At 41.7% G+C, this 144,179-nt stretch overlaps 1 protein-coding gene across 3 annotated transcripts; it reads left to right on the plus strand.

Moving 5' to 3' along the window:
- Positions 1 to 11,184: 11,184 nt before the first annotated feature.
- Positions 11,185 to 98,684, plus strand: LOC125885151 (E3 ubiquitin-protein ligase Midline-1-like). Of its 3 annotated transcripts, none has more exons than XM_049570642.1 (10): positions 11,185 to 11,330; positions 63,933 to 64,726; positions 76,342 to 76,437; positions 83,991 to 84,098; positions 86,225 to 86,373; positions 86,968 to 87,095; positions 89,880 to 90,023; positions 94,717 to 94,878; positions 95,133 to 95,340; positions 95,433 to 98,684. In XM_049570642.1, exons 2-10 carry the CDS (start codon positions 64,001 to 64,003, stop codon positions 95,779 to 95,781), a joined length of 2,070 nt encoding a protein of 689 aa, XP_049426599.1. In that variant the 5' UTR covers positions 11,185 to 11,330; positions 63,933 to 64,000; the 3' UTR covers positions 95,782 to 98,684. The 3 variants fall into 3 exon arrangements, with proteins under 3 accessions (XP_049426599.1, XP_049426600.1, XP_049426598.1); XM_049570643.1 differs by lacking the exon at positions 11,185 to 11,330 and adding an exon at positions 42,134 to 42,261; XM_049570641.1 differs by lacking the exon at positions 11,185 to 11,330 and adding an exon at positions 42,182 to 42,463.
- Positions 98,685 to 144,179: the final 45,495 nt, after the last annotated feature.

Here is a 144,179-nt window from a genome sequence, read left to right on the forward strand (position 1 = left end):
AGGAAAGGGGAACAAAGAGCAACAAAGAGCAGAGGAGTCACCCATTTTATTAATTGTGTTGGTTCTTGCAGTTGCCCTTTGGAAAAGTCAGTGGACTTAATTAAATTACCACGCACGCTCGGAGGAGGAAGCGATAGGATATAGCCCTGTAAAACAGAGCCTTGCAAGCAATCAATCCCTTATCTAATGAGAATGAGAGCTATGGGGATGCTCAAAGGTCTTTAAGTGTCCTCTGAGTCCTTCACTTACTATTATAATATCTGGATTTTGTATAAAGGAAATGCTTCGGCAAAAAGCAAAACTGCACCACAGCTACTGTCTTATGTCAACGCTAGCATCAGTTTTCCTGCACATGAGTTTCAAAACAGCAGTACAGGGTAAACAAACACAACCAGGTCTGATGTGAGCGATATTGCCAATGCTTTCAGCCCTGCCAGCCGCTCTCCTATATAGTGCCCTTTAAACCCTCTGGGCCCGTCAGAGTAAAGGCATTCTTTTTCCAGGTCAGCTCGCTTGTTTGCTCCTCACAGCTGAGACTCGCTGCCTACTGTTAGCACAGCACATATAGGATAATTAAAAGCGGTCCTTGGGTCAAGGGAGTCAGGCACGAGAAGCTGGCACAGAGGAGTAAGCGGTCGTGACATGTTTGCCCTTCCCCCTACGCATGTTCCAAAGCCCCGCGGCATCGCCCCAAGTCGTGGAAGGCTTCAGGAAGCGGCAGATGCATGCAGAGTAATATGGCAAGTGGAAAAGCCACAGAAGACTGGGCATGGAGAGGCAGAGTGTAAATGCCAGTTTCTGTTGTGGTGTTGCATTACAGTGCTGGGGAAGAAAAAAATGCACTGGAACATGAGGGGCGAGCAAGAATGCCAAGACATCCAGGACACGGAGAGGTCAGGACACAACACAGCCTCTCTCTGCACACAACTTGCTCTATGGTGGCAGCAATGAAGCCTGTTATAATCTATATTAAATTAAACCATAAACAGATCTGCCAGTAGCCCACTCACTACAAACTCATGCTGTGCAACCACACATTGTTCAAACCCACAGACATGTACTTTAAATTCCAGTGGAGATCCCAAAGTTCCCATAGGTACCAAATATGTTGGGCTGAATTTCAAGCTTTAAGGTTCGAGATTCAATTGAATCATTGCACCCAAGACAGGAAAAACAAACACTACACATCCCAATCAACCAAGGCTGATCTCAAATGTGATGTGATAGCATTGACTTGAGAGCTGAAGCTGGCAACATTGAGGAGAGGGGAAGAGTGGCGCACATTGTGTTCGATTACTAGAACATTTTTGGGTGACAAGACGAGAGATGCCGAGCACGGTCTTACTCCAAAGTCATTGAAATTTGTCGCTTGGGCAGTGACCTGCGGTGCCAGAAACGAACTAAAAAAAAGGCGTCCTTTAACGTCGGAATGGCCCGTGGCTGTTTGCCAATATAGTTTAAGGGCGCTGGACGGTGTCAGGGGGAAACGCGGCAGGAAAGGACGAAAGTTAAGGCTATGAAAGTCCGACCTTCATCCAAGAGAGCGGTGTTCACGTCCCGTAAGATCCTAAAGCCAAACCCTGTTCTTTTTTCCTAAACCTAACCACTTCCTCGAGTTGCTCCTAAACACAACCAAGTGTGATTGTTGTTGAAGGAAGAAAAATGTCAATTTGTTTAATTTCCTGTGAAAACGGAAGTGTATCTTGAAAGTAGAGAACTTGACATGGTGTCCCAGAACGTCAGCAACCAACCCACCCCTTGGATACCTTGCACGTTGTAAGAAGACGTCGAAAGTCCATGAACAAAACGTCAATATGTGATGAGGTTGGCGTGGGAATGTGTTGTTATGTTCCACACGGGAGTGGCTGCTGACTCAAGTGCGACACCTAGTGGTGACATTTGGTATTAAGGTCCAATGTTTTGCTTAAACCTGCCCAACCCTAGCTCAGAACCTGCATTATTGCCTGCTTGCATATATTCAGCTCCACTGGACTTTTTTTACCCTTTTGTTTTGGTAGACGAGCGAAATGGGTATTTATAGGTCAAAATATATGGCTTTGAAGTAAATAACCTTCTGTGAAAACCTCCAGGGTTTCACATCACAAAATATTGTGTCATTGGCTTCATAGGGTTTTCAGCATAATACGATAAACTTGGACATATTGCACCACTAAGAGCAAATAGGTCACCCATGCATGATTACAACGGCTACAGGCAACAGAGACAGTTAAATATCTTTGTCTCATTTGTCCTTTTCTGATGATTAGTCCCTGAAGACATTGTGCCTTCTGTGCTTTGCGTCATCAAGCCCTTTGACTCGTGCCGATTCCTTTGAGTTATTTAAAGACACCCCTTGTGGGAAAGAGTGAAACATTGGAGTTTGTTTATCTCTGTTGTTGATCATTGTCCATCTGCCTTGTTTGAACATAATATGTAAAACATCTCCGTCTTTGTTCCCACAGTTCTTCAGAAATATGTATTAACAAACATTTAATTTCCCTTTTGACTTCCTTTATTGCACCGAGTGCCCCACAGCTATGACGCTCTGATGGCTCTGCAGTCTGGCTCATCAAAAGGAAAGGAATATATTCTTGTTAATGGCTCAGATGTTTCAGTATGTGAAATATTTATGAAATGACTCAGTGGCAGTGCATAATATAACCCTTCCATATTTTACTGTAAATGTATATGACAATAACAAATTAGTATCTTCATACCCCAAGGGCAGAAAAGCGCCATATGTCAGTGTTGCAATAATTGCCTCTATTTTTGCTGTAAGAAAGTAAACAATAAACATTGTTATCATAAAATTTCCCCATTAAAACCCAGACTCATAAAACCTGTGGAAAATTGAAACAAATTACTCCCAGTGAAAAACTTAAGTTATATAACGTCGCCACCTGTCACCATCATTTTCTCTCTTTACTGTCTCTTTACTGTCTGGCAATAATATCTGGCAAGATTATCTTACTTTAAAAAGTCTGGGAAACTGATTGCCATGAAAAAGTAAATATAACGATTAGTCTAAGGTTGTGTTTACTTAATTTTGTAAACTCATAGATAAGTTGCTCTTTCTAAGTTTTAGCAACTTAAATACAGCCAGTATGAACCACCAGAATACAGATATATAGCTAGATATATAGTAAGTAAGTTTGCTGAGGCTTGATCAAATATTGGTGTTTGTGATAAAACTGAGTGATGGAGCCCTGTTAAAAATCTTCAGGTAAGTCAGGGAGAAAAAAATTAATCCGATTATGTTTAGATTAAAAAAGTTTTAAAGTGGATCTTTTTTGAATGTATACTGTAAAACTTCAAATAATAACCCAGGCTATTATTTGCTTATCATTGAAATCAATGGGCCTATATTAGGGACAGGCGCTTATTTGGGACAGGCCTTTCATTCCTTTGACACAAAACAGTTGCTTGGTAAAGATGGGAAATACAATCAAGTTTTGCTTGTATAAAAATCGGGCCTCAGATAATATATCAATTATGAATCATTCTTTTAATCTAGCTCCAACAGCTCCAACAACACTTGAGGATTATGGCACCTGGCATACCGACACAACACCATTTTATCCTGTTGAAACATATACAACACAATACTCACATCTTGGATTATTTTTTTTATGAAAAACATGTTTTATTCTTTTGATGTGAGGACCTTTATGGACTACAGGGATGTGAATAACTTACAGGGTATTCAAGGAATGGACACATAATTTGAGGTAGCCATCTATATCTGAAGAATTTCTGGTAACACTTTACTTGACGGTATCTACATAAGGGTGACATGACATTGTCATAACTATGACATGACACGGTCATGAACCTGTCAGAAACATTATGTACATGTCATAAACGTTTATGACTGCTGTCATTAAGTGTCATTCGGTTTTTGTAATGACAAGTTGACATTGTTTGGGTTGTCTTGATTATGACAACTTGACATTAATCAAAGTGACATTACCAGAAGATGTCTCTGTCATGACAAGTTGACATTAACAAGACATGCACCTCTTTTTGTGTTTATGACAAGTTGACATAATGATTACTATAATTAGATGTCCAAGGTTACAGATCAACTCTAACACTCGGTCAGATAGATGTCTGGCAGGACACGAAACAAAACTGGCTGTTATGACACCATTATGACAGTGTTATGAATAAATTCTTTGACCTCAAGTGGTACCATTTCATGACAAGTAATGTCATCCTGGTTAATGTCAAGTTGTCATAATAAGGACATCCCAAACAAATTTAATGTCAACTTGTCATGACAAAGACATCTTCTGGTAATGTCATCCTGGTTAATGTCAAGTTGTCATAATCAAGACAACCCAAACAAATTTAATGTCAACTTGTCACTACAAAAACGGAATGACCCTTAATGACAGCAGTCATAAACATTTATGACATGTACATAATGTTCATGACAGGTTCATGACAGTGTCATGTCACTCTTATGTAGATAACTTCAAGTAAAGTGTTACCGAATTTCTTTGAAAAAAAAAAAAGAGCTGTTTGGCAACCAGACCAGGCTTCTAATTGAGACAGGGCTTTATTTGTAACAATTTGTAGCTGCCCCGAGCTAGTAAATGGATTTCAATTAAAGTTATACAGTAGTTTGTTTCCACAATCACTAGCCTTGTTTTAAGATCCTCAGAATGGGATTTAGTTCAAATTAAATAAGAAATAATACTCTTGTGAACTAAAGATTCTTTATTGTGCTCATTTATTTATCTAAGGCAATCACTTTCCGAAATTCCAAACAAATATTCACGTAAGTCAGACTAACTCTGTCTTAAGTCGTGAACACTTGGAAAGAACAGCTTCATTTGACTTGTCATTTTCAAGTATAAATAACTGTAACAAATAGCCTTAAAGTAAATTTAACAATGAGATATTAAGTCATCATTAACAGTTATAGTTGCTTACCTTTTTGCAAGGCAATCAGCTCACTGTACTTTTTAGTGGTAAGAACAACTTGGAAGCTTTTACAGTGTAACTAGGACATTATGGTAACAACAGTGACCTGTATGGCATGTTTATATTGCCCCCAAATACCAGTAAGTGCTTTTTTAAACTATTTTTCCGACTGTACAGATGGGCTAAATAGGTCAACAGACGGTGGATGTGTGTCAGTGATTCCCTTCTGGTACCGTGCTGACCTCCTGCCTGTGGAGATTCAGCAGAGGAAAACTGCTGATGCTCACGTAAAAGCAGCCTTGACCTGTTTGTTTCACTTTCAGACTGTATACAGTACACAGCTGGAATGTCTGCGCAGAGTGTGCCGGTACTGAAATAAACTCGGAACATATTGATCCCATTAATTTTTCTCTTTGATGTGAGGTACTTTGGAGGTTATAAACCGAACTCCTGCTGTATGAGGGCAGGTTTGCACCTCGAGGCAGCAAGGTAACTGTAACACTTGGGTGCACAGAAGTCACTTAAGAAGTAATTAATCTGCAGCTTCCTTGTTTTTTGCTTTCAAGTTTCTTCTTCATGTCTAGTGGCAGTTAATGTGGCTTCTGTTTCAACTTTTATTTGGACAAGAAATGTGTTTTGCCCTTCAGACCATGTTCACACTAAGTTGGCAAAATGTGAGAACACGAGGCTTTTGAAAGGCTGAGTGGACGAGGCCCGTTACACCATCTGTAACAACACGAATGCCTGATTACAGGAGATGTGGTTGGCTGTGTGGCAGGAACTTTTACTTGGTGGCCGCGGAGTTTGAAAGTCAATACAGCGATGACGCAAAAAGGAAATGTTTATTTTATCAGATTGTAGAAGAATAAGAATTTGATCCATGATTTGGCGCAGCACAACAGGAGTTCCTCTCTGCCTTGGTAACAAGTAACACAGGGCCAGAATTTTAGGGATACCAAGTCAGTGTAGCTTTTAATTGTAGAAAGCAAACCTTAAAGAACCCTCACCCCTGAAATACAGAGGACTAACCTCAGTGTCCTCAACTGAAGCTACAGCCCTGAGGTTGCATTAATGAGCCACAGTCAGGGAAGCTGTGGAGGAATAGTGCAGCCAACACTTGTTATCTAGGTGTAGAAATGTAGACATGTAATTAAACCAGGGACGCTGCAATTAGATGGATTGTGTCTTAACTGCTAGTTTACCTAGATGCCTCGCAGACATTACCTTGCTGCCATGGCACTGTAGGTTTCTGCAAATCACGTGTATGTAACATTTGTATGTCACTATGTAGCAGATGTGTTTTATGTTTTATGTTTTGCGTCTGGTTAGATTTAGGCACGAAAACCACCTGGTTATGGTTAGGAAAAAAATCATGTTTTGGCCTTAAACACCTGGTTAGGGTGCCGATGAGCCTGGGAGCCAGACAAATCTGGTTAGGGTTAGAGTTAGAGTTAATTCTGTTACTGTATTGCCTATTTCTTGTCTTACATGTTTTCAGAAACTCATTTTAGTGTACTGCTGTAATTTGAGAAAGTTTGTGACCAGGCCACCATGTTACGCTGCTCTGATTGGTTGTAGGTCATGTTTTGTTGCTCTTATTGGTTGTAAGTCTATCCAATTGCGTCCAGAGGCATTTTGGTCCGTGCCATTGATAGAGCCCCTTGGCAGCTGTCTTGCCTTGGCTTCACTGTCCACCATACCCTCCACCCCCCACTTATGTCCAAAACACACCAGCGGCGTCACATCACGGCGGCGTCATTGACGCAAGCCAAGTGCCGCCCCCAACACACACTGAAAGCATTGCGCTGCAGGGGCATCAACCAGAATTCTATTGCACACTCCACTCGGCTAGGTGGCGGTAATGTGACTAGCTGGTTGCCAACCGCCAATTAGAACAAAAGACGAGGCGACACAGGAAGAGAAAGAAAACACACAACACAGGACGACCACAACAACCAGACAATGACGGTACCAATGTCAGTTGCTTACGATAGATTGCGCCAAAGTTCTTAATCTCTGCTCTTCAACATGAAACTCCATCATGTCGGGTTTCAAGTAATGCGTTCACGTCCAAACCACCAGTAGAGCAGACCAATCGGCATCCTGTGACGAGACGCTGGAAGCTACAGGCATAGTTTAGGTGTGTGTGAGGACACAGAGAGGTGACTGTTCGAGCAAAACAACAATGGCGACTCATAAAGAGGCTAACGTCGATGCTGCATTAGCATGTGTGGTATCAGAACCGGGCTTTTCTTGGGTTACATTTACCCTCTGGCTCTGCTCCATCTGATAGGTTGAAACTAGCCCGTGATGGACAAATGGTGAAAGACAGATGGGTCATCCAATCACCTGCCAAGTATTAAGTGCATTCCCTTTCCCACACAGTTCCAATGACAGTTTCTCAGATGGTTTTGAGTAACAAAATATCTGGCGTGGCACATATATTCTTACAAAAACATCTTGTTTAGTTTGAAAAGTACATTTGCCGGAGGTTTTTCCAACTGAACCCAGAACTGGACAAAAGTTTTAAGTACATCAACCTGACAGCTGGTACACTGAAATGCCCCACTCACCTCTAGGTTGAAGTAATGTAAGACACAACAGGTCTTTTGTAATATGTTCCGTTGCGACAAAGAAAGGATGAAGGCATTAAGAAGTGCCAGAGGTTGGCATGGAACATATTAGGACTGATCTCTGAGCTCAGGGGAGACATTGGGACAGCTGCAACCCACACAAACACAAAAGCAATACAGCTTTGAAATGTCTTTGAGTGTCTCATGGGAGCTCCACTGTACAGCGTCTATTCCGCCTTCAATGATCACTCATGCTCTTTTAACGTTGTTTATAGTGCACGAGAACAGCCCTTATCAAAGCAATGTGCAACAAGAGGGCCGTTTTGGTAACTTACCCTTTCAGCAGAAACACAAAAATGGATGCACATGCACAATCTAACCAAGATAACACACATGGAAAACCAAAGGCTTTCTTCTGGGTGGCTTGTAAGATTATCCTACCACTTCCCTCGCAAACCGGCACATCTCAAGATTATCTCCGAACATGTCCATAGGCATGACGGAGAGATGACACAGACATGAAATTCAGCTCTACATCCTCTGTAGTCTTTATATTATGAAAAAAAGTCTCATAAAAGCATTCAATATTCACTTTAATCTGTTTTTCTCCCACTAGCGCTGAAGCAGATGATTAGGCATGTCTGCCTTCATCAGCAGGTCTTATGGTCCCTGGTGGAGCTCGACTTAGCTGCTGATCATGTTGTTAGGGGCTGCTAGAGCAGCTTAGGTCATTCAAATCCTAACCACTGTCAGCAGGGGGGGGGTCCAAATTGCTTTCCTCAAGCACAATATGGGTAAATGGGTTAATCTGTGTGATTTAACCATATGCATTCCTCTCCAGACACATTGTGCTGGCTGTGTAATGACTGCTAAATGATGCAAAGCAGAAAGAAAAGCGCCCTCGTCATTGCATTTGTGTTTTATTTCATGTGATTAGCCTGGTTTGTGTGGATAAATCTGCAAACTGACCTGCAGCTTGATTTTCAGCTTCAGGCCTCTTGTCGTCGGAGACATCAGAGCGAGGGCAGTGTGAGCCAAAAAAAAAAGCAAAAAAAAAAAAAAGCTTTCTGCCACAGACTGCAGGGAGATGTTTTGAAGTTTTGACATTTTTGAGGTTTAAATGTTTTGAAGCTTGGATTTGGGTTTATCTGTTCTCGCCATCTTTGCTGGAGCTACCAAAATAATCCCAATGCTGGGTGAGGCTGAGATGGGGTAAATTCCACAGTAGAGTGCGATAGTCTGAGACACCTGTCAGTCAAGCAAATCTGCCCACACACTAGTGAGTTGCCAGAAGACAAAGCTGGCATTGTGCATTTCTGCAGACCATGCAAAGTGACATAGTTCATGGGCTGGCATTCGGCCCTTTCACACTGCCTGTTCAAGGTGGGAATATCCGCCCTCATGATGCCTCTCTGATCTGCATATAAGGTACGATTGAGACCCAGAACAGGTGTGACATTTTGATGGCATGTTATGTGTGCAACCCACCGTGGGAGATTTGAAAAGCAGCTATTGGCAGTGAGAAGCAACTTTAGAGAGGAATAGCAGATGAAAATGCCCCCAAATTGATTAAAAATTTGATTGGGGAGCTCCTTAGGCCTTGTTTACACGGATACCGCTACAAATAAAAACAGATTTTATTTATCCTGTATAAAAAAAAATCCGGGTTTACACAATCAGTTGTGAAAACGATATCCCTGTTTACTTTTGCTGCAATTAGCATGCCAGGCCAGTAGGTGGCGATACGCCATATGTCAATCACCACAGAAGAACGCTCTATGCATGCACAGTGATTTGTTTTCCTCTTGGTGCTAGTGAAAGACAATGACAACACTGTGTACTGGATATCTGGCATGCTAGAAAACTGGAGAATTTTGACAAAGGGCAGCAGCCAATGAGAGGCAGGATACATCCCACGTCAGCACGCAGGAGGACGGAGGAAATGTGAGGAGGACAAGCCGGCAGGGTTGCCAGGTCCTCGTAGCTACAACTTTGGGCTTGTTTTTTTTGTAAAGTCAGTTACAGATATTGGTAGTCGTGGGATGCATTTATTTGGGCTTGCTTTCTAAATGTCACCTTTCTCTCTATATATATCTGTCGCTTCTTTTGGGCTGGTTTCCATAGCCCTGGTTGGTTGTTTCTCTCCCAAGATCTGGCAACACTGACAAGCCGGCAAGCAACAACAATAGCGGCGTCCACAGGATCACGGGGAGCACGTTGTGTTTGAATCCAGGCCCTGGAGGCAGACCTGACTCAACACTGGGAAGAATAGCCATGTCTTTACGATGTGTCGTCTCCAAGTTTGGTGATGTCACTGCATTATCTGGGGCTCTGTTGGCGACTGTGGTGTGCACACACAGGTCGTAACGCAGTTGGCGAGACTCCCAATGACAGAAACACACATCGGCAGGTATGAATACTCAAGAGATTACGATAATCTCCGCGACACATTTTGTGGGGTGAACTAGCCTTCAGTAAGACGCCTACAAAGCTGCAGACTGCCACAGACCAATGTTTGAGACAAAAACAACAAAACCAGCTGTTTTTAGGAAGTCATTGCTGCGTTTCCAGTGACTTTTTAGGCACCAAACTTCACTCATCTTTAGCTAACTGTCACTGTTTTTCCAGCAGGGATAGTGCCATGAAAGGTAGCTGTGTTTTACTGAGACGTCACTGCATTTCCTGAAGGGATAGTGCCATGAAAACCAGGATTTTTTCTTTTATTTTTACTGGGACGTCACTGTGTTACAGTACTAGCATGTTAGCATCTTCACTGTGATCATGTTAGCATGCTGAAAAAGTAATCAAGGATTTATAATTGTTTGATATTCTTGCAAGAGAATGCTCACTCCAGCTCTTGACAAATCAAATATTTCATATTAGACTGTAAAATCTCAGTTTCAGCCCGAAGCGCTTTGAGTTAAACTGTGTAGTTTGAATATGAAAACATCTGCTGATCCCGCCGCTCTGTGCTTCTGTTCCCTTGGGTGACAACCACTGAAAGTTAAAAGCAAGTCAAAGCTGTGAAAAACTGCAAACATTATGAAAAAATGGAGGCAGTTTGCATCAGCTCTTTAACTGAAAGAAAAAAATACATCTGTGGAGTGTAATATTTTGTGTAATCAGCAAATGGATGTACAGCAAGAGTCTTTCATTTAATTGAAATGAGGCAGTGTGTCTGCATTTTGGGACTTTCATAATGCTTGTTGGGAGTGACTATGCCGAGATGTAAAGTTGCAGCCAACTGTTTTTGGAAACTGGACACATGCCTCGGATTTATCTACATTTTCCACCGGAGACAAGACTTTTTTCTTTTTTGTTTTCAGGAAGAGGTCCCAGGAAGGTGTGACAGACGAGCCAAGATGCTGGATTCCGTCTCCTGACTCACCATCCATCTGCTCTGGATCAAACCCTCAGAAGGGTCCAAGAAAGCTCAATGTTCCACGTAATATAGTTGTTTCCCAACCGCTGGACAAAGCACTTGCAGCGCTGGTTTCCTCAGTCCGCTTCACGCTTGCCTGAGCCTGAACACATGACAAGTAAAACCCAAAGGCACGGGTTGAGGGGGGGGGCTGAACAGGAGGAGGAGGAGGAGGGGAGATGCAAGAAAAGATCCTAAGTGTTTTGATTTGCGAGTACGCCGGGTGTGTGGATGCATCAATCTGCGTCCTCTCTCACCTTTCTTTTCCATCTCTCTAACTCTCTCTCTTTCCCCCTCCACTTCCTCTCCCTCTCTCTGTTCAAGGTTACTCACTGTTGTTTTCTCAGCCTGGAATCACTGCACGCTTCTCTTCTTTTCTGTCGGAGGACCATGTGAGGCTCTTGAATGTAAGTGCCTCCTTTGTTGCTTAATTCACTTTCATTGGGACCATTCCTTTAGACGCAATAGGTTTCGGGTCTTTTTTTTTTTTTTTCCCCTTCCTCGTAGCACATGCACAATGGGATGTCGTACGTCGGAGGGGGTGGAGTGGGTCGGGATGAGGTGGGGTGGGGGTTGTTTAGGGGGCTTGATTGCTCCATGTGGTCCAGGCGTGGGAGCTGAATGCACGTGTCTGCTGCTGTCATTGTCTGGGCGCAGCTTTGTCTTGAGTTTTAAACTTGATTCGCTGCATGTGTTGTTCACTTTTGGTTGGCTTTGTATTCAGTAACAATGGACTCACAATGCTTTATTATATAGGTCTGCATTATCTTTGTAGTAGATGACGAGATGAATGCAAAAGAACTTCTGTGTTGTGTATGTATAATACAATAACAGTACATTAAGGACCTAAATGCCTTATTACTAATACCAATCAGTGGTTATACATAATTCAAAGTTATATTTGCCAACATAAAGCCACTGCACATTAACTTAATCTGGTTGCAGTACATTTGTAGCTGTATAGTATTCACTGGGGTTGAATTACCTAGACCATAGCCAATATGTGTTCAAGTATTTTACAACTGCCTTATACAACCAGCTGAAATTGAGGATTCTGTTCTCAGTAGTGCCCCCAGGGGTGATGAGGGGTGGCCAATTAAAACTGCTGGCCCTCCCCCGGCACCCTCTCTGAGGAAAATAACTCAAGGTCGACATTACTGTCTTTAAGAAGCTGTTGCCGCTCATCTTTGGGTGCTCATTAGCAACCTGGCATCCATTGGGACCAGCCATAACTGCATAGCTTTTTGGGAAGGGAGCTAAATAACACTCCAAAGTTGTGTTGGCACGGCCATTTCCAAAAGGAGTCCCTTGGATTCTTACCTCAAGTTATCTAATGAAAGTAGGTTCTATGGGTACCCACGAGTCTCCCCAACCCCTACCTACCCGAACATGTATTTCCTGTTATGCCGGATGACCAAATTACCATTTGATCTACAAATTTTTAATATTTTGCACTATTTCCGAACTCAAAGTCCGAATTAGATTTGCAAACATTTGACAAATAACTTTTTTTCATGGTTTAAGGCGTTCTAATACTTTAATTAAAAGTCACCTTCAATCTCAGACAACCTGCCTGCTCGTTTCTCTGCAGCATTTAATTACAATAAAACACACCTTAGTTACTCTTAGGTTCCCAATGCTGAACCAAAACAGGATCAGATTCCTTACCGAGGCTTCAGGATAAGAAGTAAATCCGGAATCTGAGCCAAGTCCTCAACGAAGGCGCGTCTCAAGCCCGTTGTACACGGCTTCATTCAGTTGCTCTTTTCTTCATTTATCTGTCTAGTTACAAAAACAATATTTTATATTATTAAAAAATCTATTGAATTATGAACCTATATATAAATACAACTCATGTCAGTGCATTTTTACTCCCCAAATTATGGTGTTGTATTGAAAGTACTGCCTCACATTTACCTGCACTGGTATTCGTCTGTGCACATCAGATAATTCGTAATATTTACTATCTATATGTGGTTCCTTAACTCTCCACATTGACATAGCTTTCAACCAGCCTACTGTATATACTTAACAGCATAACCGAATTCCTGCAATTAAGCCGTGGCTTTTGGTTCTGGTGTGCCACCCCGAGACTTTCAGTGGCCTCATCTGGCCACCCGTATCAAAAATTCCTGGGGGTACCACTGTCTGCTCTGTGCCGCATGTTAAACTTACAGAGTGCCATGTTTATGTTTTACCACTCGCTTGTTAGCTGTACCCTGCAAGTACCCAGAGGGCATTTGTTTATTTATACTGACATACTATCCAATTTATTCTGTGTTCTCCTTGTACGTGAGCCAATGGACAAATTGCTTGTTTGGACTCATGTCCGTATTATTGAAGCCAATGTTCCACATTTGAACTGGATGTGTCATGAAGCTAAATCTTCCGCTTGTCAGTATAATAGGCCTCGTTTGTTAGCTTTGTTTGTCTTTGTGGTGACCTCAGAGTACTTTTAAATTATAAAGATGGAGTTTTTACTCCAAAATAAAATACAAGAGTCTAGAAGACATCAGGACAGACACTTTAAAGTCCACTAGCTTTGTTCCACGAGCTGTCAAAAGTTGCCGACGCTAAATAATGCAAGCAATTATTTAAATGCAGAAGCACGCTCCAAACTTCTACAAAAGCAACTTTGATTGGCACAGGGGTAGGTTTCTCATTATATTGTAATATACTGATGTTTATTGTGAAATTATTCAGCTCTGTCTGTATTCTCAGACGCCTCCGAACTGAAGATTCATTAAAGTTCCTCCTCTGCTTTGTACCGCTGACTTTTAATGCATGCAAATATGTACTAGCTCTCTGCAAAGATTAAAAAGTACACTTCAACTTCATATGATAAGCAGTTTAAACTCCTTCAGGTCTGCATGAATTTCTGAGGTTCCAACATTAAACACTCTCCCATGCCTCACTGCAAAGCAATGTGTCTGAAGTGAATTGCAACTGACATGGCCGATGAATAATACACACAGTGTATATACTCACTTATCAATTATAGACAACTTAACTAAGCTGCATGCTGAGCACAGAGGTTTATAGTGACCATGCGTGCGTACCTACGCCACCATTTAGCAGGTTATGTTTGTAATCGCCTGCTTTAAACGTCACGTGTTTTCAGACTGCAGCGCTGTTTTCCTGCAAAGTGATTGGTTCGTTAAAGGCCGGCACACAGCTCTAAATATTGAATCATGATGTAAAATGCATTTAGCAGCTGTCAGTGGGATTTTGCTATGGCTGATTGAGCAGTGTGAATCTACAACTTACTTGAGCGCAAAAAAAAAAACATACCTTTGATAATTTTGTTTCGTAGAAATGTCATTTTCCGGCCCAGAAACTCGGAAAAAACAACCTTGTCTGTCAGATTGATGGAGATTTATGTTTCATCTTATTTTGAAATGGGTATGTGAGGCAGATAAAAGAATGTGAGGATGTTTTTAAGGAATAACCCACAGTAGATTTGACTTACTTATGAGGTTTTTACATGACAGACGCAATATGAGTTTTCTTGAGGAATTGTTTTGCTTTATTCATAAGGCCCGAGGCACTTTAAATGATGCTTATCTTTTGTAGATTAGGTTTTCAGGAGTCCCGGTAGTGCATTGACCTTTTGCTTCAAGATGGATGAAATGCTCCATTATTCACTTCCAGCCGAGCCGACAGAAACCGTTTGAGGTAGCCATTACGGCTGTGGTCATGGACGTATTCGCAGTTCATAACATCCCCGGTCCCTCCCTTTCCCCCATTATGGATTCCGCACACTCCATTCCCTTATCAGTGCTGACATGTTGAGAGAGGGAGGTGCTGCTGAATGCAGCAGGATGTGACAGTTGCGTACCTGGAGCTACTGGCACTGAGCTAAAATGAAGTGAAACGGTGTGTGGAGGGAGGTTGGGAGACATGACACTAACCCGGAGCATAGATGCGAGTTCCTGGCTTGTCACAGTGAGGTGTAAAGGTGTTGGAGAAAGCCAAAGATGGCTAGATAGTGAACTAAAAGCTGCAGTATTTGTGGAACTGAAGGCAACCATTTAGATTCTTGTACTCTGGTTGCCAGAGACCACAATCAAACTGTACGCCAAGTGACCACACATTCAATCTCGTCTATGTTATGAAAAAGGACGCGGTTGATTTGAATATTTTAATGACTTTACACAATACAAAAATCCCTTCTGAAGCCTTAACTACGTGCAGTATGCTCAAATTATTTTCAGTTTTAACACCCTCTTTGCCATATTTGGAGCCCAGCAGGGTCTCGAGCTAGGAGGCCTTGGCATCAGAGACTGCCAATGTGTCCAATCTTTTTCATGCCTAGCCAAACCCCCTCACATTCCAGCTATAAAATCCCATCTCTCTGCTGAGGACCCGAGAGCTTGGCATTCGTGTTTCAGCTCCCCAGCAGCCCAACTCTGGCTCCTCGCCACCTCCTTGTCTTACACCAAAGCTCAAGAAAATGCTTTTGAATAGACAGAAAGGACAGAGGGGGGTAGATTTTGGAGAGAAGTAGGGGGAGTTCTAAATGCAAGTCGAGGAATTTTATTTGCAATGACCCCTTTCATCCACCCTCGGGGTACTGGACTGTATGAATGGGCTGGTTTGTTCTTGGGGTGACCAAACATGGCACTTGAATGTTTATCTGCACAATGACAAAGCCTGAGAGCCAAAGACACTTGGTGATGAGATGGACCGTGAACTAGTCAAGTGCCCTGCTCTGTTCCGCTTCTGCTAAACACACAGTTTTGGCTCTGCTGCAGCTTTGACTGTGTTGGCAATCCAACTTCTCTCAATACATTGTGTGCTTGTGCCAGCCACTACAGGACAATAGTGGGGTCTTATTATTGTTAAAGTGCTGGGAACCTTGTATAGATAGCACTGCAGCTACAAGAACTCCCACGCAGAATGACAATCACACTGAATAGAAGAGGATACAATATAGTATCTCAGGAGTTATCTCTTGATCAGCCCTAAGCGTTGCACTAAGAAGAAGCTTTTCAAACTCCTTTTTGCAGCACAGTTCATGCTATAGCAAATCAAATTCCAAATGTTTCTGATAAGCTGTGGCATGAACAATTACAAAGGGTTATCATTCAGGTTAAAACATACCCTCTTAGGCTCAGTGTTTCCCTGGCACCCACATGTGGTCATTTGAGAGGGTTGGCAGGTGTTTGACGAATTGTAATCTTAGACGGTTAGTAAGTAAGAATGTCAATACATTTTTTAAAGTTCCAGTGTGTATGATTCATGGGAATATAGAGGCATATTGCAGTGAGGACTGCGGATTGCAACCAGCTGAAACTTCTCCCAGTTAGAACTCCTTTAGTGTTCAAAGTTCAGGAGGTTTTTACCAGGAGCTGAATTATCCGCAGAGGTCTCCTTCTTCTCCACAACAAATGGACCCGGTCATTTAAACCAGTAACAAAACACTGAATAAAACAGGTTCGTGCTGCAGATGAGTTTTTCGCCGAAGCCGTTTGGCATGCCAGAGACAGGCACCTACAGTAGGCCACCACGTGCTAATGTGCGCTCACCTTTTTTCTCTGATAACTTTAAATTCAGACACTCAGGAGGTTTGTAACGGTTGCCAAACTACCAGCAGAGGTCTCTTCCTCTAAAAACAAATGGATCCAGTGATTTACACCGTTAAAAACATTCAGTGTTTTTCTGACGCTGTTCATCACAGACGCGTTTCTAACTACAGTGACCAATGCTAAAACACAAATGGCCCTAACTAGAGCCAGTGTTTGGTTTGTCTCTGGGCTACTGTAGAAAAATGGCAGTACAACATGGTACTCCAGAAATGAGGACCTTCTCCTTATGTAGATATAAACGGCTCATTCTAAGGCAAGGAAAACAACAATTCTTATTTTCAGTAGAGTTGTACCGATACCGATAACAGTATCGGAAATGCCTCCGATACTGCCTAAAATGCGGTATCGGGTATTGGCGAGTACAGCCCATGACCAATCCGATACCACGTAATGCCTCACGTCAGTACGTATACGCACGCTACAGGCAAACGAAACGGAAATGGAGCGGAGTTGTCTTTTTTACCAAATTGTGTGGCTGCACTTTAACCTGTCTCTTGATCTGTGTCAACACTGGATAACAATAATCATAAATAAAAGTTTTATGGCATTCATTCTACTATTATATATTTATTTCTTAATATTTTACACAGAGTTTTAGGAGTTGAGACATACAACAATCCAAGTCCCATCCATTTTTTTTTTTTTTTTTTTTTTTTTACACGCTGGTATTGGATCGGTACTTGGTATCAGCAGATACCTAAGGTTCAGGGATTGGAATCGGTATCGGGAAGGAAAAAGTGGTGTCGGTATATCTCTAATTTTCAGGTGAATATATACTAAAGAAAACACACTTGTTATATTATATTCGATTCCTGCGAATATATCCCCTTAAATCCTACACACTGGACCTTTAAAACACCTCTATTCATATTTAGATCGACATTTTGTAATTGTATAATATTGTATAATAGAGTTTAAAAGTGTGATTCAGTCCATAAAAATATAAACAGGATATTATTCAAAAGTTCTTACATTTTCCTTTCAGTCATGGAGACTTTGAAAAAAATGAAAGGATCTCGTCTTGCACAAGATATATGCAGACAGCAAGAAAATGGAGGCGCTGGTGAAATTACTTTCTCATCACGGTGCGTCGCCTGGACAGTAAAGCATCGGCATAAGTAAATACACCATCGATCAGTGCCTATATGGATTTATTTACCAATACCAAATTTGTAAGCTTGATTGTTGAAATGAAAACTGTGTACTATGACCACGGAAGCTTGTCTGCACAAGATAGATATATAGACAGTAAGAAAATGGTGCCTGGTGGATTTGTTTGAGAGATATCTTTTGTTTACTTCTATGATTTGGACACAGATTTGTTGTCCACAATACAGCAGTATCAGGTAACAAAAAAGGGTTGTCCCTGGACACATTGATAGTGCGTCCTTGTACTTAGCTTAACTTACTGACGTCTTCGCAAACTAGACCTCTTTGCTAAAACATTGTATGAACTTTGTATCTCATAAGGCAACCAAGTTGAGGATATAGTTTTACTATGAAAGCATTCAGACAAAAACCAGTCCTGTGTTGAAGCAATGAAAGGAGCTGTGTTGGGGCCATGTTGTTTCTGGTACCACTGAGACATTAAATACAATCCAGGACGGCTGAACTGAACGGTAGGACAAAAGGTTTGAATCAGAAGCCAAAACACCACACAACGAAAGTAATACAGTAAGACAGTATTTCACAACTCTGGAAAGTCACCGCAGTCACCAGGTAGAGCAGAAATACAGTGTTCATGTTACAAAGTAATCTACCAAGAATGTGCACTTGAACGTGCTGCCCTGACTCTACATTGAATTACAGTGGAATCCGCTTACAGTGATCACGTCTGTGTGGGTATATTTGATCACGATAAGAGGATAATTCTTATAACTTTTCCATTGTTTCTCATGTAGATTACCTTCTATTTGACATGTGTGTATTTATTACAGGGATATAAAGTCATGACACATAGCAACAGCCTCAGGTATCCAGCTGGAAGCAGATGGGTTAAGTATCATGGGAGTCAAATAAAAATCTGAGCCGAGTTTAACTTCTTTTTTGCATGTCTTTGTTGGAACCTCTCGCATTGGCACCCCTGTTGAGCCAACTCAACAGTCCCAGTTCAATGATTGAGTGGTTGTGTTTTTTTTTTTTTGTTGTTGTTTTTTTAACACAGTGCTGTTGTCTGTCTAAACATGGCTTGACGGTATATTCACACCAGATGCAAGACTTCAGCGGCACCAAAGTGCTACTGAAGCATCCATCTGTTCCAATCCACGTGACCTAAAATGTACTGGACAAAAATAGTTTTCAAGAAGGCTTCGTGAGGAGTGTGCAGAAGGAAAACTGCATGTATTGATTCATTTTCCCCATAACTCAAAATGCCAACACTAGAAACTGGTATGCTTAAAGTGAAACTGGGGTCTTGATCAATCATTATTTACATGTGTCTCAACTGCTTTACCCTTATTGTGTGTAATGCAATAGGATGCTGCCCCAGTAGGACCCTGACTAAGGTGAAGACCCGGGTTTGACATAACTAATAGCCCAGGGCCAGGAAACGTTTATGCTGGGCAAGTTAATTGGCAAGACAGGCCAGTGACAGCAAATCAGTCTCAGGGCTGTCAGCCTTTCAAAAAACCTTGGAGTGAGATTCAGCGGGGCCGACCACAATTTTGTCACTTAAGCCGACACATTAATACCTATTAATCATTACCCATTAATCGTAAGTGCTAATTTCCTAGGCAACTGGACTTGCTTGCGTTTCGAAGAACGCAAGCAAGTCCAGTTGCCTACAATATTAGCACTTACGATTACCATGACCTACAAATTACCGACAAATTACTTACAATTATGTTTTAATACTTCATTTTTCTTTTCTTTACCAAATACAACAGGTAACCACAAAACCTTCATTTAACAAAATGTGGCCTATTACATGAACATAAAGTTATATTTGAAAGAAGCTGCTCAAAATCTCTCTAGATTTGATTCTGGATTTCCAAGCTAGCAATGGAGTGTGCCAAGGCTGACGTCAAAACCCGGAAGTTTAGCATCGCGCTGGTTCCCAGAAGAGAAAGTGAATGTGATTTTTGCCATGTGTTTTGGATTATGTCAGAAAATAAGCTCTGTGGCTAACACAAGTTTATGATACTTACAGGTTTTGTTCAGCGAGATAATCTTCACATATGAACACCTTTCATACCGCATTTGAAGCTTAAATGCGATCGCCAGAAGTAAAAAGCTAACGTTAGGCTTTAACGGACTACATGACTACTCCACGGTCGCATGACTCTTTACGTCACCGCCACTAAGCTTTCAACTGATTTCGGCCGCTTTATTTTAAAAACATTGTATAATGGGGAAATCGGACTGTTTAAGCTAGATAAGAAGCTGTAATGGCGGACTGCCAGTACTCTCGCCTGTTCGGGGGTGATGACGTTTAATGTCCCTGACAGGGTTTGTAGTCATATTGAGCAACTTGTTAGCAACTGCCTTTTTTACGACACGTAAAAGCTTCAAAATTCACAAGTAGGGTATTTACTGACGTGTTTTATGTCGTAGAACAAAACCTGAAACTCACTTAAGCTTTTGTTAACCACAGACCTTATTTGAGGCATTTTACCAAAATCCCATTCAAAAAACGTATTGACTTTTAGACAAGAGAACCGGAAGTGCTAAAAGCGCTAACGGAGTTCTGGGTTTACTGGCACACTCTATAGGCTACTATTTTAATTTAGCTGCTAACATAAAGTACTCTGCTATAGCATTTTCGACATTATCAAAGCTCTCCAAATGCCTTTACATGCTCTCACAACACATATAAGAACCTAAATGTAAAGGTTTTTTTTTTTTTTAAAGATTTTTTTGGGGGGCTTTTTCGCCTTCATTGGATAGGACAGAGTGAGATGGGGAGAGAGAGAGTGGCGGAATGACATGCAGAAAATGGTTGCAAGTTGGAGTCCAACCCGTGACAGCTGAGGCTGTCATGGGGCGCAGGCACTATCCACTACGCTACCAATGCCCTTAACTATAAAATTGACAAGCTAAGTACTAACTACTAAATACAAGACTTGAAACATTTATTTTTCCTCTTCTAACCAGCAGGAGGGACTCATTCGTCATTGTAGGTAGTAGTAGCCTAGTTATGGAAGGTGGCGCCACCTACCGTACAGGAGTGGAACGACTACCAACACTTTTTTTTTTTTCGTGTGAGAAATTGGAGGTGTGGTGTGAGACCGTGTGAAATCAACCAATTGCGTGACTCTCTCAGTGAATGCGTATGAGCTGGCAGCTATGCAGTCTGCAACCTCAGTGATGTCATCTTTTGTAAGACACCTAACTGATGAAATGCATTGTGATCTGCTGAAATACATGTCGTGTTAGTGAAGTGCGCTATAGGATGTGCTCTTAACCACCGGTTACAGAGATGGAGCACCATTGGTCTTTTGTTATACTTGACAAAAATCAGCTAACGAGGCCCGTCTGCCTACCTGAGCAGCACATGTGCATTGTGGAACATCTTGTTTTGCCCATAACAGCCATATAGCCCAGAGTGTTGCCTATTTTTTCCATGTGACAAACTTAGACCCCGAGCACCTCTACCTAACCATCTTCACTGCAAAATTACAACATCCACTACAATTTTAATGTCAATATATGAACTATATGTCAAAGACTGGAAAATATATGAATATTTATTTTTAATTCAGCGCTTCCTTTTTGTGTTTCAGACTAAAATCCCTCGTGTAAGAGGCACAAGACTTTTAATATTTAATTGAGCACATTTACAACAACGACTTCAAAAGGTTTGTACAGTTTTGTATTTCTGTAACTAATGGGAAGTCACTGTCATTGTTGTGCCAGTGAAAATATGCAAAGGGCCAGTAGATCAGTTTCAGTTTGCAGTTTCGTGGCTGTTCGAGTCAACAAAAGCTGATCTGTGATGATCAATAGAGGAGAACACAATAATAAAGGCCTCCTGAATACCAACCAAAGGTAATTTAGATGAGATCATTCCCAACGACATAATAGCTGACACTATTTGTCTCATCTAGTTCACAAAGTCAGTGCCGGTGCAGATTAGTATGCCATTGATTAACGCTGCAGTTCCGTGTGCATACTGTTGCCTGCATTAATTGGCTCTTTGATTAGCTGAAGCTGGGAGTCGATGTCTGGCCTACAAGCACAAGTGGATCGATGTGTCCTCGTGGAGAATTCATAAACTGGGGGAGCGGTGTCAGCCACAGCTCAAAGAGTCAAGTTCAACAAATCAAACTGTGGCTACAAACAAGCACTTTTATCACTGTATCGTGATGTTACATCACCGCCCCCCCTCTTGTGATTCCAGGAAGAGAAGCTGACTAATTATGGGGAGCAGGTATTCCAGGTGCAGCATTGTGATCTGTAAACAGAACCTCAAAGCACACTCATTCATTACAGCTCTATATTTTGGTGTGACGACAAAATTTCAAGCTGTGCTTCAACTTGTTTGGCTCAACTGTAAGAAAATAATAACCTGATCTGACTAAAACATCAACAGAGAAACAACAGTCTGCCACCAATAAATCCAAACATTCAGTTGGCGTTTCTAGTCAGAGAATCTTGGTCAGCATGTACTCATGCATTGTTACCAAGACAACCAATACAGTAATGACAGCAAAAGATTATATTTTCCCAACACAAGTCCAATGCAAACGCTTGTAAAGTGGACAAACCAGCCTTTATGACCGGCTATAAAAAAAACAATTGGATTTGCGTGCCGTCTGAGCAAAGCAAAGCGCTCTGATAGATGTTTACTGGAGATTTGATCACTTTTGTTCCACATTAGGCTTGAGGGAAAACCACAGAAGGAATGTGTCCAGTCACCCGGATCACAGTCACTTAGAAACCACACTGTTTGGGAAAATTGTACCCAAATGCAGCGCTAAAGGGGAAGTTCAGCTATTGAGGTTCTATCTGAACTGTAAAAGCATCATGAAATATGTTTCATCAGCCATATCGGGGTACAACGTGCTGCAGACCATCAATATGAATTTTCTTAAGGATGTAGAAAATGATTCTGATTTCCTAAGTTACTGAGTAGATTGAGGCATGGGTTTATTATCTGTAAATCTCCACTGGTATATTGCCATGATGTGTGTACAATTATATCAGGAAATAGCTACATATTTAGCCAGTTTCCCAATACTACTTTGAGTATTTATTGCTTATTTTGTCCATTACGACTAGTTTACACACAATATAAAAATGCAGTTAACCTCTTCATCTGCCAGGCCCCCTACCATAGACCCATTTTCATTTTTAGGGGGGACAGGGGAGCTTTAGGGGGAGATAACAGGGCTGCAGTATATTCCACAGAGAAACAGTACACATCATCTCAAAGTTTTCCTACTCATAAATACGTAATAAACATTGTGTTTTGGTTTGGCACCTATTCAAACTTTGAAGGTTTAGAGTGTTCAGGGGCCTTGAACATTATGATGGGTGTATACAATGGTCATCCACATGCTTGATTATGTCTCATAAGTTGTTGCAGCTATTTTGGGGTTGGTAAACCATTTGTTACGCAAGTTTGGTGCTAAATTTTTGAACACTCGAGAATTGATGAAATTGGTCAAAAAGTCCTGCAAAACACCAGATTAAGACACTAAGGGCTGTTTCATAGCAGACGCACACGACCCGAGCAACACACTTCCTTTCATAGTCAACACATCGAACTCAAGCAACGTGGGCGACACTTGAAATGCAATACATCGCTCGTGCAATAGGGGGTAGCAGAGTTACCGGTACAGTTTGGCTAGCTAGTACTGCTGTAGCTAGCTAGTACTAGAACTGTCATATAAATGGGGGTGTGCCTGTACGAGTTTTTCCTCACCGCCCGCCATATTTCATACCTGCTTCTTCTGTGAATAACAAAAAGTGGTTAATTTCAAGTATGTCTCTTGCATTATCACCCCCGCTGGCAATGCATGGTATTACACGCGTCGCTGCGTTGCGTATCAGAAAAATGGACAGCACATTTTGAGACGCAAGCACGCATCATGGCGGCCAGTGCGTCTCGATGCGTCCCAATGCATTCGTGTCTGCGTGCCTTTGCGTCGACGTTGATACGGTCCTAAGAGTGAGAAAATGAAAAATCCATACTGTGATTTGGTATCAAAATTTGACATTTGGAGATTTCTGTAAGACTTGCATTTTTCAACAATTGGTGGTGATCACTTCTGCTCTGGAAATTGCTGAGAAAAACATTCCAATGAATGCCATCCAATATCTGAACGCTCACGGTCAAAGCTGGAAGGTTCATGTGGCTGTGATTATCCTGGATGCAACTAAAGGTTCCTCTGTTTACCTACAGCAGCTGACGAGGGTGTGTCGTGAGCCTGAGCCGGTGTTCGCGCTGTAGTGGTAGGTATATATAGGGCTAGTACATCATCTTCCTCACTAATAATAGCCTACTGGTTCTCTGCTGGAAACAGCCGATGAAGTTTTCGTTAGCTGTTGCTATCCTGCGCACCTGCGCGGCGTGGTGATGAACTGTCTGACTGATTTCTGTTGGCGTGCTGTCTTGCGGGCCTGCACAGCGGCGTGATACTGGCCAGAAAATAGTCCCAATTGATAGCAAGGTCTGACGTAATGCAGGGATGTTTTAAAATTATTGAAATAGTCTAACAAAACACATGCATACTTTTTTGTAGCTTAAAACCTTTTGGTTACGTGTCCCCCGTACATCTTCAGAACTACTTTTTCTCCGGTAAGCTACGGGCGATTTCTCAGAGCAGGAGGCTCATTGAGAGTAGTAACACTGTCACATCAGAGCTACAGATGGTCAGCATTTCACACAACTTCATGTCCAAAAACCTGAACTATCACTTTAAGTCTTCTACTTTGATATGATACCAGTATCTGGCAGTCATTACTCTAGAAAACTCCTCTATGATATTCTTTTGTGTAGTCCTCATTCAGAGTCGACCTCTTCATGATCTTCTTCATCTCCAGCTTGATGTGTGATAAATAGGAGCCGATGTTCTTTTCCAAGGAAGGGTCAACACTTGAACAAAACACTGAGATTCTCTCTTTGTAGCCTCGGTGTTAACGGATTGCTTTGTGCAAACAGATAATGCATGCTGAGATGTATGAAGCTGTGCATTCCAAGGGAGAGTAATGCAATATCACTAATGGTCTTATAGATTGCCTTGTTTGTTTTGGAGAGCGGTAACTAAACACACACACAGACACACACACCGACAGCTCCACGGTGTCTCTTTTGCTTTGGAAAAGTGCTGTGGGTGGTTTATTGATTGAACCTCTGAGGTCAATGTGTGTGTGAGTTTGTGTGTGTGAGAGAGAGAGACTGGCCCTGTGTGTCTGCGGCTGGCAGTATTTATCTGTGCTGATGTTAGAAGAATAGAGACGAGGTGTTGGCCCCGCCTGAGGGGACAGCTCGAACTCGATAGAGAAACAAGACATGTAGGGAGGGCAGGCAACCATGTTGGAAGCAAATGTCATTCGCTTTAAGAAGCTTTGTCCCCTGGGATGCACCTCTGAGGGCCAGCAAATCTACCTGACTGTCTGCCTGTCTAAATACTGCATTAGAAGTGACATAGATATTTGTATCTGCCTCTGGAACCTCTCTATTTATTTATTCTATTTGTGAGCAATGGCACACAGGAGTTGGGATGCAAACCCTGCTCTCTGGTGTCATCATCCCACGCTTTGGAAGGGACTGACACTGAACAAAAATATAAACACTAAACTTTTGTTTTTGCTCCCATATTTCATTATACCTACCACACACTAGAAAACTTTGTAAAGACTTTTAAAAGACAAGAGTGTGACACCCTCTCATATCTAAAGACAATAGGAGTGTTTCGTGACACACTAAGACTTTCAAAGAGAGGGGATCTTGAAGGGCCACTATTTGCAAGACTACAACTAGATTTCTTTTGAGATTTGCCATCCTGCTCCTGGTGGAAAGTATTATGCAAAAAGCTTATCTCTCTAAAAATACAAATTTGTTAAAATCTTTTTGAGTTAGCACTTGTACCTTTGCCACATTAATCCAGCCACCTGACACGTATGGCACATCAAGACGCTGATTAAACAGCATTACTACTATACAGGTGTGCCTTGAGATAGTGAAATAAAAGGCCACTTTTAGATCTAAACAATCAGCACAGTTTCAAGTTGGGCACCCAAGATAGCTGTCAATAATTCAGCATCTGAGCAAAGGTCTCCCCAGACATATTGCTGAGTAATGGCCAGAAAAGTGTTTTTTTTTTTTGTTTTTTTTTTGCAGAACATTATGATGTCACAGTGAAGTTAACCTCTGACCTTTGGATAAAACATATCACTTCATCATAACAATGTTGTCATAATTAGCATATGTACTCTTGAGTTATGGCCTAAAACATGTTTTGCAGGGTCACAGTGACCTTGACCTTTGACCACCAAATTATAATCAGTTTATTCTTAAGCCCATTAGAAGTTGGAACTAAATTTGAGGACACTCACTCATGGCCTTCTTGAGACATTGCATTCAAGAGAATAAGACGGACAGGGTCACAGTGACCTTGACCTTTGACCACCAAAATCTAAGTAGTTCATCCTTGAGTTTGTGCCAAATTTAAAGAAATTCCCTTGAGGTTTTCTTGAGATATCTTGTTTATGAGAATGGGACAGATGGACAAATGTTTGGATGGATGGACAACACAAAAACATCATGGCCCTGGCTATGGGCATCATTTTGACATTTATTAGGAATTGGTCACAGATATCTCAAATAATCAGTCAGTATCTGTTGTGACCGTTCACATAGAGTTGATAAAGTTGTTGATTGTGGCATGTGGATTGTTGGTCCACTCCTCAATGGCTGCGCGAAGTTGCTGGACATCGGCAGGAGCTGGACCATGTTGTGGTACATGCCGATCTAGAGCATCCCAAACATGCTCAATGGGTGACATGTCTAGTGACTATACAGGCAATGCAAGCACTGGGATGTTTCCAGCTTTCAGGGATTTTGAACAGATCTTTGCTATATAGGGTCTAGCGTCATCATGCTGCAACAAGGCGTCATGGTGGCGGATGTATGACGATAGGTCTCAGAATCACGTCACCATATCCATATGCATTCCTGCCATCAATAACGGCCCCATTACAATGGCACCATTACAACACTGGCATTAGCAAACAGCTCGCCCACATGATGCTATATATGCCGTCTGCCATCTGCTTAGCACAGTGAAACCTGGGATTCATCTGTGAAGAGAACACTCCCACAAAGTGCCAGACGCCATCGAAGGTGCGAATTTGCACCCTCAAGTTGGTACGGTAACTGCTGTCAGGTCAAGACCCTGGTGAGGACAACAAGCACGCAGATAACCTTCCCTTTGAGATGTGAAAGAAGCCATCTACCTCCAACTGGAACACCCATGGTTAAACAGAGGAGGCGGCCTACGACAGCACTTATTACCCACCACAATGAAGGCTTGGGATCCCTCCCCAGACGACTTCACACCCATTCACACCTGGTCCCTTCTAACCCTAACAACACACATGATGGCCAGGTGGGTCAACGACCTGTAGGGTTCACACCCACACAGAGTTTAAAGCCTGTGATTCTGCACCAGACAGAACTGAAGAAGCGTCTTGGATGGGAGGCAAACTGTTGCATCAGCTGAAGCTGGACAGGAAGTCCTGGGCTGGTGACTGTTACAAGGGTGCAAGTGCTCACTAAAACAGATTTGAACAAATTTGTGAGTAAATTTGAGAGAGATTACCCTTTTGTGTGCAAAAAAACCCCCAAAAAACAATTACAAATATGCAAATGCGGTTTCCAGGAGACAGGGTTGCATCTGCGAATATTCATATGGCCATGAAGACTCATTGCCTTGCTCTTGCATCAATCATCATTCATCAGAAGGTGCAATGATGTGCCCTACTTCTGTCCTTCAAACACTCACATGAAAGGGTATGAGTAAAAAAAAAAAAAATCATTACGCTCCTCTTTAAAGAGTGTTTGACTGTAAATGCATGAGAGAATCTTGATGTTCACAAACACGCACTAATGAGGAGTAGCCTTTTGAATTTGAGAGTGATCGCCAGCTCTCGTCTTGGGTTTGGGTTTTTAAAAGTGAAACAAACACCTTCAGTTACTTTTAGATCACAGATGCCTTTAAGAGGCAGTCAACCTACTAAAACAGATGATTATTAGACTCACACCTGGACCCTAGAAGGTTAATAATTCACAATATTAATGATCCAAGTGGGACCATCATTTATTCCATTCATAATTCATGGCTGTCCTATACTGTAGTCACACTGCTACCACACTGTACAAAGCTCCCTCCCCACCTTCATACAAAATGCATGTCCTTTGATTAATGCTCCGGATTTCCATTCCTCTCTGACTTTGTTCTCTATTTCATAGTAATCTGCATCCCCAGGTAACATCTCTGATTCTGTAATGGCCATAGGATACACAGCTTTCATATACACTGTAACCAAAGTGAGATGTTCCCTACTTTTGTGTGTGTGAGTGTGTGCACTCCTGTCACAGGTGATGGCAGGCCCATAAATCTGAATATTTTCTCACAGCCAGCTGGACTGTACTACATTAACCATTGCATTACATTAAGCACACACACATACAGTGCACACACAGGGCTGCAGTACACTGCGGGGACGAGAGCGCGGGAGGTCGGAGAGCCTGACTTTCACTTATAACTTATTCATGCTTCACGCCGTCATTCAGCACACCTGGGAAAAAGTCAATTTTTTTTCACGGCGGGGAGGCTCATCTAAAGCAGCGGTATGTGACTTTAAAATAACAACTTGCTCCTCAAACATCCTCACATAGTATTTCCTATCACCTCCTCCAGGGCTCCAAATGATAGAGTTGCACTTCCCAAACTGTGGTATTATCAATGCATTTGTGTGCCCGCAGTAGGAACGTGTGTCCCAGCTGGAGCAGTTTCAGGCTCGGCTGATTGAATCATTGGCACTGGATCGCAGAGATTCATCCAGAAAGGTCATAAGTGTCTGATGTAACTTCCAGTCGGCCTATTAGGTTATTTCATGGCCTTGTAATTTATGACTTGAATTCCACTTGAGCTTTTATTCCAGTTCAGGGTAAAGCACTTTAGATTTTTAATAATAGGACTGTGATTATACTGAAAGGCAAAGCTTGCTCGCCAGCCAGTGATGTTTGCTGTCCTTTATCAACGGAGCTTTTGCTGACCTCCATTTAATGTTGAATGAGGAGTAACACAACTGCCAGGGACAAATGCCGATGTGATTGGGTGCTAACACAAGCAGAGCATTGTGGAGAGGTATGCTCACGCACTAATTAGAGAGTTTCACATTCGACATAATTAGGACTTCAGTTTGAAAGCTGGTGTGTTGTATGACAGTACTTCCCAGGAGAATAAGAGAACAACATAATGATCATCCTTTCACCCGTGAACTCCACATATATTTTTAAATTAGATTTGCTTCCACCCTCAGCTTAAAGGAGGGAGAAGTGAAGACAGTTTTTTTACGCCTCATCACACCCTGATGTTACTCAATATAACAAGGCAGCCCATAATGCACTTTGTGTGAGAATTTTAATAGATAATGTGGTGACGCCTAAAATAGCACATTAGCTTGAACACAAACTCTGGCGGTGTGTGACAGTGACCGCCTGAGAACCAGCTGCTATCACCCATGATGCATGGTATCCGGTGACTTCTTATCAAGTGCAACCTCCAAGGCTAAAGAATTAAGCGAACGAGGAAACACCAAAAACTGCAGTTCCTTGAATGGCCACTTGAGGCTGGCTCCAAAAGCGAGTCAATTTCCATGGACCCTCCTGCAAAAATGGCAACTGTACTGCAGAAATAATGTTTCCAGCAGTTGTATGCGTCTCCCTACCAGTCAAGTTGCAGTTCGGTTTCCATCCATGTCTGTCTAGACTCATATGTTGCCATGAAAGTTGACAATGCTTCAAATATGGATGTTGCTGCGAAAAAGCAACACATTCTAAATAGTGGATGGCTCACTGTCCGACGAAATATAAAATACGGCCTTGGCATTCAGTAATGGCCAGACATTGTGATGTCACAGTGAAGTTGACCATCTGGATATAAAATGTCATCATTTTATACTATCAGACAATTTTGTAATAATTAGCATATGAATTCTGGAGTTAAGGCCAAGAACGTTCTGTAAGGTCACAGTACCTTTGACCACAAAATTCCAATTAGTTCAACACTAAATCTAAGCGGAAGTTGGATATCTAAAGAAATTCCGTAGAGGTATTCCTGACATATCACGTTTATAAGAATGAGACGAATGCTAGGTCACTGTTACCTTGACCTTTGACCACCAAAATCTGATCAAATCATCATTGATTCCAAGTTGACATTTGTGCCAATTCGAGGAAACTGCCTCAAGGCATTCTTGAGATGTTGGGTTCACAAGAATGGAACAGCCATACGTACATACAGACAACCCAAAAAAACAATGCCTCCAGTTTGGGCTGTCATTGGCACAGAGGCCAAAAGATCGTTTTGGCCTCTATAGCTAATTTTCCTGTTCATGACAACTGTAAGGCAGTTGAATTTCATATAACTAATCCGTTTGAATGTAATTAAGGCTAGGGCTGTGCGATATGACGATATATATCATGTGACGAGAGAGAAATGTCTATTGTTTCATATTTTGCTCTATCGTTTATATCTTTGTGACGCAAATTTTATTGGCAGTATTTTTCGTCATTTGGAGTCTGTCCATCTTTTGCATGGGTCACGTTTGTTGTCGTCAGCTCCATCGCTATCTGTCTCTGCTGAGAAAATAACATTTTAATGATCTGACTTTTTATTCATTGGATTAAAATGTGCTATATCGGGATAGGTATCGTTATTGGGATATGAAATGACCTATATTGGGATATCAGATTTTGATCATATCGCCCAGCCCTCATTAAGGCTTAAAGTTCTGCATAATTGAGGGAATGGCCGCCGTGGTTGCAGTCTGTTGACAAGTCACCACCATGGCAACAATGTTGGAGTATAGGTGTAGCCGTAGCTGTTGCTATTTCAATGTGTTTTCCGTTCATGAAACTTTTTTTGGTCGCGTACCAAAGTCTTGTTCAGCATTTGATTGTACCAAAACACCCTTTGAGGAGCTGAATATTCAATGTTTCTGGAAAGTACATTTTGTTTTAATGGTTTTCAGCCTGTTTTTCTCCAGCAAGTATTAGTATTAGCATTATCACAGTCAACCGCAGTTGTAAATGCATTGAGCTAACAAAGCTAGCAGCTAGTGTTACGTTTACTTCCACCCTCTTGTTCAAATATGGTAATTTCTGGTTACAAATATAAGATGGCAAGGGTCAAAAGGCCAAACTCAAAGCCTCAAAATGTTAACACACCAATGGGTGACATCATGCAGGCTACATGTCCGTTATTTTATACAGTCTGTGCATAATTATGTATGGTCGAGGCCCAGTTGCCTCAAGTTGCCTCAAGATGTTAATCCTACCATTAACTGATTGGGATTAGTAATGGCACAGCAGGTCAAGTAATGTCACTTTTGCACATTTTTTAAGTGAGCTAAAATTAGAAACTGTCATTCAATGAGTCACTAACATCCTGAATGATTCATTAAGATGGTTCCATTTGTTGCTTCAGTGCACATCACAATCTGGTCACAAGTTTTCCAGCTCTGTTGACCCTCATGTGGGGCTTTAGTGTTGGTTGGAGCGTTTATGAACGGTAGACTGGTCAGGAGAAGACACTGATTGGTAAAGCTGGGTATTGGTTGAGAGATTCACCACTAATATGGTACTGTAGTATCGGCCCATTTGCCTTTTGTTGCAACCTTAACATCTCAGCCAGTTAAATTTGGGAAATGATAGAGATAATGATAACCTTGAGATGCAGTTGAAATCTCAGAGAGGGTAGCAGGCTTTTGCCAACTCTTAAAACCTGAAATTAAATTACCCTGCCTTCTTTTTCCCTTCTCAATTCAAGAAAATATTAATTTTACCACTCGCTCTCTTGACACTTGCACTTGTTTTTTGTTGTTTGTTTAGGTGACTTTTATGCTAATGCAGGCGTGCATTTCCTGGTTGATTTCTATGATTTTGAGTCTTTGGGATTATGTAGTGTTGTCATGGTGTGCCAGCTGGTGTTGGTATGGGTTGAGGGCGAGCGGCGAGGACGTGACTCCTCTCGTGACAGTTTGAGGACACATTGGGCCCTGTGACAGCTAATGATGATGCTGCCTGACACCCATACATATGCGTGTGTTTATTTGTGTGTGTGTGTGTGTGTGTGTGTGTGTGTGTGTTAGTCCATCTGTGTCTATCTGTTTATGTTTACCAGTATCTACGTGTGTGTTGTTGCGTGCGCTGATTTGTGTGTGTGCTTATGGGCATTTATGTGGCTGTGTGCACGACTGTGTTTGGGCCTATTTGCATTCGCCCTGATGATGTTGCAGTGAATTTCTTCAGCGTGACAGAGAATGACCTTGAGCTGTTGCTGCTGGTGAATGTGTCAGATTCAGGCAATGGATCTAGCTGTGTGTGTGTGTGTGTGTGCATGCTTAATGTACAAAAGTCTCCACAGGATGCTCTCAATTTTATCTGAAATCTTTCTTTATCGTCCTGGATGATGTTTGTATCGCATCCACTTTGATGTCATGCTTAAAGGCAGACAGCAGCGTAAAGATGTTCACAACTACTGGTGATTCACAGTGTGTTATGACTCACTCTGACCTCAGATGCCTCCTGTTCCTTTTTACATATTCACGAACAGCAGTGAATCAAAATATTTCTGTTGATCGCCTGACCTGTCTGATGCTCTGACTCACAATGACATTTAAAGTTTTATGCACATTTCATGTCCTTTTCTGTAGACAATCTGATGGCTTATACTGTCTTGAATTACCTGAGGGGATGTTTGTCAGATTGCACTGACAGTTCACATGCACACACACACACCTCAGATTCCTTGTTCTGAGGCCGTTGATTCACAAAGTAAACATGACTGTCAGTGACAATGAGTATTTATCAGTGCATGTTTAAAGGGTCAGTTCACCCAACCTACAAGAAAACAAGACTAGGTCAAAATTTAGCATATGGCTGAACCGTGTATCGTCAATGTGCTACATCGTGGCCAGATTGTTACAGGGGTCTACAGTGGTAGTGTCTATAATGTGAAATCCTGGATATTAAAAGCTCATCTGGAATTTTCTTTAGAGGTCAGAGTTCGGAGGTCCATTCTCAAGCTCCTAGGTCCAGATTTACCAACCGTTACAGTTTCAGGAAATTCTGACATTCACCAGAAACTATGCACACTTAAGAGTGCTGTTAAACACATTTTGGGCTGACATAGTTGTGAAAAATAGCATTTTCTTCAGTTCTGCAATTGTATATTTTTAAAAGATTTATGTTACAATAACATTGATTTGATGGGGATTTGTTTCGCTATGCTAATTTGGGATAAACATCCCACTGTCCTCGTAAGTTGACGAGGACAATCATCATCATGAGAACACAGGTGTGAACAACTCTGAGGTTTAAGAGCATCTCGTTAATCTGACCAAAACTAAATTTAAGAAAAACAAACTTCGGAAGATATGCTACTTAAGGCTAGTTCACATTACACGATTTTCACTGCGATTTTGACGTCGCAGAGGATCTTGAGAGCCACCTTGGGTCGGAGGTGAGTCGGCAGATAGTCTGCCATGACGAGTCCTCATGTGTGAACAAGCATACGAGCAAGTCGTCCCCTCGTCTGTGACTGGGACTGGATATCTGGCGTGCTAGAAAACTGGAGAAGTCTGACACGACTGACAAAGAGCATCAGCCAATGAGAGGCGGGATACGTCCCACGTCAGCACACAGGAGGACGGAAGAAATGTGAGGAGGACAAGCTGCAGGGTTGCCAGGTCTGCTTATTAGCCGCAACTTTGGGCTTGTTTCTAAAATGGAGTTGTTTATTTGGGCTTGCTCTCTAAACATCGCCTTTCTCTATATATATCCGTCGCTTCTTTTGGGCTTGTTTCCATAGCCCTGGTTGCTTGTTTCTCTCTCAAGTTCTGGCAACACTGACAAGCCGGCAAGCAACAACAACAAAGGCGGCGTCCACAGGATCACGGGGAGCGTGTTGTGTTTGGACCCAGGCCCTGGAGGCAGATCTGATTCAGCACTGGGAAGAATATCCATGCCTTTACGATGTGTCGTCTCCAAGTTAAAAAACGTAGTTCGGTGACGTCACCGCGTTATCTGGGGCTCTGTCGGCGAGGGCTCGGTGGAGAAATCTCGTGGTGTGCACACACAGGTCATAACACAGTTGGCGGGACTCCCCATGACAGAAACACACGTCGCTAGGTATGAACACTCAAAAGATTGTCATAATCTCCGGGATGCAAAATCAGGGGGAAAATCGTGTAATGTGAACTAGCCTTAAGTAGCATAATGCATGACATGGTTAAGCTACGTATGAATCAAATAACCGAATTTTAAAAATCCAGCAATATAATCATGCTATTGTGCGATCATATGTGTTGTTCTGGATTTGTGCTGTCTTCAGTCACATGCCAATGTACAGTGGACAGGCAATGATTTGTGCTACTTAGTTAAACATACCAGACCAGAGAAAGGTTGCGTCTCATGAGAGTTATGAAAATGCCAGCAGTTGCACTTCAAGACATGTGGGTCTTGGAAAGCTGCAGAAACCTACACTGTGAATTTACTACCACTTAACAACTTTACTCCGAAAACATACCAAGCAGTGGTGAAGTGCAGCTCACCACAATAATTACATTGCTTTGTGGCCTGGAGGCATGTCGATGGGAAAGAAACCATCTGTAACATAGGTTAACATGTCACAGGACTCTGCACTTTACTGCGGAATCAAACGGCCGCAACTCGTAGCAGCCACTGAAACTTTCCACAGCTATTGCATGGCAGCTCGCCACAGGCCGCACTTTGCCACTGCTGGGTGGTTTCAGCGTAACTGCTAATTCCCTTTCTGCTCCGATCGCCAACACCTGTCAGCCCTGAGCGCGTCAACCGTCTCTCGCGCTCTCCTGAGCTTGACCACATGCTTGCTACACCCACACATGCTACTCTGGAAACATATCCATCAAATGTAGGTGTGAATCACGATGTTTGAAGTACAGACTCTCAGCACAGTTTTCTTTTCATTGCATGACTATTTTGGTACCAACATTTACACATCAGTGTGGAAGATAGCCTTCTGAGATGTACTCACCAAATGGAAAATCTACTACATTTGGCATTTTGCGAGCGATAATTCGCACCCTGACTGTGCCTATTCATTTTATAAGAGCAATGGCCGATGGGGACACAACTGTCGAGTGGTGTAACTTTATCACTCAGTCAGTCAGTGACAGCCTTTCACATTTATAGGGCTGGCCCCTGCTTTGCTGCCGGCCAGCCAAAAAAGTTGTATCTATAGTCATCCAGATTGTGTCATCATTCTTCTCCCTTTTCCCCTCTCAATTTTCGACTACCCTGCATACCAAAAATATCCATTTCAGAGGAAATAGTGCCGCTTCATTGAATGTTTATCACCCAGACTTCTTTATCTGCCGCTCTCCCCATCCCTCTCCCTCCATATCTCTCTTAATCTGTCTGTCTTGCTCCCCCTCCCCCTTGCCTCCTCTCTTAAAATCTGTTTTTGGGGCTTTCTTTCTCGTTTCTCTCTGATTAGATCAGTTTATTCGCTGATGTCACTTGACAGAGACAGATAGCTCGCAGACTCTACACCAGAATCTCCTCGACGAAACACGAAATGCTCTGAATACAACGCAGCTTTTGCTACTTCCCTCCCCTACTAATCCCAAATTGTGTCTCTGCTCGGCTGGTACCAGCTGTACGTCGTCCCCTCGCTGATTGAAGTCGGTGCTTTACTGCCTGCATGTGAACTCATTTAGAAGGCCAGGGGTCAGTTTGAGGGGAAATGTGTTTGGCATTTTCCAAAAGGGCCCTTAGCAGTGACTACCAAGATGCTTTAAAAAAGGTCACAAATGAAATTTCTGTGGGGCTGCGGTGAGACACGACTGTACTTGGAAGCAAATGTATGTAAGGACAGCTTTGCAGAATATCTCCCATGAGTCATGCAATATGAATGCATATCTAATGTACTGTCCAAGATAGCGATCAGTGGCTGGGGAGGTTTTAAGACACTATATTTTCAAGTCATAAAGATGCCTCTGGAAGATAATAAATATGTGGGCGTTCACATCAAAGGGTACTGACTTTGCATTGTTGGATAACATACAGTATGTGTCCAGTTGCATTTATTTACCCTGGGTTGACAAAGACCCATTTAAAAGATCACAGTGTTGTGGTCACGTGTCCATCCGCACATATGTGTGATGTAAATCCTGCAAATCCCAGACTCCCCACGGCGTCGGTGCCCTCTGCAAAGGTCTCGGTCGTAACCCTGTCATGCTTTATCCCCGTAATGGTCTCACCCTGAGAGAGGAGACGGACTCTACTGCATTCCGCTCATTCCTGGTTGTTAAAAATAAGACCTCTCTAAACCCAGTGGCGACCAGCTTTCCTAAATTCAGAGAGTTGTCATGGGAAGGCTGGAAATGAAAGACAAGGAGCTTTTTTTTTCCGACTACATTTCACTACAAACGTAGCGGCTAACATGAGGCAAATAATAAAAACCAAGTTTGAAGATGTTTTACTTTCCATAGCTGAGCTTTAATGGCACAGCCTCTTTCATCTTTTCTTTGCTTGAGTTTTTTGGTGCCATTAAAAGTGACAAAAAAAACCTCAGTAGAACCATGATGACGAATGCCAAATGGATGCTTTAAATACACAGGATAGTTTCTTAAGAGCAAAGCAAAACCACAACCTTGAAGAGCAAGAATTGACACAAAACCCTCATCTCACATCTTTACAATTTCCTAGCGTAACAGTGTTTCATAACAGCAGTCCGAGAAAGTTTTCTGAAATGTTTCACATGTACCAACAGTAATGTACATTCAGCCTGTATGCTCTTTCTTTTATTTTGTCTAGCCTCCTTTCACTGAATGCGAGTCATCATCTCTTCTGGCTATATTTTTGCACAAAAATGTCCATTAGGCCTGGAACATTAGGATTCTGAACTCAACACCCTCAGTCTCTGCTTGCACAATGTCATTTGGAGCACAATCGAAATATCACCAGGGGCAAGTTGGGAACATATAGTTCAAGGTGACAAACTCGACTTTGCAGTATCAAGGTAGAGGACGCTTGACAGAGCTTCAGCTGCTGCGTCTGCTCGGAGATTTGAATGAGTGAAGAGGCCTTGTATCTGTGTGCTTTCATTCTGAGGAGTGCTGTTGGATGACTTCCAAGAGGAAAAATATCAAAAGACCTGCTAATGCAAGGACTGTGCAGTATGTCTCAATTGAGGCATCAATGGAATAACCGATTTTGAGCATCTATCTTCCACAAGTGTCTCCTCGCTGGTAAAACTTTGATTAAAAAACTAAATTACTTTTTAAAGATGGGACATAGAGCTGAGCACACTGCAACTTTGATTGAATGTTGTCCATTGAATATGTTTTCTATTAGATACAGTGCTACCAGGTCCAACACACTTTTTACATGGAAACTCTATTTTTTTTTTAAAGGAATAGTTCACCCCACCAGTTAATCGTTCGGTTGTCAGTTACTCCCCCTGTATTATGCTGAATTCATGAAGAAAACTTTTTTGTTTCGCATGGCTTCACAGTGAATCACAAAACCAAAACCAGAAAAAACGTTTGATTAATTGAAGTCATTGGGGTCCAAGTTAAACAACAGTAAATCTATCACAAAACATCCATTTAAAAGCTCGCACAAAATCAGGGAGCGCAGCAAAATGCCGCCTACTTTTGTTTATACAGAATGCACCTTTTTCAGGGCAATGGGGGGCATGAGCAAGTAACAAAACGTGTAGCTCAACGTGACAACTCGCAAATCCGCCTCTGTGTGTATAAACGCTCTCAGCTTGCCGGCAAAACGGCCCAACATTTGCGGAAAATCTAGCAGTGTAAAAGGGGCTACAGCTTCAGTTTGTTTGTGTTATTGTGTGACTTTGGTGAATCCAACCTAAATCTTAATACAACAAAGTCACAAAACAACACAAACTAAGGGCGCATTCACACCACAACGGAAATCCATCCCCCTCCGAAACATTGGAGCGACACCAAATTTATGCAGTCTTGGGGTTTCTGTTTTTACTTTGGTGTTCAAACCTAATTGTTAATTAATTGTTAATTCGTGCTGTTGACTTTGTTTTTTTCTACCCAAAATGCACTACGCTCTACGTCACTCGCTCTCTTTGGTTTGCTTGATAGTCCGTTTGCATTTCCCACTGTAAGGGAACCGCACCCGGGTTCACTTGCAAGTGAACCGAGACCCCCAGTTTCCAAGCGGACCAGGGTTCGCTTGTTTGGTCTGCACCTGAGTTCAAATGAGCGTTCACGCCACTCCAAACGAACCGAACTATCCATGGAAGCGGACTAGGGTTCGTTTAAAGCAGACCAAATGGCGCCAGTGTGAATGCGTCCTAACTGTTCAAGGCAGTGGTAGACCAGCAGCTCCTTGCTGTTTTTGTCACTGGAGTCTGGAGCGTAAATTGGTTTTACGTTCAGTTCAGTCCCCCTTTGGAAAGGGCTGAGCCTATGACTGGATGAATGAGACTTGGATTAAACTGCACAGTTATGTTAGAGATTGTAAATGGATATTTTGAGCTCAATTTGCTGTTGTTAAATTCAAAATGAATTTGTTTACTGTGAAGGCATGTGAGAATGAATTCAACGTGACAGGGTGAGTTGTCAAACTAAAAATTGGAGGGGTGTATTACTTCCTTAAGGCACCAACAGTAAAGCTTGTTCGGCTGTGGAACAGTTTCTCCTCTGTCCTCCTCCCACATCTTTCTGACATCAGATTTAAACATTTTCTGTAACTCTCCAAGGATCCAACATCTACGCCCACCTTCTGCAAGGACTGGCCAGTTGTGTGTAGGTGAGAAAGTGCCAATGATGGACAGCTTTTCACTCAAGTGTGGCCATTAACAGCAGGTATTATCTGTTTCCTATGTGGCTGGGTGACATGCCATATGAATACATGCGATACTTTTTCCACTCTGAAACTCTATATGAAATAGTGTCAATCTGTCTAGAAATGGCAAGTGCCACTTTGCTTGGACGACCTTTGGACATACTTTTCAATCGCACAGCTCAACTCATATTCACTGTAAGTGCTGTGGTATGAATTTAAAAAGAGCAAAAATATATATTTCTACATAGAGGTCAATGCACTAACTATGTATGTGCTGCCTACATTTTCCTTCTCGCTGTGGTGAGGGAACACTTCATGTCTTGGGGGACTAGTAGAGTGTTCGGAAAGTTAGTGGTCTTGCTCTTGCTGAGAACTGACCCGCAATGGAAACTCTTTCCTTGTCCTTTTCCAGAAGAACATTCTTTAGCAGCCGCCTCACCTCGACTGATCCCACTCCAGCCGCCAGAAACACACGGCCACAATCCCCACCGCAGCACACACATCCAAATACTGTACATGGACATACTGTCGGCACACACAATACCACACACACAGGGTATGAACCAGAGGTGTAGCGTTAATGAAACGTCACATCCTGCGACTGGCCATCTTTAAGGTACAGTATGTGCCTCTATGATCATTGGAATTGGTGAATTTCTTAAACTTAAGGGAAGATTTTGGAGTTGAAACTCTTTACTGAATTCACTAAACAATTTCCATTTGAGCTCTTGGAGCCAAAGTACACAGCGAAAACACATTTACAGGAATTCTAGAACACTTTATCTAATTGAAATGTCTGTTGGTGCTTGGCATTTCAGTGGTGCATTCAGCTTTGGACATGCTCTCTGGAACTTATCAGACCCAAACAGTTACATGTGATGCATAAAACTTAATTTTGGGCCAAAATGCCATTTCGGGCTCTTGAATCCTGCAGTCCAGGGTACAGGATGGAATGAAACCCATTGCCCTGTGTGAATACAGAACCATGTCCTACACTTTCAACAACAGGACCCCCCCCCCCCTCCCCGAGGGCAAAACTTTAGGGATTATTCGGGACCTAGCAACCAATGAGCAGCCACCTTTGAAAGCTTTCACATCACATGGACTGTAAAGTTCTGTACAATGGTTAGAGCTGGTGATTCTTTTTTGTTTTTTGGCTCCATGCTGCTTTTTTGTTCTGCACAATTGGCAGGACTGAGAGTGCCGTCCACAGTGAATCAGACATGTCTGGAGGTTTAGTTTTCCAATGAGACATCTAATGAATGCTGGCGATTTCTGATCAAAGATTCGAGTTGTGGCGGGGCAGCGTGCCTTGTGTGGGAGGGTAAATGACTGACTTGCGTTTTAGAGATTAATTTAAGCTGCTTTTCTTTTGGGCCGCATAAAAAGGGGGGGGTGGGGTGGGGGTGTTTTTATGAGTAGTGGCCAAAACAGCTGAAGTTTCAAGGTAGGGGGAGAGACAGCAGAGAGACATTAAAAATTACAGGAGATTGAATGGCTGCTGTGGACAAGTCATGGATGCAAAGTGGAGACAGATGAAGGTTATTATACAGTTAATTGGAAAATAGTGGCCTTTATGTAGCTCAACTGCAGAGAGGCGTTCATTTGAAAGAAGTGTATAAAAGATATTTGTCATTGCAATATTTCTCTATTATAGACGTGGGCAACATACCGATTATCCTCAATGTATCATGGCTTGTTCCACGTGGGATGTGTAAAATGACTACATTGCGAACATCAAGCCTAAATTGTCCTGACATTTGTTTGAGCCACTGGCATGAGACTTGCTTTGGCGTTTCAGTGCCTCGCTCTCTCCTTCTTACAGATACAGACACAAAAACAAAGACTTGCATACATGATACATCACATGTACTCCTCTGCTCATTCAGATCCTTTCCCCTAAGTGAGAATGTGTGTTTTTGAAGGCTTTTGTTATCATGCAGGGCTCCACACCACTACTATTTAGTCAGGTTTTGCAACCATAGAGCACCAGTGTGACTTGCAAAGATTATTAATTTATGAAGTGAAGAGCTGTTAGTTTTTCCCAGAGTACAGTTAGTAAATCATGTTTAAAGGTGCTGCTGTAGTGTGAGCAGATGAGGCATGTTTTTGTATCAGCAGGGCTCCATACCATGAGTATTTCGTCCCATTTTGCGACCATGGAGCACCAGAACGGATGGTGTGTTTCCAGCTCAAAACGAATAAATCTGCATGTTTAAAAGGTACCACAGTTACAGTTTAACTTTCTGTTAACTGCTAACATTTATCTGTTGGCATCAACACTTGGGTCCTGAGACGAGCCGGGTGATTCAAAATATACCAGTAGTTCCACTGTACTTAATTCAATACTACTCAATACTACTAGCACTCTATGCTTTTTTTTAGCTGTACTATGACAGTAGCTATTTAACTTTATTGTAGCTGCAGTTCAGTTAGTAAATTTGTATTTTAGTTCAGAGATTTCAAAATATCAAGATACATATTGGGTATTGCGATGCAGCCTAAAAATATTGCAATACTATTTTCTAACGTATAGCCCAGCCCTAGTGAGCCCTCTAGTGTCTGAACGGCCCACAATCCCCTAATTTCTTCGCAGGTTTTTAGCATGAAACATTTCCAAAAGAGATTTTTTTTTTCAATTGATTTGCCATTTCACTGAAGTTGCTTCTGTGGTATCTGTTCAGATTTGAGATGAGAAAGGATTCCAAGCATGCAATAGTCTGTGAGTTTACTGGTGGCTAAACCAGTGCTACAAATGCTGTCAATAATTTATCAGTTACGGGTCTGGGTCTGGACTAGATAGTGTCTGGGTCTGGACGTGGGTGATGGAAGGAGATGGCACGTTAACAAGAGGGATGCAATTTGGACATTTTGCCATTAAGCATTACAGTGCATGTCATCTCAAACCCATTAATACTTTTAAATCAAGTCTTTTGTTCACATGCTTTCCATTCAACTAAAATGCCCCACGCTCAGCCTTGAAAGTGGATGTCATGGTCACAGTGTGAGTAATAAATACTGAGCAGAGCAATTACAAGCTGCAAACAGTGTGCAAGAGCAACGGCATGCATCTGCAGGAAATGTTTAATAAAAGGAGATCGCACCCAAATGGGAAATGCATGCTTAAATGTGTCACATGGGCTTCCACTGAAGTGAATGGGAAACACTAAGCAATCTGACTGCAGTTTAAAGGCCTGGTAGGACTTTGTTTGTGCTGGACACAACACACAAATGAGCTCCCAGTTGAGATCACAGTATGGTGTACTTACTCAAACAAAATGTAGCTTGGCTTTGGTCTGCCTGCCTGTGTAAGTGTCCACATTTATGTTGGCATGTATGCAAAAATATAACCAAGGACAAGCAGACGTGAACGCACACTTATTCAGGGAATGACACATATGACTGCAAACTCACACTTAAGCACTTGCACACTTGCACACAGCCGGCCCAGACTCCACCCCCCAGTGGTTCAGTGATTGGCCTACTTAAAGGCAGGGCAGCCCACTGGCAGATTTGAATACAGGGAAACAGAGAGGGAGGGATGGACGGAGAGGAGGAGGAGGAGGAGGAGGAGGGGAGATAGAGGGGGGCGGTGCACTAGTTTGCCCCTGCTCTCTCTCTCTTTCTCTCTCTCTCCCTCCCTCTCTGCCGGGTCAGGATGGAAAGGCTTACACAGGCAGGGGAGGAAACATGTCATGAGAGGTGATGACACAGCCACGGAGACATATCCACATCCCCGCTGACTCCCAAGTTCGCTGCACGCCGCCGCTTCTGCTGCTGCTGTTCTTGCGTCCCACAGAGGAGAGAGAGAGCCAAAGATAGCCTCCGAGATCTCCCCCTACCTCTCTCTCTTCCTCTCTTTTTCACTTTGTTTGTGGATGATGGGATTTTAATCATGTGGAAGGTAAGAGGAGGAGGTGAAGTGGGGAGCCGGTTTTTGTTTTCTCGTGCTGACTGTGCAAGGGGCCTTTCTCAGTGGGAGTCTGTGTTTCTTTTAGTTTACTTAAGTCTGAGAGTCCCTGGGGGATTCCCGCATGCTTTCACCCTCCATCTCGGCTCAGATTGTACTCCCAGTGGAAATGAGGAGTGGAAGCGTTGAGTGCCAGCGTTACTGGAATGATAATGATAGAGCAGTGGCTTCGCAACTCAGCCAATGAGTGCTGTGGAGCCATCTGTGTCATGGTCCAGGGGAAACTTCTGCAGAAACAGTTGTTGAATTTAGATTTACAACAAGGTGTCTGCTTTTACCATGTGGTGTGTATTAGCAGTGAGTTCTTTATTCCTGGTTGCTTTCGTCTTTTGAGTTCTTCAGCTTCACAAAAACTTATATTTTGAGTTTTATTTGTCATGTTTAGCCCCAAAATGTGCTTTCAACTTTGTCAAATTCAGAGTTGCACCCAGAGCAGAGCCTGACGTGATGCTTTTTGTGCAGTGGTTGTGTCGTCGTGACATTTGGATCTGATTCTTAAAAGAGCTTTCACAGGTATTGACCGTGACACTTTTGAATATTGACCCAGAAAACACATTAAATTGTACGTGTTGTGTGTGTGTGTGTGGGGACGTGTGTGTGGGTGGGGTTAGGTCGCATGTGAGTCTGTTTTGTGTGACCTAATTTCAAAGAGCCGCTGTGTTTTGGTGGTTGCTTGAAGCCCACGATACATAAAGACAGGAGACAGTGCCTTGAGGGATGCTTAAAATGTGTGTGTACTTGAGTGCTGTGTGTGTGTGTGCATGTGAATATGAGTGGCTTTAAAAAAGGTCCCGAATGGTCTTTTTTGCACTTAAGAGGCAGGAAGTCTGGCAGTGTTAATTTAACAGCTTGAGGGGAGAGGACACATTTAGCTGCATGGCACTTTTATCCCAAATGTTTAAGTGTGTTTGTGAACGTAACACACCTTTAGGGTTAAGCATCCACATGAGTGCATGTTATACACTCTGCATGGCACTCCTGTTTGCACAACTCTGTCGTTGTGTGTTTAACTGAGCCTCCCAGAGGTCAGATTATTCAATTTCACAGCATCTCCTGTGTGCTGAGGCGTGCTTGGTACGTACAGGATCTGTGCATGCGTGTGTGAGGGCGCATGCGTCTCGTGTGTGTGCGACAGCTGGCTGCCACGGGCTCAGCGCTGCTACTGATCCTTCTCACCTGCTATGGGTCACAGGGATCAAGGAAATCCAGGTTCAGCGTTTGATCTGCGAGACAATGGGGAACTCAAGGAAGGGAGGCTTCTGTAGTGGAGCTGCAGTTTATAGTGCTAGTTAAAGGACTGATGCGTGAAACTTTGACTGAAGTGAAGAATATGCATTAAAATTAGAAGCACATGGGACTTTAGGGGCAGTGTCCTTTGATTTTAGTGCTAAAAAACAACATTTAGGTACGAAAAGTTTATGGAAATAGTTAACTATTTGATTTGTTGTTGGAAAAAAAGTTTCATTTATCCATAAACTTTAACTTTCAGTCCGTCCATATAGCTTCACAGTTTGCCACATGCCACATTCTGACAAACAGAGACGAGGAAGTACAAAGTGGCTCTGCCTGATGTTTAGTTTGTGGCTGTCACGATGCCGACCAATATAGCAACAATAGTATTGTTGCTGTTTCTTTTCCTGTTTCCCCTGACACGTTTCAGTGGCATTGTCAGCCGGGGCGGGCTTGAGCAAAGCATCCCAGCTCTCAGATCCGTCTGTTTTTTTTCCCAACTTGAAGACTGACTGTGGGAACCGTGTAGACAAATAAAGTGACGGCGGTATTGTCATTCCTTTTCCTGTGTGGGGCACATCTGTCACGTTGTATGACTTGGAAGGAGGGAAAGGTGCTTGAGTGTTGTTGCATCAATCGCAAGGAAAAAAAATGTATTGCTGGTTGCGTTAGCCACCTACACTGGTCCCTAAATATCCTGTTATCTCACCAGCGTGTAGCTTACATGATAAATTAGGGAGGTATAACTCATGAGACTCTTATATCTCCCTAATTGGTTAATTTGATCTTCAAAGTGTCTGCAGTCTCCCACTTCAGACGCTTGAGGGGCAAACTGCTAATTGCTATCTAAACATCCTTCAGAAAAGGACAAAGACAGACTGGAATACTTTTTTCACTCATCCTCCCCCTGTTTCCACTCCACTTCAGTTCATTTTATTCACCCCAGTGCGTTCTTTAATCACCAGCCCAATAAGATGAGTGCAATGTTGCCATGGAAACTTGTGACAATGAGTACAATCGGTTCAGTGAGACTTGGCAGCTTGTGTAGTCCTGTGGAGGGAATAAGTGGTCCCTCAAACTTTTTTTGCTGTTGTCAGAAGCCTCTACAGTCGGCTGCTGAACAGATTTCGAGTGTGGATTGTGCATAACTAAACATTTGGACGGTGCATATTTCATCATTTTAGCAATTTTACACAGCATGCTAATTTTAGAGATAAAGTTGGCAGTGTATGCCATACTTAATAATGCATGCTGCAACATAAAGGTCCCAACATCAATCCAATTTCAACTCATTTGTGCAAACCACAAATGTTTCATATGTTACATTTTTACATTTCATATGCTACATTTGCACGTTTCATATGTCACATTTATGCATTTATTACATTACATTAGTATGTTTCAGTTGTTATATTTACACGTTTCATATGTTACATTACACGTTTCATATGTCACATTTATACATTTATTACATTACATTAGTATGTTTCAGTTGTTATATTTACACGTTTCATATGTTACATTTACACGTTTCAGATGTCACATTTATACATTTGTTACATTACATTAGTATGTTTCAGTTGTTATATTTACATGTTTCGTATGTTACATTTATACATTTATTACATTACATTAGTATGTTTCAGTTGTTATATTTACACGTTTCATATGTTACATTTACACGTTTCATATGTCACATTTATACATTTATTACATTACATTAGTATGTTTCAGTTGTTACATTTACACGTTTCAGATGTCACATTTATACATTTGTTACATTACATTAGTATGTTTCAGTTGTTATATTTACACGTTTCATATATTACATTTACACGTTTCATATGTCACATTTATACATTTATTACATTACATTAGTATGTTTCAGTTGTTATATTTACACGTTTCATTTGTTACATTTATACATTTCTTACATTAGTATGTTTCAGTTGTTATATTTACACGTTTCATATGTTACATTTACACGTTTCATATGTCACATTTATACATTTATTACATTACATTAGTATGTTTCAGTTGTTATATTTACACGTTTCATATGTTACATTTACACGTTTCATATGTCACATTTATACATTTATTACATTACATTAGTATGTTTCAGTTGTTATATTTACACGTTTCATTTGTGACATTTATACATTTCATATGCTACATTTGCACGTTTCATTTGTTACATTTATACATTTCTTACATTACATTAGTATGTTTCAGCTGTTATATTTACATGTTTCATTTGTTACATTTATACATTTCTTTTAGATTACATTAGTATATTTCAGTTGTTATATTTACACGTTTCATTTGTTACATTTATACATTTCATATGCTACATTTGCACGTTTCATTTGTTACATTTATACATTTCTTACATTAGTATGTTTCAGCTGTTATATTTACATGTTTCATTTGTTACATTTATACATTTCTTTTAGATTACATCAGTATGTTTCAGTTGTTATATTTACACGTTTCATTTGTTACATTTATACATTTCATATGCTACATTTGCACGTTTCATTTGTTACATTTATACATTTCTTACATTACATTAGTATGTTTCAGTTGTTATATTTACACGTTTCATTTGTTACATTTATACATTTCATATGCTACATTTGCACGTTTCATTTGTTACATTTATACATTTCTTACATTACAATAGTATGTTTCAGTTGTTATATTTACACGTTTCATATGTTACATTTGTGGTTTCATATATCATAAATGTGTTGAAAATTTACATTTATCTACATTTCAATTTTAGCATAAATGTTGTATACATGTAATCAGAGCTTCTCAGTTTTGGTGGACAGCCTAGTGGCATGTGCATGTTGGTGCATGTGAATCCCTGTGTGTATCCCACTGGCTAATTAATTGCAGCCACTCTACTCTGTGCTCATACAACCATTGCCGTTGATTATGTCATCTTAACCCACACCATCATCGCAGAAGCATAGCACCCATGTTCTAGTTTCCCCCATGATTAGCAATGCGCTTTCCAATTGTGATGGGATCACCTAAGATGCATTTCATTCCAGGCTCATAGATAATACCACATACAGCTCCTTGTGGCTAGATTCAAGCACAAAAAGAACTGGTTTGGGTTAGAAAAGGTCATGCTTGGCTGAAAAGACCCAGTTTGGTCCTGATGTGTTGCTAGAAAATACCTCGCTTAGGCTTAGGCCATCCACTACCACCTCCTCCCCTTGATGACAAACTCAGCTCACATACTTGTAATCTGAACTAAGTCAGTTTAAAAATGTTGATGTACAAAATGTAGAAATGTAATCAATGGTTTGGAGAAAAGTACAGTGCCAACATTTTGTGTGCTAAGAAGTTGCATTGTGCATCCTATTTCAAACTATACCACAGTAGTCCTGCAATCCCAGACATTTCTTGGAGAACTCACTGCAGTGCATATAAAACTGTCCTCAAGTGACCAAAGCAAAACTCACTCCCTTTGAAATCTTTGGTAACAACTTGACCTTTCACAGTTTTTCCTTTAAAAGCAAAGCAATCACAGATTCTCAGAGTGTGCCGCCCGATGCACAACCTTTCGCAGGTGTCAGACGCAGCTCGATTTTAGTTATTTTCCTCTCCAGATCTCCAGATTGTGAGTTTGAAGATATGTCGCCGCCATCTAATATGGACTGAGGGTTTTGGTTAATCTGCTGCAGGCCGGCAGATGTTAAAAAGTCAGATCACATCATTTTTGGAGTATCCACCACTCGAGGGGCCTCTTGAATTCAATATCATCAGGGTTGTTTTTTTTTTTTGTTTTTTTTTAGACATTCCTTCCCTTCGGATTCAATGTAAACACAGATCATGTCAGGTCTCACTTTGCTCTGAAAAGTCATCGTTCATACTCAAAAAATGCGACCATTCAAAAGCATGTGTAATTGTAAGCATATTCCAAAGCTGTCCATATGTTGGGTGTTGTGACATACAAGGTGCTCTATGAGGCTGGGTTACTGTTGGCATGCTCAGGTTAAACTGGGGTCACAATATGGAAAGAAACAGGGTCCTTAAGGAAATACAACTCCTTGACCTCTTATCAAGTCACCTCTTGCTATTATTGAGATTTAAATTACTTATACTTATGAAATCAAAACTAAACTATACTGGAAACAAGTCAAAATATTCTTGCTGCAATGGCAGATTTTACTTGTTTCAAGAGCATGCAACTTTACGGATTTAAATTCCGCACAAAGACAGCTTGATAAGAGGGATATTCTCGCAGTGTTCACTCCAAATGAGAAAATCTGCCCCTGTCACATGACTCCCTTTGCAGCTGCACTAGATGAGCCACGCAGATGCAGCATGCTTATTATTTATCCCACTAGTGTTCTGTTCATACATGCATAAACTAGCTTACCTCAGTCTGCCAGCTCTCTGGGGCCGCTTTCATGCTGAAAACATTTCATTATCCAATCAAAGTTGCGATGATAATTTAGTACTTTGGGGAATAACCACTATTTAATCACTTTCATCTCCGCCAGGGGACCCTAAGCACATATTTTGAGGCAACATTAAGGCATTATAGAATAATTGTGATCATGGAGGGAGGCATTAACTAAATTTGTAGTGTTTTAAAAAGGAAATACAGCACACGTGTGCTCAGCAGATAATACTCCATCATCACAGGCAGCGCTCTGTATCTAGTTTTCCACCATGTAAGTGTAAGATTAAATGAAGACATGCAAGTGAGTGATAGACCAAGTACTCAAGTGGGACTTGGCTTTAAAGAAGAAGCAGAAAAAAGGAACACTAGTAACCTTGGAGCGCATCACACTGGGCTTTCAGAAACTGACGCAATAACAGGCACTTTGAACTGTTGCAGTGCAGTGAGTTACACCACCATGGTGCTCCATTCAAGCTACAACAAGCACCATTTCTCCTTCTAACGTTCTCCTCACTATGTCTCTCATGGGTGTGATGATTAGGCGTGACACAGTAATTGTGTTATTGACTTATCGTACGATATATAGACATGACCTCAATCAACACTGCCCATTGTGTTTACATGCATGTTTGTTTGCATGAAAAGGTCAAAAACATGTTAGCCAACATCATGCCAATGACACAGTGAAGCATACCGGTAGCCTGCAGCTGCACTTTTGGAGTGAACACGCGCAGTCCTGATTGTCGTTAACTTGCCAGCCCATGGCAATCAGCCAAAAAGTCCGTCATTTGTGGTGTTACCCTCCAACATTCATCCTCTACTCCATAGATCAACCAGCAAACTGCCCAGCTCTCAGGCCGTTCATCCCCTGGAGCCGACTGCAGCACACTTGCTAGATAAGAGGGTACCTGCAGTGTTCCGTAGCTTTGCGAAGCTTGCCTACGACGCAGAGGGCTTTCCCCTCTGCGACTGACGCAGAGACATGACTTGCACCTCCAAAAAATTGTAACCATGCGTTGAGGCAACGCAGACCCAGCGCAGACTGCAAGAGCTAAGATTGGTCCTTCAAACTACATCATTTCCGGCATTTTGCAAGGTTTCACTTCCTGCTGCAGCATCACATATTCGCCCGTAGTCTGCCTCGAGCCATTCAATGGGCGTACAGACCATCCGCGCAGTCGTCTCTCTCTTTGTCGTTGTCGTAACATTTATAATAAGAGCATTTGTCGTTCAATGTCGATCATCTTGAGCTCCAGCAACAGTCTTTCTCTCTCGATCGGCATCTTCACTGTGACTAGAGCAAAGCCGGAAGATAAACAAACAATGAATGAGCAATGACCGTCACAGAGTCTAGGTAGGTATATAATAGAACGCCACACCCCCAAGCGCTTTGGTTGGGAATTGCATAATGACACAAACCAACAGGACGCAGAACTATGATAGGCACATAGCAACTGTGGAGCAACTGCGTGCACGTTGCGTCAAGTGTACGCCGAAGCATAAAGAAACTTTTAGTCACAAGAGGCATCACTTGGTTTTGTTTTTATTGGCCACAATTTTTATTAAGTCTCAAACTGGATAATTCAGGACAATCCCAATAAAATGTACTATAATTCTATGGGAAATTTTGGGCGTCGAAAAATTTTCTGAATACTATTGAATTTGTATGCAACCATGTGTGCCTTTTTTGCATCACTTTTTGGTGAAAATATCTTTAATTTAATCAAAATAAGTTAATTAGTCATATACTTTCCTGTATATATTAACAGGTGTGACCTTTTTAAAAATGTATTTTTAATATATTCTAATCACAATGTTTGAATATTCTTTAGTATTAAAAATTCATCGCACGTTGAAAGGGTGTACTTGTATTAATATGCTATTGTCTTACCATTATATCAGTGGCTTAACATGGTTTCAAAATGACAATGATATCATTTATTGCAATGATTTCTGGGACAATATACCATCCAACAAAAGTAGTTATACAGTCAGGCCAAGCGAATGTGTCCTTGACACCAGGATTGTTTTTGCCCATTATAATCTCTGCCCCCAAACATAACATCTCATTTTACATGCAGCACTGTACTCAATCTGGGTCACATAAGCAAGAATCCAGACAGTCCCTGCCACGCACATACACACCCACACACACACACACACAAATTGTCAACCTTTATCATAATCACTAATAGCCTTGGCATCCTGGACTACGACTGGCCAATCCTGTTAGGTGTGACTGACCGCTTCGCAACATGAAAGCCCGTGATTGGTCACAGCTAGTGTGGTAGGAAGCGGATTAGGGATCAACATGGCAGGGTGTCTGGAATCAGACAAAGATGTGTTATGTGTGCGTGTGTGTGTGAGTGGCAACGGTTAGTGTTGCTAACAAACCACAGAACGCAGCTATTACTATACAGGGGAGAGGAAGAGGAGACGGAGGGATGTGATAGATGAGAGAGATTCTGAAATCTAATTCTCCTTTGAATTTGATATCTAAAAGCTCTGAGCTTTTTATCGCTCGTCTCAAAGTGGAGTTTGGACTTCTTTAACTCAAGCTCTGGGCCTGTTCATCACCATAGTATGCTCTTACTTCCTCTATCCTAATTGGACTCTCAGCACCTGCACCTGCAAGCCAGTGTGCTGCGGACTATATTAGAATGATTTCTGCCAGCACTTGTGCTGTAAGATTTATCACTCATTTCCTACAATCAGTGCCCAAGACAAATATTTTGCAAGGAAACGCTGCAGAATAATATTTTGACTTTGCTCCACATGTTGAGGGAGCGTATCGGCACTCTTTCCGCATGGCTGCATCTACACAACGCATGGTGGAAGGTGTAAAAATCAATGGGAAATTCGCGTCGACCTTGGCACGGAAATCATGACCCTGAAAAGACAACATGTACTCGACGACTCCGCGGGGTCGAAGGTTAATCTCTCAATGTGCGCTGTCCGCTGTTGCTATGAAAGCAGATTATGTGTTTTTTTGTTTTTTTGTTTTTTTGGAATCACAAATCCCATAAGCGGTTGAGGGATCTTTAAAAATCTTCGACAGATCGGAGGTAAACAAGGTGTCGAAAGGTTTAGACGCTGTTAAATATGGAGAGGGAGAGGGTTTTAAAAAAGGAAAAAAACACAAGGTTGTGTTTTATAATTCACAAAAAGGGTCAATAATTTATGCAGCCTTTTCACAAAAATGTGAATAATTGAGCGCTGGGACTTTCTGCGTGTCCCGACTGTGAGAGTAGGTAGTGTTTCTGAACCTGATGTTCAAGATGAGGAAATATTTGCAGTTTGCTGTGGTGAAAAAATATCCAAATTTTATTTTCAAAGTCAAATGTCCTTCAGTTTTTAGTGTGTTGTGAACATATTTCAGCCCGAGCTCACCATATGGGTTTTCTCGCTCTGACAATGTGGCATTACAGAGGCTGACAGGCAGATATTATCATGTTTACGCTCAGTTTCAGATGGTTTGCCCTCTTTCGCTTGCTTCCAACATTTCACTGTGTTTGCTATTTTCTGCCTCCTGCGAGTTAAGAGAGAACTGGAACAGCACAATCATACAGTGACGACACACACACACGCACACTAGTGTATGCTGATTGTGTGAGCCAGGTCAATGGGGATGACCTACTTCTCGGTTCTGCTCCGTGGACTGCCACAGCCGCTCACGTCAACTCACCAAATGGACCCCCTCCGCCCACCCGGACGCATTTTTTTGGAGGAGTCGAATCACTTTTGGCTGCTTCCTATAATTACTTTTTTTTTTTTTTGAGTAATTTCATGTCACATCATTTAGCGATCTGGAAATGGAATCACTCCCCACTGCCATGGTGGAGTTTAACTTCTTCAGCTCAATTTGTCAAGCGATGGTGTGGCTGAAATATTCATTTTGCTTAAAAGCTGAAGTGAAATAAAATTCCCCTGCAGCAGAGTTTAAAGAGGAAAAAATTTCATAAAGTCAGAGGCTTTTATTAATATAACATTGGGAGAAGAAACTGTGGGAGACCCGCAGTTATTAACAGTTATTAACAGTACATCAGCATTACGAGTGGCTCCATGGAGGACCACAGGAACTGCTCACATTCCTTTCCCGTCTCAAAAACACAGCCTCTGTTTTTGTCTGCAGCGTGCCCTTGTCGAATCAGTTTTTAGAAAATGGATAGAAAGAGCTCCTATGAAAATTTTAACAGCTTAAACTGTGAGTGGAAGGGAAAGCCGCAACCTCCTTGGACCCAAAGTCGATGAAAGATTTAGAAGTACAGCACACACTAATGGGAGAGTCTGCCCAAATATAAACAGGAAGAGAAATCAAACGTTAAAGGAGGTTTAATTTCTACAGTGCGTCGTTAGTGATTCTCACAGTTGTCTCTGTCTGTGCCAGAGAAAGGTATGAAATCACAAATTATCTTTCTGCTACAGTGGAAAAAAAACCTCCCTGGCTTGTTTTTGTTCCTTTAAACCAATCGCAGTCATCTTGGATGGCAGTAATCTGAGAATGCAGTGACGGTGCTCTGGCAAAAAGGTGTCAAGGATGAAACATTTGCACATGGAAAGGTGTGCACTGTCATAAAAACGGCCCCACAGAGGAAAACAATCATTAACGCTATGATTCAACTTTTAGTGACAGTAACACAAACATAATTTGATAATTGGTGCCCTAGAGGTGAGGCCGGCTATACTTTGGCTCTGGAGGAGCTTGATGAACTTGCTAGCTGTAGGAGGCTCTAGCAAAACATTATTACGATATAAGTTGTTTGCTCTGAGGTTGTTGTTGTTTCCAGTAGTGAAGGGGATTTGTAAAAGGTAATTCGCAGTTAGCGGAAGGAAGGGAAAATGCCAGCCTAAATCAGCAGCCTGATGGCAAGCTTAAAGGAGAAGTCCGGTATTTTGCACTTTGAGCCCCATTTCTGGGTTGTTTACGATGAAATAGAGTGGCTAACGATTGCTCGTTTTCAGAGAATTTGTCTTTCCCCTGCCTGGCTTAACACTGCTGCCTATGGACATGTGTGAACCTGTCCTAAAACCACCCTAAACCTTTGTTTTCAAAGCCATGAAACTCACCGAGTGGTCAATGCTGTTCGTTGATGTTCTGACATAAAAATCGTAGTCCTTTGGTGGCTCGCTGAACTCTTGTGCTCGTAAACATAGTCCGACTAGAAACACGTGTAGCGGTACAAAATGGCTTTTGTCCTGCGTTAAAAGTTTTAAACAAAGTCGCTGTAAGTCCTTCATTTCCACAATCTTGTGGACTGAGCACACGTTTCACAAAACGGAGTTAAATCTCTCGGCATCCGTTTTCAAGCTCCTTGCGGACGAGAAAAGGGGGAGCGCACATTTCCGGGAGGGCGTGTCCTTTCCAAAAATGCAAGAGGCATTGCTTTGTTGCCGGCCGTTTTCGCCGGTGTATTAAACACACTTTAGAGAGGAGTGTCCCCAGACTATCAGAAGGCAGAGATCTCTGATTGTCTGGTGGCGAGACTATGTTAAGCCAGGCAGGGGAAAGACAAATTCTCCGAAAATGAGCAATCGTCACTATTTTGGTCTTAGCCACTCTATTTCATCATAAACAGCCAAGAAAAGGGGCTCAAATTGCAAAATACCGGACTTCCCCTTTAAAGGCACCGTCTACATCGGGTGTGTCAGACTTAGTGCACACCAATATTCCACCATTATTCTGAACATGACAGTATTCCAAATTTAACAGGGCTTATGCAAACAGCAAAGTCAAGCTGGTTATTCCAAATTAGGCCTCGTTCTAAATGTAGCATTATATGATTTAGACACGTGGGATATGCTGGTATTACTCTGGTCCTTGGACGGGTATACAGTGCGTTCAGAATGTCTCAGTTAGCCAAAAGTTTGCAAGCCTGGGGTAGAGGTGCATGCTCAAAAGAAAAGCCCACATTTCTGGTCTTAAGGAGAAATACTCCCACTTATGAAAGACTTGGCGATTAAACAGGTTTTTGGATATGCACAAACACCGCAAAGTTTTCAAAAAGGTGGCTGAATGAAAGATAGAAGGAAGCTTTGTTCACAAGATCAAACAACTCCGGAACCAGCAGAAAACTTTTGATGTGATAAATGACATGTTCGGGCACTTAAATCTGAGTATGCACAGCTGTATGTTAATGGCAATGCTCATTTTCATTAGACGTGTAAACAGCTTGGTAGGAATAATGTATGTTTTGGACTAAGAGCAAACACCAGAATATTTTGTGCATGTCAACGTAGTCATAGTTGTGCTTATTTATTCTAGCCAGTGGACGTCCTTTAAAGTTTCACGTCCTGCTGCATCACGTTATGCACTGACATTTATGGATCACAGACCATACACAGGGTTTGGTTTTCAAAATAAAAGCGCCATACATTCTGGAGTAGCATCAGGGCAATGACATTTGTACCTCTCAAAATAGAAATGTAGCATTTTGGACTTGGGTTACGAGGTCTTGTAACAGGAGCAAAGCAGAGCAATGAAAACTGCCGGGAATAGCAAGAGGAGACGAAGACGATACAGGAATCTGACTCTTTGTGAAAGGAGGAGCATCTCGACACAGATCCTCTAACGCACACCTAAGCATATCATATCTGTCAGGTATTATTTTGCTATCTGAGCGGAGGAAGGGAACAGGGTTCAGAGGGTCACTGATTTTTACTGTCAAGAGAAGTAACTATCAAACGTTGTGACAGGCAAAAAAATATGTTGAATATTACTCGTGGTTTCTGTGATTGCATTGTGCTGCTCTAGTTTCCTGTTTAATGGCATACTTGTACAGTTTAAAGCACTGTCCACCATACTGCACCAAACATTCTTACAGTTTCCTTTGAAGCATTTAGTTTCACTTCTTATAAACGGACCAAAATAGGCTAAAGATAATTAGCCACGGCTTTTTTTAATGTTCCCTGCTGACTCCTGTAAAAGCTGTCTTGAATATGCACTTGATGGCCGCACATGTGATATTGTGCTCAAAGACTGAGGCTAAAGCAAGTATGCATGCTTCAGGCAAAAAGTCATCCTCCTACATTCAGTGAATGTAGAGTCTGCAGGCAAACCCCGGAGATCTTGCCTCCGGAAGAAGAGAGGAAGAGCCCTGGCTTCCGGTTGTAGGCTGTTTGTAGTCCGCGTGATATTGACCAATCACGTTTGAGCCGGCTGCAGTTGTTGCCAGGTTAAACGCTCCGTGCGGTGAACTAACGAGGCGGAACATAATTGTCGTCACTGCAAACTCTGAATCCATTGCAATGGTTCAGCATATTAACTCATATATAAACGGAAGTCGGAAATGGAAAATCGCTTCCTCCGCCCAAATCAAACCGGAATGCCAAAAAAATCGGGGGTCTGCCCCCAGAGGCTGTATCGCCGTCTGCCGGAAGTCAGACGCCGAATACAGACGATGGGTTCCGAGAATGCATCTTGGGTAACGTTGTCTCTTACTGGAGTTTAAACTTCCTCAGATCATGTTAAGAGCAGACAAGAGCTGCTAGCATTAGCCTAAACTTAATGCATCCAAAACTAGCTTCCATACAGTGGGTGCACACAACGCTTGGGTGATATGAAGATTATCATTCAACACAATATTGATGAGCCATAATAATAGTCATCAAGTGGCCACGATAACAGAAGAACATTCAATGAAGCAACATCTGTTATGCATTTCGTGCTACAATCAGTCTCTTCCACTTTTCCTCTTGCTTTTTCTATGCTTTATTACAATGTTGCAAGACAAATGCAAATGGGGCTATTTAGCGATTATTTTGATTTCAAAACGAACAAAAAAAAAGAGCCGAAAAACGTGAATGAAGCAAATTGTTAGCTTTGCCATAAAACAAGTTGGGACTACAGCTAGAACCCGGCAAATCTTCGCTCCTCTCTTAAAACTCACCACCTAACAGAGTACGCAAGTCTGCCACCAACTCCACCCACAAAGAGCAGCCAGACCAAAACTCCGACTACAGTGAGCAGTCAACGTCAGTCATGAAGGCTTTTACAAAGACAACAAATATAAACATGACAGTGAACGATAACGAGACTGTACAAGGGCAATTAAACATGTTAAAAAATAAAAATAACCCCACCAGATTTTTACGGATTTGATGTATTGATCTCAGCATACCCTTGTCCAATATAGCCAAGTAGCCAAGACGCTTCTGGGTTTTACAACATGTGAACCTCACGTCCCTTAATATGCTCTATGGACAGTAATTTATGTCATCAGTAGGAGAATTTCAATATCACACAACACTAGTACATAGAGTAGACATGCCAGTTGTGACCTATAACACATCCCATGAGTGAACTAACTAATAAACCCTTTGAAATCTGAGCACACTGACTTGATTTCTTTTGGAAACATACGAAGAAGGGAATGAGCAACAAAAGAAGAAATTACCCCCCCCAAAAAATAGCAAGAAATTAGTAAAAAGAGAAAATTAAAAACAAGAACATTTATTTAAAAAAAAGAAACAAACAAGGAAATGACCTGGAGTGCTTAAAAATTCTGTAACATAATTTTAAAATGTCATAATTAATAATTATAAATATAGTTTTTCCCTATTTTTCTAAAATAATTTTCTAAATCAATTTTTTTATTTATTGTTATTATTATTATTATTATTATTATTATTATTATTTATTTGTAATTTATTATTTGCAGTTTATGTCTAACCAAGTGCTCATTGCCTTTTTTTCCATGTTTAAAAATAAAAAATAAAACTCGCACTATTTCGTATCAAACAGTTTAAATACTTTTTAAAAATTAAATTAAAATAAATTAAATAAATTAATAAATTAAATACGAAAAGGGCCTGAAAGCAGCACAAGAAAGGTGATGTCACTCCAGGTTTCAAGGGGTTAAGCCTTGGAAGTAATGCTTGGTTACCACTGTAAAGATAAATAATAACCTATTAGTTTTAACTTAAGGCTTAGTGTGCGGGCTGACTGAGAAGGCACATTAAATAATAACAAAATTCCCTCAACTTGTCTCCTCAAATTCAGTCAACTTAAAATCATAAGGCAGCCTGGACACTAACTTTAAGTTAAAACAGTTTCTTTTTACAGTGTAGTCAAACCGACCGAGGCTAGACAGAAACGGAGTGACAGGGTCTGAATGACAGAAAAGAAATGCAAAAATAGCATAAAGCTGTCACCATAGCAGCTGGAGAGCAACTAAAATATTATGCTTTTGAAAAGAGATTGGCAGCAATGTGCCATAATGGCCACACTCAATATACCTTCACTCTGTCATGTACAACACACATGGGGGTGTATTACTACAGCGTATAAATAGACGCACGTGTATATACATGAAATCTGTTCTCTGTTCAGTAAGAAACAGAGAGAGGGATAAAGCAGTGGAGGATCCATCCACTGTCTCTCAGCTTTGTATTGCCCCCCACTGAAGAGTATTGGTACTGACGTTTCAGTGGTGCCAGCACAGAAGACGAGCCATTCACACACAGTGGCAGCTCTGACAGTCATGAGGCACAAAGTGATGGTGGGAAAAACAAACAGCTTCGCCTGGATTTGATCAATGTCCTCCTCCAGTCTCAATGCCCTTCTCACATGCCTGTTTTCTGTTCCACTCTTCCCTCCTCTCCCTCGGTAACGCTCTTCCTCCTACCTCTTCTGCTATGCGCCGTGTCACCTCAATGCACGGTTCAACAGTGTCACCTATGGTGTGCTGAGAGGCATTTCACCCTGCCTCACCTGCCAGTTTGGATTTGTGCGACTATGTATGTCAGATTTAGGTTTGTGTGTGTTTGTCTTTGTCAGAATGAGGGAGATTTATTCTCTTTATCCTTTCGTGCCTCCAGGTTCTCCCTCCTGTCAAGCAGTGGCCTGTCAGAGCTCCATCAATGTCGAACTTTGCTGACTTTGTCGGGAACTTTTTTTTTTACGTGGTCTCTCTGCTTCTGTAAAATGCTCTTTGCAGTTTCTGTTACCTGGCTGACAGCTGTGCACAGGGTCGGACTGCATAATCTCAAATCTGCTTCATTAATACACCACCATTTGCAATGCTCAATACACAGTACACACCCTCAACATTCCTGCAAGAGATTTATATGGTTTTAATGAGTTAGATTTTTTTCCAAAAGACATTGGTTTCGAAAAAGGAAATTCCAGCTGGAAACACTGGGTTAGGAGTCTGTATACAATACGAGTACTGTAGAGTGGGACTTTACAAGTTAAAATCAGGTGTTACTGTAGTAAAGGGGAAATCAGCTGTGTAAGATTATGGCCATATTAAACCTGTTGTAATTTAATCCAGGTGTTTAATTCACAGTTTACTGCTCAGTTTCAGCTTTACTGTCAATGGACTGAGTGCAACTTAATGAGAAAGTGCTGGTGCATTTTACAGCTGGAGCTGGCCTCCAACTTGTTAATATCAACTTCATTATTGATCCAACGACTGACGCCTCCAGCTTTGGCACAAGTTTGGAATTTTTGACATTACGCTGCAGCAAGCTAAAAGTTGTATTCATTGATTTTTTTGGCCACCTGGGGGCAGTAAAACGAACTAAAAACACAACACTGCTTACACGTTTCGCTGGAGGTAGAGTCGAGCAGCTGCCTGTTTACTCACCCAGCTGACACAGTGTAACATTAGAATTAATTTGCAGCCACCCAACGACTGTAAATCCAATACTTACTCTCATTTAGCCATGTTTTTGTCTGGACTATCTCCTGAATGCATCCCAGTTGCAAGGAGAAAATGTTGTAACATTTGCATGTATATCAGCATTTATGAAATTACATATATGAGCTGACTTATCATCAGGAGGTGGACAGGAGGTGGTGTGATATTTTGGCAAAATGGCTGCCAAGCTGCAGACCAATGTTCAACACCAATAAACAACAAAACCGGTCATTTTTTTGCAAGTCATTGCTGTTTTTCTGGCAGTTTTTAGCCCTCAAACAAGGATGTTTTTTTAGCGCCCCATGGCTGTTTGTTTTTTAGCTGTTTAAGCCCCCAAACGTGGAAGTTTTTTAACAACTCATGGCTGTTTTTCCAGAGATTTTTAAGCCCCCAAACATAGCTGTTTTTAGGAGACCCCTAGCTGTTTTTCTAGCGGGTTTGAGACTCCAAACATGGGTGTTTTTTAGTGACCCGTGGCTTTTATTTTTAGCCCCCAAAAGTAGATGTTTTTAAATGACCTGTGATTGTATTTCTAGCGTTTTTTAGTCCCCAAACATGGGTGTTCTTTCAGAGATCCCTGGCTGTTTGTAGTAGTTTTTAGCCCCTCAATGAGGGGAATTTGTAGTGACTTGTGGCTGTTTTTCTAGCGGGTTTAAGACTCCAAAGGTGGGTGCTCTGTAGCTGATTTTTCAGCAGCATTTTAGCCACAAATGTGTTTTTTAAGTGATCGATGGCTGTATTTCTAGCGGTTTTAGCCCCCCTAAAAGCAGGTATTTTAAACCAAAACATCTGTTTTTGAGGATTGATCTTTTCTTGACCATTACCAAGTTGTTTTTGTGCCTAAACCCAACCACACATTAACCATAGCTTTGTTGAAATGGGAAGTTTCAACGTATCAGCTACATAACAAAGTGCAAATGTAACATACCATGCCAACAAATGCAAAATTCTGTGTAGGTTGTCACAACTGGCAACCCCTTTAGAATTAAACATATATGTGTGATCTCCTGTTTATATGAATATTGAGTTGTGCAGCTGTGAGGATATTTATCATCTTTAAGTCCCATCTTTCTGTGTGTGTTGGCTCTGGAGTTAAACCTACAGTTGCACAATAGAGGGTTTTTTTTTTTTTTTTTGAGTGGGGACCCATTTTTGTATAGATCATGCATGCACACGAGGATTGACATTTTGTTGTCTTTATGTTCTTAACAGACAAACTGACCAAAAGGGCAAACAACCTCATGCTATACTGATTTCCTTTGACAACGCAGCTCTCCAAGTTTCACTGGGCTGTCAACAAGCCTCAGTCCTCGCTGACAAACTATCTTGAAATATAAACACCTGAGGGAGGCTCTTTGCTGCCTCGGAGAAACTGCTGTGTGTTTGTGGGAATGTGAGTGTGTATCGATGTGTACGGACAAGTGTAAATGTGAGTGTGCCTCTCTGAGGATTTGATGTGTTTACGATCCCTCCAAACACATACCTATTTCATTTCATTTGAAGCGTGTGATTGCTGAATCACTTCCATCTCTCCCACTCACTGTCTGTCCTCTTCTTCCTCTATATCCTTTCATAGAAATGTAGCACTTCCTTTCTTATTTGGAAATAACAGATCAAAGTTGCTTGACTCACATCAGTTTTATAATAAATCTAAATATGTTCTTTTCTCCTTCCATCCATTTTCTGATCCTGCAGCTCATCTGCACTGCAAATGAATGTTATCTGGCCTCAGATATCACGGCGACTTAGTTTATCTGCAGCACAGAGGATGAAAGCAAGCCATGCATAAAGATGGCTACAGAGCGAATTGGAGGGATATTCTGAGTGTGGTAGTCCACTCAAACGCGCCCAAGCCTTAAGCTCAGTAAACAGTGACATCTGCTGAAAAAAACACACTGTAGGGTTCGGACTGGATGCTTTCCCTGCATCAGAAATGGAGCCATTGATTCAGAAAGCTTTATATCTTTTAGTCATGATGATTTAGAAAGGTTTTATTAATATGATTAGTATTAGTTTGAGCGTTGTTTCTAGCATTCATTTGAATTTGCAAACTATCCTCACTATGTTTGTTATCTTCAATAGATTCCATGTGTGCTAGTCTTATCTACAGTCAGGGAAATTAACACATCACTTGGTTTTTAGATAACAGCATTAAAGTAATTATTGTTTTATTAATTCTAATGAATGTTTTTGATATACAGCTCAATGAGACTTTTAAATCTAAATGAGACATTCTAGTCATATCTGTCAAGATTATGCCACAGTTGCAACATGTGGTCGGCCTGTTCTTGGCCAGTTGGCGGAGACTTCAGTGACATTTTACTGCTCTACAGTTGAATGGTTAATATACGTCTCTAAAGTAATGTAGTATATGGGTGATTTTGTCATAGTAAGGTGATGGGGATGGTGGATGGTGCGAGACCTAGGCAGGATCTTGGGTTTTCTTTTGGCTTTTTAGACACTGAACATAGGTGTTTTGTAGCAACCTGTCAGTATTTGTCCAGCAGATTTTTAGGTTCTATACGTGGGTGTTGTGTAGCGACCGGTCAGTGTTTGTCCAGCAGATTTTTAGGTTCTATACGTGGGTGTTGTGTAGCGACCGGTCAGTGTACAGTGGCTTTTTAGGCATGAAACGTAAGTGTTGTGTAGGGACTTGTTGCTGTTTTTCTAGGATCCTTTTAGGCAACATACATGGTTTTTTTTGTAGCGACCAGCCAGTGTTTTTCCAGCATTTTCTTTCGGCATGAAACATGAGTGTTTTTTCGTGACTTGTTGCTGTTTTACCAGGATCTTTTAGGGAACACACATGGTTGTTTTGTAGCGACCAGTCAGTGTTTTTCCAGCATTTTTTTGGGGCATGAAACATGAGTGTTTTGTTGTGACTTGTTGCTGCTTTACCAGGATCCTTTTAGGCAACACACATGGTTGTTTTGTAACATTTTCCCAAGGTGGATAGTGCTATGAAAAGCAGCTGTTTTTACCAAGACAATGCCGCATTTCCTGCCAGGACCGTGCTCACCAAAGCTGGTATTTTAAGTCAAAACAATGATCTTTTCCTAACCACATCCAAGTGGGTTTTTCCCTAACCCTAACCACAGCTTTATTTAAACATGAAGTTACACCTCACAGTATCTGCTATGTAAAAACATAAATGTAACCTGTCCATGGTTTCCGGCAGTGCGGTTGGTTCTGATTATCGCCTGCCTGTTGTGTCCAACCTGGAGCCTACAAATAGCCCTATCCCTCTGTGCTTTGTTCAATCATGGCATCTTGTAGAACTGTAACTTTAATTTTCTTTTGTTAAAATATAAGATACAACTGCTCACCTTCTGTACCAAAACCACTTCACTGTATCAAGAAAAATAAATCATTTAATTTTGTACATGGTGGCAAAATTAACTACATATTTATTCATAGTACAACTCAGTGATGTGCTTTTATTGTCCCTGAGTGTATCACTTTTTTGACTCTGCATTGATCCATTTTCTTCAGCCAGCAATGATCCCATTCCCCTGAAGGGTTTGTATAGGTTTCATCTAATCTTAAAAAGTAGTTTCTCGCAGTGAAAGTTTTTCTTTTCTGTAGTAGTTGCGAAATCCCCATTTGCTGCCACAGACTAACTGACATTATTAACAGCCCTGCGGCTAAGTTTATAAATGAAGACAGAACAAAGAAAGCAACTTGCACGCAGGGCTGGATTTCTAACCTGGAGTCAGAAACTCATTGTTAACTTTTGGACAGACTGATGAAGCTTTCAGCCACACTTATTTGTAGGCTTATAGATGCATACTAAATGAAATGTTTAGAGACAAAAACATCGTCTAACCTCACCATGGCTGTGATAACTACCTTATAACCTTGTTTCTTCAACAAGGTGTTGATTTTGCTAGATTAAAGTCGTGTGTGTGAATGCGTGGGTTTCCCTATGAGGCACAATAAAAAAAGTCAGTAATATAGAGAACAAAATACTTTATTCCCAGAAGCCATTGGTCAACATTTACTCCTCTGTTTTATCACTTACTGCAATGATTGCAAATCCTTTAAGAGTAATGACTGCAAAGTTACATAACGAGATAATTTGCAGCTTTTGAAGATGTGTTCTATAAGGCACTTATCACACTTATTAATTACGCTATATTTAGAATATTTTCACTGCTTTACCTCGACACAGAGAGCCTGTTTCGACAGGAAAGCCTTTAGCAGCTTCAGCTTCCCATCTATGCTCTCTTCAAACCCACCAGACACTGACAAAAACAGTAATTTCAACTTGCTCAACAAGGGATTTGCTTGTCTACCGATGCCAAGATCATTTAGTTTATGTTATTATGAGACGTTACTGAATCTAAAGTCACCGTTTTAAACACCAAAGTCTCACAATAACACAACTTCCTGATCAAGGCAGCGGTACACCAGCAGTTCCTGTCTTCTGTGATGTGAAATTACTGTTTTTCTTCACAGAGTCTGGCTTTGAAGAGAGTGATAGAACAGCTTCGGTTTCCTGTCTAAAACTGCTGTCTGACAGTGAGGTAAAGCTGTGAATATTCTAAATACAGTGCACACTTATGTTGAGTTTTTTTTAGGTGGCTAAAATACATTTTGTTGCCGATCCCTTCACAGGAGTACGTTACTTAGTTTCCATGCCGGTACTTCTGCCTGCTTCTCCAAACTGGGTGCAGCTGCAGTTACAGAACGTGGTGGTGTGTCCAGTGTCCAGTTGGGTATTTCATAAAAAATTAGGTCAAAGTTTGTTTACTGTTGTCTGTCCTCTTACTCTTTGCACCTTTGGAATCTATACCTAATTATTGCATCACTGTTGTTGGTTTCAAAGATCTGAAAACATGCTGAACTTTTCAAAGCTCTTTGTTGTGTATGAAAACTGAAAATGAGGGACAATTGATATCCTCAGACTTAGAAAATCCGGCACTTAACACTGCCATTCTTTAAGTGCACTCAGTGGTCTGCTCCATTGAGATATAAGTCCTCCCAAGAAAGCAGTGAGAAGTAAGCCGTTTCACACCATTTAATCACAAATCCCTTTGCTTTCTCTTCCCTTTTTCTTCCTCTCTTTCTGCCCTCCGCCATTTATCTCTCTGTCTCTGGCCTGCAGACAGCTGAGCGGCTCTTCTGGATTTCGCTGACGCTGCGCCTGGTCCCGCCTGGCCTCCTCTGAGCAGGATGGACACTCTGGAGTCAGAGCTGACCTGCCCAATCTGCCTGGAGCTCTTTGAAGACCCACTACTGCTCCCCTGCGCCCACAGCCTGTGCTTCGGCTGCGCCCATCGCATCCTCATTTCCCACTGTGCAACCAACGAATCTGTTCAGAGCATCGGCGCCTTCCAGTGCCCCACCTGTAGATATGTCATTTCCCTGAGTCCGGAGCGTGGATTAGAAGGACTTAAGAGGAACGTGACCTTGCAAAACATTATTGATAGAGTTCAGCGGGCCTCATCTTCAGCTGGGGTGCCTCTACCGCTGCCACTGCCTGCGCCCCACAGTGGGCCCAACTCTCCCGGAGAAGAAGGGAGCAACCGCTTGGCGCTGGTCCCAGTCAGCGCTGCCATGTCTAGTCCGGGCACACCTCCTGAACCGGTCCAGTGCCAGTTCTGCGAACAGGACCCGCCGCAGGACGCAGTCAAAACGTGTGTGACATGTGAGGTGTCGTACTGCGAGGAGTGCCTCCGAGCGACGCACCCAAACAAGAAGCCGTTTACCGGCCACCGGCTCATCGAGCCCATGCCAGACTCCCACCTCAGAGGGCTCCAGTGCCTGGAGCACGAGGAGGAGAAGGTGAACATGTACTGTGTCACTGATGACCAGCTGATCTGCTCGCTGTGCAAGCTGGTGGGAAGGCACAGAGACCACCAGGTGGCAGCACTGAGCGACCGCTATGAAAAACTCCGGGTAAGCACTGAAGTTGATTCTTTTTTATTTTTCTCACATGTGCGTCTGTGTGAACAATTTGGCTTCCATGGGTTGGTTTTCTTTTAAGACTCATAAATATGTCAGAAAACCTGCGGCCATTAATATCAAAGATAAAGATTCCCCCCATTCTTCAACACAAATAATGAATTTTAAGCTTTAATTTTTGGCTGCTCTGCACTGTGAAATTTCCTATTATCCTTACCCAGGTATCTAACTCAATTATCAAGTGCGATTTTATCATCTCATGCTGACTTATTATCTCTGCTGAATAATTAAGCAATTAGCATAATCACTACACCATGCCAGCGTGCCAGGAGGGTATTCAGAGGCATGCACACACGGTGAATATGGGAAGTGTCATTAGTGACGAGGCATGGTGTCTTCAATGAGGTTGCAGGTTAACGAGCGCCAATTGCCTGCAGGGTGTAGGTGTGCTTAATTGAGCATGGCTATTAGAGTGTGCTGTAATGGCCACAGAGGCAGTATGTGGGGAGATGTGTGTGTTACATCAGAGTCCATGCAGGAGGGAATGTACTTGGAATGTCTATGGGATGCTGTTCCTCTTATAGCTGTCCTTGAAGAATAAATCACATTTCTTAAAGGGCTACGCCGTTGGTTTAGTGTTGCACTTCCATAAAGTTTGGGCAGTTTACCATGTTACAAAGTGTTTGACCATTTTCATTACTTTTCCTAGTGTTCAGACGCAGCGTTGACTAACTCCTCCAAGAAAAACATTTCGGATCAAGCTGATTATCTCACACGTTCGTAACACACAATGAGCAAGAAAATACATCCAACTTCTCCAAAGCGTCATCTAGCCTGGGAACATTTTCGGCAATACCCTGCTGCACACTCACTCAGAACGTGTTTATTCAGCCTTGCAAAGCGCCTTTAAATGAAACGCTGCAGTGTGACTCCTATGAGAAACAGGTTTTTCCTCTTACTGGCGGTTTGAAAACACATGTACAAGTGTGAAGTAGCTTGTAATACGTCCTCAGAGAGGCAGCGTGCCTTCAGTGATATAATGGAAGAAACTGAAACACAACAACTGATTCCAAGTTGTGGTACCCACAGCAGAAAAGGTACCGATTAAAGAAACATTAGTGCTCAGTGGGAAAAAGCAGCTTTGTAACAAGACCTAGAAGTTGTTTCAAAGAGTGTAATATGTCTCTGGGCCTTAAAATGCCCTTTTCTACGATCTACAACCTGCCAAAAAGTTAAACAAAGCACCAAACAATAACCAAAAGCAGTAATTCGAACCATCTGTTTTCACGGTCTGCATTCCACACAGTGATCTTTTATTATGGGCCTTGCGCTGGTCGGCACCCTCTCTGCTTTCAATGATGGGCTTGACGTCCCGTCATTGACACGTCGCGTCCGCACCTTCTCATCTTGCATGTTTCAGCAGATTTAAGCAGAGAAGAATAATTAGCAGGAAAACTTTGGGTCAGTGCATCATCTAATTATCATGCTCCCTCCATTCATCCGGAGACGGAGCGTAGCGTAGCACAGGTCAGCGCATCCAGCACTTATCATACAGGCTAATTATCTGCAGGAACACAAAAAGCAAAGCAATAGCAGATCTCTCTTTGCTCTGATGTGCTCAGAGGGTGAAAAATATTGCCCATGTAGGAAGGAGAGGCACATGACATACTGGCAATACCTGCTGGGTACTATACTTGCAGTGCATGTGCATTCAAGTACATCTCAGAATTATAAGGTCATGTGATGATCATGGTCATAAATACAGACTCTTTAAGGCACTGACTTACACTAAGTTTTTAAGACTTGTTGGAAAAGTTAAATTACTATTTGCTTTCATGTAGTGCTCAAAATGAATAAATCATATATAAGTTGGTGCACTTTGAGGACAGTGAGAGCAGATGGGAAGCGCAAAACATGTATGAACGCTTCATTAACTTGTGTCTCTGCCTCCCTCGCACACAAACACATGCACACCCACGCATGCACGCCTGCACACATACACTAGAGACCCCCTATCCGCCCTATCGCCTTACAATAATCTGAAGATAGACACAGACAGCAGCTCCTTTCTCACACGCAGAACATGCCTTTTCTGGCAGAAGTTCGGGGGGGATTTGACCACCTGCCCTCGAAGGCCTCAAGACTGCCAGCTGGCGCATGACGTGAGTTTGATACAAACCACGGGTTAAGACCCTGTTAGCCCTGAGGACTCTGGAGAACCGAGACACAGAATTAAAAGGAGCGCGAGTTGCCGAGTGTTGGAGATATCGGCCGTAGAGATGTCTACCTTCTCTCCAATATTATGGAACCTAATGGCTCTCAGCTGGATGTCCTCAAAGTGCCAAAAAGTTATATTTGAAAAAGTCAGCAGCAATGTATCTTTCCAGAAATCACCTGGTTACTCAAGGTAATCCACAGATCTTGCTGCTTAGATGTATTTTTTGGCACATTGAGCACCACAAGCATCTAGTTCCAGTACATTGGAAAGAAGGCAGACACCTCTACGATAGCTACCTCCAAAACTTGGCACACCACAAACCAAACACCAAGACTGATAAATAGCAGCCCAGGTTTAGCAACAAAAAACATTTTGATTTTCGAGTGAATCGTACCTTTCAGAGAAGGATACATTCACCATGCTACTTCATATGAAAGGACACTTAATAGCACTAAATATCACCATTGTTTTCAATTCCATGACTTGTTTTGCTGCGTCCTCAGTGAGGCTCAAAATACATCCCAGCCTCAGGCTAAGTTTTAATTCAAGTTTCAAAGTAGAAAGCCCCATGTCAGGTCACTTAACCTTAATTCATTTCCGTAGGGCGAGGGTTATATTTTGCTCCTTTTCAAGGCACACATACAGTAACAACATGCAGTCAACCCACGCACTGCATAAACAAATCTCGACAGGAACAGTAATCTCATCTTCAGTTAAGATTATGTAACACAAATAATGTGGTCTTTTTAAACCTTTAGACAAAGAGAAATGTGTCAGTTTTAATTGAAATAATTCCACAACAAGATTAATTAAACATGCTACACTTTATTTTTTGCTAGCTCTGCTTCAGTCAAAGCTTTTAAAAGTTTTGCAGCAAATGGTTGGAGTTATGAACAAGCGACAGAAACAGGGTAGGACACAAATTGAGGTCCCGATCTAAGCTAATTACCACGAGAAGCAACCCGACCGCCATGCAATATTTATACTGAACAACACATTTGATTTTTAATTCATAAAGACTGCAAAGTTTGGGGGAACTTCTTAAAAGAGGAGGCACAGCACAGGCATGAAAGCCTCTGTTTGTCAGGTAACCCGATGGTTAGAACTTGAAATACTTAAGATGTTACAGGCAGTCCTTTTCCCTCCCTCGTTCACTCAGATACGACGCTTTTCTTTCATTTTGGAGTCTGACAAGGCGAAACTGTTTTGGTCATATTTTCCGGACCATTTCATGCATATCACTTTTTGCACTGATCTGCTGGAATTTGAGATATCCCCACTCGGCACGGGGGAAAAAAGAATATCAGATGATTGGAATAGTTTCCTTTTTTCTGCAGCAGTGGTGGTGTGTCTGATAAGAGCTGTGGAGGTTATTGTGGGAACACCCATCCTTTTTCAGAGATAAAATTACCCCCGTCACAGGAAATTGACGGAGAAGGCGGCTGGAAATAGCTTTTAAAGTCCTTGGCTCTGGGTCTGAGGAGAAAGAACCTTGAGGATAAAAGATGGGGACTGCTGTGTGTGTGTGGGTTGTCAGCTTTAGTTTCATATCACAGGTTTGTGGTGTTTATATAGTAATCCATTTGGTTTAATCAGCTGGCCTTTAGTGTTGAAACAACATACTGTGGGTTGTCAAGTGCTAACATGCACAGTAAGACATGAACAGACACGAAACATTTGATTCACAGCCCTGCTGAAGCACAGTATTTACCTTTATGTCCTCAAACTGTCTCATTCATCTTTCATATCATGAATACACCTGTTCCCTTCCCTCCTTCCTCAGTATGGTCCATTCTGTAATGTTGATAATTTCACCTTTAAATTCCAACCTTGACAAACTTCCTTTAAAGTAAAGTATTAAAGAGCAGCGCCAGCTAAAAATCATCTCCACTGATGAGGAAGGGTACTTTAGGGTGTGTCAGTACACTGTGACATCACACCCATGAGTTTTGGGTGTCCTCAGACGTGCAACAAAATTTCAATCAGATATTATGGTAGTGAAAAAAAGCTTTTCAGTCTGGTATTAAGTTACTTTTCAAAAAAAAAATTCAGAGCGCAAAATTGTCTGGACACGGTTCTCAACATGAAGGTAGCTGAGGCAGCTGCTAGCAGCTAATGGTGCTAACTCCATAAGCAGTGCTAAAAGAGCTAACTGTGTTAAACCAACCTGCTCTCAATCCGAAAACTGCTGCTTGGTCAGTGACGTCTGGCATCAGACACACACAAAAAAAGTTGTCCTTTCACGTCATCATGATACACAGCCGGAATATGCGCCAGGACAACAAAAGTTAGGGTGGAGGAAGTCCAAGTAGGGCCGGAAGGAGTGGTGCTGGATGGATCCAACAACCACGGACTTTCACCCAGGAGGCAGGTGTTTGTTTCCCAAATCCTGTTCTTTTTTCCTAAACCCAACCATGTGCTTTTGTTGCCTGAACCCAACCACGCCTGTGTTGGCAAAACGTAACCACGTGTGTTTGTAGTTTAAGGAAAACATAACGTCCGTTTGCGGTGCTGTATTGACATAGTGCTTGTACATTTGAAAGAAACTGTATGCAAACTGTATAGTTTCTGTGGAACCAGAAGTGTATTTTTCCCATATCCTGACGTGGAAAGTCCATGACCAAATGTCGACATGTGACGAGGTCTGAGTGACATTGTATTGATTAAACAGGGCAGAACTGGGTTGGCGCTATGCTTCCACAACGCTGCTGTCCTGATATCAGCAGTAACCACTGTATGAGCCAGTGGGACACACACATGCCGAACCAACTTACCGCAACGAACCAAAGACGAGCTCAAGTTACAACACACATCAACCATCAACCCGTTATATCATTACATAGGAGACAGTGGTTTGCTCTGAATCTCATATACAGAACCTTTAATGGCTCAATCATCATTTAATCTAATGAAAAACCCATTGTTATAGCTGAAGTTCCTGCTGTAGCTCATTTTCTGACCACTTGGGGGCAGCAGAAACAACCTGGAAAACAACAGTGACATATTGTCACCTCATAAAAGGTGATCCTCATGTGATTTATTGTTAATGTGTTAATTATAGCCACTTTAAAGATTCTAAATCTGGTTCTCTCTTTCATTGGTGCCGCTGTCAGAATTCACAGTACAACACTCACTGTCCACTTCTTGTCTTTCTGGACAGAACGTTCCTTTTCCTTGGAGCCTTTCTGCCTCTCAATCAAACACACACACGCCGTTCTTTCCCAATTTCTTCCTTGCACAATATTCCTTCCTTGCTGTGTTTTCTTTTTTTCCCGCTCTGTTGTGCTGTGCTTTAGAGTCAGGGCAACTTTTTTTCCTGCTGGAGTCATCTCTGTTTCTCAAACACACACAAACATTGTTTCCAATTTACAGAGGAGCTCAGTGGGAGAAAAATGGATGTCTAGCAAACACACCAGTGCCCTTCATCAAATACACAACACCCTATAAAATGATGACTTAGCAATAAGAGATAAATATAGTGTGGATGTGTGTAAGGATGGGTGGACACGCTGCACAGAGCAGCAGTAAACACATAAATGATGACCACTATGGTCTGTGTTTCCTCTGCCCACTTCCTCATCATTTCTATCTTGCTGTTTAACTGCCCACCTTTGTTCTCTCTGTCTCACCGCTTCTCTCTTCATCTGTGTGACTACGATTTCTCTGATCTCTCTCTCACACACACACACACACACACACACACACACACACACACACACACACACACGAGCAACAAAGAAAGAATTGGAGTGAAATGCTGGCAGTTCAGTGAGAATTCCTGAGAAGACAATCCTGCTCAGTGTCACAGTAAATCTGGAAAAAGATGTAGCATCTCTGAAGTTTTCACTTCACTTGCCTCCCTGCCTCCATCTATGTTTGACTGTGTGTGTGTGTGATCCTCTTGCATGCATTCTTCGCTTATCAGCACTGCTTCAGGGTGATTTAGCTCACACTCATAGCCTACACACACAGCTGTAGTTGCACCAATGACAATGGTGGAAAAACATCAGAACTTTTATTTTTAAGCCAAAGGGGAGAAGTTCGGAGATATGCAAAGTTTGCCTCGGTTTTAAAAAGTGCATTCTTGTTGGGTGATAGGAGATAAACCTGTGAGGGGATCTGAGTGTGCTGCAGCAGAGCAGCCTCACAGTGATTAAGAGCAGATGCTGTGGAAGAAGCTTTCCTTTTATAAAAGAAACACAAAACTGGCTCCAGTCTGTCAGCTGACCACACTTAATAAATAAATCTTATTTTTAGAAGTGTATTTACATTTCAAGCCATTTCACTGCTCATCTCGTCTCCCACAGTTGAGTTGTGGGGTAATTTTGCCTGCTGCCAAGTGGCCATGAACGTCACTCTGTGGATTAGACACTGACCACCATGTCATTATTAGGATTTCTTTTTTAAAAGGTAAGGCATGGCAGGGTACCCCACCTAGGAGAGATCTATTTTTATCATAAACCCTATGAAATAATGGGCATAGCCACCATGATGTCAGTCGTGGGTTTGTGGACTTCAATTTGAAGCCTGGAGTTTGACATGTTGGCTACTGCCATCTTTGATTCTTGGAGCCTGAAGCAGTGTTGGGGAGTAACTAATGTCATGTAATTAAAATACATATTTGGACGGGATTAGTTTAATGTGTAGACGTGGGGTAAAGTAATTATTACCAGGGATTTTAGTCCCGTCCGAACGCGCCATGTCTGTAATCATGACGGATAATGTCAGTAAAAATTATGGCGACTTTTACCTTCTGTAAAACGGTCCAGAGAAAATACCTCAGGTAATATTAATCCCGTGCGAATGCGATCCTTTATAAAAATGTGTGTAAATATTTTGCCATGTCCTGTTTACATCCATTTTTCCGCGTTTTTTTGATGATGGAGGCGCTTGAAGAAGCATTCAGTGTTGTTGGCAGTCGTGATAGTGGACATTTTTCTAATGATCACATAACCCTACGTGGGAGACCAATCAAAAAGGTTGAGAAGAAATCATTTTTCAGAGCCACATGACTTCTGGTTGTGTTAGGTAGGCCTGATATAAATCCATATAGCTAATCGTTGTGTACACACAATCCTGATCATGGGCAATATTTCAACGTTGCATGCACATGCCGGCAGGGAGGTGACGCCAGGGCGCAAACCCAGTTACCACTCCCATCTCTGGTAGAATTACAGAGATTTCTTGTCCTGTGCGAATCAGACATTTATATTACAGACATCCTGTGGTAAACTGACATTAGTCCACATCCCTATGTAAAACTAATCCCATCTAAATAGTACTATAGATGTGCCTGTAATCAGTAAAAGTTACTGTGAAAAAATATGCAACTAAGTTATTTTTTGATAACTATTTTGCTGCTTTGCATCTTTTTGTCATGCAAGAATGCTTTCTTTTTAGCATTACCCATTTCCTTACATTTTTCAGCTTGATTGCGTAGTTTAAAACATTAGTCACAAAAGTAATCAACAAGTAAACAATTGTAATAAGTTACATTACTTTGATGAAGTAATTAACATACATTACTTATTACATTTTACAAGGTAACTAGTAATTATTTACCTATCAAATTTCAAAAGCAACTTTCCCAACACTACTCAGAAGTGACAACATTTGGACGAGAATGTGTCGCGGACCCTAACACTTGTCGCTAGCTTGGATAGCGTGATTAGCATGGTACATTTACAGCAATGGCTATCTGTGATAATGTTTATGCTATTTTTTTGTGAGCAAAAAGCAGACTTAAAAACCATTAAAACAAAATGTACTAACTGGAAAAACTGAAAATCAGACTCCTTAGCTGAGCAAGACTTTACAGCGATGAAAACATTACAATTAACTTCAATTAACTGAAACAAAGTGAAATGGCGACAGTTACGGCTATGCCTATACTTTGTAAATCTGGGGTTATGTCATGGTTGTTACCTTACCAACGTTCTCATCATGGTAGCAACTTGTCAACAGCACCCACACGTCACTCAAAGCAGCCATGTTCTTTATTATGCATAACTTAAAGTCTTTATAAATTATGAACAAGTGAGTTATACAGAAAGTCACCCACTGTATGCTTGTCATGAATGGGTTAATTAGCTACAGGGAGCAAAACCGTTTTTGCGCTGGCTATAAACATGTTTATTTCTGCTGTAAATATAGGAATTTTTAACACTGGGGTCTATGGGGATTGACTCGCTCTTAGGGCCACCCTCAAGTGGCCATTAGAGGAACTGCAACAAACCATTGTATGCAACATACACTGCACATGAAAATACATTTCTCATTGGTGGAGAAACCTGTCCTGTATCCCCTTTAAGAGATGAATCCTAGTGATGACGGTCAGTCTCTAAACCACAGTGACTTTCATGTCCCTTTTTATCCACAGATGTTTGTCCTGTGCTGTCAGTTGTCCCTGGAAAAAATCAACTCTATAAGCAGAAGCTAAAAAAACAAACAATATTCCATGAAATGCTTTGCATGTAAAATATTACAAGATAACTCGTAAATACATGCATGAGCATTAATATGCTGCAGTATTTTCCTTTGAAATAAAGTGGAGTGTATGAGTAGCAGAAAATGGAAGTACTTAGGCAAGCTTCCAAAATTGTACTTGAGTACTGTACCTCATGTAGTTGGTTACTTTCCACCACTGGTTTAAAATGGTTTTGCATCCATGCAGCTCAACACTGAGTTAATCTGAATCCATTGGCTTACTGTATATCTGAAAACTCATCAAATCAACATGGCTTAGCTGAGTTGATTCAGAGCAGAGATTAACGCTTTTCAGACCCTGTGTTTTTGGGGTACAAATCTGGGCGGACAGAGAGAGAGAGATAATATGGATAAACAAGCTGGATGATTGTCAGGTGATCAACCTCTGACGGGCAGGAGGGCAGTTCAGCTCCAAGAGATTAATACTAGCTGGCAACATGGATGCTGTGGATGTGGGTTAACCCTTTGACATCCAATTCTGACTACACACAAACAGTGTGTGTGTATTTGCCTTTAACTTTACCTTTACTTTAAATGTATAGATAAGCGGCATGGAGACTGACGGCAGGTTTCATTGTTTAAATTCCTGAGTTTTGTTCTTCCCTTGTTTACGTCTCAATGTATTTCATGCACTGATGATTCTGTGTGTGCATATGGAGATGTAATGTTTGTCCCTGAACATGCCGTGTTATGTGCTACAGTGTGCTGATATATAAACTAATATGCTTTCCGCTTTGCATGCATTTTGCTGCATACACTGACCTGCACGTGACACAGCTGCTGACTTATTGTTGTGATTCTTGTCCTCTGCATCATCCTTTAAGAGGTTTAGTTTATTTTTATCTCCACAGATGATAATAGCAGCGACAGCGTCATATTCCTCTCTGTGTAGACCTTCATGCTGCTTTTGATTTTGTGTGTCATCGGCGTATTAAGGCCACCCATTAAGCCCCTAGTGCCACTACAGAACACACACACACAAATCCCACCATCTCTATCTGTGTTTATTATTGTTGTTGTTTATTCAATATTCCCTCCGGGGGTAACTCCTTTTTAATCCTCCACATAACAACAGAACCTGGCTGTGTTTACACTGATGCTGAAAAGAGGTTAAAGGTTATGTGAATTTGAATGTAGCAGATTGAGCTAGTTTGCTTCTGTTAAATTGAGGCAAATTAAATCACAAAAATCAACCCAATTTTTTTTTTTTTAGATTTTTTCAGTGTTTTTGCCTTTTGCTAGTGGGATCCTTAAACAAGATTTGGTTTGAGGGTCTTCCTCATTGAAATTACTGAACCAACTTGTGTATTACAAGTATTAGTTTAAGCGCACATAATGCACAAATAAGCATGTGGGGACCACCGACCTCTTGGCAGCAACCTTATCTTTAAGTTGACTGCTGTAAATACAGTATTTGTTTATTACCCCCTTAACCTCATAACTGCTCCCTCACTGGGCCTTTTACTTGATATGGTCAGTCTGAGTTTGGATAAGCGATTATGGGTAATGAATGAATCAAAGTAAAATATTTACATTACATTAAAATGTAAAAACAAGCTGTAAATTAGCAGTTTGTTTGGAGAACTAGTTTGGAAAGCATCTTCGTCTTATTTTAATCAAATATGTTTGTTGTTTTTTAAAGCTATTACTATGACAGTGAGCTTTCTTATACTAGTCCCGCTTTCTTTAAAGTACTTATAAATATAACCATTTGTAGTGAAACAGTATATTCCAAACTGGCTGAAACATCCAGAGTTTGTAGTCAGTGTTTGTTAACTAAAATGCTGCAAAATGTTGTCAGTTTTTGTTCATGGAGTTGCATTTTTATTTTGTTTTCTCATATTCATTGAAAATAAAAATTTTCTAGGGTTCCCCCAGAGAGCAGGAGGCCCTGAGCTACTGCTTTTATCGCTTAATGGGTCGGGCCGGCTCTGGAAATTTGCCATTCCGGCCTTACTGCTCCAATGCCCCTTACTGTAACACCATTTTCAAGACATGCGGGAAATCTCAGCATTCACCGAGCCTGAGTTTAAATTCTTCTGGAAAAGGGTTCTGAGCAGGACAGTGGAGACGTGGCATCAGAGGGGCTTAAGCACGCTTGGCTTGGCAATAATATGACGGTCTTGGAAGTAAAAGAGACAGCTTGTGCCCGGGTGGATGAAGAGCAGCAAAAAGGGGGAGGGAAGAGAGAGAAAAAAAAAGTGAGGGAGGAGCGTTAGGGGACAGAGCTGACGTGCTGTCACCTGTTTGCCGGTTCGTTAGCCTAGAGCGCTGCTGCGTGCTCTCAAAGGGGAAGCTTTTGATGCCTAATTTGCCGCTTGGCCGGGTTTGCGCATGGCTTGGTGCTCAGTGGAGTGGCTGTCCCAGTCACATCCTCTCCTCGAGTAGGCTTCTCTGTCGGAGGCTCGGACGGGGCAGGATGAGGAGGCAGTACAGGGATGAGGGGTATCCCCCGCGTTCAGAGGTACGTGGACATGCACACACCTCTTCAGAAAGAAGAAGGAAACAACAGCTCCTGAGGATGCTTGTGAAGAAGAGTTGAGGGAAAACATGGCTTGTCTTTGCTGCTCTGGCGCTGAGGAATCAAACGTTTTTTGCTCATTCTGTCTTGTGTTTTCTAGAATGTAGTTGTTTTCCACTTGCTTTCAAACTTTTTCATTGTTTTGTGATGTAGCGCCTGAGGTTGTCTTACAACTCCTTTGGCTGGTGGAAGCAGAGAAACCTAAGAAGGAAAAATCTGTTGCATTTTTATCCTCCTTTGATTTACGGCTCTGCACTGCACGTCTGTCTTTTTGGTTTGTTTGTATTGTTTGGGTTTTTTGCATTTCTGTCCCGACTGTTTGTTCCTCGTTTCTCACTCTCTGTGTTGTTCTTTTTTGTTTTTTTTTTTATCTGTCTGCTACAGCAAGCTCTGGACTCCAACCTGAGCAATTTGATCAAGAGGAACAATGAGCTGGAGTCTCTTATGGGGAAACTGATCCAGACTTGTCAGCATGTAGAGGTGAGTCCCAGTGGTCCTCTGAGGTCAGCTCTGACCCATATACTGCCTCACACTAGCAAATATGCCATTTATTGTAGACATATTGATATAATTGATCTGCTTGGGTATGAAAGTTTTCTTTTGTTTAATGTTTTCTTTTGCTCATTTTGTATTTTCAGTTATTGACAAAAGCCAGTTTTCTATTTCCCACTGACCTGTATCTTGTTTTAAAATTGAGACTAGTATCCTTTAGCTTAGCATGTAAGCTAAGTTTAGGAGCTAAACTAAAACTACAGCGGTTGTGTGAAAGAATTTAAAGATTTAAAATGTTTTAGGGCTGAAACGACCGGTCAATTAATCAGTTAGTCGATCTGCAGAAAATTAACTGGCGACAGTTTTTAATTGTACGTTGTTTTAGTCGTTTATGAAGCAAAAGATGGCAAAAATTAAAAGATTTGCTGCATTTTGTTTGTTTGATTTCAACTGTAAATGGAATGTGTTTTGGTTTTAGAGTGTTGGTCGGACAAAAATAATTTAGAGATCACTCTCTGGCATTTTGTAGACAAAAAATACATAATGAATATGAATTTTATCCATTTATTTGACAGGGAGATGTAACTAATATAGTACCAATGCAGAGCAGTTTTAGTTTATAGCTATTGCAAATTTTCAACTCTTGTCCTCAGTTGGGCTCTCAGTGTCATAAAACTAGACATAAATCATTAGTTGAAGCCCCACTGTATTCTTTCTGGGTCAAACTTCAGATGTGAGGATGACTGTGCACAGTTGCAATGCTTATTCTAATACAGTGCTGTCTTTCAGTTATATCTGGTAGTATGTACTCTGTGTGTCCAGTTATGAGGTGTAAAAACATAGATTTTAGCAACAGCTGATGCTGCTTTAGCATCATATATTCTGTCTTTAAACCAGTGTATAGCATAAACTTCTCATTTCAAACACCTTCATTCATGTAGAACATCTGGTTTTGTTGATGTTTATTATTAGGATAACAAAGTGTGTGAATGTCTGTGTGCATTCAGCTCTACTGAAGGCAATTCTGCGCTAAGCCTGCCTGTTCATGTTACGCTGGCCCACTAAGAAGCTTTAAATAAAGCAATGCCACAGGGTTAAAAGGCAGTGACATCTTAGTTGAGAAATAATGGAGAACAGCCTCTCTGCCTGGCAAGGCCTTTGCAAACTGCAAGCAAAGAGGATTGTGATTTATTAAGGAGATTTAATTTTTTTTTCTTTGCTAAAGTGCTGTGTGCATATTCTGTGTCACCAGCACGCTAAGATGTTTTTCCAGGAGCTAAGCTTGAAGAATTTTGATGATGCAGGAATTTTAAATAAAAAAAACACGCTTTTTAATGCTTTCGATCGTCACAACAGGATAAAAAAAAAAGAAGCACTCCATTTTAAAAATCAGAAATGGATGAATGATGCATACACAAAGGGGCAAAAAAAAGCTTGACCTATTTTTCCCAGGTGCATTATGGTCACAAGTACACATACAGCACAGTTTCACAGCTCGCTCTGAAGCCTTAAAATAGCTTGTGGAGTGTACAGTGACAGCATGTTGTTTTGAGGTGAGAAAAGTCATATTGCACAAGTAGAAGATGGGGATATACATGTTGGACTGGTGATTCTGAGCCAAAATTAAATATGTAAACTCAGTAGATGAAGCTTTTTGCATGCAAAGCGTCAGCCAATGAGAGGGTTGAGTTTTGAAAAAAAAAAAGAGGGTCACACAGTAAAAGCATTGCATGGGCAGCTGTCTGAATATTTCACATTGGATTAATCTATTCGAGAGCTTCTCTGGAGATGGCTTCTGGGATGCTCGGACATCTCCCAGACTCCAGGGGCCGTATAAAAACTCTACAGTGTTCATGCATACTTAAAAGAGAAAACTTGCATTGACTAAGGCGTGGATGGTCCTCTGAAAAGACTGCGAGCTCACAGAGTTCTTCTGAGTCACTGTCTGTTCTACTTGTGCCAAATGACCAGATTTAGTATGACAGGGGAAAATGCCACAACATTTGTTCTGATTGGTCTAAAGTTTTGGAATTTGACACGGACATATTTTGACCAAGTATCTTGTAGTATCACTTCGACATGTCTAGATCACATGAAAATCATAGTATACTTTGAAAGCCCAGTCCCCTAAAGTAAATGTTGGCATTGAATCTTTCTGCTAACCAAAAATATGTTGCAATTGCATGTTTCATGAGTATCATATCAATGCTTCTAAAGTGACTTAGTACATGAGCTGACTGTCATGGAGAGGTGAAAGGGATGGATGGCGAGACACTGAGGTGAGACACCTACCAAGCTGCAAACCGCTGGAGACTACTGTTCGAAACCAACAAGGCCCTCAAATTCTTTTCCCCTTACAGTTATGACCAGTTCCTTGTAAAGATAAAAGTTATTCACAAAGCATCTTAGGGTGCGGACACACCAAACCGAAATCAAAGAACTAGTGGCGATGAAACAAACTGTTGTGCTGTCTACGTCGCCAAGTAGCAAGTACGTTCTGCGCCTGCGTGAGAGAGAGCGGAGTGAGAGTGTGGTACATCCTGTCAGCCGAGGGGTTTCTTATCTGTGCAGCCAAGCACCGCAGCATCTCCATGGACTATTACATCCAGATGGTCCCGGTGTTTCTTCTGCAGGCTCCACTTCACTCAGCTGCCCGACAAACCCAGTGCTTTTTCCCACTTTGACCTGAATAACAAACCAGGGCTCAGTGCTCCGGTTGGATCCAAAAGGAGAGCAGGGGGCTAGCTGGGAGGCTAGCGGAGGCTAACTGGCTGTGCTTCCCTCCCGTTATGCTGCGGCTAACGCTCCGCTAGCTGCTCACAGCTAGTCCAGGTTTGTTATTCAGGTTAAAGTGGGAAGAAGCAGCGGGTCTGTGGGCAGCTGAGTGAAGTGGAGCCTGAGGAGGAAACACCGGTTAGCTCTGGTTTCACTGCAGGCAGATTCACTCGCTACAGGGGTGAGGAAATAAAACCTGAACAGCCAATCAGGGTGATCTCTCTCACCGACAAGCTCCGCTGCCAATTCAACATGCTCAATCGGCCAAAAAGCCACCGACGTTGATGCTGAAGTGCCGACGGTGTGGGACACACCGCAAAAACTAGGCCAACAGACGCTCACCGACGACCGAGATGTTTTTGTCTCAACCTAACTGCACCTTCACCTCAGGTATCCAGGAATCCACTCCATAACGTACAAATGTAAGGTTCTGGTTGTCTGCAGAACTGTACAATGCCAACATTTTTTCTGGTGATTGGGTTGGTTGAGTCTATGGGCAAATGGGACCAGTGTTTCCTGAGATACAATGGAAACTATAGAAACCAGTAGCCCCATGTGCACACTTCATTTCATAGATTTTGAAATGTGTGCATTGGCCCAAAGAGAATTTTTAGCTGCGAGCACAAATGTGTTTACCATGCCCCACTTTTTACGCTCCTGCACCACATTGTGTCAAATCCCTGCATTCTTTTCCAGCTGGCAAAATGTCGACTAATAGAATCAAGATGCTGTTAGAATCTAACACCGCACAATATTTACACCACTCAGTGCTGCCTTTTGCATGCTGAAAAATGGAGTTATCATGTTTGGATCCAAGTATAATTACATAATCACAAACAGTCAATGAAGGGTCATTTCAGGCAGATAATTGGTTTGTTTAGAAAATGCATTATTCCAATCCACTTGGAGAAAATTAAAGGGAAATGAACGCTTATTGCAGCAAAAGCCGCAAAGGAAGAAATACCTCTGATGTCTTTGGCTTAATGCTGTTCATTATTGTAAAGTTTAAAGTCACTTCCCTTACAGAAAGTTTGGTTTGTACGCCTTTCCAGAAGTTTGTATATCCCGGAGGACTGAGTCAGCCATGGATGTGTGTATGTTTCTCTGGCTAAATGAATCACTTAATGTTGCTGTCAGGGTGCAATCTGTCATACTGATCATGTGCTCCAGGGGGCTCTGCCCACAGTCATTCGATGCTCCACATTTTCACATGGCACATGATGTACTCGGGTCACGAACTGTGTTTATCACAATTCTACCATGTCATCCATGTACTCACATTTTGCCTATTATCAGGTTTTATGCCACCAAATGTACTGTGCTTATATCAGCAGAAGTGACCATGGTGTGTGTGTGTGTGTGTCCCTGCAGTCTTGTGGGTGGTTGTCCCACTCAGATGAGCGCTATCGGAGGACGTCATCTTTATTCACATTGAGTTCTTGAGATACAGTCACGAAATGTCAGAGGAAGTGAATCAGCCGAGAAAACTTTCATTACATTTTAATTTTGTTGTAGTTTCCCAGTTGTTGGAAACTATTCCTGACCCGATGGTGCACTGAAAAACACAGCAAAATCTGCTGGAGACCAAAAGAGCTTACTTCCAAAAAAAAAAAATCTCCAAAAACTGTCTTTGTGGTCTAAATTCAGAGAAGCTCCTACCCCCAAGATGCCATTATTTTTAGACCTGCATAAGTATGCTAATTAGTGTACAAAATGCCACAAAGAGATAACACATATACCAGCTTTTCACAGAGTAAGCGGTTTAACATCCCAAGCTTCCCAGGAGCTGTCACAGTGATGTCGAAGAAACCAATTAGCAGTGTTGAAAAGGCAGATGCACTTCTATACAGCAGAGCTAAGGCATTCAGTTTAGCATGTCTCATGTACTGAAATGTGATCCAGGTGGCAAATTGTTTCAGTTGGCAACATGAGCCCAGAAAACAACAAAAATGCTGTTAAGGAGTCGACGCTGAGGATATTGATGAAGTCCTTCCCAGCCTTGTTTGGCTCTGTGGAGGAAACGCAAATGACTCCCCATGATGTCATTATTAAAACACCTGTCAACATGTGTGCGTAAGAGTGTATTTGCAAACTCGTTGGCTTGGCAACAGCCGCGCAGCAGACTTCCCTTTCATTGCTCCCCATGCTATCGCTTCACCACGGCAAGAAAAACACTTTACAAGGTGCTGAAAGGAGTGCTAAGAAATGACCACAATGAGAAATTACTCATTATGTAAGGACCTGCAGTCTCATAATTGGAGTTGAAATTTTAAAGTCTGTAAAGGTTCCAAGTAAATCACACACTTCAGAGAACGCAGCTGAATGCAGTTTTTCCTCTAAAGACCCTCATGGCAGAATGACCCTGAATGTAATCAACAGCATTAATTGCACTTTTTCAGACACCTTCAGATGAAATTCAAGTACTTTACGTAACTTTAATTGCCATCAGTTTTTGGTTTTGAGCCGAGCAGATGTTTGAACTCACTGTGATTAACAACAACATATGCTATTACAACCTGGTCTTATGCAGAAGTTGCTGAATACAAGCGCCTGGGCAGCTACCTCTGTGTCAGCCACCAATGAAAAAAAAGCAGTCCTTTCACACCAATATGCAGCTGTCCGCTGTTATTGTGTATCGGTGTCCAGTGGCATCGGTGAAAAGCGGCCGAACAATAACATAAGTTAAAGGGATAGTGCACCCAAAAATGAAAATTCAGCCATTATCTACTCACCCATATGCAGAGGGAGGCTCAGGTGAACTTTTAGAGTCCTCACAACACTTGCGGAGATCCAAGGGGAGAGGAGGTAGCAACACAACTCCACCTAATGCAGGCTGACCACGCCCCAGATTAAAATGTCCAAAAACACATAATTGAAACCACAAAATATCTCCATACTGCTCGTCCGTAGTGATCCAAGTGTCCTGAAGCCCCGACATAATAAGTTGTTTGGAAAAACGTCATTTGAACTCTGTTTTTAGCCTCACTGTAGCCTGTAGCTCTAACTGCCTCTTTGTGCACCGTGTTCATGTTTGCGCGCTTGCACGCAAGACCAGCGAAAGCACGTGGACACACATGAATGTGGTGCCCATGTCTCACGGTCTCACGCAAGCGCGCACACGTGAGCGCAGTGTACAGAGAGGCAGTTAGAGCTACAGGCTACAATGAGGCTAAAAACAGAGTTTAAATGACGTTTTTCCAAACAACTTTTTATGTCGGGGCTTCAGGACACTTGGATCACTACGGACGAGCAGCATGGAGATATTTTGTGGCTTCAATTATGTGGGTTTTTTTTTGGACATTTTAATCTGGGTCGCCGTAAGCTTCCATTAGGTGGAGTTGTGTTGCTACCTCCTCTCCCCTTGGATCTCCGCAAGGGATGTGAGGACTCTAAAACTTTACCTGAGCCTCCCTTGGCATATGGGTGAGTAGATAGTGGCCGAATTTTCATTTTTGGGTGCACTATCCCTTTAAGGGGCAAAAAGTCTTGGTAGGGTGGGCAGGACGTGTGGTGGATTGATCCAACAATCAGTGACTTTCACCCGGGAGACGGGAAGTATCCAGGTGCTTTTGTTGCCTAAACCTAACCACACTTGTATGGTTGCTAGGTATCCTCCTGTGTCTGTTGTTGACACCATTATTTACATTTGCAACAAATTCATGTGGTTAGGTTTAAAACAAACAAAAAAAACCCCATAATGATTTGACTCAACATTCATAATGAATCTTTATTGGACCCATCCATGGCCACTCCTGCCCACCCCATAGAGACTTGCCAGCTCCTTGAATTACATTGTAATCTGGCAGTGTTTCAAACTGATGCTGTCCTGAGGCCTTATACACTGACGCCGCACAGCAGCGTATCATACTGTCGCAAAAGGAGGCCTTTTTGCTTCAGTGTCTGACGCCGAAATCACTGACCAAGTGGCAGTATATGACGACTTCAGAAAGAGAACAGGTGGTCCTGATGGGTATGACTGTTGGTTGTTGTAATTGGTTTTATTCAAACATGCCAAATTGTAATTTTATGGCTTATTGATGAAGATTGAGCTAATGGCTAATGTCAGATGGAGTTTTTCCCTTCGCAACAGTGAACATTTCAGGCTACACTGTAAATACGGACAAGATAAAATGTATATAGTAACCAATACCACAATATACCACAATAATACCACGTTAGTTTTTTTACAGTAAGAGCAATTATATAGCACCTATAGGATAATACAAAGGTAGTAAATATGGATAAGATGCGCAGCTACTGAGCAGTAAAGTGAAATTTGTGTCGCCTGTAGAGTCTTGCAATGATCATTTTTGCATCTATAAAATGCCACACATTGAAATCTAATGTGGGATTTTTTTTAGGACACTGTATTGTGAACACATTTCATACTCAGGAGTCAGATGCTCCAGAGAAAATGAAAAATGGCAGAGTGTAAATATAGGGCACTATATAGTAAATAGGGCGTGATTTCGAAGGCAGCCACAGACAGTCTGGCTCTGCAGCATATTGCTGAGTGTCATGTCTGCTCTCTAACAGCCACAGAGCGCCCTGCTTATTTCACTTGTCACTCAGCTCTCAAGCCAGCGCGGGGGGAAAATGGCTGAATATGCCTCATCTTCCTCAAGTGTTCGCATCGGAGAGGAGGGCCGAACTGATGGATAGAGATGACATCTTGTCCCTCGGCCGACACGATGCGGAGCTACTGAACTTATATCCCTGTGCATTCCCAGCATCCATCAATCTCTTTGTTTATCTCATGCTCTCAGGTGAACGCGTCCCGCCAGGAGGGCAAGCTCCTGGAGGAGTGTGATGTCCTGATTGACATTATTCAGCAGAGGAGGCAGATCATTGGCAACAAGATCAAGGAGGGGAAGGTGAGATGAACACTCAAGGGGGGCGAGGAGTGGGATAGAGGATACTATTTATTTGCTTTTTCTGTTTTTTGTATAACCCTGTCTGCAGAGCTAACATTCTAGTCATATGTTTGAAAATAAAAACAAATTAACTCCCTGATTTCTGAACATAATGTGCAAATGTGGGACAAATCTGGGTGACAGGCGATACAGGGTAAAAAAGGTTTGGATTGCAACAGATTGCTGATGTCATCACCTTTACTCATGTCTTTTAAACACATGCAGTGAAAGCACTCCAAGCTACCACCAGGCCCCATTTTTGTGTCAAATGCAATACTTCTGTTACAGCTACTTGACCTTATATCTGAAACAGACGGCAAACTGTTCAGCTGCCTAAAATGCGAACCCTTCAACACGTTCCGAACAGACGGAAAAAACACTCAGACTAGCCAAAAGTAGATCCCAGAGCATATGGGATGGCACATGTACTTGTACTCTAAACCCGGATGATTTTTTTTAAAGCTGTATTTAATGAGACTTGGAACCCACCAGGGATTTTTTTTCATCGTGTAATGTGCGCTTTTAGCTTTTAGGATTGCATCAGAAGAGACAGAGATGCACACAGAGATATTTTTATTTTTAGGCCAACAGATCTCTACAAATGCTTTTTGTAGAAAAAGTGCTCCATTATGATCAATAACAACACAAAATGCTCTTTTCTGAGACCAAGTTTCTGCTAGTCAATGGAGGACTTTGCAACTTTCAAAGGATTTGGACTGAGATTACAGTGTTTTGTGTTCTTTACAAGCCAAACTGATGATGAAATGTCCTTTAACCTCAATCCAGCCGCTGACCTCAATCTGTCTCTTAGCATCTCCGCTTGTGTTGCAGGGAGAGGGAATAAAACTGGGGGACAAACAAAATCCCAGATTTGCATGCAGTAGAATCACTGACATGCCTAAAAAATGTAGCATTAGCCGAGACATGTGAAGGCTTAAAACGTGTATTTAGATCATTTTTCGTTTTTTCTCCTTTTTAGATAGAATCAACTTTTGTATGAAGCTTAGTCGCACAATCACACCTGTTTATTTTATCTGCTCTGTAACATAGAGAGAGAGTTAACCTTGATGTGTCTGGTTCACTTATCTTCATGGTTACAAGAGGGCAAGAGGGCTTTTGAAGAAAAGCTCATGGAACTAGAATTACTGCCTCACAGATGTATGCCCCCACCAATCAGTTAACTCATACACACATCTCATACATATATACAATCACCACAAGATGGGCACCTAGTCACCAATACAATACCCAAACAAATGTCTCCCCTTCTGTTCCTGAGTTGTGGTGTTAAATTATGGCCAGAAAAGGGGTTTTAGCAAAACAATATTATGTCATAGTCAAGTTGAAAAATGTCATCACATTTCTGTCAGATTTGTCATAATTAGCATATGACCTTAAAACACCAAAATCTAACCAGTTCATCCTTGAATCCAAGTAGATGTTTGTGCCAAATTTTAAGAAATTCTCTCAAAGCATTCCTGAGATTTCACATTGCCGAGAATGAAATGTACCGGAGGTCACTGTGACCTTTGACCACCAAAATCTAACCAGTTCATCCTTGAATCCAAGTGGACATTTGTGCCAAACTTGAGAAAATTCCTTTAAGAAACTCCTGAGGTATTGCATTCACAAGAATGGGATGGAAGTATAGACGGACAGCCCCAAAAACATCATGCTTTCAGCCACTGCTGTTGCCAGCACAGTGGCGTAACCGAAAGCCGAAAGATATCAGCTTCCAGTCCCTGAAACTTAAACTAAGCAGGCTGGACGTGTTCATGCCCTTTTCTATTATTTACCATCTTTGTTGTTCATATTTAGGAATTTAGGAAAACATGAATAAAAACATGACTATGTGCATCAGTCAACCCTGGATTTGACATTTTCGTATATGAATGACCTCAAAATGTTAACATCCATCCAAACCCACATATTTTTGGGGTCATTTCCTGTCGTCAGCTATGATTATGTTCTCATCTCTAATCCTCTGCAACATCTCAGCCTGGTTGAGGGCATTTTCATGCATTCTTGGTTAATTCGGTCCAGCCTAACAGCCCTGTTCTTAAACTCCTCTTTGCCATCCTTCCCAGGCACAAAGGATTCGGAAGCTTGCCCAACAGATCTCCAACTGCAAGCAGTGCATCGAGAGGTCCACCGCTCTCATCACGCAGGCTGATCAGACGCTGAAAGAAACCGATCACGCTCGCTTCCTGCAGACTGCCAAGAGCATCAATGAGAGGTCAGATGGCCCACACGCTGGCTGTGCATGCTGGAATTATTCAGTTTAGCGAACCAAAGTCTAGCTTCAGGCAAAGAGGACAGAGTGCACACATGGATGTTGAGAAACAATTTGAAAACTTTGTGTACTTGACTTCCCCACAAGCAAAGGCAAATTGAGAGGCAATCCATCTTTTATTTTGCCTAATCTTACTCCACTCCCTGCTCAAGCGTTCTGACTAATTGATTTGGCAATTGAAAACAAAACCCGGTGTCCAGTATGTGCATCCTCAGGAGTGAGTGATATAAAAAGAAATCATTATCCTTTAGTCCTTCACACAAAAGTAGTGTTTCAATCAGAATCTAATCTGCACAGCCTCACTAATTAGGAAGCTGATTTAATTCAGATTCAGTATTTTTCATTTGGCAACTGTTGTGCAGTTTAATACTTTTTTTTTTTTTATCTGTAGAACTCAATCAGACAAGCATGCCGAAATACCTTGTTTCTACATCTTGGAGTAGCAAATTAATTCTTCTTTTATTTTTATAGACAATAGTCAACAGTTGCGGAAATAAAGCCTGACAACCTGTCCAATTTTGATTGGTCATAACCTAGGGTTTCCATGGCAACTGCATCGACCCAAGTGCTGATCCCTGAGATACACCTAACGGATACCTTTGACACCGTTGCCCTGGACTTCACCAGAGAGAAGAAGTTGCTGGAGAATCTGGATTACCTGACGGGTAACCTTAATGTTTTCATCAGTCTTCCCATTCAGACAAACTTTCCTTGATGTCAGACTAATTTAAAGTCAAAGTCCGTGGGCATTGCAATGTATGTGCCCCATAAATCACCTGTTTACTTTTTTCAAGGTGAAAATAATACACCAAATGTCCCTTTTTGTCCGATCTACATTCTGGCTCTTTAATTCCATTCTTCACTGACCATGAAACCAAACACTGCCTTTAATTACAATTCTAGTCCAGCTTTAAATTGCTCCTTTGTTATTTTCTTTAATTCCTTTGAAGTCTCCGCTATCTTCAAGCACTGCATTTGAAGGAACAGGCCCCAGCCTATTAACTCCAAAATTAATTTTCAACATTAATTTCCGATGTCCCATTTGCACGGACCCGTCAAAATGTCACTGTATGAATTATGAGCAGGCCGGGGACAAAAACAAGGCATCATGTGTAGTGGATGTGAAGGTCTGTGAAAATGGCTGGCTCGTATTTATTCTCTGCGATGCATGAGGGCTTCGCTGGAGGGCCTTTTCACAAAGTGAATCAGTCTGAATCACTCCACTATGTGCAGCCACTCATGACAGTAGGCTTGGAAGAGGGAGAGAGTGACAGACACAGAAAGCGATAGGAAGTGGCTTTACAATCAATTTAAGCTGTGCCTTTGTATCTTTGTTTCTTACCTCAGTCCATTCTCTTTCTGCTAAAGGCTTCCTGCTTTGAATACAAAAAAGGATTTGTTTTATTTATTTCACTATAGAACTATAACATAATGGAGAGCACATGAATACAAGATTAGAAGGACAGCCAATCTAGCATCTGAGGTTACGTAACAACCCACATTTCTTCCTGCTAAAAGGATTGTGATATTCACTCTCCCCGCAGTTTTAATGTGAGTTGCTTTTCATGTGAATATTTTATTATTTTTCTTCCACGTTGCTTCTAATGCTCAACCTACCACTCTGGTGGAAAGAACATCTTCAGTCCTGTGTGTAATGAAGCCCTACATGCGAGGTTAATTGGGGCTACTGTTTGCTATAACAACTGACAACCTTTGAGCGTCTTATTTTTGAGAATAATGTAATTAGCAAGTACAGTACAGGCCAAAAGTTTGGACACACCTTCTCATTCAATGCGTTTTCTTTATTTTCATGACTATTTACATTGTAGATTCTCACTGAAGGCATCAAAACTATGAATGAACACGTGTGGAGTTATGTACTTAACAAAAAAAGGTGAAATAACTGAAAACATGTTTTATATTCTAGTTTCTTCAAAATAGCCACCCTTTGCTCTGATTACTGCTTTGCACACTCTTGGCATTCTCTCCATGAGCTTCAAGAGGTAGTCACCTGAAATGGTTTCCACTTCACAGGTGTGCCTTATCAGGGTTAATTAGTGGAATTTCTTGCTTTATCAATGGGGTTGGGACCATCAGTTGTGTTGTGCAGAAGTCAGCTTAATACACAGCCGACAGCCCTATTGGACAACTGTTAAAATTCATATTATGGCAAGAACCAATCAGCTAACTAAAGAAAAACGAGTGGCCATCATTACTTTAAGAAATGAAGGTCAGTCTGTCCGGAAAATTGCAAAAACTTTAAATGTGTCCCCAAGTGGAGTCGCAAAAACCATCAAGCGCTACAACGAAACTGGCACACATGAGGACCGACCCAGGAAAGGAAGACCAAGAGTCACCTCTGCTTCTGAGGATAATTTCATCCGAGTCACCAGCCTCAGAAATCGCAAGTTAACAGCAGCTCAGATCAGAGACCAGATGAATGCCACACAGAGTTCTAGCAGCAGACCCATCTCTAGAACAACTGTTAAGAGGAGACTGCGCGAATCAGGCCTTCATGGTCAAATAGCTGCTAGGAAACCACTGCTAAGGAGAGGCAACAAGCAGAAGAGATTTGTTTGGGCCAAGAAACACAAGGAATGGACATTAGACCCGTGGAAATCTGAGCTTTGGTCTGATGAGTCCAAATTTGAGATCTTTGGTTCCAACCGCCGTGCCTTTGTGAGACGCAGAAAAGGTGAACGGATGGATTCCACATGCCTGGTTCCCACTGTGAAGCATGGAGGAGGAGGTGTGATGGTGTGGGGGTGTTTTGCTGCTGACACTGTTGGGGATTTATTCAAAATTGAAGGCACACTGAACCAGCATGGCTACCACAGCATCCTGCAGCGACATGCCATCCCATCCGGTTTGCGTTTAGTTGGACGATCATTTATTTTTCAACAGGACAATGACCCCAAACACACCTCCAGGCTGTGTAAGGGCTATTTGACCAAGAAGGAGAGTGATGGAGTGCTGCGGCAGATGACCTGGCCTCCACAGTCACCGGACCTGAACCCAATCGAGATGGTTTGGGGTGAGCTGGACCGCAGAGTGAAGGCAAAGGGGCCAACAAGTGCTAAACACCTCTGGGAACTCCTTCAAGACTGTTGGAAAACCATTTCAGGTGACTACCTCTTGAAGCTCATGGAGAGAATGCCAAGAGTGTGCAAAGCAGTAATCAGAGCAAAGGGTGGCTATTTTGAAGAAACTAGAATATAAAACATGTTTTCAGTTATTTCACCTTTTTTTGTTAAGTACATAACTCCACATGTGTTCATTCATAGTTTTGATGCCTTCAGTGAGAATCTACAATGTAAATAGTCATGAAAATAAAGAAAACGCATTGAATGAGAAGGTGTGTCCAAACTTTTGGCCTGTACTGTACATTTAATTGGAATTACCAGCGTAAAATCATGTTGGATTACATTCCTGTTTTCTACCCTTTGCAGCTCCGAGTGCTCCGTGCATTAGGGAGGAGTTGTGCACAGCTTCCTATGACACCATCTCTGTCCACTGGACGTCTGATGATGAGTTCACAGTGGTGTCCTATGAGCTCCAGTATGCCATCTTCACTGGACAGTCCAACATTGCAAGTAAGTATGTGCAGTACCGGACGTAGCACATTTGGCACTATAGGCAAGCTGATCGGCATACTCCACCACTGAGTATGCCGAGTATGTGCAGCAAGAAGGAATGCTCAGATCAGATGGGAAATCCAAGTAGTTTCAGGTTTTTGAAAGAAATATCTTGTTTTTTACCTTTTGTTTTTAGCAGCCTGGTGGGACCACACAGGTTTTTGGCATTTCAAACAGATGTGGTGTTCAGGCACAATTACGACTGGTGACTTTTTTTCCCTGTGCCACAGTCAGAAAAACAGTCACAGAAAAATTACCATGATAATAGCCTCTGGCATGCATGAGACTGACATGGAAATAAGAAGAAACAACAACTCGTCATTGCACGTAATTCTTCAATAACCATAAAACATGTTAATCGCTCCTAAAGAGTGCAACTGCTGCTTTCCTGCAGACTGACAGTGACAGACTGGATGGATTTCAGTTGCTACAGACACAATAACAACCCCTCCCAGATGGAAAATGGGAAACATAAACAGGACGTCCAACTAAATGATAAAGTGATTATGAAAAAGGAATTCAGGCAACTGGAGAAGGCTTGGAAACATCATTAAGACCATGAGAAACAGAATTGACATCATTACTGAACAGATGAACGCATAAGTAAAATAGTTTCATAATTAAGGACAAATACTATCTACTCAAAGAGATTTTCTAAAATGATATGCAGACGACTTATTTTTTTTACCATTTGAAGGCTATTTACAGACGTGAGATCTGCCCAAGACAATCATGCTGCACCACTGGTGGCCACTAGTTCCCTTAAGGCAGGTGGGAGTTGAAGTGCTTTCCTTAAAGCTGAGATAGCGGTGGAAGTAGAGCTTCCTGAAGTGAAGCCTCTAGCCTTTATGCTGCTATCACCCTCAGATGTTGTCACACATCAAGCGACTGTGGCTTGTGACGGATGAAAGGAGAATGAGATTTGACAATGGTGCAGCAGAGGATTCGCATCGGGTGTGGAGAAGTACAAGGCTTCACTGGAGTTTTTATATCTATACATGGAAGATGTTTAGGTTTAAGTAGCACTGACGGAGTGAGATGTTCTTTTTGAAGTCTCTTTAGACTCCTCTGACTTCCTTTCTTTCCCTCCTTCTGCTTCTACTTTGTGTGCTAAGAGATTCAGTCCTCCTTTTATATCTTTCTTCCCATCTTCCCGAGGTTACAGCTTTGCCATTGCCTTCTCATTACTTAACAGTTTAAAGCATGTTTGGAACCAACAGACATTAAGCTAATGCGACATTGATTTCCCTCTTTCTTTCACATCCCTGTCTCCTGCTGTTCCGAGAGTCGCTGTGATTTTCCTCACCTCCTGTTTTCACATCCGATAATGTCAGAGGTGTTGCTGTTGGCATCTAAGTCATGCGCCAGGGAAATTCCCCCTGGAGCAATTCAGATGAATCACTATGCAAGAAGTGAAACTCCCCCGGCGTTGATTTGAACAACATGCTTAACCCCAATGCATAATTGTTCAATACAGCCCTCTGGATGAGATTTCCTATGGGAAATGTGTGCTCAGATGGTAGGAAAGACAAAGGGAGTTAGTCTAGTTAGACTGTATGCTTGATTTTATTGATTTTAATGTATTTAAGTGCATACCAGTAGGAATAGCAGCAGATAGCGTATTTGTCTTAATCCTGCATTTGGTTGGTGTTGTGGTAGATTGGAACAAAAATTAATGCTTATCTAGTACATTTATGTATTTTCCTCGGGTATCTAAAGTTGTAGGTCTTAAGATTTTCTAAACATTCCTATTTTTTAATACAATTCAGCAACTACTGTTCAATGTATTTGCATTCAGTAACTGTATCTGTATGTAGTTCTTTGAAGTGTTAATTGCAGACATCCTCTTTATTGCAATGGATCTAAATTTTGGCTACTACACACAAGGAAGGTTGCATGCAGTACTGCACATGAAGTTAAAGTACCTTAATTTTATAGATTTCTACGCTGACATTTTACTCATTGCCATAAACTATGTAGATACTGTTCAGGCTTCACTGACTAGAAGAAGAAACTGCACCAACAAAGGGAAATCTTTTAGCTTCCTTGTCGATTCTTGAGGTCTTCAGGAGAAGATGGAGAACACACTTTTATCTGACATTGTAGTAATAAAGGGAGAACTATGGGTGCTCATTGTGGGTTATAATTTTCACTTAAGGTTGGCCAGCAAAGAGCAGCAGTATGGTGGTGTCTTTCTGCAGACTGAGCCATGACATGAAAATACACACACGCGCTTTAAAATGAAAGTCTTGAACTTGCATTACTACATTCACACCTAGGGAGAGACATGCAGCAAAGGGCCGATCCCAATTCTTGCATGCTTATTTGCGAAAATAGTACTTACAATTGTACGATGGCTTTCTCATGGAGGCTGCCATCTTCCTGGAAAACTCGTCTGGCTGGATAGTTTCGCAATGCATCCTGGATCTTCCCCTCAGTTGAGATGGGCTTGTAAGTGTGTGTTGCACGGCTTTTCAAATTAAGTGGGGATTTTAAGGGCTGAAAAGCACCTCCCTAAAGTTTGGGACATCCTAGCCCTTCGCGGGAACGTGCAAAAATAAGGGCTAGGGCCAATTTTGAGGGGAAGTGTGAGTATTGGGACGGACCCCTAGTTTTACTCTGGACAAGCCAATATGAAGACCTTTAAACCTGTTGAACCCTAAAGTCCTCTAGAGCTGCTAATAAAGGCCTGGTGTGTATCAATACACTGATCAGAAGAATATAGTGATGTTGCACATCAAATTTAACAGCAGAACCTCAGCTACAAGGCTGTAAAAAAAAAAAAACTGTTCACATGCTCCACACTCAGGTTTAACATCAACTAAATAAACAACAACAACAACAACTAACTCCAACAACTCCAAACAGCACCGATATCCCAACCCACTCGGTATATTTCGGGCTCTAACTTGACCACACGTTCGAGATCTCCAGCTGAGACTCCACTCTTTCCACATGTATACTTCAAATCACTCTCCCTTTAACCATCACAGAGCTACAGCCCAAAGAACAACAACAACAGAAATCTAAAATATATTTGTAATATGGCTCTTACCTTTTTAATTTCGCTGTAAAATGCGCATTTTGCTGTTGTTTCACGCTCTGTTCGCGTACTTCCGGAAGTTGTCTGTCATTCAAATGAATCCGGGCGGAAAAAAAGGTTCCAGGGGAACAAAAACAATGACCACTCACAGCAGCCGACATCTCCCCACAACGCGTTCTGCTGACTCTGATTGGCTTACAGTGCTGTCAATCTCATTTTGGTGGGTATAGCGTCATTCTATTGGCTCTAACGAATCAAGCGAGGTGTCAATCACTCAAATTGGCCAAGCTGTCGCGGAGATACAGGACTCCAAAGCACAGAATAGAAACTCAGGTTCAAATGTAGTAGGTGCATATTGGTCAGTTTGGAGTGGGGAATAGAGTAAAAAAAAACAACCAAACAGACAGTTCTATGTGTATACCCTAAACATCAGTAGGGATTTACAGAAACAAAAAATGAAAGGTATAGGATTGTACATGACAAAAATCACATGCAAACATGGAGCAATTTTGGAGAGCTCGCCTGAATTTTCTGTACTAAAACCTCTCTTATATTGTTCTGCTTCACTTTATCAGAATCAACCTTTGCAGAGTTAATGTTCACATATTGTACTATGATGTGATAGAGGTTTAGAGCTGCAGCTGCATCATTCCAAAGGGATACTCATCCTAAAAATGCTTTTTTTTTTTTAGGCGGACCTCAAAGTATTTCATTTGTGCTGTGTGCCATCTTCATTTACTCTTCACATATAACACATATACTGATATTTACACATCTTAACAAATCTCACAAGTGTTCCCTTTACCATGACGCCAAAAGTATTCAAATAGACCTTGTGGTTGCAGAGATATATTCATTTCATTATGGATATGCAATTTTCGAGCAGAGGCCTATTAAATAGGCTTAGGGTTTTTAACATTATATCTAGGTCTGCATACCTTTTGGGGTTTGATCTGTCTTTTGTGGGCACTCCTTTCACATTGACATGGCTTCCTCCAGCTACGACTAATGCTTGCAGACTGCTCCAACATGCCTCCATATTTGCTTTGAAATGCCCCCCTTAATGATGTCCGCCACCTTGACCACCTTATACTGTGTACTTGTGTTTTAAAACGGTATTTTAAATGAAGGTGTATTAGTCTGATGTGGCCTTAGCAGGTGGTGCTGCAGTACTGTAGTGCCATTGAATAAAACACACACAAAGCAGACAGAGCATAGTGCAGCTATGAAGCCAACCAGGTGTGAATGGTTTCCTCTAGTGCCTTTTCACACCCTCTCACCTGTTCCTCCTGCCACAGGCAAACACACAACCAATGATTGAGGACACTGTCCTTTCACACTGCTGCCCTGTACATCACACCTCTCCAGGAAACTTTTAAGTAAATAGTTGTCGTGTTTTTACTGAGAATGCCTGAAGTCAAATGTGTCACAGATTTCTTTTCAGACTTTAAATGACGCACACAATATTTGCTCTAAATGCATTTTTAGGGGCCTTAAACAAGTGAAAAGCCGAATATCACTTTTCATCAAATTACCTGACTGCACTGTATCGTCCCTGCTTCTCATCTGCGCCCCCTTATCTTGCCCTCTTTTCCCCTCTCCTCACAGGTCTGTGTAACTCACTGGAGAGCTGGATGATTGTTCCCAACATCAAGCAGAACCACTACACGGTGCACGGTCTGCAGAGTGGCACCAAGTATATCTTTGTTGTCAAGGCCATTAACCAAGCGGGAAGCAGGAGCAGTGAGCCGGGGACTCTGAAGACCAACAGTAAGCAACAAGACGACAGAAAACGATCACTCCGTATCGGATCGACCTTTACTGAAAATTCATTTTGAGACGCTCACACAGAAGTAGCTTATTGGCTTACACTTGCTGCGCTTGAGATGTTTTTTCCCGTCCGCAAATATGAGAGTCAATTAACTGAAAATAAATGAGCTGTTCTGTAAAGAAACTTGCCTGTTATAGATCTAAATACATTTCAAAATCAATTTCTTTTTCATTTCCTCCTTCTCCTCTTCCAGGCCAGCCATTCAAGCTGGACCCCAAATCTGCTCACAAGAAGCTGAAGGTGTCCCACGACAACCTGACAGTGGAGCGGGACGAAACTACATCCAAGAAAGGCCACAGCCAGGAGCGTTTCTCCAGCCAGAGCAGCTACGGTGTGGTTGGAAACGTCTACATTGACAGCGGTCGTCACTACTGGGAGGCTTTAATTGGAGGGAGCACATGGTGAGTTTTATTTACCCACAGATTGCCAGTTACAATTTCAGAGAGTCTGTTTGCAAAGTTCAAGGATAACAGAATCCTCTGCTCCCCTTCAGGTACGCTGTGGGTATAGCCTACAAATCAGCCCCCAAGCACGAGTGGATCGGCAAGAACTCGGCCTCCTGGGTGCTCTGCCGCTGCAACAACTCCTGGGTGGTCCGCCACAACAGCAAAGAGCTGGCCATCGAGCCCTCGCCCCACCTGCGGCGCGTCGGTGTCCTGTTGGACTACGACGCCGGTTACGTGACCTTCTACGACGCTGTGGGCTCCCAGCACCTGCACACGTTCCACGTCTCCTTCGTCCAGCCCGTGTGCCCCGTGTTCAATGTGTGGAATAAGTGTTTGACGATTCTCACTGGTCTACCCATCCCTGATCATCTGGAGGGACTGGAGCCCGACAACTGAAAACTACGGATGGACATGAATAAATCAGCATGAGCTGGTCTTAATTATTATCTTAAAGCTGCACTGGGCAAAATTTGTGAAATTTATACTCTTTGGATGGAGAACAAAAGGAGCTACAAGCACCCTGTCCTTAGAAAGCTGGACTTGGCAGTAGGGATGGCACTTTCAGATAATTTTGCTGTTGATAGCCCAACACCCATTAACTGGTAACTAACCATCAATTTCTACAAAACATAAAATAGCATTAATAGCCTACAAGAGGCCTTTCCTCTTAGTCCACCGTTCCATTGACACAAGAAGCTTTGGCACCACATGTCGATGCACTATCCATTTAGAGAGGGTGAAATCTGAATATTTAGTGATGTTGGCCATGCTGACAGACACAGACAGGCTTTACTGTGTTTACCCTCTGGTCACAGGTTGGTTCGCCTTGGCCTCTGCACTGCTACCACATGAGGTGGGTGGGAAATTGCTAGCGGCGCTGCTAATTTAAGATTACCAATGGTTCTGCTGCTATGGAAACATGGTGGTAACCCTTGTGGTCTACCGCCAAGAAGCCCCAGTGAGCAAGCAACTTAAGTTTGAAGTGCAAAACGTCTTTAGCATTGTTAACCATGTTAGCACCACTAGCTGTGTTGACACTGCTTATGGTGCCAACAGAGCCAAGCCCCAGCCAACATATGAATGTGAGGCCCATGTGGGTAGTAAATGGGCCCACGGGTACCAAGTGGGTAAATGGTACCCACTTGGTACCCGTGTAGCCCTAGCATAACACCACACGGGGCAATCGGCATGGGGCCAATACGGAACCCATGGACAATCCCACATGGGGCCCATTTTTAAGCCCATTTGTTACCCACATGGGCCCCACATACAAGTGTTAGTTTAACAATGCTAAAAAGGTCTGCAGCTCAAAATCGAGCCACTTAATCACCGAGGCAACCCGGGAAGAGACCAGCGGGTGGGCACAATGTTTCGACAGCAACACTGTTGCTGGGTCAGAGCGGCATTACTAAAGGCAATCAGCAAATGAGCGGCACCGCTAGCTAGCTCCTTACAGACCCAGGTGACGCGAGGTGCAACACACTTAGAGCAAAATTGACCAATAGACCGACATGCGAATCAATGGCATCGTCATCCCTACTCGCCAGTGATATTTTCTTCCTTTCCCATTTGGCTGTCTTTGCCATCACAGACAACACTTACTGCCATTAGTGCAAAAATACCTAGTGCAGCTTTAACAAGCAAAGAAAAAAAAGACGCCTGGAGTATTGTCTTATTAAGCTTTTCAAAGTGATTTTCAGTTGTTTACTATGATTTCTAAAAGCAAATATGGCGCCGCTTCATGTCATCTTTGACTCCTTGTGAAAATCTTTTCTCGATGGATGACTATGCTGGAGTCAATCCAGAAAAAGAGGAGACAAATGGACAGAGTTGAGCTAGAAATTCCTACTCTAAGGCACTTTGGGCCACGATGGGTGCATTTGTACCACGGCAACAAGGAAACAAGCCACAAATCAATTTCTAATTTTCTTTTCTTTTTTTTTTTACACCACCTTATCAGATATAGCACTTTGAAAATCCGTGCAAGTACACACACACACACACACACATACTGCATACACACCACCCCAACTTTAATCAATCATGGTTGCTGGAGAGAGAGCAGAATAACAGATGTATATTTTGTAAATTCATCGCATACCTCCCCTTATCTTTCCCTCGTCCATTAAAAAGGAACCAAAGTAGCCATTGCTGTCTGTTCAGATGTCTTTACATAAATTTTACATAAGTTAATAAATGCTGAATTATTTTTTAAAAGTAACAGAGAGGAAATAGCATTATGCTAATATTAAATACAAGATTCCCTTAAATGTAGACCTTGTTTTTGCACATTTATTCAACTTTTGTAGCTTAAAGAATTATTGCGGTGCAATTAACATGCATTTGTGGGAAAGTGTTGTGTTCTGTTTGACTTATTGTGTTAATTACTTTTTTTGGCAGCCAGACACGTGCTGGCATTATGATTTCATGTGATACAGTATATGGGAGTTGTGTTACAGCTGTAGCCCCAGGTTATTATTTGAGCTGAGGGGTGAAAATGCACATTTGGCTGTGATATTTTTCTCCACTTTTCTATTAAACGAGCTGTTTAGTGAGACGTATTTGTGCTGGCGTGCCAATACTCACGAAACATTCATTTGCTTTTAACAAAGAGTGTCTTCCCATTTTCAAAATATTCAATTTTACATGTCGTTTTTTACACTGAGGTCTGATCCCATCAAATCCACACGCTCTGAAAAGGTTAAATCACACCGTCCTTCACTACAGTGTTATTGAGACAGACATGCACAGGGGGCTGTCCTCAGACTTGTTGCACATTGATGTCAGTGGGGTGCACATCACTCTTTACTTCAGTCATTGGCTCAATCTTGATTTGGATTTTCCGGGACAAAACAGTGTAAATGAGATTCAGCCACTGACACTCAAAGGTCAAGACCCGTACAACAAAACTTCAAGGGGATATTGTCAATACTATATTACTTGATTCAATACTATTCTATATGTAATGATGTTTAACAGTGACAAAAAAGGCGCTCCTCAGTGTAAATACAAAGATTTGGTTGTATTGCTCAATGTTGCTTTGTTTGAATACCTGGTACACTTAAAACTATGATGACAAATCTCTTCTTTAACTCTGTGTTTCCTTGGCAATTAATTGAGCTGTATGTTTCCATTGTATCCAATACAAATATGTAGTGCTTAATTTAATGTTTCCATTTGAGCTTTTATGACCATGGTGTTATATGTTCCGTCTCTGTGGACATTTTTATGGAATACGAGATACGAGTGCTTGCATCACTGTCTTCTGAGATAAGTCTATGAGAAGGTCAAAAAATAAACGTTGTTGCTTTTCACATTAAAGTGTGCGATTCTTCATACAGTGAAGCAAAACGGCGGTGTGAGAATGTCAAGAGACAATCTCGTAAAAGCAGGTGAAATGCCAGGAGACGATTCCGGGGGACGCACAAAGATCACATTTTGAGGAAACTCAAGCAGTCGCAAATTCAATAAGTTAAGAGCATGGCATTTTGGTCTGCGTAAAGTTACTGGTGCCCTTCAGGAAGACACACACTGCTGTAAGCATGACTATGTTCTTCCCAGTACCCTGCATGTTAAGAAGCCATATTCAGGTCAGATAATGTGTGTGAAAAGGGGTCGTAGATAATCATTGCTTAACTCTGGGTCGAACTCTTGATGAGAACTCGAGTCACAAAACCACTTTCCTTGGTGTTTAAATCAGATCTCCAGAATTAGATTTATCTACTAAAGTGGGGTCTAATCATCATAAATACTCTATAAAAGGTAAGGTTGCAATGGTTCAATAATCATCTCGGAAAATATTACCGTTTCACAGTATCAGGATATTATGGATTATTCTTATCAGTCAGAATGACCCTTAAAGGAATGAAAACCAAAGGATTATTTTTAGTTGAACAAGCTTTAATCACGATTATTGAGCTTGAAACATTTTTTTTTAATTGAAGTACTTGTAAAACGTCTTCTTTTGGAAAAATAACAAAAATGAGGGTGAGATTCTCCGTCCTGTTGCATTTTTTCCCTTATATAAGCAAACATACATGGTATGCTAACTATCGATTTTCCCATCATGGTATACCTTGAAACCAGTATACCACAATCCTATATACAATGGATATAAAACATCTACACACCCTTGTTAAAATGCCAGGTTTTTGTGGTGTAATAAAAGTAAGAAAAATTATTTCAAAACTTGTTGACACAAACGCGCTCCGACTCTGTGAGATTGTGAGTGTATCTCCTGGATTTCGGTGTGGGCTCTGGCTGGGCCATTTCAAAACTTTGCTTTTCTTCTGGTGAAGCCATTCTTGTGTTGGTGTTGATTTGGATGCATATTTTGGGTCACTGTGGTGCTGAAAGGTGAAATTCCTCTTCATCTTCAGCTTTCTAGAAGACACTTGAAGGTTTTGGGTCAAAATTGACAAGTATTGGAACAGTTCATAGTTCCCTACATCTTGACTAAAGCCATAGTTAAGCATGACGCTGCCAACAGCATGCTTCGCAGTGGGTATGGTGTACTTTTAATGGTGTGCAGTGATGTTTTTGCGCCAGACAAACCTTTTGGAATTATGGCCAAAAAGTTCGACCTTGATTTCATCAGACCATAACACATATTACCACATGCTTTTGGGAGATTGGATGCATGTTTTTGCTAAATTTAGCCAGGCTTGGATGTTTTTGTTTCCATGAAAAGGCTTCCGTTTTCTGACCCTATCTCACAGTCCAGACATGAAGAACACAGAAGATTGTCACATGTAGTACACAACCAGTACTTGCCAGAAATTCCTGCAGCTCCGTCAGTGTTACTGTAGGACTCCTGGGTGCGTCCCTGACCAGTTTTCATCTCGTCTTTTCATCATTTGGAGGGACTTTGAGTTCTTGGTAACATCACTGTTGTTCCATATTCTCTCCACTTGTTGACGACTGTCTTCACTGTGTTCCATGGTATATCTAATGCTGTGGAATTTTATTTGTACCCTTCTCTGACTGATACCTGTCAACAATGAGATCCCTTTGACGCCTTGTAAGCTCTTTGTGGACCATGGCTTCTGGAAAAGTTTACTAGGACAGTTGAACTTAATTAGGGGTTAATCAGAGTCACTTGGATTGACGACAAGTATGTACTGACTAATATTTAACATGAGTTTGAATGTATTCGTTTAAGGGTGCGCACAGTTATGCAACCAGGTCATTGTAAGTTTAAGTTTTTTAATATTTTCCCCCTCAAAGATTTGATAATTTTTCAAATGAACTATACAGGTCATAAGTCAGATTAAAGGTGAAAAAGAATTGAAATTATATATCTTAGTCTTATTTTTTTACACCACGAAAACCTGGCAGCAGGGGTTTGTAGATATTAGACTTTTTTACATCCACTGTGACGGAATAATTTAATTATTAGGACTCAATTTGGACATTTGAATTTGTTGTATAGAGTACTCACTGCCCTACTTCCCACATTTCAACATGAATTCCATTTTCTTACTATTCAAAATGGGTAAAACTTGATTTAATTGCAGAGCTGCACACAGTGAATGGGCTAACTGTGACAAAGTACCTGTAACGTTACTTCTGTAATGGCAGCAACAGAAAGTTTGCTGATTTTTCGTATGTTAACTTTGAATTTATGGTTTAACAGGCTCACTTACAGCTGGTTGCTCAAGAAATGAACTTAAAACTGCATTTTTACCCACACTGTCAGCCAATTTACACTCCTATTCTTATCATATCCTCTTTTTTTGCGAGCACTTGAGGTCTCTGATGTGTGTGTACTCGAATATGGAAATTACTGAAAATGCCAAACCCTTGTAATTATCCCTTTTATAACCACATTATTAGACACCTCTACTACAATAGGAACAGATGCTGCACAGGGCATCAAAGCACTCAACAGCATCTGTACTCTTTCTTCCACATGATGAATCATCCAGGCAGATGCTAATGTCACTTTAAGTTGAATCACACCTCGTTCAGTTCACTCGAGTTTATGAAATTCCCGAGGAAGGAGGTTGTTGAGTTTATCATGTGGACTTCCCATGGACATCGGGGGCTCTTCCTGATATTTCCGGGAGCGATTGTTCTTGGGCGTCAGGCATCAGTGGGGGTTTGCTGCTGAACTGCTAGCATTAGCTGGAGCTTTGTGTGTGCTGCTCACACGGTTCAGTGGTGTGAGTGGGCAAAATGAGTTTATCCAGCGCTCCGCTGAGCAAACAATAAGAGGACACAAAGACAATTTACAGGTCACCATCCGCAAATAATGGAGGTGTTTGTCTGTAATTCAACCTGCATTACAGAGGATATGGTGGGTAGTATGGAGAGACGTCTTCTGTTGTCGACTGCACTGATACCAGTCATTACTGCTGCTGCTGTATGAGATATAAAATATGCACGTACCATTGGCTTATTATAAATAACTGTCCTTGTACATGTCTGCTGAAATAGTATTAAATTGTGATTCCATAAACTCCTGACTGACTATAATTAGCTGAATGTGTCATTATAACCAGTTTCACAGCATTACATCCATGACACAATTATACCCATTGCATACTAAAATGTATAACATCATGAGACACAATATCAGACCATCTGTGCGTCTCAAACGGAGGAAGCCGAGCATGCATTGTGACATTTCTTGATATGCGGATGTCCATAGAGAGCAATTATCTCCAGAAGACTTGCCTCCGAGACTGCTTTTCATATACAGTATAACATAAGCCTCGACTTTGTTCTTAAGTGACCTGTCTGCTTGTTCCCTACATGACAAGAAAGAATAATTCCTAGTTGGCCAACTGCAATGGAAGCATGCCTTCATGTTGTGTATTTACTTAAACACAAAAAGCTCCTTGGCTCTAAATTCTAACCTTTTCCACCAACTTGATCCAATTTGAGCAAAGTTCAGCAGTTAAATGTGCTTACTGACCCTCTTGTGTTCACATTCAACACTTTGTGTGACATTTCCAACAATCGATACAGTAACTTAATGTCTCTTGGGATTTTGCTGCTCAGCTCAAATGTACCACAAAAGGTTGAGGACCAACTATTATATTAACCTTTGTCAGGGGAAGGATTTGCTGAGCTGGTGTGTTGTTTTTCTACACAGCCTCAGTTCACATACACACCGCTACATTCACACATTGAGACCTGTGAAGGTCCAGCAGCTTAAAGAACTCGGGCCTTTTTTTTTTTTATCTCAAGGGCACCTTGAAAATACTTTAGCAGGAGGCAGAAACTGTTCGTTCATTCTTTCCCCCACGGGTCCTGAGAGTTTGAACCACTGACCTTCCTTCACAAGACCACTTCACTCTCCTTTAGGCAAACACCGGCCTACTTTTGTACATTGCTGTTTGTGCTGCTACCACTGCAGCTACACTTGTACGGGTGGTCTGGAGGCTCGGCCTTCCCATGAGGATTTTTACAGCCAAGCCACAGCTCGGAGGGAGAGACACGACTCTGAAAGACACAGCCTCTGCGCTCCTGGGGGAGCTGTACATGTATCTATAGGCCCTTGCGGTCTTGATGTACAGTGCATATGTGGTAAACCAACTCGGGCATGAATCTGCTGCTGCTTGGTGATGATTTGGCATTTCAGGCAAACAGGCAATGTCAGCATTTTGAGACGCAAGCAGAGGAGCAATAATAGTAGCTCCCGTAGGAGTGGGTCTAAAATATGGGACAGATTTTGGCACAGATGCACAGGGACAACAGCGACAAAATGACGCTGTAAGTCTGACTAGTGCATTACTGGATCCAACTTTGGATAAAAATGCTACACATGTGCTTTCAAAACACCACGGAAAGAGTGCTGGAATATCATATTCAGTAAAAGTAAAGATGAATTTCGATGACAGCAAAATGTTCTCTCAGTATGCATTACAAAAGTGAAAAGCTTTATGGACACCACGGCAGGTGCAGAAAGCATTATCAAGCCATATAAATACAGTTTGACACTTATTACAGGATCGACAGCAGAATAAAACATCACCAAAGCTGTACTTACAACAATAAGAAAGTTTGTTATCGTACTCACCTGCAGCAACAAAAAAGAGGGATGGACACCGCGGCGGGCGTAACAGGAATTAATAATTCACATCAACAGCCGAACAAAACATCAAAAAGCAGACAACACAGAGATGTATCACAGTCTCCATGGTGACTGCAGCCACAAGCACACAGCAAAGTAGACACTGCAGTTTCTACACACCTTTAGCCACCAACACTCACATCTGCACAGCCACTGAGTTACAACAAAGGCTCCAAAAACAATTGCATAAAATGCTAACATACACACCAGTGGACCATCACACCACGGAGCCATGACGTCCAAACCAACAACAAAGTCCTTCTCTATTGACGAACATTTGCAACCTGTGCATACAACCAATTAACACTCATAAATATACGTACAACCAACTTCCTCTACAGCCAAACAAATCAACCAGAACTCAAACAAAATGAACAATAAATGGAAAGAGCTTTGGACACCACGGCGGGTGCAAAATTAAGCCACATGAATTGTTGTAGAATCAACAGTAGGAGCAGGGTGGGGTGGGGTGGCACTTAAATTGATGTATTTTGTGTGTATCTGATTTAGCCCGATTCTGGGGTGTCATTCAGGCCGAGTCTTACCCGAGTAAGGTAACTGGACGCGGCCTGGCTAATTTCAGATAGCATGCCGACTTTGGAGCGATACTAGTCCAGGTCATTTTGGCTACCTGGGGTCTGAAGAGCAAGTTTTTTTTTTTTGTTTGGTTATTTTTTGATCACCAAACACTGGTTATCATTACCAGAAACTGTAAAAACCTGCATGCCTCTATGCACAGGCTCCAATTCCTTCATTTGGTGTAATTAAATACATTTTTTAAAAATGCTTAAGGCCAATTTATGGTGGAGGGAGGGTCATGCCTCTTCCCCTGTCACTCCGGAAGGAAGGTAAAATATTTGCAGCTTTGGGGAGGGTCAAGATAAAAAGCAAAAAAAAAAAAAAAAGTCCCACCCTTGCCACCCCTCTCCTCTGATAAGTAAAGAACAATCCCTAAATAACTCTGTTATCTGTACTCACCAGTCTGAAGGTCGTTTTGTGAGTTCCCCTGCACTGTGAAGTCCTCCACAGTCTGCTCACTTCCTCCTCCTGATAATAAAAAAAAAAAAATACAGTTCACTCGACCCTTTAAGTCCCATTATAACCAGTCCATTTCGCCATTAGCCCCTCAACTAGAACACACACACTGCAGGAAGGCTTCACACACACCTCAGTGAGGATAAAAGTTCCTCAGTGAGCGCAGAAAACACATAGCATGTTACCAAAACACGTCACGCATCTGCTGTCACGAGACGTGTTGCGGTGTGCTCCAGTCGGGTCACCTCGCGCGCTCCCCGCAGGTGCGTCAATCAGTTAATTAAGACGCACCTGCAGCTCCTCGTCTTCTTCTGCTGACTTATTTCCTGTCTCCACTCTCTCACAGTTTATCAGGACTTTGATTTTAATTTACTCCATAATGCATACTTGTAATGTATACTTGTGAAATACTTGTATACTTGTGATTAAAAAAAACTACTTAAGTAAAAGTGAATTAACGTTTGGTATTTTTAATAACACTCAATATTACACATGCTTTTCTTTTTCTTGTTGCACAGAGACTTCAATCCTCCAAATGTCCAGCAGATGTCACTGTTAGGATTCAGGAAAATCAGCATACAAGCACCACACACACATGTCACTGGAAAACGGACAGTAATTGGCAACAGAATGACTATTGAACTTTTCTGCTGTGTGTGTGTGTGTGTGTGTGTGTGTATGCATTTCCAAGGAGACAAATCAATTGATTGTTATCCATAGTAATCTATGGTTTCATGTATTTCAATGCCCCTGGTCTGCCTTTATAAAACAAAAAAATGCCCATCGGTCACGTGTGATATCCCATCTTTATTACACTTAAATGAGAGAAACCCCTGCAGTTGTCGGTAACTCATTCGGATCTCCACCAAGCATTCTGCGACGCCTCCGAGTCACTCTCTATTAAATCTTCAATCTGGTTGGGAGACTGTTATTCACAAGTCGTTGGAGTAATAGAGATCATAGTTGTGTCTATTTTACTACGGGCCGAAAAAATGTGCTGGAACAAGTCATAATGCTTGACTGCGGTCATAAACTTTCATGGGTGTTTTGAAAAGATCAATATGCAATCAGGAGCTTGTTGGTCGTTATTTATTTTTATTCCCATAGGGCATTCAGTTGCTGGGTTTGTGTGTCAGTATAAGATCTCCACCTGGACTCAAATGCTAACTGGATGTAATACTGTATGTGCGGTAGAAACTGCGAGCATAATGTAGGTGAAGAACTCCTTCATGCTAACGTCTAGGGAAAAGGAAGTTCGTCATTCCACCCAATCGGTATCACCATAATGAAACAGTAAGTCTAACTGAGAGGTGAATCATCTCAATTCACACCGGTGCAGTTTTGAACATTTGGCTGAGCTGCCCACGTGGAGCAAACCTTAGAAAACTGGCGTCCATTGCTATATAACAGCAGAAGTATTGAGGTGTCCTTGAGCAACACATTGAATCCATACCACCTCCGACTTTTATCCTAAGGGGGGCATTTATCACTATCATGTTGTTATTAAACATTACATACTGAATAGCCACTACTGAGAAACCTTACACTCACTCTGATAAACTAATTGCTAGTGCGGGGGTAAAATTATCATTATTATGGGAAAGTTATTAGCTGTTGTGGCGAGCAGGTTTCAAGTCAATGATTAGCACAAAGGGTGACAGGGCGACTGCGGCGGCGTCTGACAGTAAATGAAAGGTGTTCTGCTCTTTCTGATTTGCCACTGGAGCCAGTCAACTATGTTTTTGACACACTGTTGCCAGACTGTTCACCTCCTGGTCAAGCATCTTGATCACCACCACAGCTGTGCAGACTGCTGCCAGCAAGACTCCGTGAAGGCCAGGGTGCTCTTAGCGCTTGGTCCAGATCTAGAGTGGCCCTCATTACTTGGCTTAAGTACATGTGGGAAGCTGCTGCAAGGCTGCTGGCTGCTAGTTGGGCCTCTCCCGTGAGGAGCTGGGATAGCCACAAGGGCCCAAAGGCTGTCTGGACGGTCATACCTACCGCTGACCTTGGGAGAATCCTCCGAGAAGGCTCAGAGCTTGCGGCAGCTTTATTCTCAAGATGCTGGGTTTGAAAGCTAAAAAGAGTGTAGCCCACTTATTTAGCCTGCAATTAGCCCTCTCACAGTGTGTGCTAATTGCAGGCTAGCTGTTGGGGGATTTGGAGGTAGCAGGTATTCCATTGTTGCCCGTTCATCCTGGCTTTCAGCCCCACTAAGCCTCGCTACTGATCCGATTCGACAAATCTGTCTTTCAGGTATGAAGCTCATAGCAACCGCTTCTTGAAAAACGAGTGCGGCTCTTACTCCCGTCTCATTCCCAAGCTCACCATCCCTTGAAAGATATAGGGGTCATTAATGAGAATGAGGTCTGGCGCAGCTTCTTATCAGGACTCCCCTCACCTCCCCTTACCTCCCAAATAATGCTCAGCTATACGCCCTTCTTGCCAAAACCTATTTTAAATCTTGTGATAGTATTTTTTCGAATGAGAGCCTTCATTTCGCCTTTATTGCATTTGATCTTAATCAGACACTTGTTATGTATGCTCTTGCTTTGCATTCTAATCTGTAGCGCCACACGAGGCACCAAAGGCTTTTGTGATGAACAATTTAGTGTATTGATCAGAAAAAGCCTGGGGCACAATTAAGGCCCAGAGGAAGGAATGATCACTTTACTAATGATAGGGTTTTTAGAAAGTTCGTCTCTGAAATAGAAAGTTCAACTCCAAGAACTACAAAATGGTTGCTTTATGTCTAAATGCTGTATTTGTCATGTGTCTTTCTTCCTCGCCTCCCATTTTCCTTCATCCTTGGCCATCTCCCTTTCCCGACAATCTGTATTTCTCAGCATTTCTCCCTTTCTTGTGTTTCTCTTCTCCAAACCCTCTCACATGCTGCATTTCTCCACCGACCTTCTCAATCACTCACTCAATCCTTCTTTGATAGTCGAGCAATTTTATCCAGACAGCCAGTCAAGAATCCAATTAGTTTGCACCTCTCAATCATAAAATCTTCAGTCGGGTTGAAACAAACTTGGACAGACATGCTTTTACCGCCTCGCTGCCTAATTAAGAGACGATAATTTATTGCACTCCAAATGGGCAAGGGCTTTTGTGCACTCAAGTAATTGGAAAAAAAATATATAAGGGGAGACAAGAGAGGGGAGCAACCAAGCGACGAGAAACGATAAAGGCATGAATTAAAAGGTAGCAGACACGGGCAGGGTGTTAGCTAGGTGTTTGAGCCATTTCTGCTCATTTCTCCCTTGACTAAGTCCAAAGTAAGAGGCGGACATTTTTCTAAAGGAGTGCTAGTGGGGCAGTGTGCAACGCAGGTCCTCCAAGGACTCAGGTGTGTTTCATCTCCGTGTTTAAAATTCAGGGGAGTGACGCTTGTATCAGCAACACATCGCCTTTCATTTTTATAGGGAAAGTACTAGAGAGCATCTCTGACCCGGCAAGGTGGAAGAACAAACACGGCCGTACGTCTTTGTGTGTTTGCGTTTGGGTGTTCTTGTACTTTGGAGAAACAAATTGAGTTTTAGACCTTCTGAGTGACAACGTTTCTGAGACGTGAGTAGATTTCGTTTGGTCCTCAGCTGTAATTTCAAATATTAATTCCACACTAAGTGGCAGTAAGGATGGGTTTGGAGAAAGAGGAAAACTCATCATCATCCAGTATTAGTGTGAATTCTTTATTGAAAATTACAATTAAAGGTTTCACTCCAGGAGGCAGACCAATCGTCAGGTTAAATTGTTGGCATTGTATGTTTCTGCAAACCACAGATATGTTACATTTGTATGTTTCTATTTGTATCATGTCAACAGGCTATGTATTTTGTAAAAGGATATCAGGACTTTCCAGCCATGTTTGTTGCTACAAAGCTGGGTATCATTTATCTAGATAATGGGACATTTCTACCATGTGTTCGTCATGACCAAAGGGGGTATTATTTTAACTAGATGGCTGGACATTTCCAGCCGTGTTTGTGGCAACCACACAAGGCATTTTATAACAGGTGATCGGAAAACTTCGAGCCATGTTTGTTGCAACAAAACCAAGTAATTTTTTACCAGACAGGACATTTCCAGCCGTGTTGGTGGCAACCAAATGGGGTATTTTTAATAAGACTTGGGGACATTTCCTGCCATATTCGTGGTTACAAAACCTGGTATCCTTTCATGATACATTGAGACATTTCCAGCCATGTATGTGGCAACAAAAACAGATATTTTTTTAATTAGACATCGGGACATTTCCAGCTGTGTTTGTGGCAACAAAACCAGATATTTCTTTCATGAGACATCGGGACATTTCCAGCTGTGTTTGTGGCAACAAAACCCGTTATCATTTAACAAGACATTGGGACATTTCCAGCTGTGTTTGTGGTTACAAAACCTGGTATTCTTTCATGAGACATCGGGACATTTCCAGCCATGTTTGTGGCAATCAAAATGAGTATTTTTTAATGAGACACTGGGGCATTTCCAGCTATGTTTGTGGCGACCAAACCGGTTATTCTTTAACTGGACATCAGGACTTTTTTAGCCCTGTTTGTGGTGATCAAGCAGGGTATATTTTAACAAGACATCATTAAATTTCCAGCTGTGTTTGAAGCAACAAAATCAAGTAAAATTTTACTGGACAGGACATTTCCAGCCATGTTGGTGGCAACCAAATGTGGTATTTTTAATAAGACGTCGGGGCATTTCCAGCCATATTTGTCGTGACAAAACCTGGTATTCTTTCATGAGACATCAGGGCATTTCCAGCTGTGTTTGTGGCAACAAAACCAGGTATTTTTTTAATTAGACATCGGGACATTTCCAGCTATGTTTGTGGGGACAAAACCGGGTATTTTTTAACAAGGTATTGGGACATTTCCAGCTGTGTTTGTGGAGACCAAACTGGGAATTTCCTTAGCTAGACCCTGGGACATTTGGAGCTGTGTTTGTGGGGACAAAACCAGTTTTTCTCAGCCAAACATGTTTTACTAACCCTAGCCACATGTTATTTGCAGCATTGTCACGACATGAAATTGAATATGAAACATAAACAACTGTAAAGTTGCACCAAATCCATTAAATATGAAATGTACAAATGTAACATATCCATGGTTTGCAGAAATGTTCAATACTAATATTTATTCTGGCAGAGAGGGTGGCAAAACATGAGAAGAGAGAAATTGGTGAGTCTGTGTGAGCAACAAGAGCAAAGAAAGTATGTGTGAGATTAGGTGTAGCTGTGTGTGAAGGAGAGGAGGAGGAGGGAGAAAAGGTGAGAGGAGGATGCGCATTTGTATATGGATGTGCAAATGTGTATGTGTGTGGGTGTGTGCACGCTCGCGGCAGCGTTTGTTCTTGCCTGAGTGCATTTGCACAGAGGAGAACGGATATGACAGGCCTGTCTGTTGTCTCCCCAGAATAATTGCTTATGGATTACCTGAGGCGAGTCCCACTGGAGATACTTAGAAATGACACTCCCAGGTGACTCCTTGAATCATGTTCATATCCGGTCTGAGCGAGAGTTTGATTTCGCTTTGCCTGATGTGTGCGTATCCTTGTATGCGTCCCGGTACGTGTGTGTGTTTGTGTGTGCCTGTGCAGATCCAAGGGGATACGTTGTCTCCTTCATCTTGCTGACTTACACAAAAGTAACTCCAAAGACGTCACAGATGTTTATTACACGCGCTGACTGTGTGTACGCAAACACCGACTTCCTCCATCTCCATCATCTGTGACTCAGCTCAATTCCATGTAGTTGACACTTATTACAGAGAACATTCTTGGTGCAGACATTGTCATTTTAGAGCCTTTCCAACAAGAGTCTTCATGTACTGGTTTGCACTGCGCAGTAACTTCTTAACTCTGAACCCTCAAAAGGTCTGGGACGTCATGAGGAGGGAACCCTGATTCAGGAGGTGAAAAGCTGAACAGGAACCTGGAAGATCGCTGTGATTATTCGCTGTTTCATAACTGTTGTGTTTTCAAGGCGCCTAGGATTTCTCGCTCGAGCCGCACAAGCTTGAGAATGAGTGTTTACCTGGCTGTGAGAGTAAACTCTGTCACATCTGCCTTCTGAAAGCAAGTGTTTCTGCTTGCCCGACAAATACACACAATAGAGTTATTACATGTACTGTGCCATTAAAATTCACAAGAGCCAAACAATAGCCATTGTTTGTGTTTGGACAGTTGGTGAGATACTTAATAGCCCCCAAATTAACTCTGCTTACGAGCTATTGTTAGTACTCGCAGGTGTGCTATCCATGCTAGGAATCATTAAAGGAATACCTCACCAACAAAATGACCATCTGTGCGCTAACTACTCACCTCGTGTTACCTTTATTTCGTGAGGAAAAAATTGTTTTTCTCGCATGATAAATGGTAAACAAAGAATCCAAAAACAGATAAAACATACAACATATAAAATGGCAGGGTTGGGATTCCTCCACCAGAAGTTTTTGAGCATCAAACACATAATTTCCTGCATTTTTGTGAATTTCTAAGCACCAATTTGTGATTTTCTTCACCAATTCATGCTATAAATGTCTTTTCCATCCATCCATCTATCCATTTTTAACCGCTTATCCGAGGCTGGGTCGCGGGGGCAGCAGGCCAAGCAAAGCACACCATACATCCCTCTCCCTGGCAACACTTTCCAGCTCCTCCTGGGTCTGCCCTGGGGCCTCATACCAGTGGGACGTGCCCAGAACACCTTCAACGGGAGGCGCCCAGGAGGCATCCGGATCAGATGCCCAAACCACCTCAACTGACCCCTTTGGATGCGAAGGAGCAGTGGCTCTACTCCGAGCTCCCTCCAGATGTCCGAGCTCCTCGCCCTATCTCTAAGGCTGAGCCCATACACCCCACGGAGGAAACTCATTTCCACCGCTTGTACCCACAATCTCATTCTTTTGGTCACTACCCAGAGCTCATGACCATAGGTGAGGGTTGGGACGTAGATGGACCAGTAAACTGAAAGCTTTGCTTTCCGGCTCAGCTCCCTCTTCACCACGACGGACCGGCGCAGCGCCCACATCACTGCAGAAGCTGCACCAACCCGCCGATCCATCTCACGCTCCATTCTACCCTCACTCGTGAACAAGACCCCAAGATACTTGAACTCCCTCGCTTGAGGCAGCAATTCTCCCCCAACCCGGAGAGGGCAATCCACCGGTTTCCGACAGAGGACCAGGGGTCATCCCTGTGTTTCCCAGGTTCTATGTTCTGCTTGGTTGAGCAGGCAACATAGAACCCGCGAAACATAGAACCTTTTTTGTGTAAGTGGGGAACATAGAACCCGGGAAACACAGAACCCTGGGAACATAGATACGCTCCCGAGGACCATGGTCTCACACTTGGAGGTGCTGACTCTCATCCCAACTGCTTCACACTTGGCTGCAAAACGCTCCAGTGCTCCAGTGTCTTTAATGTTGTTGAAATAAAAGTTGTACTTTTTCATGTTTTTATTGAGGGGGACAAAGGCATATGTCGTCTTCCCGAAATTTACACCTATTCTTGGGAAGTACTGATACGACTGGATAAATGAGACTTGGATTATACTGCAGAAGTTGTGTGAGAGTTTGAAAACAGATGTTTCGATATAGTTTTTGCTGTTGTTAAACATGGCCCCCTTTTACTCCACTGTATCAAGAAGTTTTTGAGTTTTTGGATTCTTCGTTCACCATAGAGGACATGTGCAAAAAGAAAACGTTATTTCACAAATTTAACACAGCATGAGGTGAGATACTGTTACACACATTATCGTTTTGTGTGTGAAGTATTCAGCAGATAAGACACAGCTCCAGACACAACTCTTTCTTTAAGCTACTTTTCCCTCCACCCCTTGATGTTAGCTTTGCACACAATTAATTCTTTATGATGCAATCCCATTAAGCCAGTCGAAATCTGTAACATGCGTTCCACAGGAAGAGAGAAAATTCACACTCAAAGTATGGATATTAGCATATCACACCAACAGCTCAGATCCAGCTCATACTTTAGTGTGCAAGCTGTTGCTTTTCTTTGCTATCACAGCTGTCATTTACAGGCAGCCGAGGGAAAATATGGCCCAAACATAAAAATAAAGGTTGCTGCAATCTTCTCAGTTGGCGATAAGCTTGTTTTCTGATTTATAGCAAATTAGGATTTCAAACAGTGACAGTTGCCACTATCAGCAATTGCTCCCCGGGAGGGTTTTCAATATCCACATGTATAAAGTAGAGAGTGTAGAGGTCATTCTGCTGATTCAAATAAAACGTTTTTGCAATAATGACAGAGAAAAAAACATAATCCGACTTGGTATAAAAGTGGAGAATGGAGGTTCTTTTTTTTTGCTGAAGCATTTATTGATTTGATAGTGAAACATGTCCTCTTGCAAGTACCTTCCTTTATAATTGACTGGACTTAAATAAACGCCCCTCAACTGCAAGGTGAGATAGAGAAGTGAATGACAATGTGTAATTCTTGGTGAGGTTGTCCCCGAGTTCACACATTGTATTAAACACCATCCCTCATTTACTTGAATATACTTCACAGAGAAATTCAGGACTTTCTTGGCTCATTGTAACCATTAAAAACTGAAAGAGAGAGGGAATTCTGCAACAAATGGAGGGTGATAAATGTTCTGCAACAAATGTTTTTTATTGTCACATAAAAGCCGAGGAAATTTGGCAGAAATCCTCTCATCGGGGCTACATGACAGAAAGAAAATTGCTCTAAAATACCTCTCCAACGCAGACACATCACTGGAGAACTACCTTAGTGAACCTTTTCTTTGTTGATCCAATTTGCAGCCAGATTATTGATGTCAAGTGACCCTTGAAGAACCTCAGAATCTAGAAGATGATTACATAAAATAAAACTACTGTTTTGTTCTCACGAAAAAAGGAAAGATCTAAACAGCTATCATATTACCTCCTCATATTTTATGCCCCTGATATCAAAGATAAAACCAGGAAATCATGGCTGATAGGAACGAAGCGGGCGGCGCTCGTACTGATGGATGCCTTTGCACCCAGAGGAGGCTGTTTGTGAGTGGGGTATTTGATAGAGTTTCACTGCTCACAGGACCTCAGCGAGACTGAAAGGTATAGGTAACATTCAATTACATACCTCTCTACACACAGTATGTGTTGAACCATGGTGGGCCTGAAGTAGATGAGGGGTGACAGGGATACGCTCAAAACTCAGTGGTCCTTGTATTTTTTACTAGCACAGGATCACAGTGGGGTTGTGTGGTTGATGCACTGGTCTGTTCCAAGATTGTACCCTTTGGTTACACCAATGTTATATGAACGAGGCCCAAAACTTCAAAATTGTCTTTGTGTTGCTTGAGAATTCCAACATGAGATTATATTTCTTATACTGAATACTCCTCTTACTGATTCCTGAAATTCCTTATTTTGCAAAGGACCCCTGGACAGCTGATCCTGGATTGCCACTACACCAATCTTGGAACCAATCGGCTATCAGTTTCACAATAATTTTGCTTCTAAGGGTTCCAGTGTAGCCAAGGGAAATCTGGCTAACAGATAACAGATATCAAGGCAAAGACTTCCTCTTCCATGCACCGTGTTTACACTCCAATTGGCAACTTGAGGCACGAGAATGGAGTTACAACTGAGAATGTTTCACAGGTAACCTGCCAGTAAAACTAATAAAAAGCTAAACTGTCATCATACGATAGCCGATGGGTTCTGAGATTGCATTTCGGCCAATGCTCTCCACATGGACTGTTTACCTGCTGTCAGTACTACTAGAAGATATCTGTTTATAGAGGTTTTCCACAGCACCAACCTGGTCTCACTCCTAACTTGTCAAGTACCAATGCTTTGTTAGCAGGTGGTATGAGACGCACCAGGAACTTGGATTTATAGATGCTTCTGGTAACTACTGTGCTATAGAGAGCAAGAGAGTTCACATATAATGGGTGGGAGGGTAGGTGGACGGATACAACAAACTCAGGACTTTCACCAGGGAGACCACTAATCGTATCCTTTGTTTAATACAACAACATCATAGTGTGCAAGAATGTGCAGCATACTATGCTAGTGACATGTCACGTGACGTTACATTCTGTTAGTCACAAACATACTTATTTTACACCAAACCATGATGTTTTTTTTATAAACCTAACCACACGCTTTTGTTAGTTAAACCTAAGTAAGTAAACCTAGACGTTTTTAACCTACATTATAAAGTTCTGTTGAAAAGAGACTGTATGTATTTTATCGATTTCTTTTGAAAAGACACTGCGTAAACTTACACAATGGCCCTGTGCATTCAAAACTAACACAAGAGGGGTACCTAGAGCGTCATAGTTTGACCTGTAGGTAAAAAACTACATTGTTTTCAAGCAATAAGCTCAAAGATTGCATCTCAGTCATCGATTTTACCCTTTTTAACTCTTCACACAGACTGTTCACCGGCATGTGACCAAAACCCAAGTGAGACTGGTCAATACTAATACTAAAATCTTATCCCATTGCCTACAGATTCTCCATTCATACGCAGATATCTGTTTATAAAGACTACCACTACACAAGTACCTGTTCTGAATTACTTTGTCACTTGACTTGATATCGTTAAACTTCAAAAGAACTTATTTTTGGTTTTATCTCCTGTTATCCAGTGGTATCGTGGGAGCTAAACCAAGGACGAAGTGGCTATACTCGCCAACATATTCAAAAGACTTTTTGGCTGATAAGTGTAGGGAGACCGGGGTAAGATGAGCTACTTTTCATATTCAGGATGAATACATCAAGGATAATATTGTTTTGTTGCTAACTAATATATGTGCATATATTTCAGGATGTTGTGCATCCCTACAAACAAACAGAATGAGTGTGAACATAACTGTTTTGATAATATGGCATGTCCAAAAAAAGTGGTCTCGTGGCACAACTTACCCCGTGTCTGGGGTAAGTTGAGCATAGGAGTGGGGTAAGTTGAGCCATCTTCCCTCCTTCATTTTTGTTTATAATACACGAGTCCACAGGTACCAATCTTTTTAAAATTATTATTGCATATAACAACTTTAAAACATTTTAACATAGGCCTGAGAATGCCTTAAAGTGCGCTTAGCAAGAGAACCTTAACAGCTGTGTTTTTGGAAAGAAAACACTGAACTAAATCCATAGACGTGAATCCTAGTTTGGTGTCCTTGCTAACAGGAGGGCCAATTGTGGAAATGAAGGTATTATAATAATTTGAACTTGTTTATTAACACATTTGAGCATACTGAACCAAAACTCTCATTCTCTCATCATCCTTCCTCTATATGTCCTCCTTCATCCTCTCTAAACTCCTCCCTCCATCTTATTCTCGTTCCATCCACCACCCTCCTTCCTTCCATCCATATCCCACCTGCCCCTTTACTCAATATCCCACCTGTCCAGGTTGCAGGGGAATACAAACTGCCGGGACTTCCTTGCTGTGCCACCAACTCTGTGAGCCGGTGGCTCAACTTACCTCATAGCTACCATATTGACTTTATTAGCCCCCACAGCTAAAATGGTGCACTTTCATGCTAGCTGTACTACCTCATTTTGTAGCTAATAGATACCACAATTGATGTATAAAACATCTATTTGTCTATTTTGGCCTAAACACAATCTCCATGAAATTTATGATAGACTAAATTCACTTTCATGAGTGAAAAATGCTTTTTTGGACATAAATCTCGAACCACTTAACCCATGTGGTTCTTACCCTCACAGACTCTATGAAATGATACCTTCCTCCTAAATATTTGGTCACATGCTCAATTTTATTTACGGTTTCCTAGCAACAAGGGGTGGCTCAACTTGCCCCTATGCCCAACTTACCCCAGTCTCCCCTACTGTAAATGACCAGAAAAAGAAGTAGGTATACCTGCAGATACCCTCAACTTACTCTTATGTTTTTACTCAGTCAATCAACATTTCTGGGGTTGTTGATGGTGGCTTTACTTCCTTGTTGTCTGGGGTCTCAAAGTTGTAAAAAATATTACCAGTCATTGCGAAACAAGTATTTGTTTTTAATTAAATAAATTCCTTCCTTTTCTTCTGACTGATTTAAACCCTAGAGAAGTGGACAAGTATTGAAGTAGTACCACCTTTCCAAAACCTGAGCTTGCTTATTCGATGAAGGTGACAGAATACTTGTTATATAACACCAAATATAGAAAAATAACAGGTTTCTGAAACACGCCTTCATGTTCTTCATCAAACTTAGAGGAGTCATAAAGTGTCAAGGTGCTAAAGCAATGTTAAGTATCTTTTCTGTGCTATTAAATAGAGACCATGGACTCCAGGACCCCAAACTGAAGATTCATGTGAATGTAAGGCTCAAAGAGAACTGCTGATGAGTTCAACTGACAATTATGAAAAGAAAAAAGGCTAAAAAGTGCACTGCTAGGATTAAGGATGAGACAATATGGGTCAGTGAGTGGAGCCGTGTGGGTGCAGTTCATACAGTCGGCCAGCAGAGAGTGATACACACACTATAATGGAGCTCTTCCAGACTGCGGCTTTGGGGGGAAAGCTGTAAGCTACTCTCCAACCCTCTGCAACAGAGAGGAGCTGAAAACTGTGAATGTGTGTGCACACTCATACATGTGTGTATCTGTCATAGTACTAAGCTTCAACCCTCTCCAGCACACTGAGAGCTGGAAGCTGCCGCCTGACATTCACAAACAATGGCCACGCAAGACAATGCAAACAAGATGCTTGGGATCATTTCCCTGTCCCCGTGTGCAACAGCTTGCAGAGCTTTTGCTTCCTCCACCCACCCCTTTCTAGCTCCAACATAAGACATCGCCCAAGGTGTGGATTTATGTAACCACGCACGCAGATCCCTTCTTCTAACCATCCTTTAACCAAATCATCCCACATTCAAAGCACCTTTATATCTCAGCCTCAAATCAGACATGTTAACGCCGGAACTTGTAAGAGCCATCATGTTTTTTTCGGAAAAGCCCCGCAATTACTCCAGGGTGGTTTGAAGCTGACTACGTTTTGCAGTGCAGCATAAACATCCTAAGGGTGTTGTTTGAGTCAAACATCCATTTGGCTTAGTAATTTTATGGGTCAACTGCACACCAGAGGAAGGGCGTAAATACTCTGGCAACACCTTGAATAGTAATGCTTCCTGGGCCTCCTCCAACAGAGTGTGTTCATATATGTATGCACGTGGGCGCACGTGTGTTTATGCATATTTGTCGCAGCAAACAATCTGTTTAGTAAACTTTTGAAATACTGCCACGCAAGATTAAAGCCGGCAGGAGTTTCAGTTGGGTGAGTCACGGTGCATTTAGAGATAAAAGACAGGGTGGATGGTTATTTGTCGTGATAGTGTAATTTTGAGGAGGAATTGCGGCTCAAAGCGATACGGACAGTGGTACACTCGAGGTTAGCGGTCTTCCACTTCATTTCCATAAAACTGTGAGGAAATTTGTGCCAACAGTACAACAGTTGACTGGTGAGTTTGAATAACTGCTTGCAAATATTATTAGAGCTGCTGTGTCACTGAGCATGGCAAAGCAGAATTTGACTTGATGGTATTCAGACTTTAAAGGCTCCACATGTGACATTCGGAGCATTAATGTGGCAACAAAACTATTTACTATGTAAAGATATAGTGGAGCAACGCAACTGAGTAGACACTTAAGTGACAATCCTTCTGTGTGTGTTGAAGTCTGAGCTTCTCTGTTTTTTGTTTTGCTAGGGCGGTAGGAAGTAGTGATGGCTCATTGCCACCCCCCCAACCACACATTACCCCTTGGCTTACATTCGTTTTAAGTGGGGGATCGCTGTATCTGCTGAAGCGATCACATGGCAAAATAGTCTCTTGTGTATTTGATTTTTTTGGTAGCTAGCATTAGCAAGATAGCTAGTAAAGTCAAGCTGCACCCCCCTCCTTGCTCCTTGTTCCCCTTTCTCTCTGTTTATCAGACCACAAATCAGACAAGAATTAGCTAGCTAGTGCGCCATGCTGTTCATTCAGCTAATGCAAGACTCCAGCACCAGGGGTCCCAGCGGACTTGTGTCCAGAGGCTGCAATGAGTCTAACCCGTGCAACAGCAGCAACAGAAAGTTTGCTTATCTGGCAGGGAATTGGGGCATTCCAAAATCAGGAGGGGAAAGGTGTGGTCATCACGCCCATTTGCTAGTCCGAGATGCTGGTGCTCTAGTGCCACATCTAGTAGTTTGGAATATTGTATACTGAACCTTTAACATTATAGCTTTAAGACACTGCTACTGCCAAATACACCCACAACGAGTGAATGTAATCTCCAACAGTTCAAACAAACCAGTGAGAAAAATCGTTCTTTCTACAGCCTAACACCCACAGTACGCTGCACTTACACGTCTTTAAATAGCTGTGCTTATAACAGCACTCCTTCTATTATGGTCCCTTTAACGTTCCTCACACATTACCATGTTTACTTTGATGTCTTCTGGTTTTGTGCCACATTCGCAGCATTAAATGAACTTTTTTTTTATCCTCTGTTTCAGCTTCAAAGTGATTTTTTTCCCATTGAAATGCTTTGTGTTGAAGAGCCTGCAATCAATCTTAACACATCTACAGCAGCAATTTCTCACTCTATATGTTCTTGCTTGATTGTGGCAGTGTGAGGCATTAAAGAATGCTAAAGTATCACTATCATTAACACAATCAGCGCGTGCTCTGCTTTGTTACTGCTTTTATGTTTCTCCAAGTGCAGTAGATGTAAGATTATATGGAAAAATCCCACCTCGCAGGATGTGGGCCAAGAGCGTGTAAAGGAACAACACGTCATGCCTCTATTGTGTACTTTAGAGTTTCAATTATCCAGAGCAAAAGTAACAATTAAATGACTACCTCAGATAGCAGCAAGTTTCCTCCAGGTGACAGCTGAGTGCGTATGCTGCCCATCCTTGGAGATGTTACTATGGGGACGAATGCTGCGGAAGTAATGCAGACTGAAGGCACATTTCAATCCGGTGAGTCGGTGTGTTTTGAGGCAGAATCGATGCCCTTATATGCTATGCTCTGTATAGTAATGGAATTATTGCCCCGATGGATTGTAGCTCGGGGTGTATAGCTCGCAGCGGCGTGGAAGTGCATTTCAAGGTAGAGATTTGGGGATTTAGGAGCATTTCAGTCTGAGAAGTGGAGGGAATAGTCATCTGTGTAATGATGGTAATATTATTACGTGTGGGGGGAAGTGAGGCTAAATTGCAGCGGGGCTGGCTGGAAGTGAAACTCAAGCCAGAGAATCAGTGTAGATTTTCAAGTGCAGGAACATATTGGAGTCAATTAAAAGTCATTTCAAGCTATTCAGGAACTTTTCTAAATACGTTGAAATGAAAGAAGCAGCATTCAATTATTCTAATCATTATTATCACAATGGACTGTAAGTTGCACCCCCATTTCTCATCAGCTGAGTGAATACAGTGCAGGTACAAGACAGCTGTGTAGGATTCAGGTTCAAGGTCGTACTTGCGTGTGCAGAGGTGGCGAGGTATGTTCGCATGTGCACACAGCTGTGCACGTGCCGGACACGCGGCTCCGGGCTCCTCCTCTGTCAGCACGTCTAGAGATCTGTCTCCTGCAGATTGCCAGAGCTCTGGGTGAGGCACTTCAAAGCGCTATGAGAACTAGTCAGACTGAGAGTGAAACAGGGGGAATCAGCTGCTATACTCCAATCAACCGGGCGCAGCTCGTGAGCCCTGCTATATTCCACTCTACAGAGCCAAAAAAAAATAGAGGGATTTTAGCCCCTCATGGACACCTCGCAGCTTGTAAAACCTGCCAGACTTAGCTACCTTCAGAATACCCATGAAGCATGATAAGAAGAGAATATGACAATTTAGGGAAATAAAAGACAGAAAAAAAGCCTTTCATGCCAAAAACATGGCCTAACTTGGGGTTTATTTACCACCTCCCCTCCTGCTTCGATGCCTTTGAAGAGAGGCAGCTAGCCGCTGGTCTTGGTTATTCTCCAAACACAGACTGCTGTGAGTTTGGAAGCCTTAGAACTGAAGTTTTGGAATCCACTTCTTGTTGGGATAGATCATCTACCCTGGTTTTTGTATCTCCCCTGATATGTTTGCTTTTTTTCCCTTCTAAAACTTGACTTACAAGAATGTTGAGAAAGTGTAAAAAATTAACCTGTTTTTTCTTCCAAAAAGAATATCGGAACAGCGAAGGAGCGAAAAGGTAAAAAAAATATGCTGAATATTATTTCAAGGCTTTTTGCTTGTAATAACATCACAAAAGCTTTGTCACATATGAACAGCCAGTTCGCCAGAGGGAAATGTTGGCCTTGTACATTCTGCAAACCACAAACACATTGTATTTTTACATTCCATATGTATTACTTCAACATTTCTGAAGTGACATATGGGCTGTCTTTGTCACTGGGAGGTGGAAGGGATGGAAGAAAGTGTGACACCGAGGCGAGACGCCTGCTAAGGTGCAGACCATTCTTCAAAACAACAAAACCGGTTGTGATTTAGCAAGTCATCACTGTGATTGTGGAATAGCACCACAAAAAGAATTGATTTTTTACTTGGATATTGCTGCATCTCCTGTCAGGATAGTGCCATAAAAAGCATTGTGTTTTCCAGAGACATGGCTGCTCTGCTGCTGGGATAGTGCCACAAAAAGTGGTCCTTTTTCCACCAAGACATCGCCACATTTCCTGTAGTAGTGTCACAAAAAGCCATTGTTTTTACCCAGACATTGCTACGTTTCCTGCAGGGATAGTTGCATGAAAACTGGTTGTTTTTACCCAGACGCCACTGTGTTTCCTGCCAGGATATAGTGCCACAAAAAGTGGTCCTTTTCCACCAAGACATTGCCACATTTCCTGTCAGGATAGTGCCACAAAAAGTGGTCCTTTTCCACCAAGACATCGCCACATTTCCTGTTGGGATAGTGCCACAAAAAGTGGTCCTTTTCCACCAAGACATCGCCACATTTCCTGTCAGGATAGTGCCACAAAAGGCCATTGTTTTTACCAAGACATTGCTGAGTTTCCTGCAGGGATAGTGGCATAAAAACTGGTTGTTTTTACCCAGACATCACTGTGTTTCCTGCGAGGATAGTGTCACAAGAAGTGATTGTTCTTATACCAAAACATTGCTGCTCTTCCTGCCGAGATAGTGACATCAAATGTGTTTTTTTTTACCAAGACGTTGCTGCGTTTCCTTTGAAGTTGTACCTCTGGGTATTCTAAGCAAAAATATGTCTAACCATAACAGCATTGTTAATACAAATTTCCAAGGCATCTGCTACATAAAATCGTGAAAATATAGCATATCTGTGGTTTACAGAAAAGTACAATGCTGACATTTTTTCTGGCCCTTGGATTATGAATCATCACTCCATATGGTTGCAAATTAAAAAAAAAAAAAAATACAGATAAAACTTAGAAAAAGCAACTAATTTGACACCCAACGTGGGTGGTGACTTGAAAAACCTGTGTTTGTATAAATTGCTCATCAGCTGCTATCATTTTGCTTTGTGTGGTAATATGATTGGCTTTCTTGTGTCTCATCACAAGAAAACAAGCACCAATCCACACCTTTTGATTCCACCGTGGACCTTAAAATGAATCCATGCAGATTCAAATTGGAGGTCCAATTTTTTTTCGCCTCAAAATGGAGCAGGTGGATAATCACCGGCGCCCTACAAAAGCTAGCTTTCATTCTCTCTAATGATCAGATCTATGTGGAAGCCATTAGCCTGCTATTCTACTGAAACTCCATCAAAATCCTGTCAGAGGCACCCGAATATTATGAATTCAATTACTGTGGTTAGATGTGTTGAACACTGTAATAACACTGAATCTGTGTGTGTGTGGGAGGGTGAATGATGGGTGGGGTGTACAATCAACTTTTACTGTCTTATGGTCACAAAACTTGAGGTTTCAACCAATGGACACACTGACAGGGAAAAGATGACACGGGTTGTAGCCACATCCCTTTCAGTCAAATGAAAGGATTCTTACAGCCAATGCTCATTTTAATAGCGTTAATGCTCATAATAGAAATCAATTGTAAATCTCAAAGGAGAATTTAGTGTGTGTTTGCTTTGGAGAGTGCAAATGAACGCATGGGGGAGACAGTCGCTAACCTCAGCTGCAAAATCAAGAGTCCTTCAGATGATTGTGACACTTAAAGAAATGACTAAAGCATTCGTAGAAACAAGCTATAAAAGGCCATAACTCTCAGGTTATACTTGCTTAATTTCTTGCTGACAGTCTTGACAAGCCTGTGGTTAAGTGCCAAAGGGGGGTCATGGAGTGTATCCATCACGGTGATAGAGTAACACTGAGTTCCATAGCAACGCCGTACAGGACCCAGCAGGCTACCTTACTCACCTGCACATGGAAATTAAAACATGTCAAAGATTAAACAAGTTGGACAAGCTTGTCTTCGCCTGCACTACTTCTATATGTCTGCTCCCTGTTTTTATGTCCTTATATGTAGGGTCCAATCATTCCATTAGTCTTATAGCTCTGGTCATTGCCATGACCACTCCTGAGGGTCTTTCCCAGTTGATCAAGAGTAGGCATGCTATAGTGAGGAAATTTTCAACTGGCTGATAAACCTGTGACAACACAGGTGTTACTGATGACACCAGGCATTTTACAAGAAGAGATTCCCATTGATGATGCTCGATGTCTGTAGAGCGTTCACTTTGATCTTCATACAGTGCTGCAGGAATGAGTCCTGCAAATTGGAAATGAGTGGAAACAAAATTTGGTTCAGTTCTTATTACCTGACATGCTTAGGCCTCTGTGCACAATATGAAGAACGTTTGATAACCAGTTTTTGTACCCTTATGTTCACCTTTTGCTGTTGTGCTCCGTGGCAGAGGTAAGCAACTGTCCGCGTTTAAGCGCTGTTAAGATAAGTTTATGAGTTTATTTTCCGCTAATATAATCTTTTGTCACTTAATTTGTGTAGGGGCTGGATTGACGGCGTATTTTGTTTTTGACACCTGTTGTCGGGAAAAAGCGGAGATTGCCTCCAAGGATATCCACGGTCTGGGCTTCTTTATATCTACACAACGCAGACAACTCGAGTCCATCAGTTATACTTACACAAACTTAAGAGCCTTTCATGTTTTAATCTATGACAAAACACATCAACTGCTAAATTTTGAAGCTTTTATGTGTCTTAAAAAAGGTGGTTGCTAACAAGCTGCTAAATGAGACTACCGAATGTCACGACGCCAAACATGGTTTTACAGTCTTGTTGTTGGTATTTCACTTGTAAAGATTATTTTGCTGATCTTGCAATCTTGCCACAGAACTTATTTTCTGCAATAATTTAAAATCCAGTGGAAAAATCTCATTAGCTACTGTCGAGGTAACCAGTGTGATGATAATGTCTGAGTCGTACTCCAAACCCCCCTCACTCCTCTTCATCTCGCTCTCACGGGTTGTGCTCTCTACCTGAGGATGACTACTTCTTCCTCTTAACTTCTCTTGGTCTCGTCAACACCCTAGTGCAACATATACTGTTTGAACAATTTGTATGATATCCGGGTATGATATACAACAAATTACCACCCCACGAACGACGGAACATCCTTCACGTAAAGTAATGTAATTAACGTTGGGGTTAGATTTAGTACCTTAAAATGACCCAAAGTTCACTCATAGTTCACACAGTTCCGAACACCTGTCTCCAGCAGAAGGCTTGAAGGAAAGTCTGGTGTTTTGTGACCATTCACCACCCCAACCTCCCTCCTAACAGACCACTCGGGACAGACCGCTTCCTTGTTTACTACCACCAGCGCATTGCTCATGTGATCGCAGCTTTCCAGAATACATGCATGAATTACTGGCACATGATTACGCTGGATATGTACAAACTTGGGTGTATTAGTTTGGTTGCAAAACCTTCCAACAGTTATTGACAACTAGTCCATACCCATTGAGTGCACAGTTGCCCACGTACAGTTTCGCATGGTGGGTGTTTGGGATACAGGTCATAGGAAATTGCAGATTAAATAGTCAACTGAGCCCATTAAGAAGAGCAATGTATTCAGACAGAGTTTTTGTGAATTTGATAGTACCATTGCAGCCACAGCGATCTGCATTTTAGCCTTTTTTCTGTTGTTATAGCGCCACCCAGTTGCCAATTAGAGTTAAATTTCTCCAGTCACCTTGAGGCATCCTGTTCTACATATCTACCAAGTTTAGTAAAAATCGATGTGGCGGTTAGGCCTAGATAAGAAATGAGCTCTCTAGCGCCCCCATTTTGTTTGATGGGGTCAATAATGGAGGGGTCCCCTCAGATTATGTGTGGTCATATGCCTACAAAGTTGCGTGGTGATGGGTGAAACCCTTGAGATGTTATACACCTTTATGTGATGAGCCACGCCCTCCGCAATATTCATTGCCTTATAGAAGCTCAGTTTTAGTAAGTTTTCCAACTTTTGCCAAGAGGGAACTTTAGATATTGGTCCCTAGATTATGTTCACCCAGTTTCATGCAGATCGCTCAAACTTCCTAGGAAGAGATGGATTTTAAAGGTTTTTCAAAAAATTCGAAATGGCGGAAAATCTATATAACCGGAAGTTATGAAGCAAATCTGTTCCTCATGAGGAGAGGCATCTCTGTGCAAAGTTACGGGGCATGAGATATGCCCATTCAAAGTTTGCAATTTCAATCGGTTGCTATAGCGCCCCCCTTTGGCCAATTGATGTAATATTGCTTCATTCGCATCCTCCCATGACCCTCTACCACTGTGCCAAATTTCACATGGATTGACCAAGTCAGTGAGGAGAAAAACATGGAACAGACACACAGACAGAGTTTTCATCATTATAGAGTGAGATAGCTCACCAGGTGGCAGTCACCCTGGTACTGCCGGTCAGTGAATGCTGCCTTGTACAAAAGGTCCCAGCTTGCTTATGGCAGATACTGGGATATCAACATGCTTTGCTTTTTACAAATTAGAGGATTTTTATTTGGTGAACAAAGGCGTTGATATCTGAAAATGAACTAACTTTATTTCTGGTGGGCATGTAATGTAACTGGTGCATGCCCAAACACCAATGACACCAACTAATGCGGCAAGCCTAGACAGGGGTATCATCAACCGTGATTGATCAACTTCCTGAGATGAATTTCGGTCCGTCAGTAACCCTGGATTAATTTACACCAATCCCAAATTACCTCAAGTACATATTTATTTCAAGAGAATATCAACATTACAGAGGGTTAAAGACATTTTGCAGTGTTTGTTAAATTAAATTAAGTTCAGTTTCTGACTTCGGTCATTGTTGAGGATTTAATTTATGGTCTGCATTGAAACAAATAAATAAAACAAACAGACAGCCAGAGCTTCCTCTATTGTTGCAGTCTCCCATTCTGCCCACTCCACAGCGTTGGGACATAGGTAAAGGGGGAGTAAATTTGAGCAGGATCCGTTCCAATTGAGACTTTGCCGTGTTGTTTTCAATCAGACTCCCCTGATGCAGTTGCCAGCCCTTCACATTAACCCTCCCTCCCTGTTCTCCTGACCCCTCCATACCTCCATCCCTCCACCCCACCCACATCCCACTCTCAACCCCAGCTTGCCTCCAAGGGATCAATTGTACAACAAATTCAATGAATTCTTTGGCAGGGCCTGTATTTCCTCTGAGAGCACTGGTTGCTCTTGAGCTTTGAGTGAAAAGGCGATGGGAAAAGGATAGATGTGGAGAAACAAGTGAGTGAGAACGAGAAGGATGCAGGGATGGAGAGATGGGTCGCGAGGGAGGGGGAGACCACCTTTGAGGTCACTGCATATTTAGCGGCGGACTTTGACGAGGCTTGGCAAAGAGAGGTGCTGCGTCGTGGCGTCTAAATGAAAAGGCGCGAGACGGAAATGAAAGCGGGCAAAGGATAAGATCAGGAAATACAATAAGGAGCTGTCTTGTAAACACGCCTCGATGCCAGAAACAGATAATAAAAAGAACAGGCTGATGAAGCAGTACTTTTATTTTGCTTGACAGAGGGGTGTGTACAGGTCATTATCTTTTGGGATGGGTTTGGGAAGTGTTTCTAGCATTACGCTGACACTGACATTATTTGTTTGAGAAGCTAAATAGCTCTTTGTACTTCTGCAACATTTCCTTCCCTCCTCCATCTCTATCTCCACCTCCACCTCCTCCATCGCCTTTCACAGTCTTTTACTGTAAAACTGCAGAAAATAAAACCTTAACAATACAATCAGAGAGCGCCGGAGTACTTGTTATTCAGTGCTATGCTGTGAATTAAAACATCCCCCTGAGCCACACACAAAAAAAACACCAGCTAATAACATTCATAATGCATATGAGCAGAATAGGTAAGTAAAGATTTAGCATTATTATTGATTTTATTCATACATTCTGTAAAAAGGCCATCATCACAGCTAATTAGCTCTAGTTGGCCTTATACATTATGTATCTTTTCCAATATAGAACAAAAGAATAGATGGTGTTTCAAAAATACGCCTCCAAATGCTTAACAGTGGTATGAAGGGTAATTATACATGCTTGTGTGTGAACTCTCTACTTTTGAAATTACGATATGAGTGAACTCTCTTTTCCCAGAGGGACTACCAAAATGGCAGCCCTCAGTAACTGGACGAAACACATCATGTATACCAAAGGATGTTCCAGCACACTAATGAGGAGAGGGATCGCTGTAACCCTTTCACACAAAGGAAAGACTCCGTAGATCAGAAGGAGATTGTTTTAATTGCATCTAGTTAATATACAATGGACTGCTGTTTAAACATTTTGCGCCTCGAGGATATAACTAACAGTGCTCGGAGGTATTACAGGGATGGGTCGCTGCCTCGAACGGTTAGTTTGTTTGTGTGACTTTGTGGTTTTAAAGGGTGAATTCTGATTCACAAAAGTCGCACAACAACACATAAACTAAGTGATCAAGGCAGCGGAGGACCAGCAGCTCCCATGTTCTGCAAGGTAAAATTGCTATTTTGGTGCAAGTATCCTAAATGTAGCGCACACTTGCACTGTTATTGACGTTTTTTTAAGGTTGGCCTTTTTTGACGTGGCTAAAAGACATTTTGCTGCTGCCCCCAGTCCACAGAAGTTCTCTGCCTGCCTTTCCAAACTGGAGGTGTGCTAACTGCCATCTACTGTCAGTAATACAAAGTTGTGATGGGCGAAAATGGAATAATAAATCTTTTTAAACAACTCTTTTTAGTGTCCGGTATGCATGGATGGATTACTGAATGAGCTTACTCTGCACAGGCCCAGGGGTCCAAAGTGTCAGCCCCCTCCCCCCCCGACCTTTACCTGCTAAATGTCAAATAAAATTAACACATACTGACTAGGAAGACGGTTAAAATGACTACAAAAAGGGCACAGAAAGACTACAAAGGGATGCAAAGGAACTGTAGAGAGAGATAAAATAACTACAAAATTGGTCTGAACAACCACGAAGAGACACAAAACGAACATTAAACAAAAAAGCAATAATTGCATCAAACACACGAGACATTAACAAGGAGATACAAAATGACTACAAAGAGGAACAAAACTGCCTTTGAGACCCAGAAAATTACCCGAGACACAAAATTACCTCAAAGAAGCACAAAATGACTAGGAAGAGACACATAACAACCATGGAGACATGAAAATACCAAATAAAACCCCACAAAATGACATCAAACAACTATGAAGAGACACAAGACAACCACAAGTATACACAAAATGACCAAAAAGACTCAAAATTACTTCAAAGACCCACAAAATTACCTCATAAGACACACAAAACAACTACAAAGACACACAAAACAATCACAAGGAGACATAAAATGACAACAAAAGACATAAAATTACCCCAAAGAGACACAAAACTGCTTCAAAGACCCACAAAATTACTTCAAAGAAACAAAATTGATGTCAAGGAGATACAATATGTCTACAAAGTGACATAAAATGACCAAAAAAGACACAAAATTTTCTCAAACAAGACACAAAATGACCAAAAGAAAGACACAAAAATATGTCAGACACAAAACTGCCTTTGAGACCCAGAAAATTACCCGAGACACAAAATTACCTCAAAGAAGCACAAAATGACTACAAAGAGACACAAGACAACCACAAAGAGACATGAAAAGACAAAAAAACCCCACAAAATGACATCAAACAACTATGAAGAGACACAAGACAACTGCAAGTAGACACTAAATGACCAAAAAAGACTCAAAATTACTTCAAAGACCCACAAAATTACCTCATAAGACACACAACCCAACTACAAAGACACACAAAAATTACTTCAAAGACCTGCCAAAATACCCTAGAGACACAAAATGACCTAAAATGACACAAAATTGCCTCAAAAAGACAAAACAACCACAACGAGACACAAAATGGCCGCGAAATAGACACAAAAACCTCAGAAAGATGCAAAACACCACAAGCTTGTGTGTCGTGCTCCTATGTAGCAGAGGTGGTGGGGTCATTGACTTTTCTGTAACAGCATACTGAGTTCACATAGCCTACCTGCATACGGTTGCTGAGTCAATGCATCAAAATGAATATTTTATCTTTATTGACATAAAGTTATACATGATGACTGGGTAAGCTCTGAGGAGAAGTTTTGTGTAGTGGGCAGCACCAGCTGTTTAAACATGCATGTACTATAACTGGCGCCATAGTTTGCAAGAAGTATCATAAACATATTTCAAGGACAGACAGTCCAAAGTGATCAGGATGGATTTATGCAGTTGTACGGTTATTGGTGCTGCGTTCTCTTCAAAAACAACTGAAACAACAGACGAATGGAGCTGTATCTTATCTGTCGTCATGCCATGTAGTCACGGTGCACAAAGTCCATCACAATAGACGAGATCAGCGTTGGCTGATATGCAGAAATGTGTTTGTAGTCATGGATGGCTAGGTCTGAATTTGATATAAACATCACATCATTGCAAGTAATGTGTTGATAACCAATTTTAACGGCTTTACTCTGACACACCATCGATAAACAATGTGCTTGCTAAACGTCAGCATGTTAACATCGTCTAATATTAGCATTCAGCTCTGACACCCGTTTATTCTTAGCTTCATTTTGACTTCACATTTGATGAATTGGAATATGATGGTCTGTGGCTTTTTGTTTAGGCCTTCGAATGCAGCATTTGTGGGATCAATTCACATCCAAGTTTAATATACTCTATGAAAATTCCTTCAATCTTTCCTTGCGCAAAGTCCATTTCCTTCACACTTTACATCAAAAGCTATAGAGTGAAAGAATCTCATCCTATAAAGCACAACAGATGCCATGCTGAAAACTGAAATATATGCATGCAGTGTATTTAATTCCCAAATCAAAACAACAACAACAACAACAACAAAACATTCTAAGCAGCTCATAGCATGTCCAGGGGACAAGGAAATTACTTTGCAAGTGCTGAGCAAAATGAGGGAACAAAATTGGAACACTGGCGACGGAAATGAGCAATTTAGTGCACGAATTCATAATTTTAGAACAAAAAAAAAAAGTCATCCAACCCTCCTGGTCTTTGTAGAGAACAACTTTGGACTCAAACCCAGCAACACTTCTCTGTCTACCTTACTCTGCTCTGTTCGTCTGCTTCGCTCCACCGAATTGTCAGCAGCATAAAGGACTCGCCTCTCAACAGTTTGAGTGTGGCATAGTGACAGATGGCTCTGTCTGTGTATGGATGGAAACTTTCTGGTAATGTGAAGATTAGAAGATGGTCAGCACAACCTGGTGAAGCCGAACGCCCACACGGGCTTGAGTGCCGCCTCACTGAAGAACATTTACAGGTATAGAATGTTTTCTCCTGCTGCACATCTAATTATAACCCTGCAAGTGGGAAGGGATAGAATGCATATTGGCATCTCATACCAATCATTAATAGTGGTACATTTTCCAATAAATTTGTCTGCTCTCCCTGAGACAGTTGAGACAAGCGATTAGGATGATACTGTTTAAAGCTCAGATCTAGTTACAAATCAACAACAAATAGACAAAAACAAGACCAAGGCTTTTCCTAATCAAATAAGACCCAATTTGAAGTCAGTGAGTAAATGTTAAATCTATTAAGAGATTTAAACTGCTAGGCCAAGTTAATAAACTCTATATAAGCCTAAATTTTAACCCCTGAGCACAGTTTGAATGCCAACTATTTACCTTTATTTTAACGCTCAAGTTGTTGTGATTGACTTTTTTTTTCTGACTTTTTTTTTTAAGCGAAACGCTAAGCTAAATGTAGCACTGAGCTAACTGGTGCCACTGAAATTAAATTAAACAAGTGGCATTGTACATAAAACTTGTTTAAATTTAGACTGAATGTCTTTTTCATACATTATTATTTAAATTATATGAAGCTCAGCGTAAGTTCAATCAGAAAGATTTTCTTTGTGCTCATCCATTCACAATTCTCCAGTCAAACTTTGCCACAATCTCTATCAGCCAATTGACCTATGGCTAAGCCCCACCCTCGAACGCGATGAGCCAATCAAAAATCAAAAATGGCCAACAATGTGCATGGGGTACATGCAACTCCGACGCAAGTAGGCAACTGGACTTGCTTGCGTTTCTTGATGATGTTTCGCCTCTCATCCAAGAAGCTTCCTCGGTTCTAAAACGTCTTCAAGAAACGCGAGCAAGTCCAGTTACCTATGATAGTAGGACTTATGATTACCATGACCTGGATGACTGAGAATCTTCACCGACAACGTGAATAAGATTAACAATGATGTCTACATCTGTTCTGAGGTAAGTCAACATTGTGTTTGAGGCAACATATTGTCACTTTGCTGGAAAGAAATATAAAGTTATCTTTAACATCTCTAGCTAACGTTAGATAAAGTTAGCCTAACGTTAGCTCCTAGCTGCGTTGTTCATCATGTCACCTTGTTTGCTGGGAGTTCATTAGCCTATTTTGTTCTAGTTTTGTACTTTGGTGATCGTACATCATTGTTAGCTGTTGTCCAAAGGGCTCTAGTTAAGCTAACGTTAACTTCTGGAGCTTAGCTTCATTAACTTATCTGTAATGGCAGAGATAACAAAGGTTGGCAAACGTTATGCTGAATGATTCAGTGTAAATACTGTAGCACCAAACTAACGGAGAGACACTCTTGATAAAGATGGTAAAAAGACCGTTATCCTTTTCTCATATTCTAATCGTCAAAGTACCTTCCACATTTTTCATTCTTATGTGCACTTTCATAAATATTCCGTTTACTATAAAGAACGTGTCTCTCTTGATTAAAGTATTTTTAGCCCAGAACAAGGTGTCCCAACAGATCATACCCAATGTCCCCAACCATCTCTGGAAGGTGGACTTTGGGGGGAAATGCACTTCTTGTACATTTTACAAAATTTTGCTGTTCATGTTTGGGTTGGACTCTTACAAAAAACTTGATCAAGTGTATCTCTTCTGGGATTAAATTATTCTTATCACTTTTCAAGATTTCATGTTGGTAAAAAAAAAATGTCCCAACTGATCCTGCTCTATTTGAAAGTTTTGTTCAGCTACATTCTCTGTCCTCTCCTAACCATGACAAAATGAACAAGACTCTGAGGACTATTGTCAATATCCAAAGCTGGGACCTTCTGGAGCTATTTCAACCAAACAGGTAAAAATAAAACCCAAAATTATTAGACTGAACTGAACTTTAAAAAACAAAGGCAGAGTAAAACAAAACATTAACTGCCTTTGCAAACGTGGATGTCTTTAGTCTTGACTGACACTTCAGGTTAGGAATGGAAATCAAAGAATCCACAAATGCTTGATGTGTGTTTTTGGACTGGCCATCAATTTGCTTTCGTTTGGTTACATTTGGCCATTACTATAAATGTATGGCAGGATCAAAGATGCAATGTATCACAACATCAAAAGGAGCCATCTTCTGTTGCATGCAAGTTGTTCTGAACTGTATTAATTTTTGAGAGGAAAGCGTGCTGTGTGCTATACATTATGAAGTTACCAAAACACCCTGCGTAGATCTATACACGGGGGTATGGATTGAGGCGGGTAGAAATTATTCTCTGAGCACAGAGGTTACGTATTTTGCACTGATAAAAGGAAGGTTTTCATTTGATTCTTCCCGGGATGGATCGATTTATACTTTCAAAAAGCAGCTGATCAAAGGAAAACGTCCAGGAAACACAATATGGATGTACTCCAGCACATACAGAGATGTTACAGAATTGATTTGCGGCATCTGTGTGTCTTTGTAATGCGTCTGAATAAAAAACAGATATCAGTCAGAAAGCAGGTCATCAGAGAAACTATTCCTGTAGATGCTGACATCACACTGAAGCCACACGGCGGGGTGACAAATGAAGCGGGCCCACGCTTAGCCGGACAGCTGGGTGTGATACATGAACCTCATTGTACACGACAGGCAACCACATTCATTGCCGATTTAATGGTGTGTTTAATTAGCTTTTAATCATATTTTGATTCAGCCTCTTTCACTTCTGTGGAGTAAACCTGGATTTCTCCCGGAGTTCATTAACTTGAAGACGGATGCCCCGTCACTTCTGATGACATCCCTTGGACCTCAGCTAACCTTTTTTTTTCGACCAGCCATGTGAATAACCTGAAGATTCCGAAAACCACTGACAAGCCAGATCGGGAGGAACATCAAATCAAGTCATCCGGATGAAAACACTTGAATAACCATAAACCAGACGGTCTCTGCCAGCTGCATTCCTCCACTTACTGCTGTGTAACAACACCCTCCTGAACCCCAGGAAGGTGCCAGACCACCATGCATTTTAAATTTGCTTTGTCTCCAGGATGTATAATGCAGGCAAGGTGTTGAAATGAGATAAACGTCATGCTCCGAAGGTAATTACAAATTCTCTCTCCAAGTCTAGGTCATTCCTCCAAACTCTCATAGCAGAGAAAAAAAAAAATCTAAAAATATATAAATAAAACATTTTCAAACTTGGGTTCAGCCTGTCCTTTGTGAGAGTGGTTGTTAACTCCCCAAAGTCACTTTCCCTGTCTGTCTTAAGAACGGAGTTAGCAGAATCGTTTCCGCCTCATTTCCTAGGCAACCTCTGAAACCGACTCCTGTGTCAGGCCAACCTGTGCTGACAGCCCCCCGCCGGAGCACGCACACACACATGCATGCGCTCCGCGGTGCCCGCGTGCACAGTCTGAAATCCAGCATGATGTCTTGGATCTTCTCCCTCCCTTCTCAAATCTTGATTGACTAGCTTCTGCTCACAGCCTGCCAACCCTCCAGGGTCATTTACGCTGCGGAGAGAAGAAAAGAGTTGGCGAAAAGAGACAGATCAGAGAGAAAAGCCCAATAAGGGGAATGAATAGCAGAGGTGAAAGAAAAAGAAGAGGCCAGTCTCATCTCGAGCTGTCAAATGCTGCTGCTTTGAGAAGCTGAAAACCGTGTCTCTTTCCCCCCCTGATTTTCTTTTTATTTTAGGAAGCTCCCTCTGAGATTTTGTCATTAATTTATTTCTGTGCGGCAAAGTTGGACAACAGCTAGAAAAAAAACACAACCTTGGAGCCAGGGCCACACAGGAGGCGCTTCATATGGAGATTAATGTGGGAGATCTCAAGGACAGATATAGTTTTTGTTTGATGTATAAAAGAAAATTTATCACTGAATATAATCTTTTCGGTATAATCAGCACGGAGCCCTTTTAGTACTCTTGAAATCCTCGCTTTAGTCAACGTTTGGGACTTAACTCAGGGTTCTGTAACTGAGCATCCCTGCACTGTGATCTACAACTCTCTCCAAACATGTTCAAGTCCAGGCTGAAGATGGGCCACTCGAGGACATTCACAGAATTGTTGTCCTGAAGCCTCTCCAGCCTCGACTTGGCTGTGTGCTTGAGGTAATTGTTGTCCTAAAAGTTGAGTCTGCATGCCAGTCTCAAGCTGTGGGCGCTCTACAGCAGGTTTACTTCGAGGACACTTCTAGATTTGGCTCAGTGTACTGGCTCAGTGGAGAACGTGGGGTGGTCTGACCTGCAGTCTGAGTAGTGCAAAAAATACGCTCAGACTCAGGATGGACAGTTTGAACAAAATAACAGTATAGAAATCTATGTGGCAGGAAAGCAATATCAATAAATATAACTTTCTTGTCAAAACCTGACACCTATTTTATCCACCATGCAACTCCACTCACTATACTAGCAGCAGCTAATGTAGCCTCGAGCCTGAAGCAGAGATGAGGAGCAGGCTACAGAGGTCAGGTACACTCACTTCTTTCTAATGCCTTCCATCCACAAGAAGTCTTGAAACTACTTTAAAAAGATCAAAGTCTGACACCTTCTTACATCTGAAGACAATGTGAGTTTTTAGTCATATACTATAAGACTTTGCAAAGACTGGGGAGCTTGCAGAGGCATTATTTTCAATACTACAACTCGATTCCTTTTGAGATTATTTCTCATCCTGCTCCTGGTGGAAAAAGTTACACCAAACTTCCTTTCGCAAATACGACACATTAAAAATTCACAAGATAAAAGGCATCATATGGCAAACGATTCTTGTCAATTCTGCATCATTTGCATACAGACTTTACAATTTTGGATTTTGTCGCCTCAACTTGCGACCAGTCTCTTTTGGTTAGCTACGCCATTAAAGTGTGAGGAGAACATGGGAATAAGTGCTGACTGGTGAATATGGTACACGCTGAATTAAAAAATGGACTCCTGTTCTCTCCACAACTCTACCAGTTTCCCTTCCTTTTCCACAGTGCAAGAGGGTGCCATGCCATTGTCGCGATGGCCCAAAATTACAAGGCACCATTACTCCAAAAAATGTCCCATTGGAGCAAAAGCCCATTTCTCCAACAGCCCGTTTTAACAAAAACAAAATGCCAAATGCTCTGCAGCCCTGTTTGTCAGAACACACGCTCCCTGCAGTTAGTTTCAGTTTTATAGCCACACTTGAGCCATTGACCCCGAGTGTTTTTACCGACCCTTTGTGCGTTTCCCAGCTGTATTTTCACCACTCAACCCCGGTCAGGCCAGCCATTTGAGAATCTGGGCAGGGGGACAGCAATTTCAAAAGTGGGCCCCTCATACACACCCCTATACTTCATTTCTTTTTATATATTTCCTGCAAATATAATCCAATTAATCATATTTCCACATGTATTTTGTGTCTACTTGTATCTACTGTTAGACCTTGTTTTCTTACTTTGAAAAGCAGAGGTAGTCACATGACAGGAGAAATTACTGCAAGGTAATGAATTAGAAGATCCAATGAGTGAGCAAATATTTTTCTTAATTTATTCCTTCAACTGACCCTTCGCTAAGCCTCTCCCTCAAACAGTCCCTGTCCAATCCTACGTTAGTAACCATGTGTAGCAACCGAGAGGTCTGTCAAGCTTTCAGCAGAAGCTAATACGCCGAAGTGGTGTGCATACGGTACCTGCAAGTCTGACATCTGATACCCAAAGAGTATCGAAGGTGGTGTTGAATTTTTCCCCTTCCCCAAGCCCAAGACCCAAGGACGATATGGCTAAAACAGTGTGAAAGACCACACGAACAGCTGAATCCAGCAAAGATCAATAAAAATACCTACGTTTGTTCCAAGTTAAGATGCTAACTAACGTTAGCTAATGCTAGCTTTGTGTGCTAGCTGCTCTCCCTTTTATTCATCTGCCCCAAGGAGGGAACATAACTCAGGATTTACTTAAATTTAAACTGTATATTGACTTACCGTGCTGTACAAGAACATTCTTTGTCCTTCACGTGAAGTGTTAAGACATGGGGTGCCTGATGCTTGCATTGCGACTGGTGAGCTTTTCCCTCTATTTTAACGTTGTCGTGATTTATACTCTGCCAGCAGATGATATTGTGAATGTAGCTCTCACATGCATATTGAAGACCTTTCTGTCGGCTTCTCTCTGATATGTTCGAATAGTTTTTCCAGAAATTTGATGTTATTTCCTTTGGAATATCTCTCATTGATATCGCTGAAAACTCCATATTTCTTATGCTAGTAGTGAAAGCTTGACGGACGTGGCAACAGTAACTAAGGGTGGCGGGGCTTGGCGAAGGGTCAACTTCGAGGCTAATTTAAACAAATATTAGTCAAATTGTGTGCAGAACTGAAATAATGTGACACTGTTTTGGGACGACAGTATGCAGAAATATTTAAATTACCATTTTTGCAATTTTCCTTTTTCTCTTGCCAAAATTTAGAGTAATTTTGGAGCATAATTTGTCCCCCAGTCCGACAAGATAGCCTAACTTGGTTGGTACAAATGGATGCCTTTGTTTCTGCAGTTTAATTCAATGTCTTACTTGCCATAGCTTAAAGCCTGAGCCAGGTACAGCAAGTTTTAATTGCTAAAAATTACACGGCCTCACTTCTCACCTTCAGCTCTGGGCTGGGGTCATCTGTACCCTTTGACCGCCACTGATGGCGGGCCTGACCCGAGTGTTTTTCACCAACCTGACTTTGCGTGTCCTTGCTTTTCCATGGGTGTTTTAAGCCAACCACTAGCTAACCACACATTCACCACAAATGTAATGAATCTGTGGTTTACAGAAACGTACATTTTTTTTCCTGGTGACTGGATTGTCTTGGACTTCAGAGCAATGGGTTTTTTGTTTTTGGCTGTCTAAGAAATGGGCTTTTGGTCCTATGGGACAGTTTTTGGACTAAAAGGACATCTAAATTTTGATTCATTGGAACATTGGGCAATCCCCTACAAGAGAACCAAAACTTCTCTACGTTCTTGTGCCTCCTTGGAGCCCCCTTCATGTCCATTGCTACCCTGTTTGCTGCCTCTTGTTTGGTTGTTGACAATTTTTATGTCATTGAATTTCAGTATTGGCATGAGCCAAGACTAAAAACATACAATAATACAAAACATGTTTAATTTTGTTGGAACCTCACAACAAAAGAAGACCAACTTAAGACAGCTCAAACTGAGTTTTATGACCTACTGAAACCAAACAATTGAGATTGCAGGAGTGTGCACAGACTCTTGCAAAGCTGTCATGATTCTATTCTGACATTGGAAATTTGTCTGCAACAGTAAAATATCTTGAAAAGTTGTTGGGTGTAAAGCCGGCATGACACTACACCCCCAGATTTTCAGACCAACTGATGCTGACTCAAGTAACATCCCAATTCATCAGAAGGCTTTATCCAGCTTGTTTCACATTTGCAATAGTGCCCCCTTGTAAACAGTGTTTGATGTGGAGTAAATGGGGCCTAAAAGCACACTGTAAAATGTTTTGCCAAGTTCTCTCAGAGGCTGCTTTACAAGCTTTAGGTGAGCGCTCTCTGCCTTTCACTCCGGAGCTGCTCCCATTTGGTCACTGCATCGTAAAGTCCTGATTGATGGAGAGCTGCAGATGAGTTTCCCTCTGGCAGATTCTTCCATCTCTGCAGATAGAGGCATTCAGAAGCTTGGTTAAGGTTACCATTATGTTCTTGATCACCTCCCCAGTCTGAATCATGGTGCTACCTTTTCACAACAGAGCCTGCTGTGCTGCTATTATTGCTTGAGCAAATCTTTATACTCCTCCTGGAACAATACCTTGGCATGATTCTATCTTGGAGGTTTCAAAGCTTTGTGTTTGCTCTTAGATGAACTGAATGAGCGTGGGCTGAATTTAGAAGAGTGTGTGCCTTCCTAAATCATGTCCAATCAATTGCATTTGTCTCGAGTGAACTGCAGTCAAATTCTGGAGACGTTTTAATGATCAAAAGGAAACAGGATGCATCTAAGATCAGTTGGGAGAGTCATAGTGAAGGGTATGTGAATTAGGTATTTCAGGGGAATTGAGGCTAGACTAACTTCAAAGAGATGTATTTAATACATTTATAATGAAATGTGAAACAATTTAAAGGAGTCTGGATGCCTTTTGCGTTTTTCATGAGTAGATTCAGACATTTAGGACTCACTCATTACTTATTTTGATATTAAGGGAATCGTTTCTTACTTGTCTTACAAGAGGACAGTACAATATTCAGTATTTTTCAAATAAAGTCAGCAGTGGAAATAGTACTCAGATCCTTTACTGAAAGGACTATGCCACATTATCATTATAGAAATGCTTAAGTTAAGTAAAAGTACATCTGCTTTGCACTCAAGTACAGTACTTGAGTAAATGTACTTTCCTTCACCCCACCACTGAATAAAATATGTCAAGAACAAACTAGAGTTACTGCTTTGTGGTTGTATGCCTCCGTGAACCAGTCACATTGCACTTGCAGTTTACATCCATGTCTGTCCAGACTCATACGTAGCCATGACAACACACAATGAATTCAAATATGGATGTTGCAGCAAAGAAGCTGTATATTCATTCAGACATGAATGCATCACTCACATCTTCAACCTGGCAGCTAAGAAGATCTACACAATCAGCACAGTTTCAAGATTAGAATAATCAAATAATGGCTGGAGAAGTGCTTTCACGGAACATTATGATGTGACAGTGAAGTTGACCTTTGACCCTTTGGATATGAAATGTAATCACTTTATCATTTTATCCTTTTTGACATTTATGTTAATTTTTTTCATAATATGTAAATGAATTCTTAAGTTGTGGCCAAAAACTTGTTTTTTGAGGTCATAGTGACATTCATCTATAAACACCAAAATCTAATAAGTCCATCCTTAAATCCAAGTAGTTGTTTGTGCCAAATTTGAGTGAAGTTCCTCAAGGCCTTCATGAGATATCATGTTCTTGAGAATAAGACAGATGCAGGGTCACAATGACCTTGACATTTGACCACCAAAAACCTAATCAGTTCATCACTGAGTCCAACTGGACGTTTGTGCCAAACTGGTTAGAAATTCCCTCAAAACGTTCTTGAGATATTGCAATCATGAGAATGAGATGGACCAGGTCACAGTGTCCTTGACCTTTGACCACCAAAATCTAATCAGTTCATCATTGAGTCCAAGTGGATGTTTGCGCCAAATTTAAAGAAATTCCCCTGAGGCATTATTGGGATATCTTATTCATGAGAATGGGACAGTTGGACTGATGAACATGTGTACGTACGTATGTACATACGGATGGAAAACCCCAAAACATAATGCCTCTGGCTATGGCTATCACCAGCACAGAAGCATACAAATATAAAATTTCAGTTTGAAATGTGAGAAAGATACTGGAAGAACAGGTTCTTAAGAATGGCACCGCAGCATAAATTTGTTTCACCTGTGGATTTTGGAGTTTTTCACATTGATTTTGGCCTGTATTGTCACAGTTAATGTACGAGGCAACAGGAAGTGGAGCCAAATGCAGACTAAAGCCAAAGCAGACGGAATAAAAGGGAACGGGTTAATGTCTGGCAGCTACAAAGCAAACAAAGGCAAGGAGGCAGATATGATTACAAACAGGGTAACAGGAACAACAAGTGAACGATGGCTACAAAAACACAGTGGCAGCAAGGCAATGCTGATTTGGCAAGCAGACCTGAGCACGTAGCTGGTTTTTATACACTGGAGCTAAATAAGGGAACAAGGCATATGTGTGGTTTAATAAGGGACAGGTCTGCAGGGAGGATCAGGTAACTGGAAAAGTGTGGGAAAAGCTTGAGGGTATCTAGGGGAGAGATGGGGAGAGACAAAGACTGGAAATAGGATCTATCCATTCCATTATAATTCTGCTGGTCATTAAAACAACATATTCCTCTTGGATATTCCAATTAGGCCTTATTCCATATGTAGCGTTTTATCCAGATTATTCCAGACTAAATCACAGCTCAAACAGCTCCCATTTTATTTCTCACACTCTGCCAGTAGTCCAGACGATCGGAGTCCGGCAATATATTTAGTCTAAACACATTATTACATCCATAGATATCCATGAACTGCCGCTGCATGGTTTCAAACTCTCATATTTTTCCACATATTATTCATAATTTTTCCCTTTTTTCCATGTAAACAAACCAACTGGCATACGTTAAAATGGGGGTCGAGCTCCTGACCTTTCCATTGACACCTCACTTGAGCCAGTAGGAGCTCCCAATAGCCCAGGGCCTGAAGACAACAGCAGATGAAGCGCTCATGTGGGTTGCAGTATCATGGTAACCAGGAAGGTGCTCTTTGGTCAGGAAATGCAGTACATCTCCACTCCATTTGCCAGACTGCAGGCATATAAGCAAAACTCCCTTTACACAATGCACTCAGTAGGCAAACAATGAGAATATAACAAATATAATTAGGAAAAAATCACAATAAACCATCAATAGGTCAAATTCTATAAGGAGAACAAAAAAATATATATACATAGACTGCATTCAGAAGCAGAAGTAACATATGAAAATTAATAGAATATATACATAAAACACAACAAAGAGAGACAACCAAAATAAGAAAAAAAGAAAATAAGAAAAAAGACACTAAATATATGCAAACAGATATACGAAGCAGGGAACCTTTACATAGGAAGTATTAATTTACAAAAATGGAGTAAGGTCAAGGTCCTCGTTAATTCCTGGATGTACTGTAGCTTTCAATTTGAAAATCCATTCCGCCTCTTTTTGATTAATACGTTTCTGTCTATCCCCTCTTCTATCTGCCTCAGGGATATGGTCAACACCCATAGCCAACAAAGAGGAGGGGTCATTGCCATGATGTTCTTTGAAATGTTTAGCCATAGGGTAATCCAGGTTACCTATCCTGATCGCATACTTATGTTCTATCTTGTAACCTGTGTTTAGTACGGCCAATGTAAAAGATTCGGCATACCTGACATTCAAGTTTGTAAATCACAAAGGTGGTTTTACAATTGATGAAATGATGAATACGATATGTTTTATTTCTAACTTCAAAGGTTTTAGATTTAACAATATTATTACAATGAGGACAATGGCCACATCTGTAACAGCCCTTAAGTTCAGATTTGGACGTGCAGCTGGTAAATGACTATGAGACACTGTCTTTCAAAGTAGGTGCCCTCTTAAAGGTCACAACAGGGGGTTCAGGGAAAATGTCCTTGAGAGTGTTATCACATTCAATTATTATCCAATTTTTCTTCATGATATTTTTAATTTTGAAGGCTTCTGTGCACACACCTTTAGGTGCCTCCCTCACAGGTTTTCTTTGTAGCAAAGAGTCCCTATTAAGGGCTCCGGCTTTGTTATTTGACCTGTTTGACCATCTGTCTTTTGTAGCCCCTGTCAAGAAAATGAGCTTCCGTCTCCTCACTTTTCTCAGTATAATCTGATGCCTGATCACAGATGCGTCTCAAGCGCTGGAACTGGCCAAAGGTAATATTTTCTATCAGGGATTTTGTATGAAACGATTTTGCATGGAGAATTGTATTTCTATCTGATTGTTTCCTAAAGACTGAAGTATGTAGCTGTCCATCCGCAGTCTTAGAGATATTCAGATCCAGAAAATTAATGTCAGTTTTGTTGTAGTCAAGTGACAATTTTATATTAGAATTTGTGCTATTAAGATATTGATGGAATTGCAATAATTCATTTTCATCACCAGACCATAGCACCATTTAATATGATGAGCAAAAACATTATTCTCTGCATTGAATACAAAGTCTTCTTCCCATTTACCCATAAGTGTGTCCCTTCAGCTCAGGCCCAGGGCCTGAGCTGAAGGGACACATTTCCTGTAGTTTAAAGGTATTTCAAGAGCTTGCAATTGGTCCATCTCACAAAGGCTCATGGGTCTTGTAGTCAATAACACCCCACAGCTCCACAGAAATTTTTAACCCTTTACTGTCATCATAGACTGTTATAAATGTACACAAATGGTAAAGAAATCTTAGGTGTTTTTATATGTAGTCAACTCCCACATAGACATATATAACGCTTCATGGTCTTTCCCAGTTCTAGTCATCTGCAACATTTTTATTTTACAGGAGACTATTCAGGCAATGATGAAAAACTTTTATTTCAGTGTGCTGAAAGTTATATAACTCAGTGACAGACAGAAGTGTTTGATTCTGACTGTTGGGGGAAAAAAACTTCCCTTACCTTTCAAGTGAGACAATGCATGAACATATACTAAAAATAGAAGAACAGCTTTGGTTTATTTTGGGTATGCGCTGGCATTTTAGTTGAATTTATGTTAATTTTGCAGGATGCGTATTTAATATGCACGGCTGCAAGTACATGGGAACATTAGTGGAATACTCATTTTTATTTGCCATATAAACAGCTTAGCAGGAATATTGTCTTTTTTGGAATAAGGGCAAAAACACAGTCATTGTCTGAAGCTGGAGGAGGAGATGAGGCTTTCACTGTAACCTGGAAAGATATCATCTAGTTCAAGATTTCTTGTTGCAATTTCACAAATTTCAGTCTCATTTACACAGCTACTAGAGTCATGAGAGATGGCCAGATGCGATACAGCTGGTAGTGCTTTTGGTGACAAGGCAACAAATGTGTCAGCAGGACAGGAAAAATGCAAACTCTTCCAGGTAAATTAGGTGTCATTTAAAGCAACTTACTGGGCAATTTTGCTGAAAATGTCACCCATTTTACTCCAGTCCCTTGGCAGCACAGAGCCAGAGTATACACCATGCAGGTACACGCAGCCAACACAAGCTGAGTAAGGAAAAAGGAAGAAAGGAAACGAGCCGCAAATATTAATAATAATGTAGGGAATTCATTTGTGAGCATTAATGTCGATGGAATCAAATGTTTACTTTCACATCAGCTCTTATTTTCATTTCCTCTCCTCCGCTTTTATCATACCACGTCGGTGTCCTGCTGATTGTTCACGCTTTGAAAAAAAAAAAAAAAAAATCCCAAACAAAGAGCGAGAGCAGAGCAGCACATGGCGGAGATCTGCCACCGTGTGTCTTTTATTTTCTCAGCTGACACACACCTATGTAGACACACACACACAGAAGCATATTGAGACTCACAGGCTTATTAATACACGGAACTTCTCAGGGAGTATTTATTGTTCATTACAATGCGCACACACACATGCAAGCGTGCACACTCACACTCCTCCCACACTAATATTCATAAACACAGCCGCGCTTGGATCTCTTTTGGAAAGCCGAGTGTACTTTTAAGTCGTCATGCGAGTTGAAACTTTGCCCGTTCTTCACGCTCATTTGCCATTTCTCATTTGTACAAACCTCGAGACCAGCCTATCTGAATAACACAGTTGCTCCATTAAACTGCAAAACTAACACAGTGCGCACATTTGCTGGATTAAGTGCATTCTCTTGCTTCATAGGTATTTTAGAATGTACTTTCTTCTCACTGAAATGAATTTGAATTTGGCACCTCAGAGTCAAATAGGAATACGCGGCTGAAAGGAGTGAAAGGATGATAGTGAGGCAGCCGACGTCTTCTTGGCTGTTTAAAATGTAACATGAATTCTCATTAGGGTTGGAAGGGGCTGTTGCAGATGGAGTAATCCTTGGCAGCAGCAAGCGTGCTAATATTTCCAAAAGCATTAATACGTCAAGCACATTTGGGTATGTGTGTGGGTCTGACTGGTAGCTGGGAAGTAGGACGCCCGCAGAGGGAAGTCGACACACAAACACTCCCGGCGTCGATGTGACAGAGACAGACACGCACACCCACCTGAAGCTGAATCATCCGGAAAAAAGTGCCGCCGTCAAGCTGCAACAGCCTGCGCGATTTGTTAATGCAAATTCAGGCCCAATCACACCCACGCTGACTTTGTTTAGGAGAGGAGGGGAGACACGGGGAGAAAGGTGAAAGGAGAGGAGGAAATCAGAGCGGCGTTGTAAGGAGGAGACAGC

This window comes from Epinephelus fuscoguttatus, linkage group LG24 (genome assembly GCF_011397635.1).
Source record: "Epinephelus fuscoguttatus linkage group LG24, E.fuscoguttatus.final_Chr_v1".
NCBI lineage: Eukaryota > Metazoa > Chordata > Actinopteri > Perciformes > Serranidae > Epinephelus > Epinephelus fuscoguttatus.

Excerpts from the sequence above, each read along its gene's own strand:
- LOC125885151 (XM_049570642.1), top strand. The coding sequence starts at position 64,001 with ATGGACACTCTGGAGTCAGAGCTGACCTGCCCAATCTGCCTGGAGCTC. Across the intron at positions 76,438-83,990 it reads AGACTTGTCAGCATGTAGAG|GTGAACGCGTCCCGCCAGGA; the intron begins GTGAGTCCCAGT and ends TCATGCTCTCAG. Across the intron at positions 84,099-86,224 it reads ACAAGATCAAGGAGGGGAAG|GCACAAAGGATTCGGAAGCT; the intron begins GTGAGATGAACA and ends CATCCTTCCCAG.